The sequence below is a fragment of the Chelonia mydas genome, chromosome 24 (assembly GCF_015237465.2).
Source record: "Chelonia mydas isolate rCheMyd1 chromosome 24, rCheMyd1.pri.v2, whole genome shotgun sequence".
NCBI classification, from domain to species: Eukaryota; Metazoa; Chordata; order Testudines; family Cheloniidae; genus Chelonia; species Chelonia mydas.
The window spans coordinates 367,423-500,548 of record NC_051264.2 but is presented as its reverse complement, the minus strand read 5'-3'; the positions used below and the strand labels follow the sequence as shown (position 1 = coordinate 500,548).

The following is a 133,126-nucleotide window of genomic DNA, read 5'->3' as shown; positions in this document are numbered from 1 at the left end:
CCTTTGTCAGCCTTTTTGATTATGATGTCAGAGTTGTTTCTGAGGCTGTGGATGGCATTGTGTTCCGCACGGCTGAGGTTATGGGGCAAGTGATGCTGCTTTTCCACAATTTCAGCCCGTGCACGTCGGCGGAAGCACTCTATGTAGAAGTCCAGTCTGCTGTTTTGACCTTCAGGAGGAGTCCACCTAGAATCCTTCTTTTTGTAGTGCTGGTAGGGAGGTCTCTGTGGATTAGTATGTTGTTCAGAGGTATGTTGGAAATATTCCTTGAGTCGGAGACGTCGAAAATAGGATTCTAGGTCACCACAGAACTGTATCATGTTCGTGGGGGTGGAAGGGCAGAAGGAGAGGCCCTGAGATAGGACAGCTGCTTCTGCTGGGCTGAGAGTATAGCTGGATAGGTTAACAATATTGCTGGGTGGGTTGAGAGAACCACTGCTGTGGCCCCTTGTGGCATGTAGTAGTTTAGAAAGTTTAATGTCCTTTTTCTTTTGTAGAGAAGCAAAGTGTGTGTTGTAAATGGCTTGTCTAGTTTTAGTAAAGTCCAGCCACGAGGAAGTTTGTGTGGAAGGCTGGTTTTTTATGAGAGGATCCAGTTCTGAGAGCTCATTCTTAATCTTTCCCTGTTTGCTGTAGAGGATGTTGATCAGGTGATTCCGCAGTTTCTTTGAGAGCATGTGGCACAAGCTGTCAGCATAGTCTGTGTGGTATGTAGATTGTAATGGATTTTTTACCTTCAGTCCTTTTGGTACGATGCCCATCTGTTTGCATTTGGAAAGGAAGATGATGTCTGTCTGTCTCTGTACAAGTTTTTTCATGCAGTTGATAGATTTCCACTCCATACGGCTAAATGCAGTGCCTTGCATAATGACAGGTTTCAGAGTAACAGCCGTGTTAGTTTGTATTCACAAAAAGAAAAGGAGTACTTGTGGCACCTTAGAGACTAACCAATTTATTTGAGCATAAGCTTTCGTGAGCTACAGCTCAGGAAAGCTTATGCTCAAATAAATTGGTTAGTCTCTAAGGTGCCACAAGTACTCCTTTTCTTTTCTTGATTAAATCACTTTCACACCCTTCAGTTGCAGTAAACTGCTTGCAAAGACTCCATGAGGATTCCTTTCCCTAGGGCTTTTCTATGCAACAATTCACCCCTCACAGAAATTCTGCTCTTACCCTCTTTACCTAGGGCTTGCTCTAGAGGAACACTTTCCTGAGCAACAACAGACTCTTTCTGGGTCTCCCTTACATCCAGAATTACCTCTGGCCCATCCGGCGGATTCCCACACAATCCCCTTTCAGGCAAACTTACAGACTTCCTAGATAAAAGGTCAGAAGCATTCTCCTTCCCTTTGCCACACACAAGTTCAGGAATCTTTTCCTTCTTGTTACAGGTTCCCACACCCTCAGCAGGTAACACAATCACATCACCTTCATGCTCTCCTGGAGGTCCGAGGGGCCTGACCCCAGGAAACTCCACACAGACATATAGGTTGGGTCAGGAGTGGGAGCCTGTCCACCTCCCCACCCATCGGGCTGACGGAGTCTATGGCCTTGGGACCCAGCAAGGGAGCTAGACACCAGGGCTTTTCCGCAGGGTCCCCCTGGTTCAAATCGCCAGCCTGCTCAAAGGCAGTGAGGTGGGCATCCACATCCCCCACCCCCCCCCTTAACCAGGGGCAGCAATTTAGTCTCGAGGTTCCCTGCGGAACTGGCCCCCCGGGGTCTATCCCCACTCACCCCTGGGAGGTCCCCTAGGCCTCTCCGCTCCCCCACCGCCAGTTCATGCTGCTGCTGCTTCTGCAGCTCTTTCTCGGGCTCTCGCTGTCTCTCACAGTCCTCTTGCTCTCTCGGACTCAGCTCCAATCCCGTCCATCTCCGATCCCCGGATGGGGAACCCAATCGTGAAGACCCTCATCTGGTCGGGGACAGGAGTCTTGGGGATGCCTGGCTACCACTCCAGCCGCTCCCAGATCCTGCTATAGCCCCATTTGGAGTCAGGAATCTGTTCCTTAGAGCGGTCATCCTCCTCCAGCTGCACGATGAACTGTGCCTTGGTGAACTTACCAATGCGCGACCCTCTCTTTCTGCACAGGGTTACAATGTCCTTCTTAAGGAGACGGTGACAGGCCATCACTCCGCTCTTCCCAAGTTGTTGTGGACTCACAGGCCTGTGTGCTCTCAGCTCCCCACGGTTTCCAGGGAGAACCCCTAGTGTGCCATCCCTTCTCGAGGTCACCACCTCTTTGCCAGGGTCGAGCTGCAGACTCCTCCGCCCCTGGGACCGCTCACTGCAATCCCCAGGGGAACCCCATTACTGCACAGTCCTTCTTGCTGGTCACACACTCCCAGGGGTTAACCGCCCCCCGAAACCGCTCCTCTCTGAGCCTTCAGCACGCCTGGTCCTCGTCAATCCCGCTTTGTTTTACTGCTCCCCCGTCACTTACTGCAGGAAGTGCCATCCATGGGGTGCTGTACATCCCACCTCTGCCATCAGTTGTCACGGGGTCCCTGGGCGATGCTCTGGAACTGCTCCCCATGAAGCCAGGCAGGACTCTGGGGAAGTCTCCTTTCTGTGAGCACACTGTCTGCAGGACACAAAGCTCACACAACTTCCACCTTCCTGGGTCTGACCTCGGAGCATTCAGCATCCTCTGCCCCTCCGTGTGCTTCCCACAGCCAGTCCGCCCAGGCAGGCTCCTGGGGAAGCCAGAGGGTCCTATGCCCCAACTCCGCAGTCAGACGTGACACTCAGCCAGCCAGTAAAACAGAGGTTTATTAGACGACAGGAACATGGTCTAACACAGAGCTTGTAGGTGCAGAGAACGGGACCCCTCAGCTGGGTCCATTTTGGGAGGCAGTGAGCCAGATAACCACATCTGTACTTCACTCCATGTCCCCAGCCAGCCCCAAACTGAAACTCCCTCCAGCCCCTCCTCCTCTGGGCTTTGTCCCTTTCCCGGGCCAGGAGGTCACCGGATTCCTTTGTTCTCCAACCCTTTAGCTCTCACCTTGCAGGGGGGAAGGGCCCAGGCCATCAGTTGCCAGGAAACGGGGTGTCAGCCATTCTCTGTGTCCAGACCCCTGCACACACCTGCCCTCTAGGGCTCTGCAATGATCATACACCCTTACCCCACCACCTAGATACTTAAGAACTGCCTAGGGGAAACTGAGGCACCCCCACACTATTCAGAGGAAACATTAAGAACAGTCCCATTTTGTCACACGGAGTCCCCGGGCGATGCTCTGGAACTGCTCCCTACGAAGCCAATCAGGACTCTGGGGAAGTTTCCTTTCTGTGAGCAGACTGTCTTCAGGGCAAAAAGCTCACACAGCTTCCACCTTCCTGGGTCTGACCTCAGAACATTCAGCATCCTCTGCCCCTCCGTGCGCTTCCCACAGCGAGTCCGCCCAGGCGGGGTCCTGGGGAAGCCAGAGGGTCCTGCACCCCAACTCCACAGTCAGACGTGACTCTCAGCCAGCCAGTAAAACAGAAGGTTTATTAGACGACAGGAACATGGTCTAAACCAGAGCTTGTAGGTTCAGAGAACAGGACCCCTCAGCTGAGTCCATTTTGGGGGGCAGCGAGCCAGACAACCAAGTCTGCCCTTCACTCCTCGTCCCCAGCCAGCCCCAAACTGAAACTCCCTCCATCCCCTCCTCCTCTGGGCTTTGTCATTTTCCCGGGCCAGGAGGTCATCGGATTCCTTTGTTCTCCAACCCTTTAGCTCTCACCTTGCAGGGGAGAAGGGCCCAGGCCATCAGTTGCCAGGAGACAGAGTGTCGGCCATTTATGTACACTGACCCTTTGCTCTGCAACAATTACACCACCTTATCCCACCCCCTAGAGACTTAAGAAATGCCTAGGGGAAACTGAGGCACCCCTACGGTATTCAGAGGATACATTAAGAACAGTCCCACTTCGTCACAGGGGCCTCCGCACCCAGCTCCTCCGTAGGGTCACTGTGACTCTTCCCTCTGTGGCTCCTCAGCAGAGCATTAGCCACATAGGTGAGCAGCTGGAGGCAATGGAGGGCAGGACAATGGCAAACACCATTGTGGCACAGCAACCACTGGGCACAGAACACTTCCCAGAACAGCTGGGCACTGGCAGCCTCCATCGGGAGGCTGCTCCAAGTGCATGGGGTGGCATGAGGTTCTGTCTGGGTGTCACTTGGGCGCCAGATGATGGGGATGGTACTCTTCCAAGCTCTACCCACAGAATGAGCTCCACCCACGAAACACCAGTCTCAGACACTCATGCAAAATATGACCATGAAGCTCTCTCCACTCTGTGGGCTTGGCTAGGCTCCTTCTTGGGTGGGTAGGGGTGGCTCTTCCATGCCCACTCACTCTTGGTGCAGCAATAAGCCGTCATGCACTGCAGCCGTGCCGATGTTCACACCATGCTCCTCCCCATGTGCTCCAGTGAGCCGCCCAAATAGGCTATCGGCTACACACCGGCACTGGGTACCAGTGTGTGCCCCATGGGGGGAAGGGGCAGGACATGCTTGGCACAGCTAGTGTTCCCAGTTCTGCTAATCCAGATGTTGCTGCCTCACTGATGCTGGGGGCACGTTTTGGAGGCTTTCAAAGGCTTTCAAAGGGTGTCCAGTGCCTAGCTTAGCAGAGCCACCATCCAGCCTGGGGCTGCCCTGGCCATAGGTTTTTAGGTAACCGGCTGGCGCCTCCTTGCTTCCAGCTGCTTCTCCGTCCCCCAGGCTCTTCATGGAGCAGTATCACAGGAGCAGCTGGAGAAAGGAGGCTCTGGCTGAACTGGTGCCAATGGACACGCAGTGAGAGGAGATGCCCTGAGGCCCAGAACTGCGGGCAGCTTGGTGCCAGCCGCAGCACTTGCCACGGCTGGTGATCGCTGCAGCGGGTTCATCGATCACAGGGGTGGGGGGGGTGCTCTCTACATCCCCCCCAAACGATCCCAGATCATAAACCTACCCACCCCCCAGTCCGTGCCCCCTTTGCCCCCAGCCGGGCAGCGTAGAGTCCAGCCCCATAGTACGACGTGATCCCCATCGAGTGCGCTGGAGTGCAGGCTGCTCTCTCTGGCCCTTTGCAGTAGCCCAGCCCGACTGGCAGCAGCTCTCTGTGGCCAGGGTTCCACTCCCCCAGGGGCCTCACTGGGTCATTCCACCCCCCAGCAGCTGGGCGGGGCTGGGAAAGCTGGATTTTCTAACGACCTCCAACCATGGGCAAGCCCCAAAGTCTCCAAGCAGAAACCTGCCCAGGGTCCCCCCATGAGAGAGGGCCCAGCCCACATGGCGGGCTGCAGGAGATTCTGGATTTGATTTTGCAGCTTAGGCCCTTTTTTCCTCCCCGTTCTCCCTCCAATGCACCTCGTCCCACCCCGCCCCTGCCCATCTCCACACTGTGCCCACCAGGCACCCGCCTGCCCCAGGCAGGGAGCCAAGCCAGGAGGGGCTGGGCCGCGCACTGCAGCCTGGGAACCCCACCGCTCACTCCCTGGGCCGCTGCACCCCCTGCTGGATCACTGCTTTCTAGCATGACTAGTGCATGCCGCCTCTGCGCCCGGTGAACTCTGCCAGCAAACTGCCCTGCCCAAGGGGCGCCTGGGCAGGGCCCCTTGGGGGTGTCTGTGCACGCGAGGGGATGTTCGGCAGGGCCAGATACAGGGCCAGTGGGGAGGGGATGCAGATTCCAAAGGCAGCAAGCCCAAGCGTTTGGGAAACTGAAAGCACGAACGTTATGGATGCCTGCAGCGTGGGCATTGCGGGCGGGGAATGGGGACTGACAGGGCAGCCCCATGGGAGCACACAGGTCCTGGGGACGAAGCGCAGAGGCTGACCTGCCCCCAGGAGGGACCCTCCACCCGGATCAAACACATGACGCGTCACAAGCACTTACCTGCCACCCGGGGTGCTGTCTGGATGAAAAGGAACCAGCCCACGATGCTGGTGCACCCGGCCCACATGGCGCCTTTCCTGCCCAGTGCCACCCCTACCGCCAGTCCCAGCAAGCGTGGCGCTGGGCACCTGGGCCTGAAAGCAGGATGGAGGCTGTGAGTGTCGGGGCCGCTGGGTCACCCAGTCCCCGCTCAGTGTCCCCTCAGCAGCACCAGGGCAAGCCCAGCACCACAGGGACTTCTGGGGCAGAACATGGGCAGGGGGCCAAGCTGCCTGCCCCAGCCCAGTGATGTGGGGGGGTCAGGGAGTGGAAGTGGACCAGCCAGCCGAGTCCTTGCTGCCAGCACCCGGCACTCAGCAGGGCTTGGGCTGAGGCCATCACCTCCCCTTGGCCCTTCTGCCACTGCCGGGGGCAGCACCATGGCACCCAAGCCCACGGCCCCAGGCTGGTCTCCGCCCGCCCCGTCCCCACAGCCAGGGCCCAGCCCTCCGTCCCCACAGCCAGGGCCTGGCCCGGCCCTCCGCTCGCCCCGTCCCCACAGCCAGGGGCCGGCCCGGCCCTCCGCCCGCCCCGTCCCCACAGCCAGGGGCTGGCCCGGCCCTCCGCCCGCCCCCTCCCCACAGCCAGGGGCCGGCCCGGCCCTCCGCCCGGCCCGTCCCCATAGCCGGGGCCCGGCCCAGTCTCACCATTTTGCCCTCGTGTCGCATTTCCAGCCTTTCCTGCCTCTCTGCCCCAGCAGCGAAGGCTCATGTCCTGGCTCCAGGAACTCCTGGCTCCTTCACGCCAGCTCCCCCGATCTGGGGCTGCCCAAAAACGTCCTTGAGGCTCCTTTGGGGCCAGGTGTTCCTATAAAGGGCCTTCATCTGCCTGCCCAGCTGCAGCCGGCTGAGTCACCCGCTCGGACAGCGATGGCAGCCGGACCCACCAGCGTTCGCGTCTCCCACCCGGAGATGCTGCGCACGCCCTTGCTGCCCGCCATGGGGCACAGCAGGGCTAACCCCCAAGGCTGGCCAAACTGGGAGCCCATCGGACAGGAGACAAAGAGCCGAGAGCCAGAGGGGTGGCAGGACCCTTTCCACCCCAGAGGTCAGTGGGGACCCATAGCCTTCATAGCAACGACCTGTGGGTCCCTCAGGGACCCTGGGGAGCTGTGGAAGCCGTGGAAGCCTCTCCAAAGCCGCAGGCCTGGCAGCAGCCTTGGGGGCTCAGGGTGGGGCATGGGGTCCCTGTGGCCTAGAGGTGCTGCAGGGACCAGCTGAGGGCCACACCTCAGCACTGTCATGGCAAGCGTGGACCTAGCCTTGGGCCTCGTCCCTGACCAGGGGAGGGGCTGTGCTTTGGCTTGTTTTCAGCGTAGCAAGTTTATTGGTCAGCGTGACCCCCCCCGTCCGTCCGTCCGTCCCCCAGCACTCAGCCTGGTCCCTCCTGGGCAGTGCCTTGCACTGGCTCCCCCCGCCCAACCCTGGTCACCTCCATCTTCCCCCAGCTGCTCTCACTGAACCCCATTCCGTAGGAAGCGGCACTGCACCCGTCTTTGGGCTCGCCCAGCTGCTCACGGCTGCCTGCCCCCCCCGAACGCCTTGCCCCTGGGGCACCCTCAGCTGCCAAGGGCTGCACAATTCCCCTGCGACCATGGTGGCCTTTTCACCCACTCCTGACTTGCCACCCGCTATTCCTGGAGCATCCCCCAAATGCCCCTCTCCACTGCTTACTACAACCCCTAAGCCCCCCCACCCCATTCCCTGGGCCACACACCCGACGTCACACAACGCTCTGGTCGCCTGGGGCTAAACATCCCCCAGTAAAACAAACATGAAGGCTCCAGGCTCCTTCGGAACTAGGCACCGGCTCAACCGCAAAACCCGTCCCAGAGCCATGCGCTGCACCGCTGAGCATCAGCGTCTTGGCTCCCAGGGCGGGAGTGCCTAACGGCTTCTCTGTGGTATCAGCTATCTCTATGGGGCAGGGCAATTAAACCACTTTCCTCTGGTGCCACCAGCCACATCTGCCCTGCTAGGCATGGAGCAGGGATGGGCCACACACAGCTGCAGGGACCCTCAGGGAGGCCAGCACACAGGATGCATTCGACTGACAGGCTGCAGCCAGGCCAACGCATCCCAGGAAGGGGGGACAGAAGCTGGGAAATCTCCAGGGAGGCTTAGTATGGAATCTGACCAACCAGAGAGAAGCCCCTTGTCCCGACCCCCCACAGCCCGCGTGGAGATGCCTGGCCAAGGGGAACCCCTCAGCCAAGCCCCATCTCAGCTACTCATTGTGATCAGCCCCTCAGTTTGTCTCTTCATCTGCCTGCCTCACGGCTGGGGAGCTCAGCCAGGGACGGAACAGTCAGGGAGAATGGCTCTTGCTTTTCCCTGAAGCGGGGTGGGGGCTTGGGGCCCAGCCCATTCCCAGGGCAGCAATTCTGCTTTAGGAAAGTGACTTTAATAATGGATCCAAACCCGTGACTTGCAGCAAAGCTTCAGGAGCGGCTCAGTGCAAGGCCCTGTTCCCCGGTCCAGAGGCAGGCAGGCTGCATGCCACTGACTGAACCACAGAAACACACCAGGGGTGGGAAGGTCAAAGCACCCCCCTCCCCGCCCACATCACTGCTCAGAGAGGTGACCTGATCTCGCCCCCTGGGCTTAGACCGTGCACGCTCCAGGCCCCAAGGCCCCTGCCTGGCCATGGGCTCTCACTTCTCTGTGTCCCATTTCCCCAACTCGCCCCCAAGAGGGTGCTCAGAAGACAGCCCACGCTCAGCGTCTGTGCACACACCTCCCCTGCTCCTCTCAAGCCAGCCCAACCCCCGGGGCCCTGGCACCCCCCAGAGCCACCACGGCTTCAGGTCTCCCAGGACCAGCCCCGCTCACCTGGCGATTGAGCCCGCGGCACCAGCTGCCTGCCAGCAAAGCCGGTGGCACTTGTGCAGCCGGCTGCCAAGGAAACAGGAGCCGACAGGAGTTGTCTTGCTCCACAGAGCTGACACGGATACGGTGACACCTGCCTTGCAGGCCGCACTGCTCCGTGATCATCCTGGGGACCGTCCTGGGGACAAGACAAGGCCCTGGCTTTGCATTTAGGGGAATCCAGGGAGGATTTTTCAACATTTGCTCCAATGTAACCTTCAAATCCGCCGGCTGTGCTTGCCAATCTTTGGCTTTTCACCCATTCCCGGTGCAGGGGAGGCCCCAAGCACTGGGCAGGGAGCAGGGCATGAGGACGAGACTCCTTCTCCTTCCAGCCCTTTGGGGCTTGGGGTGGATCATTCCCTAGAAACCCTCCTGCAGACCTGGCCAGACACATGGTCCAGTCTTACAGCTGGTCTCAGACAATGTCAGAGGATGAGGTAAAATCACCCAGAACATACATTCCAGGAGTCCCAGCTGAATGTGGAGGTGAGGTTGAGTGCGTTGTAGTGTCTCAGGGGTAAAACCATTACAGGGGACACAATCGTCACAAACCCAGGAAAGGCCAAGTGAAGGTTAAACACAAACACAATCCAGACATGGTTATTAGGGGCTGGAAATGCCCAGTTTACGGCACCCAAACAAAGGTATGGCCTGCCCTTTAGCGACATCATGCAGCAGCCAGACACTGATCCCGCCATAACAATGCTTGCAGTTCCCGCTTAGGTTAAACGGATTTATAGACATATTAGATTTTCTTCCTTTCTTTCATCCTGTTGCAGAAGGCTGGAGTTAGAGATGTTTCCAAACCTTAAATTCTGCATTCCCAAGCCTTAAGGAACATGTGGGGCTTGCTTTTAAACTTTCTTCACCTCAGGATTTCCTGGGTTTATAATGCCCGGCTTGGCGATAATTGCAACATCCCTGTAACATTTGCAGGTTCTGATACACACTCAGACTTAACGTCATTTCAACACAGACGGCAGCTGGCAATTTCCCTGCTTTCTATTATTATTACAAACTCAACATGGGAACTAAAGGAGAAACCCAAAGCAAACATTACTAGTGATCCTGAGGAGTGTCAACCTTAAACGTTTCATTTATAGGGGCAGCTTCACCACAGCACTTTGGCTGTGCACCCCACTCTGGAGCAGTGCAAAGTAGGCAGAGCACGCAGTCCCCAGTCCCTTGCTCACACCTATTTCCCCTCACACTCCTCTGGGTGAGTGCAAGTCCATATCCACACTGAAGCTTCCCCCTGCCCTCCCCCACACCCTCGGTGAGCAGAACGGGTGAAACAAGGAGCTTTTCGAAGCCATTTGTTTCTTTAGAACTGAGTCTCTCTGCTGCCAACCCCACCAGCGTCCCTAAGGGCAGGTTGGCTTCGTTACCATGGGTCATTTTGAAAGATGGCATCTTTGCTGAGGGCACTTTCAGCTTCGCTGCCACTGAGCCAACAGGAGACGGCAGTCAGCCGTTGTGTGCGGAACTCTCTGCAGAAGAAGATTAGTTGTCGGTCCCTGCTGAAGAAACTTGCAGTTACCAAGACCACTGCCAAAAAATAAAGATTAATCCTCTTAAAAAAGAGAAAAAAAAAAAAGAAGAAAAAAAGTCTTCAACTGTAGCCAGTGCACCAGGTTTTACTGAGTCTGAAGTGGGCAGTTTGAAGCATCTCTGTTATCCCATTAATAAGATCATTCAGGACACACAGAACAGTCTGACACCAGGTGCTAAACTTCTTAAAGGAACCATTTTAAATTAATTTTTATTCAAAATAAGTAAACAAATTACTTGGAAATGTTCCGAAATTTCATTCTGTGCTCAAAAAGTAAGAGCTGGAACGTGGAGGAAAGTATGCTGTGTTCCTCATACATAAACCAGTGGTGGAATACCTGCTTTACATGCAAAACAACTCCACTTCAGTAACGGGGCCACTGGTCTGCTCGTTCCTCCTAGAGCAGTGAGTCACTGGGTCATGCTCAGAGGTGGGAGGGTTTAGATTTTGTCCAAGCTTTGGTTTTATCCTTTCAAAACGTAACTATGGGTATTAATCAGTATCCATATAAATGACTAATGCTTTTTTGGAATCCAATCAGCTCTTGGCCTCAGTGAAATCTTGTGGCAGTGAGTTACACAGGTAAATTATGCACCCTGTTAAAATTATTTCTTTTTATGTACTTTAAACATTTATTTCCTTACAATTTCATCTGCTGGGCCCTTGCTCTGCTATTCGCAGAAAAGGTAAAGAAGCTCTCTCACCCTTTCCCTATTTCCTCTCCCTCAGGCCTGCCAGCCCTGGGGCAGGTGATGCAGGGAAAGGCGCTGTCAGAGCAGCATGTTCCCTGGGCCGCTGCACCCCTTGCTAGTCAACAATTATTCAGTGTATACAGCACCATCCCCAGCATGAACTCTGCCAGGCAAAGTCCCTGGCCCAAGAGCTCCCAGGCGGGGAGAGCCTGTAGGGGGTGGAACAGCATCCGGCATGCCCCACTGGAGCCCAATTCTGTCACAGAGCAACAAGGAACACAGAGCCCAGAACGAGCCTGGGCCCTCATCTGTGACCCCCTGCTCCAGTTATCAGCCACTGTCTTGAGGTGGGGTCCAACCTCAAGGAACTCCCTGTGATTCCATCTTTTGCAGCCCGACAGGGGAAGGCCAGAGATGCCGACAGACGGCAGCAGAACAGACAGCCCAGCAAGCCGGGGGAGACGGGGAGCCAGCTGGGGCACCCGCCCCAAACGTGCACCTCCCTGGGCAGATTGAGGTGAGCAGCGCTCAGCCCGGGGTAATGGCTCCTGGCGGCAGGGCAACGCCTGCCCATTGGATCTCAGCATGAAGCTACCGTCCTTGCCCAGGGGCTTCGCTTACCACCCTGCAGACTGAGCCTCCAGCAGGGGTTTATACAGGAGATTATTTCCCAGCATGCTCAGGGGTCTTTCCTCTCTGGAACCAGCTGTTCCGGTCTCCTTGGTTCAAGGCACCCAAGGAAGCGTCACTGGGGTGGGAGCAGCCTGGGGCGCAGTGCATGGGAGGGGAGAGGCGGCGGGGTTTTAACTCCCAGTTGACGTAAAGCTCCAGACAGGCACCCACGCCGCTCTGACAGACATGTCCATGTGCTAGGCTCTGCTGGAGACCAGGCTGGGGTGCGGGGGGGCCCAAAGAGAGCCAGAGACGGCTGCTGTTTGGCAGAGCAGCAGCGATTGTGTTTACAGCACATGGATCTCCATTCCTGTGGGGCAAAGGGAGCCCTGCTCCCTCTGTGCCCGGGTCCAGTAGGGCCCAGCTGGCCCTAGACATGCTGCAGGCTTGGGGCTCAGCTTGTCAGCTCTGCCCCTGCCCAGGTGCTGTGCTTTGCAAGGGGCAGATCTAGGTGGGTGCTGGCCTCCCTGTCTCCCTTAGGGCCCCACCCAGCCCTGTCTGTGCTGCCTGGAACGTCCCCACAGAGCGATTCTCCAGAGCAGCATGCAGAGTCCTCTCCCCCGCCCCAGGCCCCCCGAGCCTTCTCACTGCCGTCTCCACAGGTAGGTCTGGATGGAGTCAGCTGGAACCAGAGCCTCAATGAAGCCAACGCCTGGGTCTGAGATCCCGAACGGCACGTCCGTGGAGTACCTGAGGAGGGCGAGGGGCAGAGTCAGTCTGACTGCATGACTGCCCAGCAGATCCAGCTCCACCACTGACTGCCTGGCAATGAATCGAGGGGGCTGCACCTCACCTCCAGATGAAGAGAGCAGTGCCATGCAGGCTGCAGGAGCAAGGTGAAGGGACCACATTCGCCTCCCCTGCTCGCAGGCCCCTCTCCAGACGAGGATCAGTGAATGTGACCAGCAGAGCTCTCACCCACCATGTGTTCAGTGCCTCTCCCCTGCCCCGCAGTCAGCTGCTTCCAGGGTTCCCCAGCCCCCTGGATTGTACTGCGAGCTCATGGGGACAGGGTGCATGCCTCCTGGCAGTCTGGGGGCACCTGCTGATGCTCAGGCCAGCGGCGTGGCCCTCCTCTGCCCCCATCAGCGCAGTTCTTGCAGTGCACAGTGAGTAGCCTGGTTATCTCCAAGTCTCTTTCCTCCTCCCTGCCCCAAAGGCCAGCTCTGGGCTCCCAACTAGTTGGGGATTGGTCCTGCTTTGAGCATGGGGTTGGACTAGATGACCTCCTGAGGTCCCTTCCAACCCTGATATTCTATGATTCTATGAACTCCCATCCCGGCACCGACTCCCTAAGCCCCTGCCCCGCTCCCAGTCTGGACGAGGCTCTCACACTCCAGGCCCAGCCACATACCTGTTCAGGACCACAAGCACGGCGGCGCCATCCGGGCGCAGGAAGGCTGCATACTCTATGTTGCACTTGCAGCTCTTCTTGGAGACAACCAGCCCGACGTGCTGGGAGCCCTCAGGGATGAACTTGCTGCACAGATAAGAGGGAGCGGTGAGCACAGGGGGAAGGAAAGCAACGGCCCCCAGAGACAACGCTGGGCCAACAAACAGAGAGGCTGCAGCCTGGGGTGGTAGGGAGCAGAGCCTGGCTCACTGGGCACTGCTGTAATTATTGGACCTAAAATTTACCCCAGTTGTGAGCTCAAGTGCAAAAAGGCTGCACCACTTCACAAGGTGTCAGAGTAACCTAGAACCCTGCCGGCTTGGACATGAACCAGAAAATAGGTCACGTTGTTTTCAATAATTAAATTGAATCAACGGGTGCACAAAACCCAAAAGACACAAAGTAATAAAGCCCAAACGCAAAGGGCCTACTAGCATCATCCAAAAGCCATGTTAAAATGATGCAGGTAAAAGAACAGGAAATGTGGAGCCGAAAATTAATAAATCAAAATTGATGTGTCAAATGTTAGGCCTAATTGGTGGGCAAAATAATGCGGGAATAAACCAGGCCAAGACATCCATGTTTTCCCCTCGGGGGGCGGGGGTGGGGGTGGGGGGTGGGCTCAGCTTACAGTCACCCAGCAGGCTGCTGAGCTCATCTTCCCTTGAGCCTGAGACCAAAGGAGCAGACCAGACTGAAGGCCTCGCTCTTGTTAAAGGTCCTTTGTTTTTCACCTGCGAATCCTCAGCTCTGTGGGGACCCTCAATTCCCAGCATCGCAGAGGCACATCGGCTCCCATTCTGTCTCCCTTTCCTGTTGGCTTACTTTCTGCCCCACTATCCTATGTCTGCCTCTCTCAGCTTTTCAGCCAATCCTGAAATCAATGTGCTGCATCAGCACAGCCAGATGAGAGGGGCCCAGCCCTGCCCAAGGAGAAAAGACCCAACCCAGTAATGTCCCTGCCCAGAATGTAGGCCAGGGTCCAAGCAAACAGGTGCCACGGTCAACATGGCAGCCAAAGCATCCACTGGAGATGGACCAGCCATCCAGCATTCCAAGACATCAGCAAAAGACTCATTCCCCCACCCCCTTCTACCCTCTCCCCCTCCACCTTGTGCAGGCTGTCTGTTAGAATCAGGAGAAGTGAATACCCCTTGCAAAATAGCATTAACCCTTTCCTTTCCCTCAAAGAAAGGTTGTTCTAAAAATAAAAAAAACCTAAGATTTTGCCTCCAAAAGGAGAAAACCTTTCAAGGTTTTAATTGAGTTTGTTTCACATAATCTCCCAATTTCAGTTTCCGTATAAATGCTTCTTTTAACTTCTTGTTCTTCCTTGTTTAATCAACAAACTTTCAACTTTAGAACGAAGGGTTTAGGTGTTGGCCAAGAAATCAAGTAAACCGAGGTCCCTCAGAGAAAACCCAGACCTCTTGGTATCTCACTTTCTGGGCTGGTCAGGAAAAGCGTTTAACACACCTGTGACTCTTTTGACCCTGGGCATTAACTCACCAGCACACGTGTACTGAGCCAGCTGTGGGCACAATCTCTGCAGTCCAAACCAGCTGACTGGGAATGCCCCAGCTCACCTGAAATGCCCAATGTGGTAGAACATGGGCTGCTTGTAGAAGAGATCCCTTTTCCTGTCCACGATGACCGGGCTGTCCACCAAGTTCTGGACCCAGTTGGGCCCCCCCTCCAGGTCCAGGGCCAGGTTCCAGTCGATCCAGCCGGAGACGAAGTTGTTCAGGTTCTGTGAGGGGACGGCAGAGATGCTCAGCTGGAGGCAGGGGACAGGGCGGGAGATGCTCCCGAGGCAGCCTGCGTGGGGGACCCGAGCGGGCCTTACCGTCAGGATGCTGTGGCTGTACTGGTTCCCCCGATCCCAGCAGCCCAGGATAACGTCCCTCTCCCAGAAGTGGGACCCAGTGCAAGCCTCTGTGGCCAAGATGAAGTAATCAGGGAAGAGGTCATGGGTCGGTAACACAGTGTCCTCTATGGGAGCAATGAAATCCAGGTACCAGTGGACGCCAATGCCATGGACATAGCGAGCAGCGTTTGGGTCACCCAGTACCTGGGAAGGAAGGAGAGAGGAGGAGCAGTCACTTATTGGCCTGGGCCTTCAAGACAGCAGCAGAAAGAAGGACCCAGCGACACACCCCTTTGAGAGCATACCCCAGACGGGCTCTCCCTCACAGCACAGGTCCAGCCACTCTGCTGCCCTGAGTGACACGCAGGTGCCTAGGGATCAGGCCCTATGCCAGCCAGGACACATTGTTCACGGCTCTGCAGCTGGGAACAAGTCCAGAGGCCAGGGCAGCGCGGGGTGCTGGCAGGACTGTCTCTTGGCACTCTGCTCTGCGCTGGCCCACCCAGACATTGCGAGGGAAGGCCAGGGTTTCCTGGGTGGAAAACAAAATGCAGGACAAACCACTGCTGCTTCCCAGGAAGCCGAGATCACTCGCCCAAGAGTCCCAAGGGAACAGCCAGGGCAGGAGCCCCTGCTGCTCCCGGGCTAGCCAACTTTACCCCAGCTTCATCCAGGCTGGGCATCAGGCACTTGGTTCGCAGTCAGGTCCCAACCACAGCTGGTCCCTGGAAAACTCAGAGGCTGCGTCCTCGAAAGCAGAGAGCAGGCAGATTGGGCCAAGCACCCCCAGCATTGAGAAGACTCTGCAGCCCAAGGGGAGAGCAAATAGGCCCCACGAAGGAAAGGAGCCAACGGAGAGCTGGGAGCTCAGCGCCCTGGGTGGCTGGGTCCTGGCTGCCACAGACCCCAGGCACCATCACACCCACGCAGATCAGCTGAGAGCACCGGATGTGTGCTTGGGAGTCCCAAGTTGGGCAGACCGTGGGATCTGGGGGGAGCCCCATGCTGGGCTCGCTATTCTTCATCAAACCCTCCTGTGCAAGCAAACCTCCCCTGGGGCCAGGGGCTGCTCTGCTGCAACCACGGCTGGTCACCGCCAGCATCACCTCCTCAGCTCAGCTCCTGCCCGCCTAAGGCAGCCACCCGTTGTCTGGAGTCTCCCCCAGGCTGCGAGGCAGGGAACAGCCTCCAGGCGCTGCTGTGATAAACAACATGAATGGGAGGGCTGGCAGCTCTCCTGGGAGCAGCAGATCGCCAAGCCAGGCGGCCAGCACAGCCATACTCATGCTTACAGCCAGACCGAAAGGGCTAGGAAATTAGAGGCAGCTAGATGGAACCCTGCTGCCACAGCAGCTCCCTTGAGGAAGGAGCAGGGCAGCTGTCCCTGGGGGCCAGAGTGCGCTCTCTGCCCCCAGCAGCCTCATAGTCATCCAGGGGTCATGGGAACTGGCTTTGGCAGGGCTGGAGTCTTCCTGGATGTCCTGCCAGCGCCCAGCCCTTAGAAGAGGGAGCACCCTGCTCAGCCTGGCGGGAACTGCTCCTCCCGCCCAGCAGGGCACACGCCAGGCATGTGCCCGTCGAGTACGCTCGGACCACAGGCCAATCCCAACGCCTGGCGTCTCCCCGCAGAGCGGAGCTCATGCACGGCCAGCCCCAGCAGAACAGGCAAAGGAGCAGCGGGCCCCGGCGTGCAGACTCACCACTTTGGCCCAGTGGGGGAGCAGCACCCTGTTGTCGTCCAGCATGATGAGCCGGATGCCCTTGTGCGAGCTGTTGGCCAGTGCCGGGCCCAGGTCCTGGGCGATGAAGTCCCGCTGGTGCTCGGCGGTGAAGCCCAGGCACTGGAAGGGGTAGTTGTTTATCAGCCCAGCTGTGGGCTCGTTCTGTGCCGTCACCGCCCAGAACGTCAAGTTGTGCTTGGTGTATTCATCCAGAAACCTGGGGGCCGGGGATGAGAAACATTAGCAGCCCCAGCCGTGCCCCCAGCGCCCGTCCTGGGGTGCAGAGACTAGGCCCTCTGCCCCCCACCCGCATGGACTGTACAGACCTCGCCCACAGTCTGTTGTTCTGCTGGCTCAGAGAGCTCACACCGACTTCTCCAACGCCCCGTCCCTAACACCCGTCCAGCCCCTTCCCTCGCACAGCCCTAGGGCCAGCTGTACTCACCGAGACCCGCCCCATCCTGCCGGCTCCTCTCCCCACGAGAGCCTCTGCCCCGCGCTGCCCTTTACCTGATGAAGTAGTTGGCCCAGGTCTTGTGATACTTGTCCCCCGGCTTCCCCTTCAGGCTTCCCTTCCCTTTCATCTCCCCGCTGGTTTTCATCCAGACCGGGGATGACCAGGGACTGGCGACCAGGGACAGCGGCTTCTTGGACAAGGCCATGGCTCGGTGGAGAATGGGGATCTGAAGGGACAGAGCAGCAGGACCAGCTCACTGTGCGCCACAGGGGTCTCAGGAAGGAACGTGCCTAGACACACCGGTCCCCTGGGGGCTACTCCCTCTCAGGAGGGCAGCAGTGGCAGCTCAAGGGCTGCAGATGCAGAAGGGAGCCTAGAAAGGCTGCAGGACAGGGGAGCTCCCCTTTGCCGTGGTGCCCAGCATAGATGGGACTTTCCCCTCACAACGTCACAACTCGTCACGCAGGAGGGGCTGGAAGACGCCTGCCCTGCAGGGCTGTCAGGGAGGCCAAGGAGCGTCTGATGGAGACCCAGAGCAATGGCTGAGGGGTGAGTGCCATCAGGGGGTAGGGGGTCAGCCCCAGCCCATGATGGCCACAGAAAATACCCCAGATGAGGTGGGGCCTGGGAGCTCGGTCGGAGTGCAGAAAACCTGAGCAAATTGGGACTGGCCGCTCCCCGCTCCCTGGGGCCCCCTCCCCGCTCCAGTGCAGCTCACTTTCAGCTTTGTATCCTCATCCTTCAGGCCAAAGTTGAGGAGCTGGTAGTCGTAGGGGGTGTCGTCGTAGCTGTAGGGGTGGGTGGAGAAGTCACAGCTGGCCATGGGAATGCGGAGCAGGTTGTACTCGATCCCTGTGGGACAGGAAGGAGGGGACCCGGTGTCACAGGAGCCAAAGCAGCAGGTCCCAGTGACTACACGTGGGGACAGAGGGCCTCAGGCTGCAGGACGTGACGTGCAGCTCCCGAGAGCCATAAGCCCAGAGCCAGGGCCTGCCCCCTACCAGGACAGCCAGCAAGCCAACACCATACATCACTGCCCCGAATCGGCCCCCAGCGCTCACCTTCCTCCGTGAAGTAGGACGCGAGCAGGTGGCGTTGGGTCTCCTTGGACAGGGACAGGATGTTCATCGCAGCCGAATCTGTGACGGAGCCGCCAAAGCCCTTCACTTTCTGGTACTGCTGCGTGGTGTCCAGCTTCAGCACAAGATCTGCGGGGCAGAGAGCAGCTCGGCTCAGAGCCCTGCAACTGGGAGCAAGGGCCAGGGCCAGGGCCAGCAGCCAGCCCTGCCCTTGGCACCCCTAGTGCCCAAGCAGATACCTGGGGCCATGGAGTCGCTCTGGAACCTCCCCTCACTGTGCTCCAGCCGCTTGCCCGCCTTGCTGCTCTCATACTTGGCGTACGTGCCCACGGCCGGGACAACAACGGGGTCCAGCATGTCACAATAGGTGGCGTTGCATTCACACACCATCAAGTCATGGCCAAAATACTGGGGGCTGCAGGGACGGCTGCCTAGGAAGAGAGACACAGACTGGGTGAGTGCAGGGCTCCGGGTATAGTTTGGGGCTTCCCCACCCCTCCCGGGAGAGGATTCCCACCCCCCGTCAATCCCATTCCTCTGAGCTCTGGGGATGCCCCTGAGCGAGGTCCCTCCCACACGGTCCCAGGCACCCATTCCAGGTGCAGAAGGGTTCTCAGCACACCTGTTTGGTCTCTCAAACCCCAAGACTCCTGCACCAGCCAATACCCTGCTACTTCCCCCCACGCCGAGAAGTGCAGAGGCTGAGCGGCACCCAGGAGGGACCCTCCCCCCAGGTCACACACATGACACATCATAAGCGCTTACCTGCCGCCCCAGGCGCTGTCTGGATGAAAAGGAACCAGCCCACGATGCTGGCGCACCCGGCCCACATGGCGCCTTTCCTGCCCGGTGTGACCCCGCAGCCAGTACCAGTGAGCGCGGCACTGGGCACCTGGGCCTGAAAGCAGGATGGAGGCTGTGAGTGTCGGGGCCGCTGGGACACCCACTCCCCACTCACTGCACCTTCAGTAGCTCCAGCCTCAGGAGCAGCCGAGCAAGCCCAGGACCACAGGGACTCCTGGAACAGCACGAAGAGAGGAGGTCGCCTGCCCAGCTCAGCCCAGCCTGGTGGTGGAGGGTATCAGGGAGCTGAGCCGCTCTGGTAACTCCTGTCCCGATCTCTCCTCCGTGCCCTTCCGCCCAGCTGAACCCCAGGGTTCACAATTGCACAACAAGCTGCAATTCCCCCGACTCACCAAGGCCTCCACTGCCACAGCCAGCCCCAGCCTCTCTTTTAAAGGGAGCCTTGGCTCCAGTCCCTCCCACACCTGATCTCATCTTCTCAAGTCTTGTCCCACCCCAGGCTCTTTCCCAGCCTCTTCCCAACAACTCCCCTAGTCTCCTTCAGCCACCCTGACTTTGTCCCTTCTTACCCAGCAGCCCCTGCTCCTGGGATACCAGCTGCTCCTTCCCCTCACCCTGAACCCCTCCTGCCTCCAAGGCTCACCTGACCCAGTGCTTAAGGGGTTGTAGTGGGCACCTCAACGATCCGGTCCTATATTTACCAACTTCATTAATGATCAGAGCAAGGGAGCAGAGAGCAGGTACATATCATTCCCGCATAACACTGACCTGTTCTTTGGTGCCAGCCCCAGCCAGAGAGAATCAGGAGGCCCTGGGGCCATCAGACACCTGGGCAGGAGACTATGACAACATGGGACTCACCCTGTGAGGACACAGAGCGAACAGCAATGGGTGGGTGAGACGAGAGGAGGAAGGCGAGAGAGGAGCTGGGTGCTGGCATAAGGACCTCATCCATCTTGCCTAGCCAGTAACACAGGCATCTTTTGCAATGGCTCAGTTCCACCTGACCTCGATTACGATGGCAGTCTTAATGAGGGATTAGCAAATGCCCAGTCATGCCAAACTACATCTACTGCCACATGACTTCTCACAGAGGCCTGCATTAACCGTGGTATCCTGGCCAAATTCCCACTTGGGCAATACTATGCCAAACTAGAATTGCCCTGCAATTTCAGGGGATGAAATTATTAGTCACTTTCTGTGACACTTGTTGCGCAGTTTCTCCTGGTACACAATGACTGCTGCGTTCCACCCTGGAGCTGGGTGCATTTCAGTAGTAAGTACTCACTGTGTTGAGAATATGCCAAGTGCTTGGTGATGCCTCCAGCTGAAAAGCACTGTGGGACAACACACTGAAAATAAAACCAACGAAGAATTCTTTGACCCTGCCGGCTGTAGGTTAGTTCAGGCCACATGGAGAAAAAAAGTTACTTAAAATCTGGGCAACTGGGAACGTCACATTCACCTCTTGCCTGGAAATGACACCCACCCCTACCCCTGAGAACAAGCATGGTCATTTATCACGGTTCCAGACTCACTCTGGTTTAGGCTGCTGAGAATTCCCTTTTCCCCAGGAGACGGATTTTGAGAGGATGAGGCCATGGAATTAACTCACCTTTACTGTGATTATCTTTCCTGTGGATTCCACGTCAGGATTAAAATTATGAATTTGAAAGAGCCTAGATCAAAGCTCCGGCCCTAGCCCTGATTGACTGCATGGCCCCTGCTCTTGTCTCCACAGGTCCTTGGGGCAGGGACGGGGCCCCGGGTCTCCTTCTAATGCCATAAAGGGCCCGGGGTGCGAAACAGAGATTGGGCTAAAAAACCAGAACCTGGCTGGCCCCACCCCCTAGTTCAGGACCCACACACATGCCCTGGCACAGGGAGGATGAGGGTTGGGTCTCAGAAAAAGCCCTGACACAAGCCTGACCGGCTGCGCCAAGCAGCTCCCCTGGGGCTGGCTGGACGGGCCCCCACTCACTCAGCCCAGGTGGGGGGCGGCCGGGCGGGCGGGGGCGCTGCAGACCCCGTGGGAGAGGCTCCAGGCCCGGCAGGGCAGGAGGGACCCTGCATAGCACGGAACCGCGGCAAGCGGGGGCGGCAGCTGCCCCCGGGGCCGGGCGCCCAGCACCGGGCTGACGGCCGCCGTGGGCCGGGCTGAGCAATGGGGCGGCCCCGCCTGGCAGGGCGGCTCACCGGGGCGCGGCTCACCGGTTCCCGGACCAGAAGCCGCCGCCCCAGGCCCGCGGGGGAACCCAGGCGTCCGGGCCCGCCCACAGGCTCCTGCGGCCACTCACCGGGGCGGGCCGGCGCCAGTGCCCGGCAGCGGCGGCGGCTCCGCGGACAGGCGTGGACCGAGAGTCACGTGACGGCGCGGTCACCTGACCCGGCCCCCGCGCCTGCGCCCGGAGCCGCTGGGCCCGCCGAGCCGAGCGGGGATCCCCCGGGGCGGAGCCGGGCCGGGCCGAGCCGGGATCGCTTGGGGCGGAGCCGGGCCGGGCTGGGCCGAGCCGAGCCGGGATCGCCTGGGGCGGAGCCGGGCCGGGCCGGGCCGGGATCGCCTGGGGCGGAGCCGGGATCGCCTGGGGCGGAGCCGGGCCGAGCCGAGCCGGGATTGCCTGGGGCGGAGCCGGGCCGAGCCGGGCCGAGCCGAGCGGGGATCGCCTGGGGCGGAGCCGGGCCGAGCCGGGATCGCCTGGGGCGGAGCCGGGCCGGGCCGAGCCGGGATCGCCTGGGGCGGAGCCGGGCCGGGCCGAGCCGGGATCGCCTGGGGCGGAGCCGGGCCGAGCCGGGCCGAGCCGAGCGGGGATCGCCTGGGGCGGAGCCGGGCCGAGCCGGGATCGCCTGGGGCGGAGCCGGGCCGGGCCGAGCCGGGATCGCCTGGGGCGGAGCCGGGCCGGGCCGGGCCGAGCCGGGATCGCCTGGGGCGGAGCCGAGCCGGGCTGGGCCGAGCCGGGATCGCCTGGCCACGGAGGGAGCCTGGGTCCGAGGCGGCCTGAGCTGAGCCGGGCCGGGCCGAGCCAGAATTGCCTGGCCACGGAGGGAGCCTGGGGCCGGGCTGAGCTGAGCCGAGCCGGAATCGCCTGGCTGCGGAGGGAGCCTGGGGCCGAGCCGGGCTGAGCTGAGCCGGGCCGGGCCGAGCCGGAATCGCCTGGCTGCGGAGGGAGCCTGGGGCCGAGCCGGAACCGCCTGGCCACGGAGGGAGCCTGGGGCTGGACCAGGCAGCCTGGCCTGGGGGCTCCGCCAGCCCGTCACACCCGAGTTCCAGGGGCGTGGGGGCTCGGTGCACCCTGCTGCTGTCCAGCCCACAGCAGGGCAGGCATGCAGGGAAGGCAGAGCGTGTCCCTGGGGCACAGAGAACACGGAGCCTGGGCTGCGGAGCTGAGCCACAGTGTTGGCTGCGGAAGTGCAGTGCCCTGGGAGCAATTGGGGAGGCCAGCAGCCCGTGCCCCCCTGCCCCCACTTAGTGCTGGCACCCAGTCCCCCCAGCGGGTTAGTGCTAACAAGCTGGCCTAGGCACTGGTGGGAGAGGTTGGTACAATGGGGGAGCTGGCAGGGCCCTGCCTGCGAAACACCCCTTCACCTACACCCAGGACCCTCAGTTCCGGGAGCAGTTCCTCCCTACAGCTGAGAGATCCCCTTAGAAAGGCAGCGAGAGGTGGCCGAGGGCAACCGAGGCAAACAACCCCAGGCTGCCAGCAGAGACAGCACAGGTTCCCCGCCCTAGCCCCAGTCTGCACCTGTCCCGGTGTGCACCCTGGAGAGCTACGTAAAGGTTCCTTATAACTCCACCAGCTGCCCTCTAACCTTCAGCTGAAGCAAATCAGGCCCTGCGCCCCCAGGACCAGAGACCATCTCAAGTTGGCGTGGCGCTCACTATCCAACTCTCCCATCCCCCGTGTCCAACTCCCCTGACGTGGATATTCTCTCTGGCGCATGCACCTGCAGTTCCTCTCAGATGCCTCTTCCCCACAGCTTGGCCCAGCAGCCTACACTGCCCCCCCTCAGCTGCGAAGTTTCCCCAGGGAGCATAGAAGCTGCTGGTGGTAGCCCAGGCCCAGGGGCCTCTCAGGTGCACAGTGAGGGAAGCACTCTCCCTTCTGGCTCGTGGTAGCGGCTCCTACCCACTCGCAGCTGGGGAAGCAGAGCCTAGGAACAAGGCTCCTAAGAGACAGACCAAGCCTCCAGCCAAATGCTAGAGTGGGGCTGGAGCTGGGAGGGACTGACCTCCCCCTGTGCACATGTGCACCAAACAGATCAACCTATAGAGTGCAGGCTCATAGAATGCAGGACAGGCTAGGACCTTCAGAAGTCACCTAGTCCAGTCCCCTGCCCCGAGGCAGGAGTAAGTATTATCTAACCCAGCCCTGACGGGTTTGTCTAACCTGTTCTTCAAAACCTCCAGTGACCGCGATTCCACAACCTCCGTAGGTCATTTGTTCCAGTGTTTGACTCAATGCACACACCTCCAGCCGTACAGCCCTCTCACCCTGTGTTCAGACATATGCCTCCATCCGCACGGCCCTCAGACCCCGTGTCCAGATGCACAGCCCTCTCACCCTGTGACTAGATGTGTGCCTCTATCTGCACGGCCCTCACACCCTGTGAACATGCGCACGCCTCCATGCACAGATGCGCCCCCCCAGACACCTGCAATGAACAGATACGCCCCACACAGGCAATGCCTGAATGGGGCCATTGTCACTGACCCAAAGAGAGGCTTGTCTTCTTTCCCATGACAGGTTAGCAAGAGCCCCAGGGCTCCTTTCCCCACTCTCCTGGACTGAGCCAGAGCTCTTCCCAGCTGTAGCGTGGAGGCAGCTGGTGCAGGTCCACGGCAGGCGGGCAGGACATGAGGCAGCCCAAGCTGGCTCCTGGGGGTGTATAACTTTATTTGGTTTCTTGTATAAGTGTCAGTGCAGCTTAAAGAGCCTGCAGTGGAGACTCCCTGCAGGAGTTCCCAACATGCTTCCCGAGGTAAAAAGAGTGCAACCCCCACCATCCCAGAGAGGGGAGAGCTGCATCGCACATGCGGCATACAAGCAAAGGCATCAGCTGGCGGGGAGGAGGAGGGAGAGGCTGCCAGAGCCCAGGGATGGGAAGAGCCTGGCTAGGGCTTGGGGGTGGGGGGGGGGAGATGGGCACTTAGTGCACAGAGGGGTTTAGTTCTGCCCCTAAACCTTGTGGAGCAGATTGACCCCAGCTTCCTGAAGCCCTTCTCCAGGGCCTAGGCCTTTCACTGGTCATGGCCACACTCTCAAGCCAGAGTTCCACCATAAGATCCAGGCCCACAGCTCAGGCCAGCCCAGGATGGGGAAGGGCTGGGGAGATGAGATGAGCTGGAGAAGGGGACAAAAGGGAAGGTCAGTCTCTATGGGAAGGGGCTGCAGCCTCTGCTTGGGGGCTGTGGACCTGCCTGAAGAGAAGGGCAGTTGTGGGGAAGCCCAGCATAGCCTGGCCTGGCCTGGCTTGGCTTACCGTGCCCCTCCTTCCCCCACTCTAGAAAGGGTTGCACAGCATCTGAGGAGAGCAGGGCTGAGCTGGGCTCAAGCCTACAATCTCCCTGACACAGACGGCCCTGTGAGGCAACCTGGCCAGCCAGCAAGCATTCCCTGAATGCAGGGGCCAAGCGAGGCCCAGGCCTGTCATGGGAGGACATCAGTGTGCACATTGAGCGCAGCTTTCTCGCCCTGGGAACCATGTTAGCGTCTGGACCAGCAGACTGCAGCGAAGGCGGCGGGACCAGGCTCTGCCCCTTCTCTTGGGTTATTAATACAAGGAGGGCCTGTGTGGACACACACTGAAATAGCCCTGTCCGATATACAGCAAGGGCTTGGCCCCAGGAACACCCCGTGTCACCCCCACAGGCGATGCTCCAAAGCTTGCTGGCCCCTCGGAGTGAGCACGGGGGCACACACTGCCTCTCAGCACAAAGCAGGCTGTGTCCACGCTCACCAGTTTCCACAGCAGTGCGCAGACTGCAGCACCTCCTCCTTCCCAGAGTCCCGAGCAGAGATCCACCAAACCAGGCCACAGTGCTCTGCCCTTGGTGGTCTGTGTGGGTCCTCAGCTTGTCCCACTGTCACCTAGCAGCGAGGAATGTCTGCTGGGAATGAGGCAGCCCGTGGCCCCTCCCCAGCACCCAAGGGAAAGTTCGTGCTGTGGACCCCAGGCAGGGAGAGCCTGATGCTGGTGGAGACTCCCAGCTGAGCTGGGGCATGAGAGGCAAGGCGGGGGGCAAGGTGGCGGCTCCCCTCAGAGGATGCTCTCCTTGTAGACCCCATTGAGGCTGCGCGGACGGCTGCACTCCAGCTGGCGGGCAGACAGGAGGCGACGCAGCGAGGAGGTGGAGCTCAGGTCCCCGCAGCTCTGCAAGTGAATCCCTTCAGGCAGCGCGTGCTCTGCTGCCTGCCACAGACTCCGAGGCACCTGGCAAGCCACAGCAACAAGGGCAGAGGTGAGGACAGCAGGGCACTGCGTGCTGCGTGTGCAACACCTGCCCCTCGCCTTCTCCAGGCTGGAACTGGAGCAGGACTGCCCCAGAGCTGCAGCCCGGACACACTGCGCTTCATGCACCAGGGAGAGGCTGGTGTTTGGAGAGCCCATGGCCTGGCTTCTCTCCTGCTACTGCGCCTCTGGCTAGTAGCTGTAATGGGCTCAGGGGGATGGGGGAAGGTGTCTGGAGTGCTCCGTGTGAGGGTAGGAACCTTGCCACAAGGGCACATCCAGGAGAAGCCCTGCCAGGCAGAACAGCTCTCAGCAAGTGCCGAGATGCAGACTGGAGGGGTGGGGACACCCCATAGGGGAGCCCTGAGAGCCCAGGGAGCAGGCATCTTCCCCCCAGTCACCCCTGAGCAGATGGAGGCCACAGCCAGGGACTGAAGGCAAGGAGGCAGCTGGCCCTGGCGGGTGACAGCACGAGCAGCCTATGACTCGGTGAGGCAGCAAGCAGAGGTGTTGCTTGCTGTCCCGGCCAGGAAGGCAGAGTAGCCTCAGAACTCCCCAGAGCAGTTCCCAGTGCTCAAAGTGAGGAACAGCTTCAGGGAGCCAGGGAGGGATCAGAGCTCTCCAGGACCAGTGAACAGTCTCCTGGGCTCAGGCCCATCAGGTCTCGCATGGCGGCTTTAAGCTGCCAAAAGGGGCAAGCTGTGACTTAGCATCATCCAAGGGACAGAGCCGCCCTGGACTAGGAGGGGAAGGTCAGTGCACTAAAGTCTCAGCTCAGATGCCAGGATCGTGACCTAAAAACTTCATCAGAGAAGGGAGCCTAATTGCAGGCTGGGGAGATGGCTGCTGGAGGAGGAACGTCAGCACGGATGGCCTGGAAAGGAGACTGCAGGGGAAGAGGGCTGGTCGCATGCAGCAAAGGCATGTACTGGGCCAACAAGCTGCAATTATAGACCAGCCAAATCCTAGAGTTCCTGGGGACTGTTACCCAACGCAGGCTGGGTCCTTCCAGAGCCTCCCACACGGAGCAATGCAGGCAACACTCACCGACCTTCACTAACCTGGGAGCAGGGAAGGTCATGGGCCCTTTTTTACAAGTGGCTAAACTGAGGTGAGTCAGTGGCAGAGCCAGGAGCACTGTAGGACTCAGGAGTCCCCTGCTCCCAGCCTGGCCCGGGACCATAGTGACACAGAGCTCCAGAGTGCAGAGCCACATCCCGACCCTACACATCTCACTGATGGGGGGCCCATCCCAGGCAAGAACCGAGAGAGAGAAACAGGAAGGCCCCCAGCTCCTCCAGCCCAGTGGAACAAGGGGCAAATGCTCCCAAAGCCCAGGGCATGCAGGGAGCCCCCGAGAGACCCTGCTCAGAGAAAAGGGAGGGGCAGCTGAGAGCGCTAAGGCAGTGGGCAGGTGTTTGCTGTGGCTATGGCAGCCCAAGGGCCAGCGTGGCCTGGGGGAGAACGTACGGAGGGTCACGTCTCTCTCATGAGCTCACTGCTGGGCACCCAGCCAGGCAAGCATAGAGAGAGGCTGGGAAGGGTTAATAGGCTGACTCTGCAGCAAGTGGCTCCAGGATGCCATCGCCCAGCAAGAAGGAAACTGGGAGCTCCCAGTCAGGCAATCTCCCCAGGGTAGGACAGGTGCAGGGGAGGCCGAGCTAGACAGGACTGGGCCTGGAAATGCCTGTAGGGGACAATCCAGGCCTGGGCCCAGGGGGATGGGCAGCATGGGGCTTGCCAGCGCTTCTCAGCTGCCCTGCACGCGGAGCGTGGCCAACATGGAGCCCCTACCTGTTTGTGGCCCTGGGAGCTGTGCCCAGCCATCTCCACGCCAGACACCAGGCTGCGCTTGGATCTCTGCAGGAACCTGGCCACCAGCCCCCGGGTACCACGACAAACCTTCAGGTCCCCCAGGGAGCGCGTCGCTGCCTTCGACAGCCGCTGTGTCACCTTCTTGGGCACTGGGACCTTGTTCTTCCTGGCAGAGGCGGCCCGGAGGAGCGGGGGTGAGTCGCAGTGCGAGAGCCGGAGTAGGCAGGCTTCAGAGCACAGTCCTGTAAGGAGACTGGCCTGTGAGAACCGCGGCCTCAGGGGAACGCAGTGGGGATGTGAGAAAGCACAGGCCGCATGGGGCCCCAGAGGCTGTGGCCAAGAGGCCTAGGGCTGCTATGCACTCTGGGGGGGTGAAGGGCCTCCCTATCGAGCCAGCCTCTCCCAGCAGGGGATGCTCTAGGGCAGGGGTCGGCAACCTTTGGCACGTGGCCTGTCAGGGAAAGCCATAGGCTGGCCGGGCCGCTTTGTTTACTTGCGGCGTCCGCAAGTTCGTCTGATTGCAGCTCCCACTGGCCGCGGTGCCCCGTCCCAGGCCAATGCGGCCTGCGGAAAGCGGTGCAGACCAAGGAACGTGCTGGCCAAACCTGCGGACAATGTACTGTAGGTAAACAAGCTGGCCCGGCCCACCAGCGGCTTTCCCTGACGGGCTGCTTGCCAAAGATTGCCAATCCCAGCAGGGGGCACTACCGCACGCTGCCAGGCACTCCCAAGTAAAGGGGTCACTCATCAGCCCCCCAGTGATTTCCAGCCCATCCCCCAGGTCGCGTGTCAGACACTCATCCTGAACCTGACTCTGCCCTGACCTGTGTCTGCAGAAGAGTTGGATGCATCATCCTCCAGCGCTTTGGTATAAAGCAGATCCCGGAAGTCGGCTGGAAGGAGAAAGAAGGCAAGGGGTAGATACTCAGGCTCAGCCCTCCTCCTGCCCCAGATCCCTTCACATGACCATGCATCAACCCATCAGTTGCACGCACCCGTTCCCTCAAGGAAGCAGTGTGCATGGGCATGCCATCGCGCACACCCCAGCCCTGCATGGGCCATGCGTGCGCACCCACTGCCAGGCCTGCACAAGTCCCCTGACATGAGCTGCATATCGATCCGCGCACCAATTCCACTCGGTGCCTGCAAACCGCACCCACCCACCCGATCAGTGACCACTGACCAGCAACCCCTGGAACACCCCTGGAGGAGCGTGAATGGTCCATCCCCCACCCCCAAGTGCATTAGTGAGAACAGACTGACATGGGCACCAACGCCAGCCCGGCTCCCCCTGGCCATTCCGACCTACCAGGATCACTGGCAACAGCAATGCCAGGGTCGCTGTGCGACCGCATGAGCGGCCGTCGGCTCAGGCCCCGGGCTGGGGCCAGCAGGCAGGATGTCTCACTGTTGCGTCGCTGATGATGGCGGTGACCGTGCTCCGGATACAGGGAGCCGGCGTAGCTGATGCCCTGGTGCTCTGGCAGCGAGCTCTTGCCCTTGAGTCGCACCTCAGGGAAGCAAGGCCCAGCGCAGCGAGCCAGCCCTTCCAGACGATTGCAGCTGTGGGTCACGGCCCCGCCTGTCTCCAAGAGCCTCTCGTAACTGGGGCCAGGGGTGGAGCAGGAGTAAGAGCGCTCCCCCCGCACCCGGGGCCGGGGCATATCCTCGAAGGGGCCCTGCAGACCCAGCGTGGGGCTGCGGGGGTGGTGGCCGCACTGCATGCAGTCCACGCTCAGGCAGTAGTCCGCGCGGCTGCGCTGGATGGAGCGGAAGAGGACGTAGTCCACCGAGCGCATGGAGCCCTGCAGCTCCAGCAAGCAGGAGTCCTCTGAGGGACTGCTGTCTCCGGGGACGTCGATGATCTCGGACATGACCAGGGAGCCGCTGTCCATGGACACTGCAAGGCACGCAGGCAAGGCGGGATGCACAGGGTTCTCTGGGAGGGATTGGAGCACATTCCCAGGGTACCTGTGTCTTGGGAGCACCTATCCCAGCCCTGCTGGGGGACCAGCTCACAGGCACGGGACTCCCACCTCCACCCCTACTGGGCACATGCCACTGTCCTCCCACCCAGCCCACAGGCACCCATATGGTGCTCACCAGGACTTTGCCCCCACCTCTCCAGCCCCCATCTCCCACCCAGTCATGGGCAGAGTTGGACACAGGCTGCTCCCTCCTCCCTGGGCCCTGCCCCCAGCTGCTGCCCAAGGACCCTGTTACCTTCCCCGCTGAGCACCATGGAGGGGACGTGGTCACAGGTGCAGCCATGTGACGGATCCGTGAGCTGCGAATCGAACAGTGTGGCCTGCAGGGTGGGCACAACCACATCACATCACAGAACCATAGGCAGGGCGTACGGGCAGGGAGATGCTGCATGCTAAGCTCTCCCCACAGCCAGTGCTCCTGCCCGCCAACCCCACAACACCTCTTGCTGGGAGAGGCTGGCACTGGCATAGCCGGGAGCTCCCGCACAGCTGGCGCTCCTGCCCTGCGCCCCTACAGCACCTCCTGCTGGGAGATGCTAGGGCTGGAGTAGCTATGGTAGATTTAGCACAATGTATGCAGTGTGGTGTAGCTGGGTTGGTCCCACAATGTTACAGAGACAGGGCAGGTGAGATAAACTGCTACCTCCCCCACCATCTCTCTACCACCACAGTGCCGTCAGTGATAGGCTGAGGAGACAGCAGCAAGGATGTGCTGCTCACCCCCTGGGCCCACCTGGAGTCCGTTACAGCTCCTCCATCCCCTCACCCAGCCCAGCTTCTCCCTCACCCGTCACTCTGTGGTTTTACCGGGGGTACCCTGAGCCTCTGGTGAAAGGACTGGGCCAGGCACCGCCTGCTCCTTGCCAGCCCCACCTCTCTGAACAACCGCCCAGCTCTGAGCCTGGCCAAGCCGAGAGCCCCTGGGCTCCTTACCTGGCTGCCTGCCCGGAGTCCCATGACAGTCTCGTAAGATGGGGGGAAGTCGGTGGGGTAGAGAGGCACAGGGCTGTCCATGGAACCGTTATAGGTGATGCTGTGGGTCCACACAGGAAAGGGGCATCAGCCACAATGGGGCGCCAAACCTCCCATAGAAGCAGCCTAGTAGGGTCCAGGCTGAAACCTGCCCGGAGCAACCCCTGGGTCCCCCACAAGCCCTGCCCTGGCCTCCCCCTCCCTACCTCTGCCCCCAACCCCAGCTTGGCGTCCCCCAGCCCCACCTCAGGCTCTCCCCTCACTGCCCTCCCCTGCCCTGTTTTCTTGCTGATCCTGTGTGTCCCTGAGGTCCCCGCACCTACAACTCAGCAATGGGCTTCCCCCCTGCCTCAGAGCCCACCCCACTGCCCTCCCCCCCAGCACTGCACTCTCCTCCAGTGTGTTTGTACCTCTGCGCGTCGGTCTCGGAGCTGCAGGTGTACTCCGGCGGATAGTACGGGGGCGGCGGCACCGGGGGCACAAACTCCTCGAAGTCCATCATGTTCTGCAGGAAGGGGTCTGGGGGCGACGTGCACTCCAGGGTCACCGAACTGGAGCGCTGCGGGGCCAGCTGCAGGGAGAGGGGAGTGAGAAGGGAGCCTGCCAGCACCCCGGGCCAGGTGCCTAGGTGGGGGATGGGACACATCCCTTTCCCCTGCTGTTGGCCCTACTCACCCAGAGAGGTATCAGGGAGCAGCTCCAGCGCCCAATAGTCCCCGTCCCAGCATATTGCACCACTGCAAATGCCAAGGAGCTGCTGCTTGTATCCCTGAGGAACAGGCAAAGCATGGGGACCATGGGCAGGGGATCCCCTGGGTGCAAGGAGATTTGAGGGCAGGATCCAGTCCCCTCCAGGTTCTCTCCAGCATCCCCAGGGCCTGACCCTCCGACCCCAGGCTCCTGTGAAGCAGGAATCCTCTGGGAGAGGAGCCGCAGGCCGGGCCAGGACTCACCACATGGATAATGTCCAGGGAGAAGATCTGGATGCAGCACGTGACAGCGGAGAGCGTGCAGACAATGGTGGAGAAGATGGTCAGGCCACAAACACTGAATAGAAGATCCTGGGATGCAGGGGAGATGGGAATGAGCCCCAGAGATGCTGCTCAGAGTGTGCACAGGCTCTGCGCAGAAAGCATAGAGAGCCCCCCCAGACACCGAGCCCCCCGTCCCAGTGCAAAGAGCATAGGGAGCCCCCCCAGACACCAAGCTGCCCCATTATGCAGAGAGCATAGAAAGGACCGCCCCCCCAGACACAGCCAGCCCCCCCAGACACCAGCCCAGTGGAGAGAGCCCCGGTCAGGCTCCAAGGCCCCCCCGTCTCTCCCACAGAGAACCCCTGCAGAGTGCAAGCCTCCCCACCTGCCCAGTGCAGCTGGCCCAGTTACCTTCAGAGCCATGCGGACGCTCCAGCAGTCAGGGTTGGGGAACATGGTCAGTATCTCACCCTGCCTGCTGCAGGCGGGGCCCATGGACGGGTACTCGGAGCGGGCCTGGCAGCAGACACAGGAGTCTTTCTCCTGGAGGGAGGAGAGACCCAGAGTGAGTAGGGTTGCCAATTTTGGTTGGATGTATTCCTGAAGGTTTTGTCACATGGCATAACCTTTAATTAAGATTAATCTTCAATTCCTGGAGGCTCCAGGACAATCCTAAGAGTAAGGGATGGCCAAGCCCCCGGACCCAGACACAAGGAGTCCTGCAACTGCACCATCTGCCCTGCCAGTAGGTCCCAGGGAGACCCAGCCAGTAGGTCCCTTCCACAAGAACCAGCCCCAAGAACTGTCCCAGCCTAGCCTCCCTTCGAGCAGCTGGGATACTAGCCCCTCCCTCCCATGGGCCCACTGCCCTGCCCCAGGCACAGAGGCTAAGCCCACTCCGCTCACCCACAGGCATTGATGTGCAACCTCCCCAGGCGTGCCCACTTCCCAGAGGGGCTGTCACCCAGCCCCAGGAGGCAGAGTCCCTCGAAGGGCTGGGCCGGGCCTTACCCTAGTGCAGGCCTCCAAGGACTTCACCAGCTGAGCGTTCTGGCAGGAGAGGATGGAGCCGGCGAGGCTCAGCATGACACCCAGCACGGAGAGCAGCGTGAAGAAGGTGATCTGCAGCCAGGACAGACAGAGGCCATGAGCTGGGCAGGCATGTCGGGGGAGTGAGACGCAACAGGCCAGCGTGCATATTAGAAGCCAGCACACGTGATACACACATGCGTGCACAAGGGATTGCCTTTTCACTCTGCCCTCCCCGTCCTGGTGCAGGGCGGGGGAGAAGCAGGTGCCTGTGGTGGCCCATGACAGAAGCTGGGTGAGGGGCTGGGCCCTAGCCTGGGTCAGTGAGGACACCCACAGCCCACACACAGGAGACACCTACCACCAGGGTGAAGGGACGTTTCCAGGAGACGATGCCGATGAGCCCGGACAGCGCCAACTAGGTGGGACAGAAGAACAGGAATTACAGTGGGAAGGAGAGAGGAGGGGCAGGAGGCCTGAGACCCCCACAGGCCACGAACCCTCCTCTGAGCCCTGCAGCCCACAAAGCTGGTCCCAGAGGGATTGGGGCCAAGGCCTAGCCTCGGGAGTGGGGCCCATCCCGGGCGGCGGCAGCAAGGCCAACAGGCAGGAACCAGAGGCCAAGGGAGCTGAGACAGCTTGAGGAAAGTGCTGATTCAGGGCACTCTGGAGAGCCCAGGGCCTGCAGGCAGCTCTGAGCCAGCCAGCAAGACCATAGCCAGGCATCCCCCAGCAGGGGTCTCTGCTGATGGAGCAGGCAGGAGAGGTGGGTCCAAGATGAGCTGGGGGGGGGGGGGGGTTGTCAAGTGTCTGGAACACAGGGCAGGGATCCAGGAGCTGCTGAGGGCCTCTCCCAGCTCCCGTAGGCCTGCAGCCCCATTGGTAAACCAGGGACCATCCTGAATCCCTGGAGTTGTAAGGGGGCATTAAGGTCTGTTGCACACCCTCTCCCCGGGCGAGGGAGGGCTAGGGCTGATGGCCTGGGAGATGGGGGAGTAGGAGCTGGCCTGGAGGAAGTTCAACAGGAAGCCAGTCCAGGGGGATTTGCCCCTAGGCCAAATTCCCAGCCGTGTCACTAACCAGTCTTGGTGCCTTGGACGAAGAAGGGCGGGAGGGGCATGGGGGGGAATGCATTGCTGAGAGTTATTCTGGAAACTCTCCTAGCCAACAAAAGCCAGAGGGGAGGAGTTCCCCCCGACCCTCTCCCCCAGCCACACAGCAGCTGGCTCCCACCCAACTCCCCAACCAGCTCCCGGAAAGGCCAGCAGCACACACAATTGGCCACCCAAGGCCTGGGCCAGCACCTTGGAGCTGCCTAGGGACTCCCCACTTTCCCTGGAGACGGCAGCTCCTTGTCTGTGAGAACCAGGAGACTCACCAAGAAGCCGGCCCAGGAGGGGCAGGAGTGCCGGACCTTGGTGGAGGGTGTGATGGTAGCTGCCACAAGGCTGAAGGTGATGACGAGGATACCCAGGATGACCTGAATGAAGCCCAGCACCAGCAGAATCTGCAGCCAGGTCCTCTGCACTCGGAGATGGGTGAGGCTGCGGGAGGAGCGGCCAGTCAGGGAATGGCTGGAGTCACTGGGAGATGGCATGACTCGTTTCCAGGTCAGGAAAAGACGTAGTCCTGGCCCAGGTGGTGCAGGAGAAGCCTGGTGCAGTTAACGGAACTGATGCCAAAGGGAGCAACAGTCAGGACGCGGGGCTGGCTGGCCTGCCCAGAACAGCAGCCGGGACCAGACCAAGCGAGGCTTGCTTTTTTGGCTATCTGTGCAGTTTTTGTTCTGCTCTCTCTGTCCCTACTGCTCTGAGCTGGCCATGTGCTGCCCCATCCACCCTGGAGCTGGGAGGGGGATTCTAGGTCAGGCAGGACTGGGGACCCTGCTCTCTGAGTTTGGGGTTCGCTGTACCAGCCCCAAGTGCTTTGGGAGTCTAGAGCCACCTCTTCTCAGTCACAGAACAAGCTGCCCTGGGATCCCTCTATCTCAGCATCCTGCCCTGGGGGGAACATCCAGCTCAGTACTCCTCACCAGACACGGAACGGCTTCCCAGGAGCTGAGTGTCCCGCTGCCTTCTGCCATCCCTGAAAGCAGCTCCAAGGACTGCATGGAGCTAAGGCTAGGGGCACCCAGGGTCAGATCTGCAGGTGAATGTTCTGCTCCGTAAAGACACAGAGACGTGATGGGAACGGCCCTCTCCAGGCCAGGCCTCTGAAACCGGAGCAGCCAGGCTCGATGGGAAAGAAGTCTCATCCACCTTCCCAATTGGGTTTAGGAGCATCCTCAAATCCAGCTCTCCCCAGGGAGTTTGAAGTGAGGGTCACAGACCAGCTGGGGAGCACTGGGTGAGGAAAGAGCCGTTCACCCCTCTCCCAGTGAGGGGTTCTCAGGCAGCATTCACGTGCTCCCAGCTTCCGCTACCAGAACAGGCTAAAAACAGACCAGGGTTCCCCAGCTGAGAGCTCGGGCTCCACACTCACCAGACAGCCTTGCTTAGCAGGGACTTGCCCTGCTACCATCCCCACTCCCTCAGACCTAGGGACTGAGCTGGGCTTCACTTGACTTGAACGCTGGGATGGGGTTTCAATCCCCCAAACACCCTCAGGTTGACACCAATGCAGCAGCCGAACAAAAGCGGTGGGGGAGAAGGGGGAAGCCCAACAAGCAGGAATCCTGCCAGGCAGATCTGAGCGTGGAGTCAATTAAACGTTATCCATAAAAGCCTGGGGTGCAGCCGAGTGAGGGGTTCGAGACTCCCGGTTACCGCCGGCCACACGGTGCCCCTAGTCCCGGGCGGCTCGCAGGGCGCGACGGGCCGCTTGCCCCACGGCGATTCCCCTAGCGACCCATCTCCGGCAGGCGGGGAGCTCCGGCGCCAGGCAGACAAAACTCAGGGGGTCCCGGGAGACGAACGAACAGAGAGAATCCACCCGGGGCCGGGGGGCTTGGTCCGGGCGGGAGGCAGCCCCGGCCGGGCTCAGCTTGGCCGGACCGCGCCAGGGTCTCGGGCGCGGGGTGGGGGTCCGGGGACGGCTCTGCCCCGCAGCCCTTGCCCAGGGCGCTCCCAGGCAGGCCCCCGAGGCTGCGGCGCGGCGGGAGCTGGAGCCCGCTTCTGCGCCTCGCCCCGAGCTGCGGCGGGCGCCGGCCGAGGGCGGAGCCGGGGTGTCTCCGCCGCAGGGCAGCTCCGCCGCGCATCGCCCCGGGACGCTCAGCCCGGGGCGGGGCGGAGCCAGGGGCCACGCCCCCCCGCGCTGCACCTTGGGAGTTGTAGTCTCGGGGAGGGCGGGGCCGGGCGCGCCAGCGGCGCCCAGCTGGGAGCCACGTGACCCGGCTGGGGCCCCGCTCGGGCTAGCGAGCGCCCGCGGGACCGCTGCAGCTGCCCCGCCGGGGGCGGGGGAGACCCTGCCCCAGCTGTGCCCAGCACCTACCCTCTGGCTGGGAGGGGGGCCTGCCCCCAGCTGTGCCCCCCCCGCAGCTGGAGCTGCCCCTGGGCTCTGGGGGAGGAGGAGGCAGCTGCTAGGGATGGCCAGTGCATTTCAGGCTGATGGGGGCTGGGTCGCCAGGGAAAGGAAGGAGCTGTGAGAGCATCTGCTACTTCTGCCATTAAACCCTCCCCCCACTTGCAGCCCTAACCCCAGCAGCTCCCCTGGGCCTCCCGGCCTAATGGAAATGCTTTCCTACCAGCAACCGCAGCCCCGCTCCTACCCCGCCTAGCACTGCAGGGCAGCAGGGGCCAGGGAGGCTGTTCAGACAGTGCACTGCAGGCGCTCCCCCCCAGCGAGGGGTAACACGGGATAGGCCTTCACCCAAAGAAGGGAGCAGCAGAGGGAGATGGGCTGAAGGCTGCCAACAAAGGGGAGATAGGGTCCCCCTTCCCAGTGCACGCTTCTCCGAAGGTGGGTCCAGGCTGGGGCTTCCAGAGCACCCCTCACGGCCAATCACACCTTGCCCATAGCCTGGAGGTTCCACCCCCATTTCCCCACCCTCTGCCCAGGAGATACTCTCAGGTGCACAGAGGGCAGCTCACAGAAACCTATGACTCCCCAGCTAGCTGCCGGCCTGTGCCCAGGAGAGGATGATAGACATGCAGACAACACACACAGCCCTGGAGAACAAGGAGTTAAACTTTATTTTAAATAAAATCAAAGCTGGCTTTGCATTTGGCACAGAAAAAAAAATCCACCACAGTTCTGGGGCAGGTGAATTGTGACCTGTAGTGTGGAAAGTCTCCAGCAGTCGCTCTCTGCCTCTTACATGCCCTGACAGCACAGGTCCCTAGGCACCCAGCCCCACGACTCCAGAGACAGAAGGACAGCAAAAAGGAAACATATCCCTGCCCCTCCTACAGCTGCCATCACAACTCCAGGGAAACCAGGAAGTGCTGAGGGCAGGCTGCTGCACTGCAGGGAATCACAAATGTAGTGCTGGAAGACACCACCTGAGGGCAAGTCCCGTCCATCTCTCCCCTGCCCTGAGGCAGGGCCAAGTAAACCTAGATCCCCCTGACAGGTGTTTGTCCAACCTGTTCCTAAAAAACCTCTAGTGATAGGGATTCCCCCATCTCCCTTGAGAGCCTAGTCAAGAACTCAACCACCCTTCCAGTTTGATTAGACACTAAAAAGGTTTTCCTAAATCTCCCTGACTGCAGATTAAGCTCGTTGCTCCTGCCATGCTGGTCATCCCCAGCCCCAGGCAAGGCAAGAATTCAAACCAACAGTGCAACCTACTCTGCACCCAGCCCCCCCACCCCAGGGAAAGGGGCTGCCCCCTCAGTCCTGGACTCCCCCCGCCAGCCTGGAGAGAGAGCACTAGGGAGCAGCCAGAACATTAGAGCTGTTTCAAGCCAACAAAACCCAGCTCCCAGGGTGGGAAGGGAGAGCTACACCTGTCCCATCCACAAGCCAACATGCTGTGGGTTCTGCCCCCTCTCCACTGTTTGGCTTCCCTGGGGCAGCCTGTGATAGAGTGCTGCCAGGGCAGGAATGACCCTATACATTGTTGACCCCGGAGCATGGGGGAGGGGAGGCAGGAGGCACTAGGTGGGTGCTGGGAGAGAACACAGAGCCAGTAGAGTAGGGCACTGGGCACTATGGAGCAGAGATTTGGGGGATCCCTGCGGCTGATGCCCAGGGACACTGAAAAATCATACAAAGAATGATCATGCTACATCGGCTAAGCCAGGGTATGCAAGGTCCATAGCGTCTCCCCCACAAGAGGGGACAGGGAAGCCAGGGCTATGGCGCCTGCTCTGCGACTTCCCCAGTGACAGAGTAAACCTAGATCCCCAGGCTTGGCTCAGCCTACTGGTACTACTGGGCAGGCAGCTCAGAGGCACAAGGAGCCTCAACACCCAGAGCAGTAGCTCAGGCATCTCACCTGTTAATCATGCAAGCAAGGAGTTCACCATAGGGCCCCAAGGCAAGTGCTGGCCAAAGGCTGTAGCCACAGCACTGGGTGGGGTAGCTGCAGGGCTGGGGACATAGGCCCAGGTTATTTCCTTGGCATCAAAGTTACCCTTCACTGCACGCAACATGTGCTGGGTAGCAGCCCCAAAGCTGCTCCCCATTCTCACCTCACTATCACACTGGGCCAACAGCCAATCAGCAAGCCAGCCCCACCCCCATGGGAGGTCACAGCAGCAGTAGTCACTGGAGGAAGTATCCTTGACAGATAAGGAGGTCCCACTTCAAAGGCAGTACAGTGAGAAACCTCCACCTATGCCTGGCCCAGAGCCAGCTCCGCCCTCATGGCCTTACCCCTGAATGGACAGAGGGGAGGCTGAAGTTAGGACACAAGTCAGCCCCCTCTGCACAGAAGCAGCAGGCTCTCTGGGTTAAGCAGGAAGCGATTCCATGGGTCAGGAGGGGTCTGGGGATCTCAGGCCAACAGTGCAGCTGTGGCCAGGAAGAGCCAGGAAATGCAACATGCACAATTCCCACCCCACCCAAGCAGCTGGTGCTGGACATGGAGGGAACTGAAATGGGAAAGAGCCCCTTCCTGAGCGCAAGGGAAACCCCATCTTCCCCCACAGCCTCTGTCCACAGGGATGGCACAAACCTGAGCAGCACCCATCCAAGAGGGAGGAGGTTAGAGCAGCAGAGTATTTGGGCATCTGTGCTTCCAAGCTGGGATGAGGCAGCCTCTGATTGGCTGAGGCAGACACAAAGGGACCCAATGAAAAGTGCAACTTGGTTTCCTTTTCTTTAAAAATAGCCCATGTGAGAGTGATGGAGCCAGGGGCTTGGCCTGCCCCTACTGCGCCCGGAAGGCACTGCCCGCTGCCCCCGTCGCGACATTGGCTGCTGCCGTGCGCACCGCCTGGTTTGAGAAGACACCTGTGGCAAACTCCTCCTGTGCCTTCTGGAAGCTGGCACCTGTCCGGCGGTACATGGAGTGGATCTAGAAGAGAAGGCCAGGGTCAAGGGATGCTGTACTTGGGCCCAGCACCCAAACTGGGACCCCAGCACTACTACAGACTCTGAGGGGGCCACACGGTGGAGGAGAGGGGGCACCCTAGCTAGAGTGCAATCCCCCAGAATCAGGGCAGGCTCAACCAAGCCCTGAAGAGTCCAGCAGGACCCACAGGACTCCAGCATGTGCTTGAAGCCAGCTCTCTGCACCACAGGGGCAGGAAAGCACTGGCTGGGATCCTGCTAGAAGGCCGAGGCCCCACTTGGTACTCACCCTCTTCAGCATGATGATCCCCAGCACGGCCACCACCGTGAAGAACACGGCCACCAGGATCATGATCACAGCAGCAGCCTGGTTTTTCCTCAGCACAGTCAGACTCGCTATCCAGCCGCTGCAATGAGAGAGAGTGGGCTGCCCACGCGCACAGACTCCCAGCCCCTCCCCACCACGACAGGAGCACCCAGCAACCTTGCCCAACACCCACTCCTGCTGGGATGGACCAGCCACCACAGTAGGGCCTCTGCATAAGCAACACAGGGCAAGGCCAGAGAAAGGAGAGCCAGCTCCCCTGAGCCTAGCACCAGGCGGCCCCAAGGGCCCGTTCATGGCCCCTACCTGAATCCCGAGCCTGGGATGCCAATGGCCTGCAGCACGTACACAATGTCCTGGACGAAGAAGATGAAAAAGAACACAAAGAAGTTGAACGAGCTGTCACTCCTGAGAGGGGGAGAGAGAGAGAGAGAGAGGCTGGGTTAGTTAGAATCTCCCTCCCCCTCCCTCCTCCAGCAGGGCCAGTGAACACAGGCCTGAGAAGCAACAGCCAGACCCAGGAGGTTCAGCCAGGCCTGTTGCTTTACCCCCCAGAGAGCACACAGTTCAGTCACCCACAACTTGGGCACTTGACTCTGGGCGGGGCTCCTCCCTAATTCCCCAAGGCAGACACAATACGGGGCCGCTCAAGTCACCTCCTCCAGGGCGGGGCCAATGCTAATGGGGGAGCGTGGAGATCTTTCTTTACCCCTTTCTCCCGTAGGAGTTTAGCTGCAGGGCCTACAGCTCAGAAGCCCTTGGGAAGCCATGGAAGATCTGAGGTGTCACCAAGGCCGACAGCCAGGCAGACCCACTGCAGCTACAGGACATCTGTGGTGCCCCGGCAAACGAATGGAGCTGCCCAAGAATCAGAGGCTCTATTGATTTGCCAGCCCCAGAACTCCCAGCAGGGACGCACCGGAAGGCTTTGTACATTGGCCTGTACCAACACAGGAAGGAGCAGGGTGTGAAGAGGAGAACCCAGAGGATAGAGAGGCCAAAGCCCGAACCAGCTGTGGTATCCACGCAGAACCAGGCCAGGGAGGCCAAGAAGTTCAGGAAGAGAGTCACGGTGCTGGCTAAGAGAAACAGCAGGTTAGGAAACCCCTGGGGCAGCAGAGCCCTAACCCTCTGTGTGTCACCCCCGCCCACAGCAGCAAGATCCACCCGCTTTGGTCCCAGCACTGGGAGTCAGGAATCCTGCTGCTCTTAAGGGAGCGTGGGAGTACACCTCCCGGACCACACCTCCCGGGGACCACTCCCATATGTAGGGTATTCACAGTCCCAGGCCCCATCCCCCTGAATGTTGCGAAGCCTGTGCCTCCCCCTGCCCTCTCCCAGCAGGATCTCTTTCACCCCCACCCCCCCAACATGCAGGAATATTCACATCCCTCCAAACCCCCTCCTCACACTTGAGGATCTGCACCCTGGCGCCCTTCTCCAGATGCTCACCCATCCAGAGGTAGTACATGGAGGAGACAGTTTTCTGGAACTCCATGGGGATCTCCACAGGGATGTCCTGGTAGAAGCAGGGCTTTACGGGGCAGAAGGAGGGCAGCGGAGGCCAGTTGTTTTGTCTGACTGTCAAGCAAAGCAGAAAGCATGAGGCCAGAGTGGGACCATGCAGCAGTTCCCCGGAGGAAAGGAAGTCCACGTTCCCCTTGCCTGGGCAGGGGTCATTTCCCAGCTGCACTGGGCCAGGGAGCCTGGGCTGCTGACCTTCCCCCGCAGAGTGGCTCTAGCACTTACTTGCAGCATTGCCCAAAGCTGCGTTCTGCAGCTCCCGCTCCCGCCTGTCCAGCTCCTCCGCCTTCCGGTTCAGCTCCTCCTGCCGCTTGAGCAGCTCAGCTGTGGCAGCTGCTGCTGTCGACTCCTAACAGAGAGAGAGCGAGAAGGGGGGACAACTCAGCTCACGGGTTCCAGAAACCAGCTGCTCCCAACCCTCTCCAAACTGCGACTCAATTCCACCAGTCCCCACTGAGATAGCACAGGTGTCAACCAACCCTATTGCCAGTGTGCTGGCTTCCCTGCCCTGCCCCCATCACCTGAGTTCCATAGGAGCCATAGTTTTTGGACTCTGGGGGGCTTGGCTTCTTGTGGGGCTGCATGGCGGAGGCCGGCGGCTGGGGCACTTTGGTGACTGGTGGAGTCGGCTGAGCCCCTGGCTGCGGCTGGTAGGGAGGGGGTGGCTATTGGAGACATAAGAGAATAATTAGACATGGACACTGCTCACAGTCTTCTGCTTATATCTAGGAGGCAATGAGCAGGGGAAGAGACGGTACAGGCCCAGAGTGTGTAAGATAGGAGCTACTCACAGTCAAATGCCCAGAATTGGTGTCAAGCTTTCTGGAGTGGCTCATGAGCACCAACCTCAGGGCAGACCGTTAAGAAGCACGGCAGAAACCCCAAGCTGGCTGTCAGTTCTACACTTAGATTTCACCAGCCAAGCGTCAACTCCTCAGGCACTGTCACAGACAGTCCCTTTCGGCACTCTGCTCCCTCTATCTTGCCACCTAGGCAAGCTTGCCTTTGTAACAGAAGGCCCCTTAAACCAAAAAAAATCACAACAATATTCAGGTTAATCCCAGCCCTGAAGGACTAGTCACTTATCCTAGCTCAACTGTACTTCAGATCTCACACTAAAGAGAACACTTGTAGCCAGTCCTATAATTAACTAAAGGTTTATTAGTTAAAAATAGAAATGACAGTTATTTACAAGGTTAAATCAGGTAAACATACACACACAAATGAGTTAGGGTCTTAGGTTCCAAAAGTTGGTAGGTAGACGCTGCTGTAATATGCAAGCTCTGTGCATCCTTTAGGGTCAGCCCAGGCTAAGCAGCTGGGGATTCTTTGCTTATGCTTAGAAATCTTGCCCTCTCAAAGTCCAAGCAGCATAGTGAGACAGTTTCTTGTTAGAGATTTTTATGTGTTCCCCCCAAGAGTTCAAGGTGATGAGATGAGTTCCCATGCAAGTCTCCACTTCATGAGCAGGGGTGTGTGTAGAATGCAATTAAAGTATTTGTTCTTTTATGTTTCAGTGGGCCTTTTTGGAGGGAAGGACCTAACACCTTCTGTAGGAAGCCACCATTTTACATTAATTAATGCTCCTTTCCTGTTCGATGACTTACACCAGTGGTTCTCAAACTTTTGTACTGGTGACCCCTTTCACACAGCCAGCCTCTGAGTGCGACCCCCTTTATGAATTAAAAACACTTTTTTATATATTTTGCACCATTATAAATGCTGGAAGCAAAGTGGGGTTTGGGGTGGAGGATGACAGCTTGTGACCCCCCCATGTAATAACCTCATGACCTCCTGAGGGGTCCGGACTCCCAGTTTGAGAACCCCTGACTTATACAATTATAGAGGATGAGATACTTAATACCACTTCAAAACATGGGGTACAGATGTTCTAAGCGAGATTAATACATGCAGCAACTTACAACTATTCCATAAAGTCTAAACACAAAACATTCTTGTAAATGTAAGATTTTAACAATGCTAACATACAGGTGAGCCAGACGGGTTTCCAGCTGTGCATCTGTCAGTGTTCACTTGAGAGCTAGGGGCCTTGGCATGAGCCGGCATCTGGTCTGCCAGCATGACAGCTGGGCATCACAGACTGCTGCTCTATCAGCTGTTAACCCACACACAAGATCCCTCTCCATGCATATGTACCGAACCAGCCCAGCATGAGAGGTTGTAGGGGACAGGAGGACTCAGCTCACAGTAAGCGTGAGAAACCCAACACTATCCTCCCACCAAAGTAAGAGCCCCCGGAGCCCCCTGTTCCCAAGAAACCCACATGAGCTGGCCAGATGCCAAACAAGCCCCAGCTGAGAGTGGCAGGCCACAGACTGGTGTCTGGGATGTAACCCAGGAGAAAGTGAGCATGTCCACGGACAGCCAGAACAATGCAGAGGACTAGAACCCTGTGGCCAGTGCAGGCTCCTCCCCAATGCACTGCCCTCGGCGCCCAGAAGCTTCCTTACCCCTTGGTTATCAAAGGGGTTGTACACATCCAGCGTCGCATACTCCGTGCTGGGCTTGTGCTGCACCACAGCAGGATCCTGAAACGGAGCATGAATTTGCAGTCACCATGACCAAACAGCGCTCTCATTCACCCGCTATACCCCAGGCCCTGCAGCAACCCACCCAGCTCCCACAGACGCCATCCCACTCCCAATACTCAGGGCAGCGTCGTCCTGTAGGCCATGCCGCTCCCTATGCGGAGGGCACTCTCTCACCTACAGCACTCCCCAGGCCCTTGCAGCCAGCGCTGCTCATAAGTTTACTCAAGCCAAGGGGATGCTCCGGCAGCCAGGAACTGGGACACAGACAGAACTGCTCAAGCCAGCACGGGCAGTGCTGGTCCGACGGCACCACCATGCAGGATGGAGCAAATCCCACAACAGAGCAAATGGGGCAGGTCTCCCAGGACCCCACTAAGGGACCCATTTGGGAGTCAGAAGGGCTGAATGACACGTACAATTCGCTCATCTAGTGTTTTCAGGAGACAAACTGAGGGAAAACAGCACCTAGCAACAGACTGACTCCCCAGAAGGCCTCGGAAGCAGAATTCCCAGGAAGACTCGACCGGCTGCCAAGGGCTTTGCTGGCGTTATTGGGATCCAGGAAGTGCTGGAGGATGCCCAGCTAAAGGATCCCCCCCCAGCCTAAGGGGGGGATCCCCAGGACCTGGGATACCAAATAATTACAGGGGACAACTAATGAACAACAAGGACGGGAGTGCGGTCAAAGGGTCAAACGAAGGGAACCGGACGGGGACACCGAGCAGAGAGCCCCGGACAGCACCCACCGCTCCTCAAAGGCGACAAGGGAGTCAGTGGACGCCGCCCAGAGGAACTCTGCCCGGAAGGGGCTTTGCTGGCAGGAGGCAGGAAGACAGGGCAGCGGCCCGAGACGGCCGGCAGCCTGCCCACGCGTGGCTTCGGCCGACGCCCGCTCTCTTGCGTGGCTCCGGGCACCCCGCGCGAGAGGCGGGCGCTGGAGCGGAGGGAGGCCGCTGGGGCAACTTCAGGGCCGGGGAGCACCGGGAACCGGGGCGTGAGGCTTCCCGCCCCGCGAACCCGGGCGGGTCCTTCTCCGGCGCGCCCGCCCCCGGGACCGGGGAGCCACCGCCCGGCCCGGCCAGCTGCGGGGAGCCTGCCCGCTCCCCGGGGCTCAGGGCGGACCCGCGAAGCTGCCCCCGGGGCCCGATGACGTAGATTGGGACAGGAAGCGCTGCCGGAGGAAAGCTCCGGGGCCGCCCGCGGCTGCCGCCCCCGCCACAGCCCAGGCCGGGCCGGGGCCAGCCTGCGGGTCCCCCCCGGGCCCAGGCCCGCCCCGCGCCGCGCCGCGCACCTGGAAGGGGTTGTCGGGCTCCTCGAAGGGGTTCCCCGCGCTACCCGCCCCGTGCTGGGCCATGCCGGGCTCCGGCTCCGGCCCCGGCCCCGGCCCCGTCCGACTCGGCGGCGTCCGCGGCCCCTGCCCGACCGACGCTTATTGGCTGCCCGCCCACCTACGTCACCAGCGCTGCCCACGTTGCGGGGCGGGAGCCCCGCACCAGAGGGCTGTGAGGCATAATCACGCGCGGCGGCTGCGTGTGCGCATGCGCAGGGCTGGAACCTCCGAGCGCCGCGCTGCATGCTGGGACGTGGAGTTTCTCCAGCCCTTGAGCTCGCGCGGCCTGACCAGAACGTCTCCAGGGCGCCGTCATCTCTGGGTCCCTGTGCATGCTGGGACACACGGGCCCGCCTGGTCCGCAAGGCATGCTGGGAGCTGTAGTTTCCAGGGTGACACACCCGGCCGCGGGGAGGACAGGCGGCTGGTGCCATTTTGTCTTCCTTTCCCCTCAGTGAGCCGGGCCCCGCCTGCCCCCACCCTAGCGCGGCCGGCGCGGAGCAGGGCCGGGGCAGCTTCAGCCAGCGCCCCAGCCCGTCAAGCCGCCCAGCCTGGGCCCAGTCCGCGCCTGGCCACCCCAGACCCATCGTTACGGGAGGGGGCCTTGGAGGGCTTCCCCCACCCCGGGGCTCGGGCCGGCCGGGGCCGCTGGGCCCCGTAGGCCGAGTAACAGCCTGAAGAGGGAGCCAGGAAACGACACTGGATTTGCGAAGGGAAGGCACGTGTGCTTAATTCAGAGCGGTCCAGAGGAATTTACACCAGCGGAAGAGCAAGGAACATGACATCGGAGTAAACTTTCAGTGGCCGACGGACTGAGGGCAGGACTGGTCCTCGGCCTTTCGCCCTTTCCTGGCTGCCCCAGGATGGGTGGTTCCCACAAGCCATTCTACGTGAGCACACCAGGGCCTTGGACTCAGATTCATTAGGCATCGTGTGACTCAGTGATTTGCCTTCCCTCCTGAAAGCACCCACCACAACCCCCCAGCCTGCAGGCTGAAATCTTACACAATTACAAAGAGGGGCTATAAAATGTTCAGGCCCTGGTGCAAATGACCTGAATACTCCCCAAGAATCCCTGCTCACAAGTGTGTGCAAACACAAAGTGCCGTATCTTATAATTCACCATGGTTGGCACAAACTCGTGAATCCTTCTTTCAGAGGAGCCAGAGCAGTAAGAAGTTCAGGGCTTTACCCTGCAACTTCCAGGGTGATCCCACTTCCACACTACTGATTCCAAAAACATACCGTAAGGAAGAGATGGTTCATGGAATAGAAGCAAGGGTTGCATCAGAGGAGCAACCCAACTCCTACCTGAACTCCACCAACCTATAGTTATCCAAAGAGGGTGAGAACAGCAATTCTTACAGCCACAGGGGAAGGGAGCAGAGCAGAGAGACTGGGCTGTTGTGCCCCAGCTGCTGGATTGTTCACATGATAGGACAGCGCAGCCCCAGCCGCAGGGACGGCATCGTGCTCTCTGTTGTTTTTTTCAGGGAGCTGAGATCCATAGCGCTGAGGCCAGTGGTGCATGAGTCAGAGTCAGGGGTGTCTTGAGGCCTCACCACAGCCACATGGGCCTGCAGCATTTTCACCTTCCCCGCAATGGCCTCCAGCTGCTTCTTATCCACCTTGTTCTGAGGAGGAAACGGAAAGGAGAAAGATGTTCAGTGTGAGGAGTCATAAGAAGAACCACCCAGCCGGTACCATAAGCAGGGCCCTGCCCTAACACAACTGTCCATCCAGGATCACAGGTCATTTGATCCTAAGGAAGCATCACAGCCTTACCATATAAACAGGTTTTTCCTCTTCCTAAATTAAGTAGGGCATTTTGCAGTTATCTGCGCTCCATAGGCAAGTGAGCAGCCCCAGAGCTGGGAGCAGGGTCTGCCCAGCAGCATATGGGGCTAGAACCTGACCAATGGATGCAACCCAATAGGCAAAATCATCAGACTAACTCTAAGCCTCCCTGAGGAGCTACGTCTCCTCTTCCCCAGGCCTGTTGAATTGGCTCCCCCTTACCTTGGGAAGCTGGTACTTCTCTCTGATGTGGGTTCTGATGGCTGCACGCTCAGCCTTTCTCTGAGCATAGTCCACGTCCCGTTTGCTCCTGAGTTAGAAAGAACTATGTCAGCAAGCTGCTTCTCCCAATCAGAACAGGGCAGTAGGTATAATGGGTTTCACTGGGGTGGAGGAACCTTGGGACAGAGAGCTATACTCTCTCATGGACTGACCATCCTATGCAGCCCTCTGAGTCTGGGCCATGCTCTGTGCTCACCCAGGGACATCTCACACAGAAGATAACGATATACAGACAGGCCTGTCATTAAAGGGGTTCCCTCAACATGTGGGGGGACCCCCATCAGAGCCAAGCAGGACCTAAAACATCTCTTTGAGCTGGGCATGGTGAGGTGGGCATTTGCTCTTACTTCTTGCCCTGGATCCTCTGGTTCTGTTCTGCTGGACTCTTTACACAGCCTACCAACGCTTGGCAGTCCTTATCCTTGGGGAAGTCAGCAGAGATGCAGCACTGCAGCTGTTTCACTGGGGCCCTGAAAGCAGACTTCACCACAGATTCCATAGGTGCGAGTTGGAGAGGAGACGTGAGCAGAGAGGCTGGAGCAGAGGCAGCAAGGACAGCAGCAGTCAGTGCTGTGAAAGGTGCAGAGACAGACCTCCCGTGCTGAAAAGGAAGAAGAACATCGAAGCAATTTTCTCTGAGATTGTTCCTATCTCACGAGCAAAGGAAAACAGAAAGCAGAAGATTCTGGAAGTGAATTGCAGGCTAAGTAAGTAGCATGGAGTAGAGGATTTTAGTTTCGTGGAACATTGGTCCAGCTTTTCGGGGGAGAGGGCAATGTATAGTTTGGATGGCCTTCGCCTCGGCAGAAGCAGTACCAATCCCCTCAAGGACAGGCTGGGCAGACACCTCAAGCGGGGTGTAAACTAATAGTAAAAGGGGAGGGTAAAAAGAAGGAAGATATGAGCACTCAGCACGAAATCGAGATGTTGAGAACAACATTAATCAAGGAAGCTAAGGACATGGGGAGAGGAAATTCTTAAATTGCCTATACAATTGCCTAGAAGCCTGGGTAACAAATGATATAATTGGAATTGGTCATTTATGATTTGCATTTGTGTGATTGGAATGTTAAAATCAATGGTTGTAACCTATTTAGGAAGGATCAAGTGGGCAAAAGGAGAGAGAGAGTGGCACTCTATGCCAAAAATTGCACTGCCTGTTTCTGATTCTCTGATACCTCAGAAGAAAATTACCTTGAATGTTTATGGCTCAGTGTCCTAACAGATAAAGCACAACATTGGGTATTAGTTGGTGTCTGCTACAGACCACCCATTCCAGAGAACAGGATGACCATCTCCTTATGTACCTTCCTAGGATGTGTAGGGAAAAAAACGGATCATGGGGGACTTAAATTTGAGTGAAATATGCTGGAGATCTCATGCTGGCAGTATTAAAACAAACTTGAAATTTGTAAATATTATCTATAATTTCCTATCTCAAAAAGTGTTGCAGTCAATATGGAGGAATTCTTTATTAGATCTTGTCCTAACAAATAGAGGAATTAATTAATTAACGGTAGCTTAAGTACAAGTGATCATGACTTGGTCACATTTATACTGTGCAAGCAGAATAAAGTCCACACCTGTAATATATATGCTTTGTGCTTTAAAAAGGCAGATTTCACAAAGCTGAAAACAATTACGAGCCAAGTCAGCTGGAAGAGAGAATTTAGTCAGAAAATGTGAATGATAATTGGGAATCATTTAAGAACAACAACATGTAATAGATGCCTGTAAAGGCACAATCCAACAATTGAGAAAGAAGGCAGTGCTGGGTAAAAAAACAGCCCGGTTTACAGGGAAAGTGAAGGCAGGTATAAATATGTGTATGTACGGTATTGTAGAAAATTGATAAGGGAAACAAAGGGACACCAGGAGAAATGTATGACCAGCAGGGTTAAGGACAATAAGGATTTTTAACAAAATATATAAGGAACAAAAAGAATCCTAACAATGGTATTGATCCATTATTAGACTGAAATGTTCAATAAATATTTCTGTTCTGTGTTTGACGGAAAACCAGATGATAGTCTCATCATATGGTGATACTATTGCTGTGGAAAGTAAGTTATGTCTGGAAAATTTTAAGCAAAAGCTTCTAAAGTTAGACATTTTTAAATCAGCAGGTCCAGATAACAGATAACAGGTCCAAGAGTTTTAAAAGAGCTGGCTGAGGAGCTCACTAGACCATTAATGCTGATTTTCAGTAAGTCTTGGAGTACTTGGGAAGTTCTAGAAGATTAGCTTTCTTCCAATGTGCCAATATTTAAAAAGGGTAAATGGGATGACCCAGGAAATTATAGGCCTGTCACCCTGACATTAATCCCAGGCAAGATAATGGAGTGGCTGATATAGGACTTGATTAATAAAGAATTAAAGGAAGGTAATGTAGTTAATGGAAATCAACATGCATTTATGGAAAACAGATTGTGTCAAACTATCTTTTTCTATTTTGATGAGATTAGAAGTGTCGTTGTTACAGGGAATAGTGTTGGTGTAATCTACTTAGAATTCTGCAAGACACTGGACTTGATACTGCACAACGTTTTGATTAAAAACTAGAATGATATAAAAGTTACATGGCACACATTAAATGGATTAAAAAAACCGGATAAGTCTCAAAATATAATTGTAAATGACGAAACATCATCAAGAGGATGTGTTTACAGTGGGGTCCTGCAGGGATTGGTTCTTGGCCCTACACTATTTAACATTTTTATCAATGACCTGAAAGAAAATATAAAATCATCAATTTTCACGACACAAAAATCTGGGGCATGGTAAATAATGAAGAGGACAGGACACTGATTCAGAGCCATCTGGATTGCTTGGTAAACTGGGTGCCAACAGTATGCGTTTTAATACGGATAAATGTAAATGTATACATCTAGTAAAAAACTTAGGCTATACTTACAGATTGGAAAACTCTATCCTGGAAAGCAGTGACTCTGAAAAAACATGGGGGTTCCGGGGGATAATTAGTTGAACTTGAAATCCTAATGTGACACCATGGCCAAAAGACCTAATGCAAGCCTGGGATACATAAACAGAGGACTCTCGAGTAGGAAGAGAGAGGTAAAATAACCTCTGTTTGGCACTGGTGCAACTGCTGATGGAATACTGTGTCCAGTTCTGGTGCCCACAATTCAAGAAGGATGTTGATAAATTGGAGAGGGCTCAGAAAAGAGCCGTAAGAATAAGGATTAGAAAACATGACATAGTGATAGACTTAAAGAGCTCATTCTGTTTAGCCTAAGAAAGTTAAGGGGCAACTTGATTACAGTTGTATCTACATGGGGAACAAATATTTAATAATGGATTCCTCAGTCTTGCTGAGAAAGGTATAATACGATCCAATGGCTGGAAGTAGAAGTTAGACAAATTCAGACTGGAAATGAGGCGTAAATGTTTGACCGTGAGGGTAATTAACCACTGGAACAATTTAACAAGTCATGATAGATTTTCCATCACTGAATTTTTAAATCCAGATTGGATTTTTTTGAAAAGAGCTGCTCTAGGAATTATTTGAGGGCATTTCTCCGGCCTGTGTTATTCAGGAGGTTAGACTAGATGATCACAGTGGTTCCTTCTGGTCTTGGAATCTATGAATCCATGTAGGGAATGGGGAGGGATTCCCCCTATTTGTAGGGATGTCCCAGTCCCAAGCTGGTCTGGGGGGAATCTCTGGCATGACAGAGACAGACAGATAGGCAAATTCCAGAGGCTTTGCACCTCCTGGCCAGCTCAAATCAGGATACAGGGACCCTCAGTGCAGCTGGTTCCACTAACATTTCACATTCAGACATCACCTGGAGACACACAGCAGCTGTATGGAGCACAAAGGGCATGCATGCCGAGCCAGACACAGGTCCAGGAATTCAGTACCTGGGCAGCAGTTGCACCTGCCTCGTGGCCACAGATTATCATCCATCCTCTAGGAGAGCAAGAGAGGAGCTATAAGGAATGTGTGGCCCAAATGCAGCCACTCCCCACCTAATCTCCAGGTTGCCAGACTGATAGCACAGGGCTTGGTAGCTTAGTGCATAATGTCCAGAGCAGAACTCTGGTCCTATCTCTCTCAAGCTGCAAAGGGAGTTAGCTGTGTTGCTACCCGGGAGGCTGAGGGCTGGTGGTCAGGCTGGAAATGGGGATTCTCTCCCAGACCTAAGCTGGGTACAGGGGACAGGTTACTCACTCAGATCCAGCTCCTACTTGCCCTCAGCTGGACACTGACGACCGGCACAGTGGTGTCAGGCTTTCCTGTGCTCAATCCTGGATGCTCACTGTGTCACTGCAATGTGATCAACAGTGCTGCTCAGCCAGCAGCTTGAGGCAGATTAATGCTCCCAGCCCAAGCGCCTTAAATTTGAATCAGGACACGAAGATGACTCAATGTCACCTCATCCCTCACCCAAGTCTCAGGTCTCACTAACTCCAGGTGAAACTGAGCTATTCCTTTATCCTTCTGAGTGATGACAGGGCGCTAGGCTAGGACACAGTCTGTCATAGCCAGATGGTGCATTAGCAAAGCACCCTACATGAGGGCTCCTCACGCATCTGTTCTGTCTCTCCCCTCAGCCCTCTAGGAGACTTTCCCTGCCAAACATTTAACCAAGAACTAACATGAAGATTCCACTATGTTTGTAACTTCCCTGCAAGCTCCAGTTGGAGATAGCCCAGTTCAGACAACAGCCCCTGCTGTGCAGCTGGTAAAAGAGCAGAGAGAAACAGCGAGAATAGCTCAGCAGCTGAAGAGGTGGCTACACTGAGTTTGGGTAAGAAAAGCTCCTGTTGGGATGGCCGCCTGCAAAGGGATAGCTACAGCGCACCTAGAGAGTTTTCCTGACAGCCATCACTAATACAGTCAATACCAATACATCCTGTGGGCGAGTGACACGATCTGGCAAGACTTCAAACACTCAGGCTCACTTGGTACAGACATTAATGAGCCTGGGACACTTTAAAAATCTGGATTTGTCACAGCAACCCGGGCTTAAAGTCCGCTCTGTCCTTCCTGTTTTAGAAGGAACGGGCTGCCAGCCCTACCCCAGAGCTGGCTGCATTTCATATTTAGCACCTTCCCACCAAAGAACACTAATCCTGAAATAATAAGGCTTTTCCAGAGAGGAGCCAGCACATGGTCTGCTGCCCCCTGGAACATCAACTGACCTCTCCAATCCTCTTACAGCCAACAAGCCAGGCTGGAAGACCAGGAGCCCTGCTGAAGTGACCTCTGCAGAGTGCCAAGGCTACTAGGTAACACAGGGCAGCTACAGAAGGCACAAGAGCAAAGGACAATGCATAGGAAGTCCATCAGAGGAATGCAGACAGGAGATGACCCCACTGCTTGGAACGGCTCACCCTCAGGAAGGAGTTCTGGCTGCAAAACTGCAGAGCTGTCCCTGTACCCAGCCCGGTCTTCACCCTCTAATTGAATCAGAGTTACACAGCAGTAACTCTGGAACAGGACTGAGGCATCAGGGCTTATAGCTCAGATCCTGCTGCAGCCCTCACACCAAGAGGAACCCTTGGCAGGTGCATTTTTGGGCACCAGTCAAGCATTCAAGATTGGAATGAGTTTCACAGCTGGAGATGGGTCGAGCAGAGCAGATACCAATACAGGGATCCAGTCCCCTCAAGTATCTTCTTGCTGGGACAAAGAGACTCCCTTCCATCCTCTGCAGCAGCAGTGCCCAAAAGAACCACCAAGGGTACATTTACTACCCAATACAAGACAGAAGCTGAGCCTCCATTTCCAGGGAATTAGTAAAGATCTGGGGGTTAATGTTCATATTTAGGCTAATGTCACATGCACCACATGCCCCGTCTCCTGGAATGGGGAAGCAGCGCCTCGACCCCAGGGCACCGGAAAATGCCAAGATGGGTCCCAATAGTCTGGACACAGACCGGGAGAAAGGCCAGGAAGTTTAATTGACTTCATATTTATTTTCACAAAGACTGTACAAAATTCATATAAAACTCTGGTGCGGGGATGGGCTATGACATAGATCCAAAAAATAATTCCCATGCGACCCCACCAGCTTCATAACTTACAAGGAAATGGATGAGCTACAGACAGCCAGGAGCCCTGGGGAGGGCAGGGAGAGAGAACAGGAGACAAAGCAACACATGAACAGAGGTATTCACAGCATGGACGTAGGAGGCCCCTTCCCTAGGAGTAATGGCAGCAGCAGGGGCTTGGGTCCACGGAGCTCAAAGGCAGATATAGATTCGGGTATTTACACTATCTCACATATTAACAGCTTTACATGGTAACAAAAAGATTTAGGGGATTTTGTTTGGGGGGGTTTTTTGTATAAAAAAAGCACCAAGTGTCCAAATAGAAATAACACAGGCCTCCACGGGGGCTAGAATCTGAGGACAGACTGGGCACCAGCAGCGTCACCGGCTGATGTCTCGGCTAGAGTCCCACACTTTTGTGCTTGGCTCTGTTTTCAGCATGTCGAAGAATGGGTGTTTCAGTGCCTCGGCCAGAGTGATGCGCTTTGACGGTTCATACTCCAGCATGCTCTCGATGAGGTCGAAGAGATGGTGGTGGTCCTCAGCCTCAGAGGTCAGGTATCTCTGGGGAGATGAGGGGGAGAAGTCAGGGAGAAAGACGAAGCGTGGCCCGCCACTCTCGCTGCAGCACAGCTGGGAGCTCCCAATACACTTCCGGGGCAAAGAGCCCAGTTAGGGCTCAGGACCTAGAAGGCTCCAAAGTTGTGGAGCATTCTAATGAGCATATGTTGTCCAGTTCTCATCTCTCCTTCACAGGCACCTCCCCCAGGGCTTCTTAGCCTCCAACCCCCTTCCCAGTCTTCTGGCTAAGCTCCCCTCACTACCTTTTCCATTTCCAGTCTCAATCTCTAACTCAGTTCCAGGTTCCATCAAGAAGCCATGTGGACAGAGCCTTTCAGTGGCTCCCAGCAGGCCATGTTCACAGCTCTGCTGGCTACACAGAGTCCAAATTCTCAGGAGCTGTGGCAGGCATTAAGAGTTCCCATGGGCAGGGAGGGGTGCCCCAGCTGGGAGCACCTGCCTTACCCGCAGTGGTTTGCAGTTCTCACGGACATAGCGGCCAGCAGAGGTGTTCTCGTCCCAGTCCAGGCGACCATGGTAGAAATATTTCTGCTTCCTGCCAGAGTAAGAGGTGACACAGGAGGTTACAGCAGAAGGGACTGAGCAATGGTGGAGCTGGTGTGGAGACCCCCTGCCTCCATAGAGACTCAGCCACCCAGATTCTACGGGGCGGGGGTCACAGGCATGCTCGGCTGCTCTACTCCGGAACAGCACTGTAAACAGAATCGATTCAGTAAGCAACCCCTGAGCCCAAGCCCTGCATCATCAGGAACCACCACAGGGAAACGAGGCAAGGAGAGCAAATGGCAGGTCCTGCAGCATCCCGCCAGTCTCTCTCACCTGGTCTTTCGGATCATCCGGGAAGGAATCGGACCCAGGATCCTCTCCATCATGGCCAGATGCTCCCGGTTGTCATGAGTCTGGAAGAGAGACAGATTGGCCCAGCTCAAAAAGGGATGGCATGAAGCAGACTCGGACTCCTGCACAGCTCTGGGGATTGTCCAGCTCACTGATGTTAGGATGTCAGCCAGTGCCCAGCGCATCGCTGACTACAGCGCCAGAGGACACCAATGATAGGGAGAACCCACTCCCAGGCTTGGATGTCCCAAAACAATAGTGGGAGACTGCCAGGATTTGCCTCCATCAGCTTGAAGCTGGCTGTGGAGCAAGGACGTGAGTCTCACCTGGAACAGGGTGAAGCCCACATAGTACTCGAAGACAATGCAGCCGATGCTCCACACATCACAGGGCTGGGTCCAGCCGAGTTCTAAGAAGCAGAGGGGTTATTACCAGAGGGAAAGAGCAGTCACTGCACAAGATCTGCAAACATCCTGTTCTATAAGCTGCTGCCAAAGGAAATTTTTGCCTTGACTGACACTCAGCATGCTCACAGCCTGTACTGAAGCCAGTGCTCTGAGCTGTGCATCTGCTGGCACTTCCAGAAAAATGGCATGGCAGGGGGGCAAACAGCCCCCAGCTCAGCAGGCAGAGCCCATGGTGCCTACTCAGTGTGATCCCTGGGAACTCAGGGGCCAGCGTCCTGCAGCCCAGCGTGCAGAGCCAGCAGTACCTACCCAGTATGACCTCTGGGGCTCGGTAGTGCCTGGTGGAGACAATGGTGCTGTGATGCTCATGATCAAACGTTGCACTGCCAAAATCAACCACCCTGATGGCCGTGTTCTTCACGCTCCGCTCATCTCGCTTCTTGGAGAGAGAGAGAGAAAGCACCAGTTACACAGGAGTTTCACCAAGCAGCCTCAGCCCCTTGCACAGCAGGGCACCACAGAAATGGATCACTCTGGAGGAGCATTGTTAGGCCTGGCACTTGTCCTTCCACTCCTGCCCACCCACAAGCGCCAAGGCTGCTCTCACCAGCTCTTGGAGCACCCTGGGGCCACTGCTGTCTGTTTACAGAAGATGCAGGCAACTCATGTGATAACTGGGCCCTGAACAGACACAGGAACCCTATCAGTCCCATCACATCCACCTCCCAGGGGCAGGAGAACAACACTGCAGAATCGTTCATAGATTCTAAGGTCAGAAGGGACCATTATGATCATCTAGTCTGACCTCCTGCACAACGCAGGCCACAGAATCTCACCTACCCACTCCTGCGAAAAACCTCTCACCTATGTCTGAGCTATTGAAGTCCTCAAATCGTGGTTTAAAGACTTCAAGGAGCAGAGAATCCTCCAGCAAGTGACCCGTGCCCCATGCTACAGAGGAAGGCGAGAAACCTCCAGGGCCTCTTCCAATCTGCCCTGGAAGAAAATTCCTTCCCGACCCCAAATATGGCGATCAGCTAAACCCTGAGCATATGGGCAAGATTCACCAGCCAGATACTACAGAAAATTCTTTCCTGGGTAACTCAGATCCCACCCCATCTAACATCCCATCAGGCCTATTTACCATGAATATTTAAAGATCAATTAATTACCAAAATCATGTTATCCCTACAGCACAATTCACTAGTCCTCCTCCCAATCCAGCTGCAAGTGCTCCCACCAGGAAAACGGGTCCCCCCTACCCCTTCCTATCCGATTGTAGGGCCAGGGGAGGCCAGAACACCTCACAGGAGGCCCTTAAGGCGAGGGCAGCCCCTTTACCTTTTCCAGGTTATAGGTGAGTTCATAATCTGAGTTCACAAAGAGGATGTTCTCGGGTTTGAGGTCCGTGTGAGTGAGTTTATTGTCATGCAAAACTGGGGAGGAAAACACGATCAGAGTCAGAGTCCATTAAACCCAGCTGACACCGACACCAGTTTGCAGTGGTCAGTGAATGTGGTTTACGTTGTCAGACACTGCTCCAGCTCAGGATGCGGGGGACTGGAGCTGATGGGCTCCACACAGAGCTGTGGGACACAGGAGGAGAGGGTACCCAGATCTGTGGCACCCCTCTGTCCCCATCCCACATGATTACTACTCTTGCAGAGACGGGTAAAGGAGGGTGGGTTCACCACAATACACCATTTTCCTTCTCCCGGTGGGCAGGAAGGGCTTGGCCTTGGAATCTGCAGAAGCCCCTTTCAATGATGGAGTGCCCTGGGCCTATCAGATACAAAGCTGGCACTGGTGGGGCCCAAAGATCCTCCCGCCCCATCCTGTCAGGGAGGGGAGCGGCTGCCACTCACATTTCACAGCCTGGCACACCTGGTAGGCCATATGCCGCACTTGGTGGATGGGATAGGGCAAATAGTTGTTGTCCTTCAGAAAGTCAAAGGTGCTGAGCCCCAGCAGCTCAAAGGAGATGCACATGTGGCCATGGTAATCGAACCAGTCAAACATCTGCACGCACAGGCTGAGAGGAGACACTTCTGTTAGAGACAGTCCTAGTCCTCCCCGGCCGTTCCCCACCCCCCGACAGGGCTGGGCATCTCCACAGAGCAGCCAAGACTGACCCCAACCCTACCATACTTTGAACAATGGACTCAGGACCCCAGTGTGGCAGGTAGGGATGGCATTGCCTCCCCACACCCTGCCATGGGCTGCCAGGCGGCTCCCTAGCAGCTGGAAGGCATAGGGGCTAGGATGACACTGCCTCCCTGGCTCCACCACAGCAGGACACTCACTTCTTATTCTCTGGATCCTTCTCATTGATTTTCTCCAACACGTTGATCTCCAGCCGAGCAGCCTCTTTATACTTCTCCACGTTTTTTATGATTTTTAGGGCGACGCGTGCACCCCCCCTGGGGAGAGGCAGGAAGAAAGCAAGGTCACTGCAGAGCTGAGCCCACGCCCGGTGGAAGGGGTGTCATGGACTAGCCAGGTCCAGCAGAGACTTTGGTTGGCTGGACAGTGCAGGCTGAGATGGTGGGTTTATAAGACCCACCATTATATCCCATACCATATGGGATCAGCATTGGGTCCCTACTGATCCACACTGGATTTGAACTGGAATCCAGGAGGGAGAGGGCTCATCTCCCCGCAAAAGCTCCAGCCTTTACGCACAAGTTCAACTGGTTACCCGCCCACCGCGCGAGCCCAGTCAGCACACTTACCTCCGATGATCCACACACTGCACCACTCTGCCAAACGTGCCTTCCCCTAAGGTGCTAATAATCTCATCTGAGAGGGAGAGAGAGAGAGACGGCGACATGAGGGAGTGAGCAGGACCTGGGTGCAGCGCATACACAAGGCAGAGGAGAATGCATTGCAACACCTAGCCTGCACACAGCTTGAGACACCAGTGCAGCAGAATGCTGACACCAGCTGCACAAGGCAACTTCCCTAGTTCCCTGGTATTTTGGTAACAATGCAAAATAGAAAATTAATATCTTTAACGAAAGGGGAGGAGGGAGGGAAGGGGGTTTCTCTTTAAAAACAATGAAAATAAAACAGAACAGAAAGATAAGACAGATCTGCGACTGCGATGGGAGCTTAACTAGAGAGCTAAATTATGTTACGATTCGGCTGTACATCTTTCCTGTAGCCAGTCGCCGACGCGATAGATCAGATGCCCCTCGTCGTCGTCCTCCACACTCTTGGCCCTTCTGCTGCTCTGTCGACTCCGCTGCTGGCCCAGGCAGACAGGGAATTCATCATTCACCAGCCAATCAGATTTTCAAACCAGCGCAGCAGCCAGCGTCACGCATTGGTTGGTTTGGAAATTCACATGGTTGTTTGAGGAGGGGTTGCAGGAGGAGATTCCCAGCCAATTCATACGGCACAGAGGAATATATAACGATAGGGATATTGCAAGGGAACATGTCAAGATACAACACACTAGCTCAGAAAAGAAAAAAACAGTTTGCTTTTCTTTGTAGCAAAAAAAGAAAAAAAAAAGAAAAAAAGAAAAAACCTACAAACAGCCCCACCCGAACCAGTGCAAGAGCGAAGACCAGAACAGGGGCTAGCGGAGGGAAAGGGGTAGTGTGAGGGGGCCAGCTGCTCTCAATCTTCTGGGGCTTTGGAGGGGAGCAATGCTGATATTCAGGTCCTGGATCAATGCCAAGAGAGCACACGGTTGCCACCCAAGTGTTCGGTGACCACAGGGAGAGACTCACATCAGCCCCACATCAGCCACCAAGGAAAGGCAGTGGCAGACAGCGTGCTGGGAAATCCATCACAAGCAAAGGGCCAAGCTGCCCCTGCACAGACATCCCCACCCTTTTCCAACAGCCCCCCAGAACAGCCTTCCCCACCCCAACACAGAAGGAAGAATTAAGAGGTTTACGAAGCACAACGCTGCATCCAGAACCACACAGACCTTGTGAGTAACAGCCCCAGAGGCAGATCACAGACCTCTTCATCTGCCCTCCCCTCACAGAACTGGTCCTGGAGGGGCTAACCCACAGAGAAAAGGAGCACACAGTGGAATGGGCACAGCCTGGGATGAGGTCAGATGAGAAACTTGCACCAGAGGAGAGAGAGTTCCTGCTTTCAGTTCTTCTTCAGCTAAGTAACCCCACACTTGGGAGCAAAGAGCCAGCAGCCTGGGGGCCCCATCTCCAGCCCAGGACTCCCATCCTAGTCCTGGAACAGCCCTGAACATGCGGCCAGGACACCAAGTGGAGACAGAGTATCTTGGGCCTAAAGAAAACGGAAGGCAAGCAGCAGCGTAGGCAAGAGGAAGAAGGCTGGGGACCCTATGCTGGAAAGGGCCTGCTGCCTCCATCTGAACTGACTGGTCCGCGTGCCAAACTGTTTTGCCAGAGCCCCTTGCACAACATCTTAAATAGCCAGGGCCCACCCAACAGCAGCCAAGGGACGGCTCTTTGCAGACACAAGAGCTGAGCCCCCGCAGGGACCAGGCCTCCTGCCACAGCACCACTCCAGTGGGGATGCCAGGCACTGGGGGCTGCAGGGGCCAGTCCTTCAGTCACAGCGATACTGAGCTATGTGAGGCAGGGACCATTTTATCACTTCCATGCTGCCCAGCACAGAGACCCCGCTGCTTAGTTGTGGCCCCTAAGCAGTACTATGATACAAACACCACACACAACAACGACAGTCACAGCGTCACCACCAGGGAAACAAGAGGTGGGGGCTGCACAGACCCACATGGGGTGCACTGGGCCCCGTGGGGCACACAGCTCCTCTCCTGGTTTCTCCTACTAGAGGGTGAGTAACCCAGGAGGTGCTTGAAAGCTGCCTGGGCCCATCAGGCTCAGGGCAGCCGCTGCACTGGTGCATCAGGACGGCGGACGGGAGCAGCTGCCTGCACTAGGTTTTTCTATGCATTTCACAAGCTGAGTCTGAGACTGCGTAAAAAAGTAAGTGAGTGTCCTACTTACCAAGCGCACAACCTGGGAGAGAAAGGTTACAGGGAAAGATCTGGAGTGGCAGGGTACTCACCGATGAGGAGCGGCTAAAGGACCGGCTGCGGCGCCGTCTCCGCCTGTGCTTATTACGCCGGCTGCTTTTGCAGCTCCGGTAGCTGCCGTCATGGTCCCGGGAGCGCCGGTACTCATAAGAGTGGCGGTACTCAGCTTCGTAGTAGGCTTCCCCGCGTTCACGGCTGTAGTCATTCCGTCTGTAGCTTTCACAGTAGCGCCTGTCATAGGCTCTCCTGTCTGAAGAGTGGTCGTCGTAGCTGGGGTGGGGAAGCAGAGTAATTGGAACATGATTGGGGCCCAGCTGGAAAGCAGCAGCAAGCCCCAGCTCTGTCTGAGCAGATGAAGGGTTTGGGGCTTTCCTGAGTTCAGGCTTTAGTGACTGCTCACATGCTCCCCCAGGAAGGACTAAAGCAGCTCTCCCCACAGCCCCATTGGCAATAATCCTCCAGACACCATCCTATCCTTCCTGCCTTCAGTGCACTTCCCCCCTGAGCGACTGGCAGGGGACAGCTGGTCAGTCTTTCCTCCAACCTGGGGCACCAGGGCAGTCTTGCCAACTTGCCAGGCCACTTGGCTGGCAGAAACTGAGCTGACTGCAGCTGCCTTCAGTGCAGTTACAGGGATGCAGCCAGGTCCCAGCCTGGCCCCAGCACTCACCTCCTTGAGCGAACATGGTAACTGTCTTCCCGCCGGTGCCGCCGGTCACGCTCGCTGCTGCTTGACCGGGACCGCGTCCGCCGCCTCTTGTGCTTGCGACTTCTGTAGCGCTCGTGATAGCTGCCTCGGCTGCTGCGCTCTGACGAGTGGTACCTTCTGGAGTGAGGCATCTAGATGAGAGGGCAGAACCAGCAGGTGACCCCCAGGGTGCCTGGCAGCAGAGGAAGCCCAAGCGGAACCAACCCCAGATGAGCATCACACGGAGCAGCAAGAATGAGAAATTGTCCAAAAGAGCAATGGGTCAGAAACCAACCTCCCCACATGCCCTTTTAGAAGAGGTGACAGACGCCCCCCCCGTCCCTGTCCCCCCCCCCCAGGCAGGCCCATCTCAGTCAGCAGTACAGGAGCTACCATTTCACCAGGCTAGCTGCTGCCACAGGACACCTCCCAGAGACCCATCCAGCCCAAAGACAGCAACACCAGCTGCTGCGAACACAAGCCCAAGCCCTGCCTGACTGGGGCTGTGTCTGGACTGTGCTAAGGGCTGTTGGACCACACGCTGAACTGGGATGAAGACTCCAGCTCCAGACTTTAAGGCAGAGAGCTCTCTGCCCTAAAGAGCTCCTGGGTAAGTACGACACAGTGTGTGATCAGAATGCATTACAAGGCCGGCAGGGCCCCAGGAGAGAGAGAGAGAGGCAGGAAAGAAGCTGGCTGGTCTCTGAAAACAGCTCATTTCACCCTGCAACCCATTTTGTACTGAAATCTTGTTTTTCTGACCAGGCCTCTCCCTCTCAGATTCCAAAGAGTTTCCATTCTGGGCCTACACCCATTTATCCAGCACATGGCATCGGCAGCCCCAGGAAGTTAAGCCCAGCCTCTGGTCTCAGCTCTACATCAATGGAGAGTTCATCAAAAACACCCTCAGCCTCTCCTACTATCTCCAGTCAGAGCCTCTCTGAGTGAAGGCAACTCAGGGTGAGCTTCATGGTGCAGCTGGAGGGGGCTCTCTCAAATTCTGCCTGCACAGGGATGGGTTGCAAAAGTTACAGGAACTCACTGAGCCCCTCAGTGTTCTCTGGAAGGGACAAAGCCCCAGGGACATGTCATTGAGGGGTCCAGGTGCTGCAGGCTGGAACAGTTGAAGAATACAAGCAAGTCTGGGAATCACAGGTTTTTCTTGGTTCTGGGCAGAGGGTGTGAAGTTCTGGGCACCCAGGGCAAGATCACAGTCATGTCCTCAGAGGAGCAGGGCCAGAACTAGCCAGTTCCATACCAACACGGCCAAACACTTTGCTCCCATCAAGTGAGCTTATTCTATCAGCTGAACTCAATAGTAGAAGGAAACTTTCCAAACAAGGAAAGGTGAGGATGCCTGGGCTGCTCACTCATGTCTCTGAACTGGATGGGGGGGAAGACGACTACCCAAGTGTATCAAAGGACCTCTGTGCTGGAGCAGACCCCTAGGCTGGTACACATAGACCCTCTGGTGGCAGGATCCATGCTGCTCTCTCCTTAGCAGAGTGCCTTTTCCCAACAGAAGGGTCTGTACTACTCCCCATCCCCAAGTGAAGAGGTTCAATTCCAGTGGCAGCATCTGTACGTTCCACCCCCAATCAGTCCTTCATTTCCTAATGAGCACACTGACAGCCAGCATACTCTGGAGCCCTGCCCCTTCCAAGACCCAGAAAAGCAAAGCCACCTGGGAGAGGAAGGAGGCAGGCGAATCAGAGCTCCGGGTGCTGCTGGCATCTGGCCCAAATGCCTAGTGGAAGCAGGCAAGCTCTAAGGGGAACTTCTCGGGATATTGGTGTGCAATACAGCAGCAAGCAGGTCTTGTGAACGGTCCCCATAGGACTGGTACTGCAAGGCAATCACATGCCCCTTTGGGCATGCAGACACATTCCCAGGGTAGGCCAATTAAAATGCTAACAGTGTGCACTTCCCTGATGCCTTCTTTGCTCACTGGCTCTCGAAGTACCTCACAAATATTTGCTAATTCAATCTCACATGCCCCCCACCCCTCAAATGCAGGCAATAATCATCTCCATTTCACAGATAGGGAAACTGGAGCATGGGAGAGGAGGGGGGAAGGGATGAAATGTCTTAATTGGGCAGCAGCCAGCAGAAGCTGTAAAAGGGGTGCCACTCTCAGGAACCAATACCAATTCTGAGCTAGCACGTCATATTCCCACTCACTGTCCAGTTATAAAAACCACCAGAGACTGAAATGGAAATAGCAACCAGCTGCTGCTGATCGTGGTCCCTCCAGGGATCAAGGCCACCACTGTAAACATTTATACTGGACTTTCCAGACACCACTGAATTAATCCAGATACCCCGGAAGACAGGAAAATGTCATGATTCCCATCTACAGACAGAGAAACTGAGGTACAAGGGAAGGAGATTGCCTAGGGCACAAAACAAGTGAGAGCTAGAACTAGAGCCCTCCAATCCTGGCTCCCAGACCTCTGCTCTGATCCCACCCCCGAGCCCTGCTCCCCGGCACAGTGAGCTCTGCTCAGTGCTCCACCTGGTCCTGGAAGCCCTTCACTGGATCAGGCTGCAGAGCGACCCAGATCATATGAACTCTGAGCAGCCAGCAGGGGAGGGGGGGCTGCTCCTAGAGACAGACCATAGGAAGCACCAGCACTGGGATCCCAATATTTTCAGCACTGGCACTGGAGAAGGAGAAATGTGGCCCCAGCATCTGCTCCCCACCAGCGATCACCCACACAGGCACCTGCTCCTGTCTGGGGACAGCAAGACGACAGCAGCAATGCCTGCTAGAGGCGACCACCCAAGTCTCCCTGCAGAGCTGCCAGACCCCCCCCCCCATCTTCCTGCACCCCCTCAACGGTCAGACCCCCCCAGGCTGCTAGACCCCCCCCCATCTTCCCACACCCCCTCAATTGTCAGACCCCCCTTCATCTGTCAGACCCCCCCCGGCTGCTAGACCCCTCCTCCTTCCCACACCCCCTTAACTGTCAGACACCCCCCCAGGCTGCTAGAACCCCCCCATCTTCCCGCACCCCCTCAATTGTCAGACCCCCCTTCATCTGTCAGACCCCCCCCGGCTGCTAGACCCCTCCTCCTTCCCACACCCCCTTAACTGTCAGACACCCCCCCCAGGCTGCTAGAACCCCCCCATCTTCCCGCACCCCCTCAACTGTCAGACCCCCCTTCATCTGTCAGACCCCCCCCGGCTGCTAGACCCCCCCTCCTTCCCGCACCCCCTCAACTGTCAGACCCCCCCCCCGGGCTGCTAGACCCCCCCTCATCTGTCAGACCCCCCAGGGCTACTAGACACCCCCCAAACTACCAGCCACCCTCCTTCCCGCACCCCTCAAACTGCCAGCCCCCCCTCAGCTCTCAGACCCCCGCCGGCCTGACACCTCCCCAAACTGCCAGAGCCCCCAACCATCAGACCCCAGCCCCCCCGATATCCCGCCCGGCCCCTCCCCCACAGCGAGCCCAGGCCCGGCCCGCACCCTCCTCGCCGCCAGCCCGGTGCGCTTGTCCCACAGGAAGTCCGTGTTGGCGGCCGTGGGCCCCCGGGGATCCGGGCCCCGCTCCGGCTCCTCGGGCTCCGCTCCCCGCCGGGCCCCGCGCCGGGCCCGCCTCCGCCTCCGCCTCCGCTCCCTCCAGCTCGGGGCCCTTCCGATCAGGCCGCGCGCGCTCCCGAGTCCGCGGGGGGGGGGCGCGCGCACGGCGACAGACACGGAGCCCCGCCCCTACGTGGTACGGCCTCAGTGACGAACCCCGCCCGCAGTACGTCACACAGGTGGCCCCGCCCATGGCACACGTGATCGGGTCGATTTGCGTTCCTGCGGGGGGCTGCGCTGGGCCTATGGCTCGCCCTGTGGCCGCCCCCCCCCCGCTCTAGAGCCCCCCACTTCTATAACCCCTCCCTCACTTTCCTGCAGCCCCCACCCCCATAACCCCTCCCCCACTTCCCTGTGTCCCCTACAGCCCCCCACCCCTATAACCCCTCCCCCACTTCCCTGTGTCCCCTACAGCCCTCCCCCACACTTCTGTGTGTCCCCTGCAGCCCCCCACTCCTATAACCCCTCCCCCACTTCCCTGTGTCCCCTACAGCCCCCCACCCCTATAACCCTTCCCCCACTTCTCTGCAGCCCCCACCCCTATAACCCCTCCCCCACTTCCCTGTGTCCCCTACAGCCCCCACCCCTATAACCCCTCCCCCACTTCCCTGTGTCCCCTACAGCCCTCCCCCACACTTCTGTGTGTCCCCTGCAGCCCCCCACCCCTATAACCCCTCCCCCACTTTCATGTGTCCCCTGCAGCCCTCACCCACACTTCCGTGTGTCCCCTACAGCCCCCCACCCCTATAACTCTTCCCCCACTTCTCTGCAGCCCCCCACCCCTAAAACCCATCCCCCACTTCCCTGTGTCCCCTACAGCCCTCACCCACACTTCTGTGTCCCCTGCAGCCCCCCACTCCTATAACCCCTCCCCCACTTACCTGTGTCCCCTACAGCCCCCCACCCCTATAACCCCTCCCCCACTTCTCTTCAGCCCCCCACCCCTATAACCCCTCCCCCACTTCCCTGTGTCCCCTACAGCCCCCCACCCCTATAACCCTTCCCCCACTTCTCTGCAGCCCCCCACCCCTATAACTCCTCCCCCACTTCCCTGTGTCCCCTACAGCCCTCCCCCACACTTCTGTGTGTCCCCTGCAGCCCCCCATCCCTATAACCCCTCCCCCACTTCCCTGTCCCCTACAGCCCTCACCCACATTTCCATGTGTCCCCTACAGCCCCCACCCCTATAACCCCTCCCCCACTTCTCTGTAGCCCCCCACCCTATAACCCCTCCCCCACTTCCCCGTGTCCCTGTAGCTCCCCACCCCTATAACCTGTCCCCCACTTCCCTGTGTCCCCTACAGCCCTCACCCACACTTCTGTGTCCCCTGCAGCCCCCCACCCCTAAAACCCATCCCCCACTTCCCTGTGTCCCCTACAGCCCTCACCCACACTTTTGTGTGTCCCCTGCAGCCCCCCACTCCTATAACCCCTCCCCCACTTCCCTGCAGCCCCCCACCTCTATAGCCCCACACCCCATGTCCCCTACAGCCCTCACCCACACTTCCGTGTGTCCCCTACAGCCCCCCACCACTATAACCCTTCCCCCACTTCCCTGTGTCCCTGCAGCCCCCCACCCGTATATCCCCTCCCCCAGTTCCCTGCAGCCCCCAATTCTATAACTCCTCTTCCACTTCCCTGTCCCTGCAGCCCCCTACCCCTATAACCCCTCCCCCACTTCCCTGTGTCCCTGCAGCCCCCCACCTCTATGGCCCCACCCCCACTTCCCTGTGTCCCTACAGCCCCCCATAACACCCACCCTCAATTCCCTGTTCCTTCAGCCCCTGACCCCACCCCCATGTGTCCCTCCACCCCTACTTCCCTGTGTCCCTACAGCCCCCCCCCATCCCTTACAGTCCCCCCTCCCTACAGACAGTCCCAGTTCCAACTCCACCTCCCTCTATCTTCCTCCCTACAGACCTCTCCCACCTCCGTACATACTGCCTCCCCAGGTACAGTCCCTCCACCTACCATCACTACAGCCCCTCTACTCTCACATCTACCATCCTCATGGTCTCCCAGAGCCAGCTCCCCACCCCTACTTCCCCCAAATCCCCCACCCCACTAGAGCCCCTACACCCCACACAGCTTCCACTCTCTCTCCTGTTCCAAGTTCTCCACATGTACATTACTCTTCCAGCCCCCTGACTCCAGCCTCTCTTCCACTTATATCCCCTACACTGACCCCCCCCCCCCCAAATACCTGCAGTTCACAATCCAGAGCTGGGGCCCAGAAGAAGCCCCACAGGGAGCCAGTAAGAAATCTGTACAACAGAATCTATATTGAGACATGGCTTACACTGGTATCCAGACAGAAAAAAACTAATCCAAATGATGAGAAATGAGCATAGACTTCCCATTGAAAAGCAAGGAGAGCCAGGTATTGCCATTGAGTCCTCCCCGACTGAGCTTCTCCCTCAGGAACCCGCCTTCTTTGAGGGAAGAAGCAAACCAGATTGTAAATAAAGACAAAGGGGAAGGAAGAGCATTCAGGGCTGTCACCTTCCCACAGTGGCTGCTTCTGCCTGTGGAGGGGGCACCATTCTGAGCCAGCCAGGTTAATAGCTGAGATTCCTGAGAAACAGTGGAAGCTACATGGACTTTGAGTCAGAGGAAACAAGGCCCAGCTCACCCGCTATAGTCAGCATTCAGCCACAGCTTGGAATTCTCACATTACTGTTTTTTAAAAAAGGAACCAACCCGGTTTAATGGGGTATTCTGTTTATTCCTCAGCCTATAACACAGTTTCCAGGGGGCTCACTGAAGACTCAGAGAGGGATTTGCTCCCTTCCCTTATCACAGGGACCAAAATAAGTTCAGACATTCTCTGCTATGGGCACTGTGCAATCTACCAGACAATTCCTAGCTCACTTTCCAGGAGCTGCAAATGTGGGGAGACGTTTCCGATGCTTGGATAATTCATTGATGTTCTCCATCCACGAGCACTATGGTGGGAGAGGAAGGAGGTTAGAGACACAGAGCTTAGTCTGCCTAACAAAGTGCTAAGCTAACACTGCGAGAACAACCCATTTGTACCACAAAGGCTCACAAACCAATGTGAACACTCCAGTACCCATACAGACTCAGCCTACGTCATTGATCCTGCCCTGCCAGCAAGGGGACTCTGGAATTAGTTGGTAGGGTTCTCTGGAGATAAAAATGCTACCTAGCAAGTTACTCAGGGCTTGGCTACACTTGCGAGTTACAGCCCATTAAAGGAGCCCCGGGCGCCCTAGCTCACTCCCCATCCACACTGGCAAGGCACGTAGAGTGCTCTGGCTCTGCAGCTAGAGTGCTCCTGGTACTCCACCTCGGCGAGTGGAACAGCGTTTGGTGCACCCCCGCTGGAGCGCCGCAGCACCAGTGTGGACAGACTGCAGTGCTTTCCCTACCGCGCTCTCGGGATGCGGGTTTAACTGAAAGCGCTCTACATCTGCAAGTGTAGCTATGCCCTTAGTTTAACAAATGGGCAAACTCTAGGGCACAGAAATGGAGTGATTTACCCAGGGTCACACAGCAAGTAGCGGCAGAGCCATGAGGGGGTCGGGGAGGGCAGCAGGACAGATAATTCCATCCCTGCACTGGTCGTGCCCCTGCCAGTGCACCTGTGCAGAACCTGCTCTTGTGAGGCTCATGTTAGGAAGTTAAACTACATGGGATACTTAGCGGGCCCACAGCTGATCTGAGGAGGTGGGGTTTGCACAGGCTACCCTCATCTGGGGAAAGGGAAGGGAAGCAGCAGGAAGCTCCTCACCAGGCTCTTGTTGACGCTGAGGAGGGTGGCCTGGTAATGGGTCAGCGCCTGCAGGTTCTGGGCCAGTCTTCCCAGCTCCTGAGACAGCTCGGCCACGGCCTCTTCAAAGCCTGCAAGAGACAGGTCAGAATTGCTTCGGAGCAAGAAGGGAACCCCCCACCACCTCCCTCAGCCCCCTTCACTGCGTGGGAGCCATCACCAGCCCCATCAGTGTGTGGGGCACACATCACACCCCACCCTGTGCAGGGAGCACCCCACCACCACCTCCCTCAGCCCCCTTCACTGCGTGGGAGCCATCACCAGCCCATCAGTGTGTGGGGCACACATCACACCCCACCTCACCCCACCCTGTGCAGGGAGCACCGCCCCACCACCTCCCTCAGCCCCCTTCACTGCGTGGGAGCCATCACCAGCCCCATCAGTGTGTGGGGCACACATCACACCCCACCCCGGCCCTCTCCGTGCGGGGGGGCACATCACACCCCATGCCCGGCACTAGCACCAGTGCAAACGCCATGATCTGAGCTCGGCTCCTCACAAGCGCTTTGCAGGGCGGGGGGGGCACCAGAGACTCCCCCCCCTCACCTCTCAGCCCCGCCTGGGGACCCCCGGACTCCATCCCCCGCCCCGCGCTCTGCAGCTGGACAAGCAAAGGAGACCCGGCAACCCCGCCCCCTCCCTATCCCCCCTCCGGGCCAACCGCGTCCTGCCCTGGGACCACCCCCCCCCCCACGGGCCAACCGCGTCCTGCCCTGGGACCGCCCCCCCCCCACGGGCCAACGGCGTCCTGCCCTGGGACCACCCCCCCCCCCACGGGCCAACCGCGTCCTGCCCTGGGACACCCCCCCCGGCCAACCGCGTCCTGCCCTGGGACCGCCCCCCCCCCGGGCCAACCGCGTCCTGCCCTGGGACACCCCCCCCCCGGCCAACCGCGTCCTGCCCTGGGACCGCCCCCCCCCCCCCCCGGGCCAACCGCGTCCTGCCCTGGGACCGCCCCCCCCCCCCCGGGCCAACCGCGTCCTGCCCTGGGACCGCCCCCCCCCCCGGGCCAACCGCGTCCTGCCCTGGGAACGCCCCCCCCCCACGGGCCAACGGCGTCCTGCCCTGGGACCACCCCCCCCCCCACGGGCCAACGGCGTCCTGCCCTGGGACCACCCCCCCCGGCCAACCGCGTCCTGCCCTGGGACACCCCCCCGGCCAACCGCGTCCTGCCCTGGGACCGCCCCCCCCCCCGGGCCAACCGCGTCCTGCCCTGGGACACCCCCCCCCCCCCCGGCCAACCGCGTCCTGCCCTGGGACCGCCCCCCCCCCGGGCCAACCGCGTCCTGCCCTGGGACCGCCCCCCCCCTCCGGCCAACCGCGTCCTGCCCTGGGACCGCCCCCCCCCCCCCCCGGGCCAACCGCGTCCTGCCCTGGGACCGCCCCCCCAAGGGCCAACCGCGTCTTGCCCTGGGACGCCCCCCCCCCCCCCCCGGCCAACGCGTCCTGCCCTGGGACCGCCCCCCCCCCCTCCGGGCCAACCGCGTCCTGCCCTGGGACCGCCCCCCCCCCGGGCCAAGCGCGTCCGGCCCGGGGAACCCCCCCCCCCCCCCCCCGCACACACATACACAGGGGCCAACCTTGACCCTGCCCTGGGAACCTTCTCCCCCCCCCCCCCCCCCCCGCCGCTGCCAACTGTATCAACTCCCCCCCCCCACACACACAGAGGCCAACCATGACCCAACCCCCATCACATACCCCCTGCAAGGCCAACCATGACCCCCCCAAAAACATGTGCCAACCTGACCCTGCCCTATGGCACCTTGACTGGGCCCAGCCCCCGCCCCACCACTCCCGGGCGCTGGTTCCTAGTATGGGCTGGTGTTGTGCAGGGGGGCAAATCTTTCTGGCCTCCAAGCCAGCAGCAGCCCGGGCAGGATCGTAGGGGGGACTGAAGGATCCCGTGCCACCTCTGACCCCTGTGGCTCCAGACACCCCATAGGAGAGGAGGGCAGAGCTGGGCCTGGACTCGCCTTGTCCTGCCACTCAGGGCCCCTTGCTCCCTCCATGTCCAGAGTTCATTGCCTGCAAGGGCAATACTGCGGGGGAGGGGGGATGACGCCGAGGCCCAGATGGGCACCAGCACCATCCTGTTTTTTATGGCTGGTGGGGCGGTGAGCACCGGGGGCTGGGGTGTGCGGGCTCTGCTCCCCAGGAGCCCCGGCCTGGCCTCTCCTGTGTTACAAGTGCGGCTTGTGCTGTACCTGTAAGCCCGGCGCCAGGGGGTCAGAAGAGGAGTCCCCCCCTTCCCGGACCAGTCAGCCATGGAGCTCCGATGTGTTACTGGTGGGGCCGTGCACATCTGTGTGGGGCCAGGGACGGGCTGGCCAGGATCAGGAGCTTTAGGGGAACAGAGACCTAGAATTTTTTTCTGTTGTAAATTGGGATGGCAGCCTGCAAAAGGCGAAGAAATAGGGTCTGAAATGATGGGGTCTAAATTAGCAGTTACCACTCAAGAGAGAGAGATCTTGGAGTCATTGTGGGTAGTTCTCCGAAAACATCCACTTAGTGTGCAGAGGCTGTCCAAAAGCAGACAGAATGTTCGGAACGATTCGGAAAGGGATAGATAATAAGACACCAAATATCATAATGGCACTATATAAATCCTTGGTACCCAACACCTTGAACATGGCCTGTGGGGCTAGTTGCCCCCTCTCACAAAAGATACATTAGAATTGGAAAAGGTGCAGAGAAGGGCAACAAAAATGACCAGGGGGATGGAACAGCTTCCGTATGAGCAGAGATTAAATCTGGGACTGGTTCATCTTGGAAAAGAGCCGACTAAGGGGGATATGACAGAGAGCTGTAAATCACGACTGGTGTGGGGAAAGCGAAGAGGGAAGTGTTATTTACCCCTTCACCTAACACGAGAACCAGGGGTCACGCAATGAAATTAACAGGCAGCAGGTTTGAAACAAACCTAAGGAAGTACTTCACACAATGCACCTCAGTGGAACTCATTGCCAGGGGATGTTCTTCAGGCCAAAAGTACAACCGGGTTCAGAAAAGACTGGACAAGTTCATGGGGACAGATCCATTAGTGTTTCTTACCCAAGATGAGCGGGGACCCAACCCCATGCTCTGGATGTCCCTAGCCTCTGACTTCAGAAGCTGGGACTGGAGGGGAGGGATGCCCTCTCTGTTCATTCCCTCCGAAGCCTCTGGCACTGGCCGCTATAGGCAGGCAGGACACTGGGCTAGATGGACCATTGGTCTGACCTAGTGTGGCCAGTCTTATGGTCTTCTGTCCTAGGCCCAAGGGATGCCTTGGCCTGGGGGTTCAGGGAGGGACTGGGTTGGGGGGCAGGGCTCAGACAAGCTTTCCCCTCCCCAGAATTGCAATAGGTGCTTTCACTGGGGTGTTTCAAGGACAAGGGATGGAAAGGGGTTTGTTTTTCACAGAAGGAAGCTGAGAGTCCCCTTCACGGAAAGTGCCCCCCGGCGGGGGCTGGGCACCGCCCCCCCGCTGCCCAGCAGGGGCGGGGCCCCACTCGGCACCTCCCCCCCGCTGCAGTCTCCGGGCTCCCGTCAGGGGGCAGCACGGGCCTTGCCGAGCCCCGGCTCGCCGCTGGCTGGGCCGAGCCGCCGCTGCCTGCCCGCGCTCCGGAGGATGGAGCTGCGGCTCCCCGAGCCCAGCTGACGTCTCCCCGCCTGGGCGTGTGCAACAGGCTCGCTCTGCCCCGCCGGCACCTGCCCTGGGGCGGCCATGGGGGAGCAGCGGCCGGCGGCCCCGGCGGCCCGCGGCTGAGCCCGGCTGCGGGGCAGGGAGCGGAGCGGAGCGCCCCCCTCGGGGATCCCCGCGCCCCCGGCAGCATCCCCCGCCGCGCCCCCGAGCTGCGGCCGCCTCCCACCCGCCGGCTCTGGCTGCGGCCAGCATGTGCCCAGGGGAGCCGGGCCGGGCGCCCGGGCAAGGGCGTTTGAAGGGAACCTGAGCAGGGCGCTTCCCCGGCAGGATGGAGGCAGCGCCGGGCACGGAGCCCCGGGACGGGGCGCGCAGGGCGCCGGGCGCCGACCCGCGGGACAAGCCCCTGGCGCTGGACGGGGAGGCCCCCGGGCGCCCCGAGGGTAGCGCGGGCTCTGGGCCAGGCCAGCCGCCCCGCGCAGTAACCCCCGCGGAGGCGCCCGCCTCGCAGCCCGGAGCCGGCAAGGCGGAGGCGGCGGAGCAGATCCTGGCGGACGCCGAGGACCCCGCCGCGCTGGCCGGCACCTTCGTGCAGCGCCAGCTCGGGGCCATGCTGCAGCCCGCGGTCAACAAGTTCTCGCTGCGCATGTTTGGCAGCCACAAGGCGGTGGAGCTGGAGCAGCAGCGGGTGAAATCGGCCGGGTTCTGGATCATCCATCCCTACAGCGACTTCCGGTGAGAGGGGCCCCGGCACCTGCTAAGGACCCACCTGCTAGCCGGCCACCCCCGTCCCCATCCTCCCTAGCCAGCCGCCCAGTCTGGCCCTACCCAGCCACCCCTTCAGCGACTTCAGGTGAGAGGGGCCCTTGCCCCTCCTGACCCCAGCCAAGCCCCGGTCCTCCAGCTGATACACAGGGCGGTCAGGTTGCATGCATCCCTGCCCATCCCCGTGCAAGGCTGTCTGCCCAGCTCCCCCACCATGTCCTCCCTCCTGCCAGCCTGGGGCTGGCGCTGTCCTGGGTGCTGACTGTGAGGCTGCAGGCTAAGCCTGGCCTTCCTCTGCTGGAGTGGGCCCTGCTCAGCCCCGGGGATGGGTCCCGGTGGCTCATAGGTTGAGGTCTCAGCGGAGTGAGGGGGCTGCAGTCTGTCTTCCCTGGCCCCCGTGGCCCATACCCTCTGCTCCTCCAGCCGCTGCTCCCTTGGGCCATGAGCATCCGTCTTCTATTCGTGCTGGTGCTCTGGGGCCTGCAGCCCCGGCCCCATTTTGTGGGGGAGGTGATGTGGGGCTAACCCGGATGTCAGGGTCCTCTCACCAGGCTGGGGCACCTGAGCCCTACAGTGCTGGTAGGAGGCCAGGGGGTGACATCCCAGGGATGGCTGGGCAGTGAGCTGGGGCAGGGTGGGGGGGAAGGCTCTGTTCCCCAGGAAACCTGGAGGAGCCCTTCCTCAGCAGCTTGTGCTATTCCTACAAGCCAGGCACCAGGGTCCCTCCTCCCCAGACCAGTCAGGAAGCTCAGTCTTGTCACCAGGGTCCCTCTACCTCCAGGTGGGAGCAGGGCAGCAGCTGGGAGCTGTAGGGGAGTTGGGGACTAAGAACTGACAGGACACAAATCCAATGCCATTCGCTTTGCTGTGCAGGAAGTTTCTATTTCCAAGTCCTCACTATCATGAGCCTTCCCTGCACCCAGACTCACCAGCATCACTGGGCCACTGGGTTTTACCCCAAGGAGGCCACACCTAGAGTGGTCCCTCTGTTATTCTTGGGAACCCCTTTCAGGCAGGCCCGGTGTGACCCTGGGAGGCCAGCTGATCACCAGAATCAGAAACTCCCCTGCTGCCCAGAATTCACCCCCTGCCCCTTCTCCTTGGAAGGATTCCTGTCCCTGACTTTCCAGGGACGGGCTCTGTCCACCACATGGTTAGTCCTCCCCTCTTGCACTACTCTCCAATAAGGCAGGGGCTAAAAGTAACATGCAGAGAGGCCAGGGGACTGACTGGGTTGTGCTTCTGCTGCCCAGCAATCGCTCTGCTTTAGCATTTTCCAACCCTATAGAATCCCAGGCTAATTCCTCTGGCAGCAGGACATGGGGTATCCCACGCTCAGCCCTTGGGAGTGACTCAAACCCTCCTACTCCTGCAGTCCCAAGTGTTCCAGCAACCTCTCCCATAGCTCACTCCTGCATCCATCTGAGCCTGGCAGTGCTTCGTGTATGGACAGGGCAGAGCTTCTAGGTAGCTGGGCCGAACCGACCTCAGTCACCGGACACCTGTGCACCCCCAACAGAGGAAGACTGATCCTTCTGTCTGCCTCTGAGTAGCCCTTCTCTCTTGCCAGTGGACTAGGAGCTGTTTTTAATTTGTGAATGTACTGAGGAGTCACACCACATCCAAGGAGATTAACTCTTGTCCCAGCTCTAGCAGAAGGGGCGCCTGCAGAGCCCTCCCTCAGCAGGAATGGCTCTGCTGTGCAGGCTGGTGGTGAAGATGTGCTGGGAAGGGCAATGTGACCATTTAGCGCAGGGTGTGTGGCAAGAAGGTAGGCGTTGTGATGGCAGGTCCAGGCACACCATGTCCCTGGGATCTCCAGGGTATTACTGGGATGTCTACGTGGTGGGAAGGAATTGGATGTCACAGGGTTGTTGAGTCACATAGGATGGGCTTTCTCTATGGGGGATGAAGATGCAAGACGTTAATTTCTAGTGGAAAATTATGCCACGGTCACTGTGACCCAGCACAAGACTAGCACCTGAGTCCCGTTGTGAAACTGAAAGTAGCCTGCTCAAGTGTAGGTGTAACCAGGGGTCCCCCTGCAGAGCCAGGCAGTGCCCGGAGGCCCTGATTTTCAGTGATGCTAAGGATCCTTTACACTGCTCCAGCAGAGTGCGAAGGGCCATACAGCAGCCATGTGTTACATGTGCACCCCTGTAAGGGCCTCAGCGTAAGTGAGAAGGCCCCACGTTTACAAGCTGCAGCTCCTGTGAAGTCATGTTCCCTGCAGCTCTGCCTGGTGAAGGTGACAGGGTGACATGCAGGGGGGCTGGTAGGTAGCTGTCCAGGTTGGATTACGCTGATGTTGTTTATTATCTGCATTATGGTAGCAGCTGAGACCAATCGAGATCATGGCCTCATTGTGCTGGGCGCTACCTGACACAGAATAAAAGACGGGCTTTGCCCTAAAGAGCTTACAAGGTAAATCTGAGACAAGAGGCTCCAGGTGGGTTTGGGCAGTCAGCAGGAGGGGACTGGGAGAGGAAGGACAAGGTTAACTCGGTGAGCTTGTGTATGGCATTTGTCAGGGGCCAATGAACTGGGGCAGATGACATTAACCGCTCCATAGCCAGAGTCCTTCGGGGCTGGCACTCCTAGCAAAGTACTCATCAGTAGGAAAGCTCTTGACTGCAGCTGGAAAGTCCCCAGAGTCGTGGCTTGGAAAGGGTTAACCCAGCATACAGCGTGGCCCCCAGAGAGGCATTAGTGACCAGCGCTAATCCTCAGCTTCTGACTGTTGGTTTCTCCTGTTAGGGAAATTTGGGGCCCCACCACTGTTAGCTCTCGAAAGCCTCTCTCTCCCTGCAGGAGGCTGGACTGTCAGTGAACTGAGTTGGCACCTGACTGTGCAACCCAGACACCGGGGGAGCTCTCTGGCTCTGACTTTAATTTGTTCCTTTAAACTATTCTTGCCTACAGGGCCAGAGACACCTCACGCCCATATGGACACTGGTCATGAGGGCTGGATGCAGTTCTGCTGGTCACAGGGAGAGTGGGAGTGTGAGCTGGCCAGGTTACAGCAGAGAGAGGAGGAAAGGAGCCACATGGGGCTGGGAGGAAGGAGCAAAACTGCCCTTGATTTCTTCCTGTGAATGATTGTGGACTCCTCCATTACTCAGGGCCTGTCATGGGGGTCCAGGTCTGCATGGTGGAGAGGGGAAGGGGTATGTGTGTACCTCTGATGGGGTGTCAGAGTATGTTTGTCGCACTCTGTGGGCCTGTCTGAGCCTGGCTCCCTCTCTGTGTAGCTTGCCAGAGGATGTTGTGAGGGCCAAGACTATAACAGGGTTCAAAAAAAGAACTAGATCAGTTCATGGAGGATCGGTCCCTCAATGGCTGTTAGCCAGGATGGGCAGGGATGGGGTCCCTAGCCTCTGTTTGCCAGAAGCTGGGAATGAGCGACGGCGGATGGATCACTTGGTGATTCCCTGTTCTGTTCGTTCCCTCTGGGGCACCTGGCATTGGCCACTGTCGGAAGACAGGACACTGGGCTAGATGGACCCTTGGTCTGACCCCGTCTGACCGTTCTTATGTTGTGCTTGTGCAGAGCACTGGGTTGTGTGTTTTTTCCCTGGCATGTGCAGGTGGAGTCCTTGGCATGGTCAAACCCTCCAGAGCAATCGTCTGTGCCAATTGCTGGTCTACCAGCCAGGTTCAGCAGGTGGAATCCAAGCCCATTGGTTTCAGGATGGTCCCCCCTGCATGGGGCGCACAGGCCCAGCTGCTGGTGTCCTTGTCTTCCAAGTCTCTGCTGCCAGGCAAGGGCTTTTCTGAAGTTCTGGTCCTTGGTTTTTGAGCAGAGCCCTTCCCTCCACCATGAGCATCATGTGACACTTACACTGGGCCCTTGGCTGGAGTTCTCCTGAGCGGGAAGCATTGTTCCCTCAGACGGTTGGGAGATGGGCCCTGCCCTGCGTTAGAGGCTGGGGCAGGCTGCGGTATGGGGTATGGGAGAGACTGACGAGGTTAGGAGTGTTTGGTTAGAGAGGGGCTGGATAAGGTGGTGGCAGCAAAGCGAGAGTTTTACAACACGATGGATGTGATGCTGCATGTCAGCCAGGCCCCTCCCTACCTCCGTGTAGCACAAGCGCAAAGGACCAGGCAATGAAACGCAAAGGCAGCAAACTCCAGATTGATCCAAGGAAATATTTTTCATGCAGTGTGTGATTAACCCATGGAGCTCACTGACACAAGAGCTCACTGAGGTTTAGCAAGATTGAAAAAGGTCAGACATTTCTGTGGAGAATGAGAACATCCACGGCCCCACTTGAGTGTGTTTAGAGAGAGAATTTTAGGGTGTAATCCAACCTCTAAAAGAGTCTATTATGGGGGTTCTTCCCCCTTCCTTTGAAGTATCTGGCCACTGTCAGAGAGAAGGGTGGGGTGGATGGGTCTTCTGGCGGTGTCTCCGGTGGATTAATCTCTCTCTCCACTTCGCTCCTGGTGTCTGTCTCAGGGAGGAGCTAGTTTGGGTTTCTTTTCTTTCCCCTGTTCTGAATGTGGAGTTGACGTAGGACACGGTTGCCCCACAGAGAAATCTCCTCCATGCCTGAGAGGCAGCCATCGTGTGGGATGAAATCACACAGCCAGCTACTCTTGGGCATTCAGGTGGGGGAGCCAGAGCATGTCAGGGCAGAGGCAGAAGAGAGATGTGCGAGGGGCACTGGCGAAGGGCTCTGCCAGCGGAGGGGTGAAGCTCTCTCACTGTGTTAGCCCCTGGCTACTGGCCAGTCTTGTTCTGCACGTCCCCCGAGGCTAGGGTGTTGACAGAACCTTCCAGAACCAGCAATGTTCTCAGCGCATTCCCCGTCTCGCAGTGGGGACCCCCCACCAGCACACGGCCCAAGAGCTGAATAAGAGCAATAGTGGGAGGATGCTTGTCCCGCTGGAGACCAGCTCAGTGGGGGCAGGACGTGGCTGGAGGGAGCTGGAGTCCCAGCCACATTGACAGGGGCTACCGCAAGACGGTTTCTGTCATGGACTCCCTGGCTTTCCAGGGAAGAAAGGGCTTTGGGGAGGCATGCAGGTGGCAGCAGCCAGGAACTGAAATGAATAAACTAGCAGCAGAAGTCGAAGCCCACACTCAGGGGCAGGGCTCTGCCTGCCTGGGGCTGAGGGTTTAGAACCTGTCCTTCTGTACTCATACCACTTGCTGCTTGTTCCTCATCAATAAAAGACTTGCTCGAACCAAAGGCCCCTTTAGATCCTCTCAGAGCCTTTGCCGGGATCCCGAGCCTGGCTCTGGAACTGCGAATGCGGCACTCCTGCCTGGTTGATTGGTGCGGTGGTGGCATCTAAAGACCATAACCAAGATCATGGCCCCATTGTGCCAGGTGCTGCCCAGACACAACATGAGAGACTGTCCCTGCCCCAGAGCCCCGGCAATCTGAATGGATCCGACACACGGGCTGAGAAGAGAAACAGAGGCCCTGACCAAAGCCACCCTGCAGATCAGTGGCAGAGCTGGGGTCTCCTGAGGCCCAGCGCGCTACCCAGAAGTCTCTTCTCCTCTGCTGATGCTGGCCTTTCCCCTCAGTGGCTCAGAGCTCCACCTGAGAGATTCACTGGAAGAGGCATCTTCCAGTGAATCTTCTTATACCTTATATCTTCTTATACCCGGTTTTAAATATTTTTTGTAAGGGCTGAAGCCAAGGCCCTGGGGAAGGTCAGGGCAGGAACCCATTAAGACAGGCCGGCCCCCTGTGGAGGTCACAGCCTGCAAAGCCTGATGCATCCATGTGCCTGCAGAAGCCTGGATTCTAGTCTCTTCCCCAGAGCAGCTTGGCTTTGCAGAGTGAATTCATCTGGCACCGGCACCACCTCTCCAAGGTGAGTTAGTGGGGCTGTAGCACATGGTGGAAGGTGAGTCCAGCAAGGGAAAAACCAGGCTGAGAATTGCAGGAACCTCCCGTCTCCGAAATCCAGAGCAAAGCCCAAGATGCCCGGGCACAAAATTGGTGCTATAGGAGATAAAGGGGCACCCCTCTGACCAGCGCAGAGCACACCCTGCAGCATCAACTGCCAGGATGCTAACCACTCCCTCTGGCACCCGAGGAGCACCGTGCCCAGGCCTGGGTGGGACGCAGCAAGGGGTGTCACTCTCCCGACTAGTGCGGCTCTTTGGCCCTGCGGCTTGTGCTGCTTCCTCTCACCCATCTCCTGGGCAGCGGGTTGCCCTCTGGCACGGGGAGGGCGCTGGCTGCAGACACCCCTCAGCCCAACAGAGGGACGGCAGGAAGGTGCATCTCCTGTAGCCCTCAGCCCCCATCTCTGCCTGCATGGCCACACTGTGCTCAGTACCCCAGCCTCTTCATGGCTCTGACCATGAGGAAGGCTTTGGGAACCCACACTCACCCTGACCCAGAGGGTGCTGCAGGGCCCCCCTTCCTGGCCCTGGAGCCCTGCCCTTCCCATCCTACTTGTGTAACCAGAGAGCTTATTCTAAACCCTGTAAGCCCCTGTGGGCAGTGATAAGGAACCAGGTGCCGGTGGGGAGACGCAGAGCCCCCGCCCCCCATCAATGCTCAGGGGCACTCTGGAGGGCCAGAGCCAGAGCTTCCGGGGAGGAAAGAACCTGGGACCCTCTGTGCTTGGCCACTTGTGCCTGGGCACTTCAGCAAAAGCAAATTGCCCTGAAGCGCAGAAGCGGAACCCAGTGGGGACTCTTTTATCCTCCCCCTCCCTCCACCCCACCCCCAGCTACACCCACGGGCTACACCCTCGAGCTCCCTCCTGGAAGTTAGGGCTGGCACAATAGGCGTGCGGGGTGCTAGGGAAGAGGGAATTTTGATCCTTGAGCTTCAACCCCATGATCCCAGACAGAAAGGGACAGAATCTATCATCTGAGCTCCAACCCCAGCTCTGACACCGCTTCCCTGGGTGCAAGTCCCATCCCCCCTCTGGGCTCAATCTGCCCATCCATGACCCTGATCCGCCTGCCTGGTGGGTGCCTGAGGTGCCAGGAGCGAAGGTTTGCACGGGGACGCTGGGAGGTGTAATCTCTTTACTCAGTGCTGTTGGGTAAAGCACCACCAGGGAGGGTCTCCGTACCCTGCCTCTTCATCCACGGGAGGGATCTCCTCTCCCTGGGCTGGCAGGACTCAGCCTGACACCCTCCCCAGGGGGAAGAGTTAGTTTCCACAGGGGCTCTCCATAAGGCCCCCACTCTCGATAGCCTAGGCATCATCTTTGAACCCGAGCTCTCCTCTTCCTCCTTCACCGGCAGAACTGGCCATCACCATCTCAGCAACACTTCCTGGGGCCTTGCCTCCCCCCTCCTGGACTCCTCCCCCTGGCCTTCAGCCCCTTTCACAGGGACTATTGCAACTCTCTTCTGCCAGGCTCTCCAAGCTCTGGTCAGCAGCATGGGCACAGCAAGGTTACCCCTTCGCCACTCCACCCTCTCCCTTCTGGGTCAGAATCACCCTCACTGTTTTCAGAGCCTAGCCCAGGGCTAGGGAATGGATCTGGCCCACCTGTTCCTCGTTAATAGCTGCACCAAAGACAGCCGGGCTCTATACAGATCTGCTCTCTTGTGAAGAGAGGAAGGCAGGAGATAGGAGAGGACGCTGGGGCAATGGCTGTGATGAGCAGGGGGAAGGGTTTGGGCCTGGAAGCTGCTGTAAGCAGATGGAAAAGGCCTGGGAACTCCTGTGGAGATAAAGAGCAGGGCAAGATGCCAGGTGGAGAGGGAGGCCAGCCCCCATGATGGGGTGGTGGGGGTGGTGGAGGATACTCCTTGTGGAGTTACTGAATGAAAGGGAAACTGAGGCAGGGTGCTACAGAGCCACCCAAGGCCATCAGATGCACTTGGCAGGCAACCAGTGCTGTTACAGAGCCCCTCAGATGCTGGGTCTCTGTTCTCTTCTCACCAAGCTTTGGCTGTCTTGTGCCTTCATGGATCTCCCCACTGTTTGGGCAAGAACTTTCCCCTCCACAGCTCGTACCATCAGGCTCAGCCACCCTATCCCTTGCTGCCTCAGCAGCTCCTCGGCTCCTTTCATAGCCATCTGGAGCCTTCTCTCTCTCCTTCCCTGCCACTGTGCTAATTCCTCTCCCCTTGGGATCTCGGGCTGGGTGCAGACTCAGCCCCTCTGTGCTCTGGTTGTTTGGGGGCACGAAGGTTGGGATTAGAGCTGTCTGGCCTGGTGTGTTGTGTCGCCCCCGCAGATGGCTGGCGAGCTGCAGCTTGGAATGACAGGCTGCTCTCAGCCCTCCCAGGTGGAGAGACAAATGGGGAGAAGTGTGTGTGCATGTGTGTGCACGCACGTGTGCATCCAGTCTCTATATCTGTTTGGGGCATGGGCAGTGGGAGGAGGGTATCTGTCCGTGTCCATGCATGCACATCCCGTTTCTATATCTGTTTGGGGCATGTGCACGCAATCTTCAGGGGGTTTATAGAGTCCAAGGCCAGAAGGGACCTTGCTGATCAGCAAGTCTGACATCCTGTGTCACGCAGGCCATGGGACTTCCCCAAATCGGTTCCTGTTGGATCTACAGCCCGTTTTTTTAATTTGAGTATTTCTGGTGATGGAGAATCCCCCACAGCTCTGGGTAAATTGCCCCAATGGTTAATTACTCTCACTCTTAAACATTTGCACTTTATTTCCAGACTGAATCTGTCTCGTTTCAACTTCCAGCTGTTGGCTCGTGTTAGACTTTTGTCTGCTAGACTGAAGAGCCTGTGATCAAATATCTTGTTCCCCAGGAAGGTACTTACAAACTGTGAGCAAATCACCCCTTAAACTTCTCTCTAAACAGATGGAGCTCTGTCACTGTAAGGCAGGTTTTCATGCCCGTTCATCATTCTCATGGCTCTTCTCTGAACCCTCTCCAGTTTAAACTGATACAATTTGTCATGCAGGTTTAGCTACTAGAAGGAGGTTTTCATTCTCTCCCTCCCTTTCTCCTTCCCTGGCTCCATTCCCCATCTCCTTTCTCATTCCCCTGCTCCTCTGTCCTCTGCTTCGTGCCCGCTCTCCGTTCCTCCCGCAGGTTTTACTGGGACCTCATCATGCTGCTGCTGATGGTGGGGAACCTGATCATCCTGCCCGTAGGCATCACCTTTTTCAAGGATGAGAACACACCGCCCTGGATTGTCTTCAACGTGCTCTCGGACACCTTCTTCCTGGCTGACCTGGTGTTGAACTTCCGCACGGGCATCGTGGTGGAGGATAACACGGAGATCATCCTGGACCCGCACACCATCAAGATGAAGTACCTGAAGAGCTGGTTCCTGGTCGATTTCATCTCCTCCATACCCGTGGATTACATCTTCCTCATCGTCGACCTGGAGACTCAGGTGGACTCCGACGTCTACAAGACGGCGCGGGCCCTGCGCATCGTGCGCTTCACCAAGATCCTCAGCCTGCTCCGCCTTCTGCGCCTGTCCCGCCTCATCCGCTACATTCACCAGTGGGAGGAGGTGGGACCGCCAGGGGAAGAGCGTTTGGGGGTCCCTGCCCGGAGGGATCAAGGGGGGCTTCAGAACCCCTGGCCAGGGGAGGGGCATTTTGTGGACCTGTGGCTGGGAGGAGCTTTGGAGGGGGGTTAAGGGGCATCTGGGGGCTCCCTGTCCCCCGCTGCGAGTACCTGGAGAAGAGAGCTGGCTTTTCACAGTCTTTCTCCTGGCTTATCCCCTTGCTCAGATTTTCCACATGACCTACGACCTGGCCAGCGCCGTGGTGCGGATCTTTAACCTCATCGGCATGATGCTGCTGCTGTGCCACTGGGACGGCTGCCTGCAGTTCCTGGTGCCCATGCTGCAGGATTTCCCTGCGGACTGCTGGGTCGCCATCAATCACATGGTGGTGAGCACCCCGCCCGGCTCTTCTGCTCTGAAGCCTGAGATTCCCCAGGCTCTTCGTGTCTCCCTGAATTTGCTGTCCACTGGGGTGGGGCCGTCGGGCTCCAGCCTGTCCCTTCCTTGTGGTCTCTGCTCTCCTCAGCATCTGTCATCCCATTCTGGTTTAAGAGACCCCTGCGGCAGAGTGGTGCCATCCGCTGCCCTGGTGCTTGTCGTGGGACATAAGGAGCAAATCCTTTATTTTACAAGGCAATTGGTTAAAACCATCCCCCATCCCAGACTGCCGCCACAGAGCTGTATTCCTGTGGGCTCCCAGAGGAGCGGTGCCCAGGAGCAGGCTGGCTGGCAACAAGGGGGGAATCCCTGGCCAGGGCCATGGGCTCTGTGCAGAATCCCAGTCTCCACTGTGGCCATGACACATGCACTGTGTCACTCACTGTTAATAATAAATGTGCTGGAAGGCAGATCCCCTCCCACCTGGCTCAGCGGCCATGGGCTGCATGGGGTCAGTGAGGGCAGAATTTGACCTCCCTGCCCCTGTCCCCAAGCCAGGCTGGCCCTGCAGGGCTAACAGGAGAACTGCCTTTGTGGGGGTTGATCTCCTGAGTGAGAGACTGGGGCAGTTTGCAGAGCCGGGCTGCAGTCTGTGTAACGGGGATCGTGGCGTGTGCTTGGGGTCGGGGAGGCTTAGTGTTTATAAAGGGATAGGCAGGTGATAAATAAACCTTATGCTGATGGCTCCAGCCTGGGAGACCTCACGGACCAGACCATCATGCATGTTCCAGGCTGGGAGCATCCCCTGGCACACACGTTGCTACACGCAGACTCTTACACACACCCATGTGCACACTCTTAAACCTGTGCTAATTACCCGTGCACACATGTGCTGTCCAGCGGGGGGCTGGTGGCGATCCCGAGTCTGATTGCAGCCCCACTGGCATCAGTCAGACAGGGGAATCTCTCAGTCTGGGCTTGTCCCTGCTGCGGCACATCTCTGCCACTAATTAAATCCGACAAACAAGGGAAAACTCTCCCACCAGCTGCCAAGAGACAGCAGGCAGTGGGGGCTCCTGCTGCCTCCCTGGATGCTGGGCTGGGGGTCCTTAGATCAGCCCAGAAGCTGCTGCACCCTGGGGAACGGGGCCCTGCCCCGGGATGTGAGGCCACAGACCTGTTCCCCTGCTGGTTGGGAGTTCACATTTCCCCCACCCTGGGGTGGGAGATACAGAGAGGCTGCAAAGTCAAAGAAATGCCTGGCTACAGTGGCAGGAGTTAGCCTGGCTGCAGCCTGCTCAGGTGCCCTCCTGTCTGCAGAACGACTCCTGGGGGAAGCAGTACTCCCATGCCTTGTTTAAGGCCATGAGCCACATGCTCTGCATTGGGTACGGCCAGCAGGCTCCGGAGGGGATGACCGACGTCTGGCTCACCATGCTCAGCATGATTGTGGGTGCCACCTGCTACGCCATGTTCATTGGCCACGCCACTGCCCTGATCCAGTCGCTGGACTCCTCCCGCCGGCAGTACCAGGAGAAGGTGAGTGCACTGGGGGGAGTGAAGCAGGCCCCGAAGCTTAGGCAGGGTGGTAAGGGGCAGGCCTTGAGGCAAGCAGGGGAGGTGATGGGCTGGTGCTGTGGGTGTGGGGGAGATCGGGCCTGGGTATGAGCTGGGAATGAACAGATACTTGTGTCACTAAACACTGCCTGACCCATGCCGCTCCTTACCAGCTTCTCCCCTGGTTCTATTACTGTGTCGGCACAGCTGGCCCAGGGCTGCCTGGTTCCAGGCCTGCGGAGGCTGCCTGGCACCACGCTGCACTCTTCACTCTTGCCCTGGGGCTCAGGCCGCAGGCATGGGCCCCCTCCCACCCACCTATGGAGCCCCTGCCCTTCCCATCTGGGTGTTTCCAGCCCTGGCATGAGTGTTTCTGTCTGTCCCTCCAGTACAAGCAGGTGGAGCAGTACATGTCATTCCACAAGCTGCCCGGGGACACACGCCAGCGGATCCACGAGTACTATGAGCACCGCTACCAGGGCAAGATGTTCGATGAGGAGAACATCCTGGGGGAGCTGAGTGAGCCTCTCAAAGAGGTAGGGAGTCCTGGAGCCAGGGCCAGCCCCGCCCCCCCCCAGGTGGTGATCGCTGGCGGGTTGCTGCTCTCAAAGGGGTATATTGCTTCCAAGTGACCCTCTGCTGCCCTCCTCCCAGGAAATCATCAACTTTAACTGCCGGAACCTGGTGGCCAATATGCCGCTGTTCGCCAACGCCGACCCCAACTTTGTGACAGCTATGCTGACCAAGCTGCGCTTTGAGGTCTTCCAGCCTGGGGACTTCATCATCCGTGAGGGCACCGTGGGCAAGAAGATGTACTTCATCCAGCATGGCGTGGTCAGCATCCTCACCAAGGGCAACAAGGAGACCAAGCTGTCCGACGGCTCCTACTTCGGGGGTGAGGCTGGGCTGGGAGAGGAAGGAAACAGCCATGCAGCTCCCCAGATGGGAGGGGGCATCTGTGGCTCAGGGGGCTGGGATGAAGATGTGACAGGATCCACAGGGTGCAGCCTGGGACCGTGGGACCTCTGTGCCCCCTTAACTCTCTCCAGCCTGGGCTGTCTCTCACAATGCCTTGCTAGTGACCAGCAGCAAACCCTTCCAAGTGCTGTGATAACTCAGCACAACTGCATATGGAGCCCCACACCCAGCTAGATTGCATGAATGCTCCCAGAGCCACTCACGAATCAGACAAGGAAAGGCACCAGCCAGTTCCCCCCAGCTGCCAGCACTGTACCTCAGGAATATACTGTCTTGCACAGCTCAAGACGAGCAATATAGATTTATTAATTGGTTCACCACTTCATCAATGGAAAGTGAACACACACCAACCTTTGCAAACCTGAGCACACGCTTCAGGCAAACTCATTGGTAAAGATAAACAGTTAAACAAATCTATTGACTACAAAAGATAGATTTTCAGTGGTATTAAGTGACAGGCAAAATTTCAGAGTTAGTTACCAAAAGAAAAGAAAATATAAGCACGCAGTCTAAACTCTCAACTCTATTAGACTGGGCAACATCTAGATAAAGCAGTTTTTCTCAGCCCACTGGATATTGCAGTTCATAGTACTCAGATTTCACCCTTGAAATCTGGGCCAGTCTCCTCTGTTGGAGTCTTAAGTCTTCTTGTTGCTTGCAGCATAGGTGGGGGAGGAGAAAAGGCGAAGCATGGGCCCCCGTGTCCTGTTTTATACCCTCAGTCTCATGTGCTTGGAGAATACAAGGCCAGGCATGTCTCATGGGCATTGCTGAGTCCCCAGGCAAGGTTGAGCAATTCCCCTGGTGTGGCCTTATGCAGGTGAATTATTGAATTGTAGCTCCCTGGCTGGACAATGGCTGGTGATGGTTGTTTGACACCCACCCGGGAGTTGGTCACTTTCCTTGCTGTTGTCTCTGGGGGGCTAATATCTGGCTGATTCCCCAATTTACAGCATGTTTTACACCCTACAACACAATTCTCACAACTTAATATGCATTAATGATACACATCTATAGATAGAAAAATGACTTTCACTAGATCAGAACCTTTTCCCTGATACCTCTCTCAGCCTGCTTTATATGCAAGATCACAATCAAGTATAAAGGAGGATATGGGGGTGTCACAGAGTCCCCAGGTTCTCTCTCCAGCTCTGGGAAGGCAGTGGGGGTAAGAATGGGGGAGGAGTGGCTGGGAGCCAGGACTCCTGGGTTCTCTCCCCAGCTCTGGGAAGGCAGTGGGGGTAAGAATGGGGGAGGAGCCAGGACTCCTGGGTTCTCTCCCCAGCTCTGAGGGGGAAGGGGAGTGCTGTCTAATGGTTAGAGCAAGCTGTGGCCATGCCGCACAGAACTCCTGGGTTCTGTTCCCAACTCTGTAAGTGGCTGTTGCGTTGCCTGGGATTGGTCCTTTCCGCTCTTCGTGCTTCAGTTTCATTCAGCTCACAAGCTCCTGTAACATAAGAGGCACTAGACAAGGTAACCGTCTCCCCTTCTCTGGCTGCCAGAGCAGGGAGCAAAGGTGCGGCCTGCGGCAGCTTTGGGGATCAGTGCCAGCAGGGAGGTGACCGTAGCCATGATGCCGAGCTCTGTGTCCCACAGAGATCTGCTTGCTGACGCGGGGGAGGCGGACAGCCAGCGTGCGTGCCGACACCTATTGCCGCCTCTACTCGCTCTCGGTGGATAACTTCAACGAGGTGCTGGAGGAGCACCCCATGATGCGTAGGGCCTTCGAGACCGTGGCCATGGACCGCCTGGACCGCATCGGTGAGGGACCGCCCACCCCAGTGCATGCCAGCCACCCCCGCGAATCTCCTTGCTCCCAAGCAGCTGCTGCCCTGGCACGTCCCCCTACTCCCCGACCGCTTTCCCCTGTCCTTGGGCCCCTAATGTCAGGGACATTTCTTTCCCTGCCTCCTCTGGGGCTGGGCTGGGGAGCCCTGCTCTGGGATTTCCTCCCTCTCCCCAGCAGGAGGTAAGGGGAGCTGCTATATGGCATTGCTTTTGTTCACAAGGAGGGTCTATAAGTTACCTCCCACGCCCCAAGCTCAGCACCTCTCACTGCCTCCCCCTTGCAGTCCTTACTGGTGAGGGCCGACCTGAGTAGCTGCTGGCCCTGGGGGCAAATGGGACCCAAGGGCACCAGGTCTACGCCCTTCTCACATAGCCTTAGATAGACACTCAGCCAAGAAAATCGCTAGTGTCAGCGTCACCCTCTGGTAGGAGCAGGGAGCCAGGACTCCTGGGTTCTATCCCCCCGCTCCTCACCCTCCCCGTCTGTAAGATGGTGGGGATACTCATATCTGCCTGTTTCTCCCATGGTTCCCCTGGCCCTGGGGCACAGCTCAGGCTGGTGTTGGTGACCCTGGGTCTTCTCTCTGCCCCTCAGGTAAGAAGAACTCCATCCTCCTGCGCAAGCGAGCAGAGCACAGCTCAGGGGCCATGAACAATGAGATGATCCAGCAGATTGTCAAGCATGACCGGGATATGGCCCACAACATCCAGGACCTGCAGCAGATGGCGGTGGGCCGGGAGTTGAGTGGCAAGCCGGTGATCTGGGAGCCCCTGGTGCATGCACCACTGCAAACGGCAGCTGCCACCACCAACGTGGCCATTGCCTTGACTCACCAGCAGAGCCTGCAGGCCCACATCTTCCTGCCACCCTCCTCCATCTCCAGCCCGCTCTCACCTGAGGCCACCCTGCTCACCAGGCAAGCGCGCAGGTCCCAGCCCAGCCTGGGGGGCTCCCGGCCCTCCTCAGTGAGCTCCCCATCCAGTATACAGCCCCACCTGCAGACGCCTGCAGCCAACTCCCCTTCATCCCCCATGGTCCAGTCCCAGTCGCCTCTGGAAAGCGGGGGGCCGAAGGCCGGACACGTGGGACTGCCACAGCCAAGGCTGGTGCAGAAGGGGGAGCCCCTGGCAATAGCAAAGCAGCCCCTTACGGGCTCCCAACCCCAGCTCTCCAAGTCCCGAGGCACCTCAGTTTCCACGTCACTTCTCCAGCAGCCAGCAGGGGGTCCGTCCCCCAGCTCTGAGCAGGTGCTCCCAGCAGGGAGAACTCTCCACTACAGCCTGTCCCGAGCCACCGGCTCCCACATCTCGCTGCTGATGCAGCCGCAGCAGCTGGTGAAGCACAGGAGCATCCAGGGCCTACCTATTGGGAGGCTCACACAGGATGTCCGGCTCCTGTCAGCGTCTCAGCCATCCCTCCCCAATAAAGTCACCCAGCAAGCAGACGGGAGCTCCTCCCATCAGGGCAGGAAGTCAGCAGGGAACCTGGCTCACAGGTCATCTCCCTCGGTAGCTGGACTCCTCACCAAGCCACCCCCTGGGGTTCCAGGTCAGCCAGCACACCCGCAGCAGATGCCTTCCGGATCTTTAGTCCAATCCAGCCGGCCCGTGAGTGGAGCGTCCACGCCGCAGTCTCCCGTCTCCACGCCCAGGCATGCGGCAGGCCCCTCCCGCAAGGGCTCCGTGGCGTTCAGCCCTGAGGTGGAAAGTGGGAAGCCCAAACTCCCGTCCAACATGTGAGAGCCCAGGGCTGTAGCCAAGCGTGGGGGAGAGAGAGGAGTGGACTCTCTGGAGAGCTGTGCTCCTGGGGCTGTGTCTGACATGGGGCTGGGGCAGGGAGAAAGGGGGACAGCCTCCCCCAAAGCCCCCACCCAGGGCTGAGGCTGAGTGGGCAAGGAGAGGAGATGGCCAGGGGTGACCACCTACCACAGACACGGACTCTGCTTGAGTCATGTGCCTGGCTGCAGGGCAGGCTCTGCCTTGGGGTCACTCTGGGATACTCCTGACTCCACTGAGGACAGGAAGCCATTAAAAGGCTGCCTCCTTCTGCACCCCACAGCAAGAGGGCAGGGGGGCCATGGGCTGGGCTGACTCCATCAGTGCTCTCTTCACTCTGCCTCTCCCGGGGACACAAACCTTGCTATGGGGCCCTGCCCCATCCCCTCACTCCACCCCCTCCCAAGGGGCCCAGCCCCTGCCCTGAAGGGCATAGGTCCCACCGCAGTGAGCAGTGTCAGGAAGGCACTTGGGGGCTCCTCCCACTCATGTTTCTCTGTTAGGAAATTCTCCCAGCCCCCAGATGCGTCCCCACAATGGCCCGCTTGAAGCCTTTGCCCTGTAGGGGAGGCAGGGTGAGGGGGATAGGGCAGAGCCCCAGGGTAAGGCCTTTCCCCTCACCCACAGCCGGGGACAGAGTGGGGGAGATGGACCCCATGGAGAGGCCTTTGCACTAGGGGGTCAGAGCAGGAGGAGGTGGGGGGCTGCAAGGTTGCTGAGAGCCTGGAATCCCCCTCACTCCAGCTTCCAAGCCTCTGTACCCAGAGTAGGACATCTGGGGCCCCACGGCACTGCCTACCATGGCCAACCCAGGAAGCCAAGATGAATCTATCCAGCACCCTGTGGTCCCAGGCAGCTCTGAGTCCCCAGGACTCCAGGTGTCTCCCCTCTCTCCCTCTTATCCCCAGCTGGTCTAGTCTGAGAGGCCACACAGATCCTCATACATGTGGCCTTTGTCCCCAGAGGCCTGGCAAGTCACTGCCGATTGTGAACACATCTCAGCTGCCCCATCTCTCCGATAGGGTAACTTTAAATGTGTGCAGCGGGAGCTCATGCGAATTCCTCTAACCCTAGAGAACCCAGTTCCCTGGGGAAGGGAGGCACGGGGAGCAGGCATGTCTCATCCCCCACCCCTCCGAGCACTTGGTCTTTATAGTCAGATGGTCCCTGTAGAAAGGGTCCGTGGGCAAGGGCTGTCCTGGCTGTAACGGTCTGGGCTGGATTTGAGCTGGTGGGTTCCCTTGACCTCACAGCTCCTGGCCTGCCCTGGGGTCCAGGAGGCTAACTCTGAGGACATAGGCCCAGTGCTGGCTGCCCTGAGGGGCTTGTTCACGGTATCCATGGGTTGTCAGGAGAAGATTAATCAACTCCCCTCAGTGTAAGGAGCCAGGCCTGGAAGTGCAAAAGCTGCATAGAAATGTCCCCAGATCCCCCAGGGCCTATGCTGGGTTGCCAAAGGTGATGTGTGTTCCCATGAGACAGGCTCTGATGGATGTTCTGGGAGCCCTGGGGCAGCCAGACCCAGGGATCTGACTGAAGGGCCTCCTTGGCTGGGTCTTGTCCCCTACACTGTACTGAGGCAGGGAGCACAGGCTAAGGGCAGGGGCTGTAGTTCGGGGCTCTCAGCATCACACCGAGATGTGCATTTCTCACTGGGTGTGTTCTTAGCCGACCAGACAGTTTTCTGCTCCCCTCTTGTGGGAAGGGACTTGGAAAGAGTTTTGCTACCTCTGCTCTTGACTGCTAGCTCCTGCACCCCTGGAGGGTCTTGGAGAGCTGGGCCAGGGGGTTTCTCTCCTCTCACCTTGCAGGCTGGGGCCCCATTGCCTGGGGTTAGTCTGAGTGAGCAGCACTGTCCCCGGGAGTTCAGTGTAAGGGGAAGGGTTGGTCCCCACCCCCTGTCTATGGTCACGTCTTGCTAAAGACCCACCCCCAGTTTCTGGAAGTCAGTCCAAGATGTTCTTCATCAGCATTAAAGTGACTCCAGGGAGATTGCAAAGGAGATGCTCACATCCCCCCTCCCCATGCCGGTCAGTCACGCCCCAGTCACTGCCTGGATCTCAGCTCGAAGCAATGTTGCTTCCTTCACTTGTAGCCTCCCCATGGGGAGGATTCTGCGTCCCTGTACAGAAGGGTTGGGATTTCCGGGGAGTCTCCCGGCTCAGCCCGAGCTGCCCCTCTCCAGGAACCAGTAGTTAGCAATGTGTGTGCGAGTCGTGGCTCTGCTAAGCAGCTGAATTCTGCTGATGGTGTTGCTTTCGGGTCCAAACGTGTTACTGATTCGGGTTAGAGTAGTGCCCCCCCCCAAACTCTGCTGTGCTGTATAGCTTCTTCTTTCCACTACCAGAGTCAGGAAAATTGTTTCTTGTCGTCCCTGCTCTGGGAGCACTGACAGTGTCAGCAATATGAAGCTCAGCCCTGTAGGTACCTGTGCTAGAGGCGATAGACCCAGCCATGGCTAAGCACAGTGTTGGGCTAGGGTTTCGTTTCATAGAATATTTCTTAAAGGTAAGTTGTTCAGTTCTTCTCTCCATTCGTATTTTGGGATGTTGGGACCAGAGTCTTCACTGCAGGACGAGGAGGGGGAGCTCAGCCCTTGGCGGAGTTCAGTCCAGTGGGAATCACTTTGATGCCTGTATTGGAGGGAGTATTCAGCACTGCCTTCTTCTCATGGACTTTAGTGTCCTTTTCCTCTGTCCCTGCCTCCCCCCCTCCACTTGGCCCCATATGTCTGTCCCAGCAGCTCCTCTAGAAGGGGCCTGCAGTCAGGTCGCTTAGATTCAAACATTCCAGGATCTTCTTGTTTACACTACGTAATGTAGAGACATTTGTAGCAATTGTGGTAGGATTCCATTGAAAGGAAGAGTGCCGAGGTGTGGGCTGGCCCAGGTGGCAGCTGCAGAGCTGTGGCCCTCCTTCCACAGCACCTGGACCCTTTCTGGTCTTTCCAGAGAGGAAACCGTGCTCTGTGCGGCTGTGTCACCCTGCGGCTCTTCCCCTGCAGGTTCCCCGTCATTGCTAACCCCGGGCAGCCCTGCTACTGAACGTGCCAGTGTTCACGGTGCTCTGGGTAACCCCCAGCACAGTACCACTGTGCTGTCCGGCCTTGTTCTAAGCAAGGTTACAAACACGGCAGCTGTGTCTGTTTGTGTCACCCCAAGGAGGTGGGGGGGGGCTAGATGCAGCAGGACATAGCTTCTGCCCTAGAGAGAGGCTGTCACTCCCGCCCATATTAGCAACAGGGGGAATCAGGCTGGGGGAAAGGCCACAGTAGAAGCACCCTGCGTGTGTGTGTGTGTGTGCGTGCACGTGTGTGCAAGTCTAGTCACCAAAGACCATGATCCTTCACTCTTGCACTCACAGCAGTCGATGTACAGAGCTTGTAGTTTTCATATTGCAGAGACTTTAAAAGCGTTTTTTAATTTTCAGTCGTTGTACATAACAGATTTAAATAATAAAGAGTGACTCCAAGCTGGCACGTAACTGCACGTCTGTCAATAAAGCAGCTGCAGCCCAGTGAAAAGCTACCCACCCCATCACCTGCGGCTGGGGTTAGAAAAGCCCCTAGCCCCTGCTCTTCAGCAGTCACAGCTCTAGATGTCCTCCCGCCCGTGACGTCTTTGGTGACAACAGGCCAGAGGGAAGGCAGCCCCCTTGTGCCCTTTGCTCAGGCGATGCCTGTGCAGGCACCTTGGTGCTGGCAGTTCAGAGTCTGCCTTGCTCTCTGGGGCAGTTCAGGGTAATTCTCAAAGCGCTTCAACCCTGATGAAATTGTAATGGTGCCTGGGCTCGTCCAGAGACTGCAATGAAACTGGACAATGCTGCTTCCCAAGACCAATGGCAAAGCAAAATCTAGCTACTGGGAGAGGATTGTAGATGGGGGTGGCGGAAAAATTGTATCCCCCGAGCCGTCATTGGAGCCAGGAAGCTGTGCGGCAGAGGGGCAGGCAAGGCCAAAAAGAGAGACCGAGAGAGATGGGGACGGAAGCTGGGCTCTCCCTGAGATTTCAGTGGGGGCTTGATGGGCCAGCACAGTTGTTTTGGACAGGAGGCACTGCAGAGGAGAAGGCTCTCACCACACAGAGAGGAGGCAGCCAATGTTAGCTGAACAGAGGGAGCTGGGGGAAGGGGCGGCTTGACTGGGGCAAGTCTGTGGTGGATTTTTAAAACAAGGATAGCGTACTGAGTCAGCAGTTTGCACTTGGCCCCCCACTTCCATCCTAGGAGCTGAGAGGAGGGTTTGGCTGCATCGTACCCCCACACATACATCACCCACTCCCCAACAGGCAGCAAACACTACCCCCAGACACAGCGGCAGCAGCTGGGACACCCCCCCCCCGCCCCCCCGCTTTATTTTGGGATTAGTATTTAATCTTTAGAGTCTTTCTTCCATTTATTAACTGGGGGGAGGGAGGGTTGATAGTGCCTGATTGCAGCTTGGACTTTAGACATTAAGCAGATTAAATCAAGGTCACACAGGGCACGATGGGCTGGTGCTGGGGATCCAGGCACCCCTGCAGCCAATGAACATTTCTACAGGGAACAGAACCCTCTGCGGCGTGTGCAGCATCCAGCCAAAACCCAAGGCAAGCCCCACGGCCCTGCCCTGGGGTATAGATCTGAGCCCATCCACAGGCAGCTGCTGCAGCCTTACAGTATCCCACTAGCCAGTTCAAGATGGGGAAAAGCAGATGGAGTGACCTCAAAGTAGTGCCCAGCTGAATGCCAGTGCTGCACGCTTTCCCCAGCCGTGCCCAGGGCTGCAAGCTTCCCTGCAGCAGTGCCTTGTCAGTCTCCAGTTAGGCTTCTAGCACAGTGTGCTGGCCCCTAGTCATGCCCACCTGGGACTCCCAGTACTGCCCCTGAGGCACAGCAGTGTCTGTCTACCCCCTGGGGGGGGGAATAGGGCTGGGCAGCAGGTGCCCCTGTGTCTGTCTGTCCCCAGGACATTTACTCACTGGAGGCGCTAGCAGCAGCCCCTCATTGTGCAGGAATTAGGCTCCATGACACAGGAGGAGTTCAGCCCCGATTAGCAGTTTCTCGTTAATTTGATTATTTCAGATTATGCTGACTCTGGGCCTTGGGCTCCCTGCATCCCTGGGTCCCTGTTTGGGAATGCCAGGGGCAGCGCTGCAGCCTACCAACTGTTTGTGTGGATGATGGTCAGTGGCACTGACAGCCGCCAGGGAGAGGGCCCCCTCGCTGGGGCTGGGAATCCCTCTGGAGCAAGGCGCATGTGAGGCCTGTGCCCCTTAGAGCCCTGGCTCTCACGGGCATGAAGCTCACCCATGCACCTTGCACCAGGGCTCTTCTGCTCCCTCATTCATGAGCCCAAGGAAAGAGGGAGTGCAGGGAGCACCTGCTGGGAGCCCCGGGGCTGGGCCATTGTATAGAAATTGGAACAGGTCCTACCTAGCCTGGCCCCTGGGGCTGGGGCAGGGCTGCTCTCCTGGCTTTGCTCCTTCCAGAGGGGGCTTCCCCCAGGAGATGACTATGAGTAACCACATCACAGTTAACCCTTTGGGCCTCATAAAAAGGTGGGAAATTACACTGGCCCCCCCTGCACAGATTGGCTTTGTGGGTGCAGGTCCCTAGGGCTCAGCAGAGCAGGGCTCTGTCTAGGCTGTTCTCTTGCATGCACTGAGGCCGGAGGAAGGGAAAAGAGCATTTGCTCAGAAATGTCATTTCTGCCCATATGGCCCGGATGCTGGGAGAGCTCAGACTTACTCACCAGTTCCCCAGTTCCATCTGCCTGGGTGACAGGGTCAGGCACCACAGAGCAGAGCTCAGGCTAATCACAGCCCCTGGACTGCCCAGTGGCTGTGAAGGGAGAGCAGCTCCAGGGGCAGGCCCTGTCTGCCCCAGTCCAGAGAAGAGAGTGGCACAGTCCAGCATGGCCCAAACCCCTGTAGCCCAGAAGAGCGAGCAGCCCAGCTCCCCCTCCTGCAGTGCTCTCCCACAGAGCCTGGCCCTGGGGTGTGTTAGATGCAGCCTCAAGGAGGCTGGGTTTGCAGCGATTAGTAGGAACTCTGTCCCATCAGCTTGTCCCTTGGAAGCCAGGAGCCTTCCATGGCCATTAGCCTCCAGCACTGCTATGGCCACGGAGAAGTGGGATTGGTGGGATTTAACTTTAGGGGCCCAGTGCCTCTGGGAGCAGCAGCAGCTGGTGAAAGGGATTACAGGGAGCTGGGCAGAGATTGATTAAAATGAGTTTAGTTGCAGATCAAGGGATCAAGGTAGATAACAGGGAGACTGCCAATCAGCACATGGGCACGAGCAGAAACGCATGGGGTGAGTGACCCGGGGGGGGGGGGGTGCTACAGCACCAGCCCAGCTGCTCCCTGATCCCAGGGAGGGGAAAACTTCCAGCACCAGCCCTGCCCCCATCACACAAGCTAGAGCTGTCCCTGGGGAACCTGCAGCAGAGGGACTTCCTGGGGAAAGAGCAGGTTTCTGGCTGCTCAGAAGCAGAGCCAGGGGAGTGTCTACCTCCTCTGGCCGTGCCCCAGCATTAGCCCCCTCCCCACATCCCAGCAGGATCCTGGCCACATGGGAAGCCCCCAGGGGCAGATGCCTGAACATGCTGCAGGGCCCTGGCAGCACCAATGCTCCACAGCCTGACACAGCTGCTGGGACAGGCTTCTTCCAGCAGGTGTGGGAGGAAGGAGCTAGTTCTGATAACTTTCCCAGAATCAGAGCCAGGGTGACGTAGGCTTGAGGTGTCAGCCCAGGGCGACTCCCACCCTGGGGCAGGAGCTCCTCAGCTGGTGAAGCACAGGATGGGCATGCCCCTTCCCCTGCCCATGCTCATACTGCTGTGCTGACCCCTCCGAGGGTGCCATCCACCCACCATGCCAGTGTGTGACTGAGTTCTAGTTGTCCCTGCCTCATGCTTCCATCCCCAGCCCCAATGTCCCCAGTGCCAACACCCTACCCACTCCCATGCCTTTGTGTTTGTCATCCTCACCCCAGCTGCCACCTTTCCACCCCATGCCAAGGGGTCCAGGAGCCACAACAGCTCCTGGTTGGGCCTCCCTGGGCAGTGGCAGAATCCTAGCTGGGAGGACATAGGTGAGGGGAGTTTGTGTTCTGGAGTCTAGGACCTTCCTCCCTCATTTCCCTCTGGGTCTGGGGCGGTCCCTCTGGTGATGCTGGTGATGTATCCACAGAGCCCCTGGGGGGCTGGTTCAGTAATGCCAGGGAAGCAGTCCTGGGTGGGAAGGTTTACTGGCTGAAGCCTGGAAGCTGTGTGGTACAGGCAGGGCCAAAGCATAGAGTGAAGAGGCAGGAGCAGGGAGCTTCCAGTGTGGGAGATGGAAGCATCTGCCCCAGCCCCTCTCTCCCAGCAGCTCCTCACGATACCTTCACCACCCGCATGATGTTGGTGTAGCCGGCACCAGGTCTCCAGCCTGTCACGATAATGACGACATCATTGGAGCAGAGGAATCCATGCACCCTCCCTGGGGAGGAGAAGGAGCTGGTGAGTGAGGGGAGAGCAGGCTGGGGAAAGGTCAGGCAGGAGCAGCGGGGGCAAGGTGGCCTTGGGGGTCCCCATGGAGCAGCAGGGGGATGGGAAGCTGGCTGGGCCAGACAGATGGCGTGACGGGAATTGCTGGGGGCTGGGTGGAGTAGTTGGGACTGGGCACTGGGGGAAAGGTCGTGCTGGGCATGGGGTAGAGGGGAGCTGGCTGGGTTAGGCAGGTGTTGTGGGGAGGGTCACATTTACCCATCTCTATGCTGAACTGCACTCTGCGATCCACATCATCTGCCCACACCTTCTGCTGTACCCCCCGATAAAGCACAGGGAAGACGCCCCGGCACAGGTGCACCTGGCGTGCCACCTGCTCATTCCGTGTCAAGGCGATGATGAGGGCACGAGGCCGGTAGTGGGAGAGCAGCTGTGCAGACCTGTGAGAAAGGCGGGAGGTTAAGAGGAGTAAAACAGCCTCAATCCACATATTCGCTCCCTGGATTCAGCCTGGTATGCAGGATAGCCCTGTCTCCATTCAGGTCTGTGAGATCTGGAAGCGCTGCGAGCTCCCTGCAGAAAGGGTGCTAAACAGGCCAGGAGTTAGTGATACACATTGTTCCAAGGGGAAGGTTCCAACCAACTAGTCTCCTCCTCTGTGCTGCCCCCTCCCCTGGGCACCCTCAAAGGTACAGCCTCCACACAGGAGCCTGGCTCCACGCTCTCTCCAAGAGCACAGCCCCAATCCCAGGAGAACCAGCCCTTCACCTCTTACCTGCCCGAAGTGGTCAGCACAATGATGGCCGCAGCGCAGCACTTGAAGGATGCCTCCACGGCCCCAATGGCTGTCACCTCGGTGGGGTCCTGGCTCAGAGGAGTGACCTTGCGCAACTCCTCAAACAGCTGCTGGTTATAGATGGCAGCCTCAGCCTCCCTGGCGATCTGCAGAGAGACCAAGCAGCTGGTGAATGATCTCACTACAGCCAATACACCCGACCCCCCCTACAGTATGCCCTGCTAGGGGAGACTGGGCCAAGAGCTGGGAGCTCCCTCCAAAGCCACACTTCCATCCCACTCCCTATAGCGCCTCCTGCTGGGAGAGGCCAGGCTGAAGTGCTCTCACATCTCTCTAGGGTACGCACCACATGCTGCATGCGCACAGCTTCCACAGGGTAGGCCCCCTTGGCCGTCTCTCCTGACAACATGATGCAGTCAGCTCCATCCAGCACAGCATTGGCCACGTCGCTGCTCTCTGCCCGGGTGGGACGGGGCTTCTTGATCATGCTCTCCAGCATCTGTGGGGGAAAGGGAGGGAGACATCAGGGACATGTTTCACATGATGATGAGGCCTAATCCTCATCGCTAGCGCCAGACCAGCACTTCACCCAGCATTCCCAGTGTCCAGGGCTCCCACACAAATATAGGGGTTGGGGGTTTTGCCTAGTCCCCCAGACCTGGCGGGGCAGAATCTGGAGTCCCCAGCTGGGCACAGCAGAGTTGGGTCTGTCCATGTCGGCTCCTACTGCTCAGGAGACTGGGCTAACCTGCGTAGCACAGATCACAGGCTTCCCGGCACGGTTGCAGCGGCCAATCATCATCTTCTGAGCCAGGAAGACTTTCTCTGCTGGGATTTCGATGCCCAGGTCCCCACGAGCCACCATGATCCCATCACTGGCTTCCAGGATCTCATCGAACCTACAGCCAGGACAGAGCCAGGCTAAGCACTATGGGCAGGGCCCAGAAGATACCCGGCCCTGGTGTCCGCCACCCCAGCCAGCTCACAGAAAGTACTGCACTGCTGCAGAGAGTGTTAACAGAAGCAGTGAGTCTAGCGGTTAGTGTGCAGGAAGGAGAGTCGGGAGCTCTGGGCAAGAGGAGGTCACAAGTAGGAGTTTCTTTTTCCCATGGCCGATTTTACAGGTGGACAGACAGGGCAGTGTTCCGGACTGCCCGATTCCTGGGACTGCACCCAGCTGGTGCAATTCACCTGTGTGTGGGGGGGAGGGCGGGGGCAGATGGACACCAGGTACTGGGGATGTAGAGATACACAGACAAAGGGGCAGATCACTCAGTGCAGTGTGTAGCTGAGGGTGATCGGTGGGGCAGAGGGGCAGACGGACACAGGGCAGAGATGGACATGAGGGGGCAGGTGCTTGGTGGAGCGGAGGGACAGATGGATGCAGGGCAGAGATGGACATCTGGGACAGACAGACAAGATGGACACAGTGGGGGTGGGTGCTCATTGGGGCACAGGAACAGATGGATGCAGCAGGACTGGGAGATGGACATGGGGTGGCCAGGGTGCTCAGTGGGACATAGGAACAAATGGACGGGAGGGTGAGTACTCGGTGGGGCAGAAGGGTAGACGAGACGGTTACTTTCTGACACCCTCGTGGTTCTCGATCTTGCTGATGATCTTGATAGCGCGGCCACGCTCGCCCAGCACGTCCCGGATGGCGGCCACATCCGCGGCTTTGCGGATGAAGGAGGCAAAGATCATGTCCACACCATGCTGCAGCCCGAAGTGCAGGTCACGGATGTCCCGCTCAGACACAGCTGGGAGGTCAACCTCTGCCCCTGGCAGGTTGACCCCCTTACGGCTGCATAGCATCCCCCCATTTTCCACCTCCGTTATGCAGCTGTCAGCACCTGGCCAGAGAGAGAGCGGCAGGGTCAGGCTGAGACACCCTGCCCAAGGGAGTAGCATGAGGCACAGAGGGGCCAGCATGGAAGCTCCAGGGGGCAACAGGGGGCACAGAAGGGGCAGGGGTGAGGGAATCACATGGAAAGGGGACAGGTGACTTAGGCCGGGGGGGGGGGGCAGCACAGACATGCGGGGGCAACAAGGAGCAGTACAGACACTCCAGGAGCGTGGGCTGGGAGCGAGTGCAGAGCCCCACAGAGTGTGGGGGGACGTACTGATTTCCTTGACCAGCAGGGAGATGAGCCCATCATCTACAAAGATCTTCCCACCGACCTTGACGACGTTGGGGAGGTTCTTGTAATCCACCCAGATGGTGGCCTGGTCGCAGCACTCCTTGAAGGCATCATCAGTGGTGACTGTCACCCGGGAGCCCTTCACTAGCTCCACCTCCATGTTCTCGCCCTGCAGCAGCACGGATGGGATTGGGGCTCCATCACAGCCTGGCCTTCCCTGATCCAGCTAGACCAGCTCTGCTCACCGCAGCCCAGTCCACGATGCACCAGCCCCTCACAGTCACCTTCCCAAGCCTTCTGACAATGCTCCCCCACCCCCAGCACCCACTGCCCCCATGCCCAGCTGCCTGACCCCTCCAATGACACTTTCTGCAGCAGAGCTGGGCAGACCCCCGCACCCCGTTTTGCTGCTGATCTTGCCATACTCACCGCTTTCACCAGCCCCGTACGGATTTCTGGCCCCTTGGTGTCCAGGGCGATGGCCACAGGGCGGTAGAAAAGGGGGTTGGAGGCAAAGCTCTCAGTTGCCTCCCGGATGTTTTCAATGGATCCAGCATGATACTGTTGGAGAAGAAGGGCTGGATCTGCAGGGCAGAGTCCATCCAAAGGCCCTGTGCCTTGACCCCAGGGACCCTGCCCCACCCTGGGGTCTCTGCACCTTCACCACTATCCTTACCCATCCTGGGACCCTGCCCCGCCCCTCCCCTTTCCCCAGGGTCTCTGTGCTCTGCCTCTGGGACTCTAACCCCAGGGTGGGCCCCATCCTGGGTCTGCCTCCAAGTCTGCAGGAATAATTTCCCATCCCAGCTTCTTCCCCCAGGAACCCAGAATGAGGAATCTTCCTCGTTCCAGCCTCACCAGACAGGACTGGAAGCCAATCACAGGGCAGGATTGCTCCCCAGCTGTCTCCAGTGTGCAGGATATTCCCTAACTGTGCACTACCAAGATCCCACCACCATCCTGAGAGACTGGTGGTTCCTGGTGTGATGCGATGCTCGGCGTGTGCCTCCCCCCGTACCTCATGTGAGCCATGCGAGAAGTTCAGGCGTGCGATGTTCATTCCAGCCTTAATCATCTCCCTCAGCATCTCCACAGAACGGGAGGCAGGACCTTTAACAGCATGGGGCTCCGGTGAGTACTGCTGATGGGCAGGTGCCTCCCCCCCAATCCATTCCCCTCCCACCCTGCAGGTGCCTCCCAACCCACCTCATGGACTCCCCTCCCCAGCAGGTGTCTCACATTTTGTTTTTATGCCCCAGGAGCTCACCTGTGCCCCTCACTTAGGGTGACCAGATGCCCTGATTTTATAGGGACAGTCCCAATTTTTGGGTCTTTTTCTTATATAGGCTCCTATTACCCTCTACCCCTGTCCCAATTTTTCACACTTGCTGTCTGGTCACCCTGCTCTCACTCACCCTAGATGGGTCCCTCAAACTCTTATCCAAACCCAGTGTCCCTTAGAGCAGTGGTTCTCAATGACTGGCCCGCGGACTGATGCCGGTCCCTGACATCTCCTAACACAGTTTAAGAAGGCAGCAAGCTGGTCCCTGGTATCAAAAAGGTTGAGAAACACTGCCTTAGGGGAGCCAGCACCCCTGCTGGTCATTAGCTGCAGCTGTGAGTCCTCCCAAGGTTTAGCTGCAGCAGTCCATGTGGGGGAGAGGGTGGGTACCTATGGTGCAGATGATGCCGGTGTTGCGGGTCGTGATGGGCTCAGAGTCTATGTCCAGCAAACAGAGATGCTCCAGGAAGGTGTCAGCCATGGCAGCAGTCAGCTGGTGCCTCTGGAAAAAGGCCGTGCTGAGCTCCTGGGTGAGCTGGGCCATGTTGTCCAGCAGCCTCAACTCAGCACCTGCTGACACAGGGACAACTCCTGTGTTAGGACCCTGCCAGTGGCGCTCTCCCAAGGGCCCTCAACCCAGGCACTGGGTCAGGTTGCTTGCCTGGGTCTCTCCCACGCAGGTGAGGCAGGCAGGAAGTGGCACAGCCTTATCAAGGCGCCTGCCAAGTGTCCTGTGATCACTGCTGTGCCTCATGACCAGAGTGTTCACAGCATTGCTGCTCCCTGAGTGCTAGAACTCACACTACAGAGACCCACCGGCCTGGCCATCTGGAGCCCCTAGATGATCGCTTCCCAGGACTCAATGAAGGAGCTGCTGAGCAGGGCCCAGACTCACCTTCCATGGTGTGGATCCAGAATCCCCAGGGACTCACCTGCCCACCAGCTTCTGGCTCCAAGCCTTCAGTCACATGTGTCCCTGGGACGGACACTCCCAGCTCAGAGGTCACATAAACTAGTTAAAGACTCACCAGACCCAGGCTGACCCTGCAGCTGACTGACAGCACAGGAGAGGCCATTACCCAGTCCCAGGAGATGGCGGCACCACCTGGGATGCCACCCAAGCTGCACACCCCTATAGAACAGGGGCTTGAGCTGCTGTCAGCCTGATAACAATATCCAGACCCTGGGGCCTGAGCTGTGGGTACCAGATACTCCCACCCAACCCCTCAAATTTGTCATTGGGCACCCGCACCATCCGCCCCACCTGCGGCCCCACAAGGACAGAAAGATGCAGAGCCGGAGTCTGTGTGGACAGAAAGACCGCACCCATTCCAGTCTCAGTGGGAACTTGGGAGTCTGCCCCAGCTGGGATAATACGAAGGGCCCAGGGCCAGTCCTTAGCCATGGGGTGACAGGAAAGGCCTGGCATTTCTATCTCAGACACTGTTATTACTAATGCTCCTGTGGCACTAGGACATCACAGATACTCCTTGGATCCCATAGACATGCCCCCCACCCTAGAGAAGGAGGGGTAGGCCTGGGGTGACTAGGAATAGGCCAGGGGAAGCCAGTGGAGTTGTACTGTGGGAGAGTCAGGCCCCAGCTCCAAGGTCCGTCCCCAGGAGGAGAGAGGCAAGGGTGAGGGCCCTTGCCAGGATAGGGGCTGCAGTCTGTGCTCCCCCCGCCCCCTGGCAAGTCTGCACAGGAGGGGGGACCTGCCTGCACCGCAATTGGGGCACCCACCTCGCTCAGGTTTTGCTGCTGCGTTTCCTTCCCAGCGGCTCTGTGGCGACGCCCAAGTGAAAAATGAGGAAGTGGCAGATGTTTCCTTACTCTCTGCCAGCCCCTTTTGAGCCACCCATTCTCAACCCCTCCCTGCTGCTCCCTGGCCCAGGCGCTGTCCCACCCGCATCCAAAGCAGCTGGGGGCATCCTCTTCCTGAACGGTTAACCCAAACCCAATTTATTGGCTCAGCCCAATGCTGGGGGGGTCCCAGTTATAGCAACTCCCAGCCTCAATCCCTGCCCCATGAACCACGCATCTCTTCCCCCCTCCCCCCCAATGCTGGTATGTGTCCTAAGAGCCCAATTTCCTCTCTGGGTAGGTGTCAACTGATTCTCCCATCTGCCTGTTCCTGCTCCCAGGGGAGGGCCACAACACCCTTGCTTTGGCTTCCTGTCCAGGCAGGTGACTGCTGCTCCCTTTGGACAATCAGGCCTGGGGAGGAGAGGGATTATGGGGGCTTCCAAAGAGTCTGGCACTGGTAGCCTCTTCAGCTCCTGGAGCAGCCCAGAATCCCTTACAGACACTTAGCCCCCCCCCGCGCCCCCCCCCGCTGTGCCTACTGGAGGTGCAGCCCAGAATCTCAGTCCTAGTATAGACAGGCTGCCAACCCCTGCCACGCTCAAGGGTCAAATTCCTTACAGTCATCAGACCCAATCCCCTCCCCTCCGCTCCCTTCCCCTCCCCATCACACCCAACTCCCCTCCCCTCCACCCCCTTCCCCTCCCCATCACACCCAACTCCCCTCCCCTCCGCCCCCTTCGCCTCCCCATCACACCCAACTCCCCTCCCCTCCACCCCCTTCCCCTCCCCATCACACCCAACTCCCCTCCCCTCCACCCCCTTCCCCTCCCCATCACACCCAACTCCCCTCCCCTCCACCCCCTTCCCCTCCCCATCACACCCAACTCCCCTCCCCTCCGCCCCTTCCCCATCACACCCAACCCCCTCCCTTCAACCCCTTCCCCTCCCCTTCACACCCACCCCCCTCCCCTCTGCCCCTTCCCCTCCCCATCACACCCAACTCCCCTCCCCTCCGCCCCCTTCCCCTCCCCATCACACCCAACTCCCCTCCCCTCCGCCCCCTTCCCATCACACCCAACTCCCCTCCCCTCCGCCCCTTCCCCTCCCCATCACACCCAACTCCCCTCCCCTCTGCCCCTTCCCCTCCCCTCCCCATCACACCCAACCCCCTCCCCTCCGCCCCTTCCCCTTCCCATCACACCCAACTCCCCTCCCCATCACACCCAACCCCCTCCCTTCAACCCCTTCCCCTCCCCATCACACCCAACCCCCTCCCCTCCGCCCCCTCCCCATCACACCCAACTCCCCACCCCTCAGCCCCTTCCCCTCCCCATCACATCCACCCCCCCTCCCCTCTGCCCCTTCCCCTCCCCGTCACCCCCAACTCCCCTCCCCATCACACCCTAATCTAAAGGGTTAACATTTGCAGGTTCCCGCCCATAACCCTCCTCTAGCCTCCTCCAATCACAAGGCCCACTAAGGGGTAGCTCCGCCCCTTCACCCTCCTACTGGCTCAGAGTTCCCGAGGCCATCCTCATACGATGGAGCTGACCAATGAGCGCTGCCGCCTGCCAGGGTCCGCCACGGGGCCCCCCCTCCCTTCCCGAGGCATGCCGGGAGCTGTAGTTCGTGGACGGAGGAGCGGCGCCGGCTGCCGCGGGCGTCTGACAGCCGAGAACCACAAGCCCCAGCGTGCCGCGCGGCCCGGCGGGTCCCGCCCCCAGCGGCGGCAGGTGGGTGCCGGGCTGGGGCGGGGCGGCCCACTGGACCCGGGTCTTGCAGGCAGCGCGATGAGCGGGGCTGGGGCAGCGGCGGACAGGGCGGCCTTCGTGGGCTTCTTCCCGCAGGTGCTCCGGGACCTCACCGCGGAGGGGCTCCGGCACCCCGAGGTGGGCGACGCGGTCGCCCGGCTGAAGGAGGTGAGGCGGGGGCTGCGGGGCTCGAGGTCCGCGGGCCAGGGCGCGCCTGGGGGGCACGTAGGCCCTGGGCGCTTCTGCCCGCGCGGACGCTGCTGGCACTTCCAGCTGCCGTCTGTAGGCTTCAGAGTGAACGTCTGGCTGCGATGAAGAGCCCCTCCCCCAAGCTGTTGTGTCAGACCGCCTGCAGGTTCGCTGGGCCGGTTATGTTCCGTTCGCCCTTGCTCTCCAGGGGGATCGGTCCCTAGCTGTTGATTGTATGGCAGTGCTGTGACCCTAAGGCAGGGCCATCATCCCCCTGAGACCAGGGCCAGACTCCTCCTCACAGGGCGCACAATGCAGGCGGGCTTTGTACCTCTCTGAGCCGTGGGCAGGGAGCTGTGGGATGGGGTCCTCCTGGGATGACTGCACAGCTTCCTTTCCCCTTGTGTCCTCTCCAGATTCTGGAATACAACACCCCAGGTGGGAAGTATAACCGGGGCCTGACAGTGCTGGCTGCCTTCCGGGAGCTGGTGGGGCCAGAGCAGCAGGACCCAGAAAGCTTCCAACGTGCCTTGACCGTTGGCTGGTGCATCGAGCTGGTTAGTGTGTGCTCTGAATTGGGCTCTACCTGGAGAAGAAGATGCTCCTATTGGGGCAGCATTTCAGTGTCAAGGTGGGATTTGGGGATGCAGAAGCCGTGTAATGGGGCCTTGTGCAAGTTTATGTTACAACTCCTTTTATTGTAGCTCCAAGCTTTTTTACTGGTGGCTGATGACATTATGGACTTCTCACTCACCCGACGTGGCCAACCCTGCTGGTATAAGAAGGTAATAGAGGTTGTCCGGGTCTGAGTGGGGGCACTGGGGAGGGTGGGCATGGGGGTGGGATGCCTGGGGTATTGGGGGAGAGGTTGAGGAGTCTCTAGAAAGTGTGGGGGGAGTGGTGCCTGGGTGGCTGGGCCTGCTGATATAACCTGTCCCTCTTCTGTTGCAGGAGGGAATTGGTTTGGATGCTGTGAATGATTCCTTCCTCCTCGAGTCCTGTATCTACCAGTTGCTGAAGAAATACTGCCGGCAGCAGCCCTACTACGTGCACCTGCTTGAGCTCTTCCTGGAGGTGGGGCTGGTCCCTGTGCCCCCAAGATTTCCCATCTACTCCCATCCTTGGGTCACCCCCACCCCATCGCACTCAAAGGCACGTCAGACCTTGTTCAAGTCTCTCTGCTTTGTTCTTGGAAAGTCTCTGCCTTTCCTGTGCATTGCCCTGGGGCTGCATCCCTGCAGCATTGGAGGGGAGTGCCTGCGGGGCAGTGACAGTGAGATGGCAGCTCCTGCCCCCTCTCTTCAGTGATGGTGAGGGGGCAGGCACTCAGGCTCCCCATGTGCTGCCTGGGGTAGGTGGCTCCTGGGTCTCTCCTCAGAGAGTAACGTGAAAATTATCATGTAGGGTTGGGTCCATAACATCTCTTGTCCCCAGACCACATACCAGACCGAGCTGGGACAGACACTGGACCTCATCTCTGCTCCACCTGGCCACGTTGATCTTAGTCGTTTCACTGTGGAGAGGTGAGGTGCTGGGGCAGAAGAATCCTGCCCAGTGCGGGTGCGGGAGGAGTGGAGTCCTGGGTACTGTATGTTGAGAGGTGACCTTAACTCTCAAATAGTCCTGTCACTTCAAAGTTCTGTTGGGCACCTCTGTCTAGCTTTGGGGTGGTCAGAGAGGGGTGCTCATCTCTCTGCTAGGCCCATCGGGCTCTGGGGACAGCCCTGCAGGAGCAACTTATCACTCCAAACCAGCTGGAGAAGGGACACTTGATTCCCCTGTTGTTGAGCAGGACTTGTACCCGGCCCCTCCCACAGGAAGTGACCCCAGTGTCTGTGCAGACCAGAAACAGGGACTTAAGTTGACCTGAGGCCAGCGTTAGTGAGTGTGGATACTGTCTGGCAGGTACAAGGCAATCGTTAAATACAAGACGGCCTTCTATTCCTTCTACCTGCCGGTTGCGGCTGCTATGTACATGGTGAGTGTAACTCCAGCTGCTGGTTACGTGGGTTCAAGCAGCAATGGAGAGGCCATGGGGTGTGAGCCCGGCGGACCGGGGGAGTGGGGATGTGTGGGTGGGAGGCTGGGATGGAGGGGAGCTGATGTCTGAGGATCGGTGCAGTGGGGTAGGGAAGAAAGGTGGTGGGGAAGGATATTACAGGCTGGGAGATGCAGGTGCTGGAATATGCCAGCAAGTGTCTCAGCCCCTCCCATCTCTCAGGCCGGCATTGACAGCGAGGAGGAGCATGCCAACGCCAAAGCCATCTTGCTGGAGATGGGAGAGTTCTTCCAGATCCAGGTAGGAGACTCCTCCCTGCCCCAGGGTGCTCCTGGGCTCTGGGAAGCTTACAGTGAGGAGGCCTGTAACTGGCTCTCTGCCCATAGGATGACTTTCTTGACTGCTTTGGGGATCCAAACCTGACGGGTAAGATTGGCACTGACATCCAGGACAACAAGTGCAGCTGGCTGGTGGTGGAGTGCCTGCACCGCGTCTCGCCAGAGCAGAGGCAGCTCCTGGAGGTAACATCAGCAGCTGGTTAGAGGGTGGGGAGGGAGCTTGGCACAGGTGGAAAACAGTCCTGACCCTGAGGTACCAGCTGCCAGCTTGGCTCCAGCTTTGTTCCCGTAGCGTGAACCTGTTGGTGGAGAAGGGGTACAGTTCTGTACCCTAATGTGTATCTGGAAAAGCTCACTGGGCATGAGAAGTCCTGCCAATCAGACCCTGACAGCTGCTAGGCTCATAGTTGGGGGTCTAGTGATAAAAGTGCTGAGCCCTATGACAGGAGGATGCAGATCCCAAAACTGGGGGAGGTGATGGCTCCTGGTGCAGCTGGTCGTGGCAGCCAGCAGCTCCATTCCAGGCTGGGCCTTGTCTGACCCTGTTCCTTGGCTTCCAGGAAAACTATGGGCAAAAGGAGCCGGAGAAGGTGGCCACGGTGAAGGAGCTGTATGAAACTGTGGGCATGAGGACAGCCTACCACGAGTGTGAGGAGATCAGCTACTGCCGCCTGGAGGAGCTGATTGAGAAACATGCCAACCACCTCCCCAAAGCAATTTTCCTTGGCCTGGCCCAGAAGATCTACAAGCGTCAGAAATGACAGGGTGGGCTGGCTCCTCAGGGCTGTGACAGGAAAGGCTTTGACAGGCCTCCTTCCACGAGGCCCAGCTTCTGGCATGGGAGCTGACTCTGCAAACTCATCTGCTTAGGGGAAGGTGACGCCTTCCCTGTGCGCATTCCATTGGGGATGGCGACCCATATAGCACCTGATATGGTTCCTTGCTGCCTTATGTTGGAGTGAAGGACAGAAGCCCACTGTCCATGTGACAGATCAGCTGTGATAGCAGAGATGCAAAGCGTTTGTATCAATAAACATAAGTTATTGTAGCGGCTGCCTGTGTGATTATGGGGACACACCCTGCCCTGAGAGCCTCTGCCTCTCTCACCAACACACCTGCCTGCTCACCTGCTGTGAACAGTATTGCTGGCCATCAGGCCTGGGGTGGACGTGGGATCTGGTCCCAAAGGGCTCAGCTGGCCCAGAGATGATGATGGGGGGAGGGATAGCTCAGTGGCGGGGGGAGGGATAGCTCAGTGGTTTGAGCATTGGCCTGCTAAACCCAGGGTTGTGAGTTCAATCCTTGAGGGGGCCATTTAGGGATCTGGGGCAAAGACTGAGGATTGGTCCTGCTTTGAGCAGGGGGTTGGACAAGATGGTCTCCTGAGGTCCCTTCCAACCCTGATATTCTATGAGATGGGGAACTGCCATAGAACCTGACCTAGCTGCACCGCTTGTGTTTCTTTGGCAAGATGGGCCTGGGGAAGGGGAGCGTCTCTAATCTAGCCTCTTGGTAAAGGGCTTGTCCAAAGCATCTGCTCTCATCCCACCTGAGCAGGCTGCTTGGGAGACACCTGCATGCAAAGGCTAGCCTCCCAGCAAGTAAAAGCTGACAAATGAGCAAAGCAGGTCCTAAGGGTGGAGGGACAGATCCCAGGCTGGTGGGTTGTAAGCTCTGGTTTCCTTGTGGGGGCGGGGGGCTTGGGGTGGTGGAGGTTCTCTTGTGCAGGCAGGTCCTGGATTTGCAGTCAGTGCAAGGTATTTCTGCAGTGTGTGTGGGGCGGGCAGTGGAGGATTAGTCCAGGCACGAGGGCGTCTGCAGCCTGGGGCAGGGAGGGTTAATGGCAGAGGCTGGCGGAGGATGGATCACCCATCACTGGCTCCTCCCTGCAGCTGGTGAGCTCAGCGGAGCTGCTGCAGCCTCTTTTCACCGTCCCCTCCAGCCGCAGAGCCATCCCAGGAGCTAGGCAACCACGCACTGCCCGCAGCTAGGACAGGTGAGCATCCCCCTGTGGGCGTGGAGAAGGCTCTAGCCTGGCTGCGCTGTCAGCCACCAGCAGGGAGCCCGCTGCACCTGCTTGCCAGGGCAGCACCCAGCTGCAGTGGGAACCCCTTGGTCCAGGTGCAGGACTTACACCCCTCCGGGGGCTGGTCCCCTGTTCCCCCCCACCCCGCCAGCACCCTGGTGGAGCTGCAGCGGCCAGTGGGTCTCACACACACCCAGCCAGGCACAGGTGTGGTAACCCCTCTCCAGCGCCAGCCTGTTACATCTCTGCGCTTTGCAGCTGATCCCCTCCCTCCCCCACAGCAAGCGCGGAGGCCCCCTGTCCCTGCTGGGGGTCCACTCCTATCCCGTCCCCTCTCCCCTGAGGGTGCATCCCACCACGGGTTGTCTGCGGTCGCTCCAGGCTCAGCAGGGAGTGGCCCCAGTCGGAGCCTGGCTCCAGCCCTCCTCCAATTGCCAGCCCCAGCGGCTGTGCCCTTAGTAGGGGTTTGGGGAGGAGTTGGGTGGTGACCCCCTCACTCCGGCAGGAAGGCAGCACCTGGGGACTAGATTGACCTTTCTGGGCAAAGCCCAGGAGGCCAGGCCAGAGCAGGACTACTCCCTTCCCTCCCTGCTCGAGAGGCCATCCTCCTCTCTCTGCTTGGCACGGTTACAGGACCCATTGGAGCAGAGCAGCAGCAGCTCCCTGGCAGTGAGACCAGCCTCCCACCCCCACACACACAACTGAGCACAGGCTATGGGCTTGTGTAACTGCCTCCTAAAGACCTCACCACCTACAGGCTGCGTGCAGGCCCTTCTAGTATTGTTATAGGTATTGTGCAGCGCCTAGGAGCCCCAGCTATGCCCCCAGTCCTCCTGGTGCTGTGTGACGTGCAAACAGAACAAAAAGATGGATGCGGTCAGGCCAGAGAAGGGGGGACTGGGACAGGCTGAAGAGGCTGCATGCATGTTACAAGGTAACACCCCCCTCTGCCCGTATCTGAGGAACAGGATGTTTTCTGGTGCCTGTGTGATGAGCTGGGAGTCTTTGCTGGACCCTAGTAGGACTTTCTAGAGCTGCTCCAACCAGGACTCCCCTCCAGCGGCAGGGACTGCAGTGAGGAGCACAGAGCTCTACCTCCGGTTTATTTTTACAGCAGTTGTAGTGAGTGAGGGGGTCTGGGGCTGAGCAAAGATGCCAGCAGCCCCTCAAGCCTGAGCCTCTGTCCTTGTTCCACCTGCCAATGGGCCCCAGGCCTCTCAGGTGTCAAAGGAGGGGTCGTGTCCCTAGGGTGCATTCAACCCCGGGCTCTGCCTGCTGAGACTGATAGCACAGGATTGCTGGATTGTGAGGAACTGGTCTGAGATCCTCCAACTCGTTTCATGGTGCCTCCCACCAGGGCTGGATCAAAGCCAGTGTCCCCAGAGGGGAAAGGCCGCACCTCTCCCCCAAACCAGCCGGTCCCTGCTCTTTGTTCCTTGAGGGTCTCCCTCCCACTCATGGCTGGTGAGTCTGTTGGAGATGCAGTAACCACCAGGCAGGAAGAAAATCCATCAGGCCAGAGCTGATTCAGGCTCCACCTGTGGCTTGCCCCAGCCACGGAATCCCCCTTTCCCTGGATGGCCAGGCAGACCCGGGTGTGGCACACGCAGGGCTGGGCCTGGTGCAGAGGGCAGGTCCACGTGACAGGAAATAGCGGTTGTCATGAGAACAAATCCCTCCTTGTGAATTATTGATGACCAGGGAGATGGAGATGGAGATGGGGAGGGGACAGGACAGGAACGGAGGCAGGAAGGGGTACGAGTGCAGAGCCCGCCTGGCTGCCTCTTGTGCTGGTGGGGTGAAGCAGCCTGAAATGCTCTAATGCCCTCTCTCCAAGATCATACATGGGGGGTTGGTACCAGCAGGGGCGGGGCTGCCACTGAGGGTGGGGTGGAGGGAACGAACAAATCACCATTTGGCTGCTAGGATGTTACAGCATCACTTTGCCCAGTGATGCTTCCTCCAAACATTTAGCAAAACTATCCTTGTGGCCTAGGGTCAGCGATTGCCGTGCTGCAAAATTCTCCGAGGTCCCTCAGAGACCAGCATACACATGCGCACTCCCCATTCGATACAGAGCCCTGACAGCCATGGACATCTGAAGTGGCGGGGGGGACCAAAGGAAGTGGAGGGTGAGCTCCTGGGAGATTCAGTGCAATGGCCTCAGCTGAGACTGAAACCAGATGTACCTGGAACGGGGAAGCCTCCAGAGAGGCCTCGGGTCAGGAGCAGCTGTTGGCACTGGGGCGGGGCAGGGAATGTGACCTGCCTCCTGCTTTCCTTTGGGGAATGGGACCTGCATGCACTAGTAGCAGTGATGTCTCTGTTCTTTGTGTCTGCTATCCCTGCAGTCCATTTTTCTGATGCCTGCCCATGTGTGGGGGCAAAGCCAAGCAACGCCCCGGACTTGACACCGGCCTTTTGGCTGCTCTCCTCTTGATGCTGGGGAGCCTTTTGACACAGCCCAGAAGCCTTCCTGACAGCGAGGCTGAGCCTTCAAAGGTATCATCTCCTTGACTCTGCGTTGCTGAGACACTGGCTGACGGACCTGGCAGAGGTAACAGAGCTGATAGCCCATGTGATGTGAAACCCCAGAGAACAGCTCCCAGGGCCAGAGACACGGGGGCAGACTCTACCCAGCCCAGAAATGCAGGGCAGTTCCCTAAGACTATATACCTTACAACATTGCCCAAAGCCAAGGAGGAGTCAATTCCCAGCCAGACCCATCTCCCTGTCCAGGGACGATGGGGCTCTCAGCACACCCCCGCCCCCACAATGGGAGATGATTCCCTGACTGGATCCATCTCACTGTCTGGGAATTCTTTTTGTTACTTGCCCTCAACTTCCTCTCTCCTGACTCCATCCCATTTCTCCCATCCGTGACCCCTTGTAGCAGTCTACACTCCATCAAGGACCATCATGCCCTTCTAGTATCTGTGGGCCGTGAGGCTGTCGATCCCTTTAGCTGAGCTGCCCAGATCTGCCCCTTAATTCTCTCCCCATAAATGGGTCCCTCTGGTGCATGCCCATTTGGCTGATAACCTGCCTGCTCCAGTGACTGACAAGCTATTTTGCTGTTTGCAGAGAGTTGGAGCTGGGTGTTCGGAGCGACGTGCCTGTGGGGGTCTGTGACGAGCTGAGGAATCCAGGCTCTGCCAGCCAGCACCATGCTGTCCCCGAAGAAAGGTCTGCTGTGCAACCTCAACCACATCCACCTGCAGCACATCTCCCTGGGGCTGCACCTCTCCCGTCGACCCGAGCTCCAGGAGGGCCCTGTCACAATGGCTCCGGGAGACCAGACAGGCTGCAGCGACTGCCGGGAGAACTGTGGTGCCCTGGAGCAAGTCGACGCCAACTCCAACAACACATCCATGCAGTGCCGGTGCTGCAAGTCCCACGCGCAGCAGACCCCGACGCTAGATCTCTGGAACCAGCCTCTCCTGGAGGATTTCCCTTCCCTGCACATTGAGGAGGAGGTGGCGGCTTCCCCTTCAGACCTGGCTTCCTCCTCTGTCAGCAGTTGCTCGGATTTCAGTTTGGATGACACGCCAGTCTCTGTTTACTGCAAGGCATTCCCCGGTGAAGAGGCCCTATCTCCTGACAATCAGCCAAACATCGTCCCCCTGGAGGATGCCCATGATGCTCCCTCACTGACTGACAAGGGGGAACCGTCTGATGGGAGAGATGCTAACCTCAACGTCCAGATACAAGAGCGACCGGATCCTGGGGCCCGGGAGACCCCAGACAGCCTGTGCAGCAGCAGTTTGCTTGACTCCCCGTCTGATGACGCTGACTCTCCCAGCAGGGATGGGCAGGGGACCATGGCACAGCCGCTCCCCACCAGCGTCTGTGCTGAGTTGGACTCCAACTGCAATGCCCTGCCTGCCCTAAGCATCCAGCCACCTGGTCTGTCTGCGCTAGCACCAGGAAAGCAGGGCCCCAGTCTGAACAGTTCGGTTAGGGCTCCCCCTCCAGTGCCCCCGAGGGCTAAGAGGGGGCTGCAGGTGCTGAACAGGAGCGAAGTGGAGAGGCCTGTCCCAACAGAGGTAGACCAGTGCAGAGATGCCACTCGGAAGACTGTCACCTCGTTCCATGAGTTGGCTCAGAAGCGGAAGAGGAACACGGCTGGGCCATCCCCCATACAGGCCAAGAAGGACCAAAGTGACTGGCTAATTGTATTCTCCCCCGACAAGGAGCTGCCGCCCCTCAACGAGCTCACCCACTGCAGCACCCTGTGTCCGGAGCCGCCTGGGCACCAGCTGCAGCCCGACAAGCAGCCAAAGCCCCCCAGCTGCAGCCGGAGGGAGGTGACCACGTTCAGGGAGCTCCGGTACCGCAGTGCCATCAACAAGCAAAAGGGCCAGCTGGCCTGGGAGCAGGGGGCGAGAGCAGCATCCCAGGAGCAGCCTGAGCCCCAGGAAGCAGCAACGGGCAGAGACGCCCCCAGTGGCAGCAGGCTCCGGGGCCCCGACGGGGGGCCGGCTCCACAGCGGAGCGGGCACCTCCTGGCACTCACGGAAAGCCACCAGCAGAGGAGGCAGTCTCGGCCCGGGCTGCTGGGTGACACAGAGGAAGGGGGGCAACCCCTGGAGGGCTACGTCCTGAGGAGAAAGATGCCTGGCTCTGGCTGTGATAAGGAGACACTGGGCCGGAGGCTCGGCGGACCTGAGGGGGGTCCCTGGGTGTCAGGGAAGGCCCAGAGAGGACACAGAGCCTGCAAGGAGGGTAAGAGCACCAGCTGCTATCAAGGCACTTCCCTCCTCAGCTACAGGGGTATCCCAGGACTGGACTGGGGCTGGGGGCATTTCCCCATGTATGGAGGCATGTGTCCCTGGGGACAGAGCTGCAGAGTCCCCATGGGGTTAATACAGGGTTTCCGCCTCCTGATCCTGGCACATCCCCATCTCCATCACTAACCCCATCTCTCTCTCCACTTGCCGGTCTTCTTGCTGCTCTTCTTGCCCCATTCCTGGTGGGCTGCAGGGCTGGGGGATGTGGAACTGGCTTCGGCTTGGGGTGAGCTGCAGGGTCCTGCCAGGGGCAGAAGGCATTAGGTGTGCCTGGAATGGGTTTGTAGGGCTGGACTGAGGCACTGGGGTGGGGCTGGAATAGGTTTAGGGGACAGGTAGGCAGAGTGAAGTGGTGGTGAATGCATGTTGCATCTGTGCACTGAGCTGGCTAGTTCTTTGCTATGCCGTGCAGATGATCGCTGTGCTGGGAGAAGGAATCCCACCCTCACCCTCCTTGTCCTAGCTGCTCCTCGCATACATTCCCCTCCCTCCCTGCTGCATTCTCCTTCCTCTATGGGTGTGCTGCAGCTCACCACACCCGTGCAAACTCAGGCATAAAGGACTTGGAGCCGGTTTGACTGCAGGAGGAGAGGGATGCACTGAGCCAGGTGGCAGGCAAAACCCAAGGCCATGGGTTAAGCAGCTGATTCATCTGTGGCTCCCTGTGTGTTGACTTGGGGAGACAGCCTGGCCCAGGTTCCCTCAGATGGAGCCTGATGCATGCAGGAGTCCTGCCCCAGTCTAAGAGCTCTGTGATACCCTGAGCCCTGTGGGATCCCTGAGCAGCTTCTGCCCAGGGACCATCGGAGATGCACTTGGCTGCCTTGTTGGGCATGAGGCTTTACTGGGGTCGCACACTGCCCTGGGGTGAGAGATGAAATGGGCTTTCAGTGGGGTGGGTGTTTCCATCTGGGGGGGTTTCTTAGGGGCAGGCGATGAGGAATGGCTCAGGGTGGGGGACAGAGCAGTGCAGGGAATGCTGATACCAGAGCTGGGCCCTGCATTAAACCCTGCTTCCAGCCAAGGTCCCCGAGACCCTTGAGTTGGCAGACTCCTAGGGCTGTTCTCAATGGCAGGGAATAGCTTCTTTCTCCCCCTGCTCCCTCCCTGGGGTGGGTGGTTCCTGGTACTCGGTTGGCTCCTGTGGGTTGGCAGGAGTAGCCCTCAGTTCAGTGGCTGCTGCAGGAGCTCCTGGCTCCAGAGACCCTGAGCAAACCAAGCAGAGGGCATCTCCATGGAGAGCAGTGGGCGTTACTGGCCCATCCGGCTGCTGCGTTGTGCCCGAGTGGCCAAGTCCTGGCAGTGGAGGAACATCTCAGTTGGGGGGAGCCTTGACCCCCTGCTCCCTGAGAAGGGCGCCCCAGAACTCTGGGTCTGGGGGAGACCAGGACTGAATTTCCCTTCCTCTGAAGGCTGCCTCCATCTTTCCATCATGCTCAGCTGCTTGGCCCTCAGCACCTCCCTCCTTCTGTCCTGTTCTCTTGGGGAAACCTGCCAGGGGCTGGGGCTGGACTCCCACAGACCCTTTCCCAATGCAGAGAAGGGGCACTGCCAGGCTGGGGCCTGCGCGGCGACAGGGGGCACAGGCGTGTCCATGTGTCGTCATGGTTGTGAAGTTGGTGTGTGTGTGCTGTGACTCCTCTGAGCTAACTGTCTCTCCATCTCTCTCTCCTCACCCTGCCACCCTGTTGCTGCTGCCCCTGGGAATGGCTCATTCTGATTTATTGGGGGGTTGTCCATTTTCTGTTCCATGCTTCCTGGTTTCTTTGATTTCCATCCCCATGTTCTCCATGCCCACATATCTGCCTCTCTCCCCTTCCCCCCACTGTGTTCTCCATGCCCCTGTATTCCTCCTTAACCCCCACTGTGTTCTCCATGCCTCCATACTCCTCCTTATCCCCCACTGTGTTCTGTGCCCCCATACTCCTCCTTATCCCCCACTGTGTTCTGTGCCCCCCTGGTTTTGGTTGCATTTCTTTGCAATGTTCCCGCCTGCAGTTGGCTCTCCCCTCTCTCGCTGCCCCAGGCCTCAGATGCTGCCGTTCCAGCCTCTGCTCTTCCATTTCTCGGCCGACGGGAAGCCTCTCTACTACAGCTCGGACCCGGTGGCGCCTCCCCTGCCCTTGATCCCCTCCCTTAACTCCAGCTTGGAGAGCATTGAGCTGAAGTCTCCTGCCCTCTTCACCCCGTCCTTCCACCCCACGCTGAAGACCTTGTCCTGTGATGAAGTCTGCCTCCTGGCCAGCAATAAGGGGACAGTCTTGGGCACTCTGTCCCCAGAGGAACTGCTCCCCATCCGCCTGTCCCCCATAGGGGCCTACTCCCCCCCTCACCGGGGAGTGCTGCCTTTCCTGGACAGCCCAGACCTGTCTGTGCTCTTCTCCCCACTCTTCCCGAGAAGCAGAACCTTCCCAACTATGGCCTTCCCCTCCCACCAGGTCCCAGAGCTGCCACTCGGCGTGGAGGTGTCCAGAGCCCGCTGCCCTAGGGGAGAGGCATGTGCACACAGTCAGGCTGGAGCATGCTCTGGGGCAGTGTCTCCTGAGCGAAAGCAGAGCAAAGGGGCCAAGAATCCAAGACCTCCCAAGCAACGTAAGCCGCCCGTTTCCTTTCCTAGCTTGCAGTCTGAGCACCTGCTCTTCCTCTCTGCGCTGGGACTGGGCACCCAGGAAGCAGCTGTGCATGGTGATGGGAAGTGATGCCAGGGAGATGGGCAGAGGGGATGCCTGGTGGGGATGGGACAATGCAGGAGAGCAGAGCATAGTAGACAGGGGCAGTGTATGGGGGCCAGCTTCCTGGGGGTCCGCACACAGGGTTGTGTTCAGAAGGATTCTGGGGGCTGTGTAGTGATGTAGGCAGGGCTGCTCCTCTGTGCTAGGAACCAAGCACCCAGGGGAAGGCTGCAACAAAGACAGGAAGGATGGCCTATGGCTTGGGGCAGGCACAAGCCTGGGGCTCTGGGGACCCAGGTTTAATTTCCCTGTCACCTCGCCTGTCTGGGCCTTCAATCCCATCTGGAGAGTGGGGATAACGCTGTTACACAGGGCATATGATACCATTAAAGCCCCTGAGGCACTGGCATACCACAGCAGTGAGGGACCGAGAGTACCACAGGCAGGCCAACTTGTGCTGCACCAGGGGGGCCATCTTGCAGGCTTGTTCCAAGGGCTGGGGATGTTTCTGGGGCTCCCTGGCCTTCTCAGCTCCGCTCCTTTGTGCCCCAAGCTGTTTATCTGAGAGTCAAACTCACTGACAAGCTCTGGGGTACCTAGCTAGCAAAGAGTAACTTGGTCAGATCGTTGCCCCCAGAGTGTGCCTAGGCGTGGAGCAGGGGAGCTCTCCTCAGGCACTGCACTGCGAACGCCCCACTCCCCGTCCTGGCTGGCTTGTGTGGTCACCACAGAGCTCAGACACGCCGCACATTTCTTGTGTTACAAGCTCAGAAACCCTGCGTGTGTGAGAGTCCAGGTGTGTGTGCATGACAGGGGCTGGGGGCATGTGGCTCCCACTCCCCAGGCAACACTGGGGTATCTCAGTGACTAACCAAGGGGGGCTTGGAGCAGCAGGAAGGCGGCTTAGGCTGGGGGATCCTGCTAGACTCTGTGCCAAGGGACCCTGCGCACCTGCCTTTTGGGGTCTGGACAGGGTGCGGTGCTCACTCACTCTCCCCTCCATCACTCTGTCCGTCTGTCTGTCCCTCTGCCCCATTCCCTATTCCCTCTCTCCCGCTGTCCTTTGCCCTGTCACTCTTCCAGACCTGCCTGGTGGAGCCCAGGGCCATGTGCCCTGTAGCTGTGACCCTGCCGAACTCCCAGCACTGGGGCAGAGCCAGGTGCCCCACGGCTGTGCCCCCTCCAAACCCACAGCAGTGGGGTAGGGATGGATGCCCCATGGCTGTGTCCCCTCGGGCAGGGGCAGGTGCCCCACGGTCGCGCCCCCTCCAAACCCCCAACACTGGGGCAAGGGCAGGTGACCCATGGTAGTGCCCCCTCTGAACCCACAGCACTGGGGTAGGGATGGGTGCCCCATGGCTGCGTCCCCTGGGGGAGGGCCACGTGCCCCATGGCTGTGCCCCCTCCAAACCCACAGCACTGGGGCAGGAGCGGGTGCCCCGTGGCTGTGCCCCCTCCGAACCCGCAGCACTGGGGCAGGGGCGGGTGCCCCGTGGCTCTGCCCCCTCTGAACCTGCAGCACTGGGGCAGGGGCGGGTGCCCCGTGGCTCTGCCCCCTCCGAACCCGCAGCACTGGGGCAGGGGCGGGTGCCCCGTGGCTGTGCCCCCTCCGAACCCGCAGCATTGGGGCAGGGGCGGGTGCCCCGTGGCTCTGCCCCGTCCGAACCCGCAGCACTGGGGCAAGGGCGGGTGCCCCGTGGCTCTGCCCCCTCTGAACCCGCAGCACTGGGGCAGGGGCGGGTGCCCCGTGGCTGTGCCCCCTCCGAACCCGCAGCACTGGGGCAGGGGCGGGTGCCCCGTGGCTCTGCCCCCTCTGAACCCGCAGCACTGGGGCAAGGGCGGGTGCCCCGTGGCTCTGCCCCCTCTGAACCCGCAGCACTGGGGCAGGGGCGGGTGCCCCGTGGCTCTGCCCCCTCTGAACCCGCAGCACTAGGGCAGGGGCGGGTGCCCCGTGGCTCTGCCCCGTCCGAACCCGCAGCACTGGGGCAGGGGCGGGTGCCCCATGGCTCTGCCCCCTCTGAACCCGCAGCACTGGGGCAAGGGCGGGTGCCCCGTGGCTCTGCCCCCTCTGAACCCGCAGCACTGGGGCAGGGGCGGGTGCCCCGTGGCTCTGCCCCCTCTGAACCCGCAGCACTGGGGCAGGGGCGGGTGCCCCGTGGCTCTGCCCCCTCTGAACCCGCAGCACTGGGGCAGGGGCGGGTGCCCCGTGGCTCTGCCCCCTCCGAACCCGCAGCACTGGGGCCCTGCTGCCTCCCCATTGGAGAGCCCCAGTCAGCTGGGCTCTGGCATCCCGCCCCCATAGTGGCCTCCCGGCAGCTGCTGTCACACTGTCCCTGCCCAGGCTGGTGGGCGCCTGTAGGTGAGTCCCAGACCCGCCGGGAGCCTCTCCCCTCGGCTGCCCCCTGCCCTGGCCCCTGCCTTCCAGCCTCCTCCGCCTCCTGCGCGGCTGAGGCTGGGCAGTGACTTCCTGGGGCCTGGGGCCTGGCAGGCGGGGAGCAGCCTCTGTGCCCAGGTGCCTGCCAGCTCAGCACCCCAAACCGCAGCCCTGGGGCAGGCTCCCTACAGCTGTTCCCCTGCCCCCAAACTGCAGCCCTGGGGCAGGCTCCCTACAGCTGTTCCCCCGCCCCCAAACCGCAGCCCTGGGGCAGGCTCCCTACAGCTGTTCCCCCGCCCCCAAACTGCAGCCCTGGGGCAGGCTCCCTACAGCTGTTCCCCCCCGCCCCCAAACCGCAGCCCTGGGGCAGGCTCCCTACAGCTGTTCCCCCCCCGCCCCCAAACCGCAGCCCTGGGGCAGACTCCCTACAGCTGTTCCCCCGCTCCCAAACCGCAGCCCTGGGGCAGGCTCCCTACAGTTGTTCCCCCTGCCCCCAAACCGCAGCCCTGGGGCAGGCTCCCTACAGCTATTCCCCCCGCCCAAACCCTCAGCCCTGGGGCAGGCTCCCTACAGCTGTTTCCCCCTCCGAACTCCCAGCCCTGGGGCAGGTTCCCTTCAGTGTGTCCCCTCCAAACTCCCAGCACCAGGGCAGGGCCCCATGACTGAGACCCCCGAGCTTCCTGCGCTGGGGCAGAGATGGATACCCACTCAGGGTCACCACAACACTAGAGCAGGGTGCAGGCTCAGTGAGGAGCAGTTCTTTGCCGTCCCAGACCCTGCCTCCTCCTAGGTCTCCCTCTGGTCTCTCTGCCTGGGTTTGTGGGATGCCCCTGCAGGGAGCAGTGACCTCCAGCCCCTGCCCCTCTGGGAGCTAGGCTTGAACTCCCAACTCCTCTCACACAGGGACAGCTGCTTACCAGGGGTCTGTATCTAGCGACTCACTTACAGGGCCTGTTACAGGCTCCCAGAGCAGGGCTGTATCCCTGGGCAGCTGTTCTGGGCTCCCCATTCCTTGGGGAAAGTGTTCCAAGCTTGGAGGGAGGCTATGGCCATAGAGAAAGAAATTTGGCAAGCTCCATGTTCACAGCAGTTCAGGGAACCTGGCTGGCAAGGGCCAGCACTAGGGGCCATGCCGGGGCCAGCGCCAGGGGCCGTGCAAGGGCCGGAGCTCGGGGCCATGCCGGGGGCTGTGCCAGGGCCTGTGCTAGGGGCCAGCCCCAGGGGCCATGCTGGGGCCAGCGCCAGGGGCCGTGCCGGGACAAGTTTCCTTTGCCAGAGATGTTTCCAGCTTTGTCCACCTTGGGAAATCTCTTCTGATCAGCTTCCCATCATCTCTAGCTGCCGAGCCCTTTGCTCTGGCCTGGGGATTGGGATCTGGACACTGCACGTCCCCATTCAGGGCTGGGCTCCCTGAGCCGCTGGCGGGTAACCTGGAACATACCGTGCAGACTGCTCCATTGCTCTCCTCCCCCGTCCTGGCCCTGACACCGACCTGGCCTCATTTCCGTACGCTCTAGCTAAGGACACCCAGGACTCCATGAGAAGGGGGAGGTGAGACTGGGGTGAATGAGGGACCGTCCCCCTTCCCAGGGAGAGTCTGGGTGGATGCAGCCCCGTTGGCAGGAATGTGCAGCTGTATGGCTGGCTTATAGAAAGGCTTATGAGGAAGGACCCTGCCAGCCACCAGTGACCGTGGCCACTGTGGTGTCTGCTCCCAGGCAGGGCATGCTGTGCCCGGTCCCTGTGGCACCTTCCCACAGAGCCCCTGCCAACTGACTGACTAGGTTCTCTTTCTCTCTCTAGTCAGACATTCTCAATCCTTTGCCGGTGTTCCAGGGACAGGCCAGCACTGGATGGCAAATGCAGACAGAGCCTACGACCATCTGAGAGAGCAAAAGAAAGGTAACCCTCACCCACCCCAAAATCTGTGCAGGGGGTCCCTTCCATGCTCTTGGAATCCAGATGGATGGGAAAGTCCCATTCTTGAGGGGGCCTGGTTTAATTTCCAAAGCAGCTTTGCAAAGGGACAAGCAGGCCCAGCCCCTTGGGACACCAGAGCCCAGGAGACTGCCTCAGACCTGGAGTTTTTCACTGTCTATGCCAGCTGGGACCTCAGGCCACTGGAACTCCCCTCCTACCGCAGGGTGATACTTTTGTTAGAGATGCATCGATTTCAAGGCCGGTAGGAGCTATTCACTTAAGAAAGAAGTTGGTAAAGTCCAGGTGGGGAACGGTCATATGAAACAGAACCCTATTTAAATCTAACACATGAAGGCAAGGAACTGAATATTGACAAAATGTACAAGTGCTTACATACAAATACTAGAAGTCTAAATACTAAGGTGGGTGAAGCAGAGTATCTGGCATTACAGGACAATGTTGATATAACGGGCATCATGAAACCTGGTGGAATGAAGATAATCTATGGGACACGGACATACAGGATATAAAATATGTAGGAATGACAGAGTAAGTCACTCTGCTGGGGCAGTGGCACTATATGTTAAAGAAAGCATAAATCTGACATGAAATTAGCTGTACCGTGGAATCTCTTTCGTTAGAAATTCCAAGTTTGACTAAAGAGAGTATAGCAGTAGAACTATACTACTGACCACCTGACCAGGACAGTGACAGTTCTTGTGAAAAGCTCAGAGAAGTTAGAGAAGCCACAAAAGCAGAAAGTGCAATAACACCAGGTGACTTCAACTATCCTCATATTAAAAACAACGAGAAGTCCTTGTGGCACCTTAGAGACTAAGAAATTTAAGTGGGCATAAGCTTTTGTAAGCTTATGCCCAAATAAATTGGTTAGTCTCTAAGGTGCCACAAGGACTCCTTGTTGTTTTTGCTGTTATAGACTAACATGGCTACCACTCTGAAACCTATCCTCATATTGACTGAGTAAGTGCTACCTCATGGCATGATGCAGAGAGAACATTTCTAGACACCATAAATGACTGTTTCTTGAAGTGGCTAGTCCTGGAAGCCACAAGGGCAGAGCCAATTCTTGAGTTAGTCCTAAGTAGACCACGGGATCTGGTCCAAGAGGTAACTATAACTGAAGCACTCGGTAATAGTGACCATAATTTAATTAAATTCCACATCCTTGTAGGGGAGATAATACCAAAGAACACCCCTCACAGTAACATTGAACTTTACAAAGGGGAACTACACAAGAATGCTTGTTAGACTGAAATTTAAAAGGAGCTGTCACAAGGGGTAAATGCCTGTAAGCATCCTGGGGACTAGTTAAAAACACCAGAAAAAGACAGTAAGACGACCTAAAGAATGCCACCCTGAGTAAACAGCAGAGTAATGAAGACTGATGGAGGCAAAAAGGCATCCTTTAAAATTTAGAAGTCAAATCCTAGGGAGGCTAATAGGGTGATGTACAAACTCTGACAGGTTAGTGTAACGGTATTAGAAGGCAGGCCAAGAAAGAATTTGAGAAGCTATTTTCTAAAGACTCAGAAACTAAAAGTAAGAGTTTTGATAAGTACAACAGAAGCAGAAAGCTTGCCAAACAGGCAATGGGCCAGTAGATGACCAAGGTATTAAAACTGGTCTCTCACCAAAAGATTTTGGTCCAATAAAAGATATTACTTCACCCACCTTGTCCCTCTAAGGCGTTAGAAGGGAGACACAGCCATTGCAGAGAAGCTACATGAGTTCTTTGCATCGGTCTTCACATAAGAACGGCCATACTGGGTCAGACCAATGGTCCATCAATCTTAGCATCCTGTTCTCCGACAATGACCAATGACAGATGCTTCAGAGGGAATGAACAGTGCAGGACAATTATCGCCTGTTGTCCAGTCCCAGATTCTGGCAGTCAGAGTTTAAGGACACCCAGAGCATGGGGTTGTGCCCCTGACCATCTTGGCTAATAGCCATTGATGGACCTATCATCAAGGAATTTATCTAATTCCTTTTGAACCCAGTTATACTTTTGGCCTTCACAATATCCCCTGGTAATGAGTTCCACAGGTTGACTGTGTGTTGTGTGAAGTACTTCCTTTTGTGTGTGTTTTAAACCTGCTGCCTATTAATTTAATTGGGTGACCCTAGTTCTTGTGTTATACAAAAGGGTAAATAACACGTCCTTGTTCACTTTCCCCACCCCAGCCATGATTTCAGAGACCTCTCTCCTGTCCCTGCTGAGTCGTGTCTTTTCTAAGCTGAACAGTCCCAGTCTTTTAAATCTCTCCTCATACGGAAGCTGTTCCAGACCCCTAGTCATTTTGGTTGCCCTTCTCTGCACCTTTTCCAATTCTAATATATCCTTTTTGAGATGGAGGAGTCAGAACTTCAGGCACCATTCAAAGTGCGGGTGTATCATGGATTTATATAGTGCCATTAGGACATTTTCTGTCTTATTATCTATTCCTTTCCTCATCATTCCAAACATTCTCTTCGCTTTTTTGACTGCTGCCGCAATTGAAGAGATGTTTTCAGAGAACTATACACAATGACTCCAAGATCTTTTTCTTGAGAGGTGACAGCTAATTTAGACCCCATCATTTTGAATGTATAGTTGGGATTATATTTTCCAATGTGCATTATTTTGCACTTATTAATGTTGCATTTCATCTGCCATTTTGCTCCCCAGGCTCCCAGTTTTGTGAGAGCCCTTCGGAACTCTTTACAGGCAGCTTTGGACTTAACTATCTTGAGTAATTTAGTATTGCCTGCAAATGTTGCCACTTCACTGTTTACCCCCTTTTCCAGATAATTAATTAACATGTTGAAGAGCACAGGTCCCAGTACAGATCCTTGGGGGACCCCGCTATTTACCACTTTCCATTGTGAAAACTGACTTTTATTCCCTACCCTTTTTGTTTCCTATCTTTCAACCAGTAACTGATCCATGAGAGGACCTTCCCTCTTATCCTATGACAGCCTACTTTGCATAAGAGCCTTTGGTATGGGACCTTGTCAAAGGCTTTCTGAAAGTCCAAGTACACTATGTTGGCTGGATCACCCTTGTTCATCTGCTTGTTGATACTATCAAAGAATTCTAATTGATTGGTGAGGTGATTCCCCTTCAAAAAAAACGTGTTGACTCTTCCACAAGCTATTATGTTCATCTTTGTGTCTGATAATTCTGCTCTCTGTTATACTTTCAATCAATTTGCCTGGTACTGAAGTGCCAGGATCGTCTCTGGAACCTTTTAAAAAAATCGGCGTTATATTAGCTACCCTCCAGCCATCTGGTACAGAGGCTGATGTAAGTGATAGGTTACATACCACGGTTAGGAGTTCTGCAGTTTCATATTTGAGTTCCTTCAGAATCTCAGGTGAATACCATCTGGTCCTCATGACTTATTACTGTTTAGTTTATCAGTTTGTTCCAAAACCTCCTCTACTGACACCTCAATCTGGGACAGTTCCTCAGTTTTGTCACCTAAAAAGAATGGCTGAGATGTGGGAATCTTCTTCACATCCTCTGCGGTGATGACCGATGTAGAGAATTAATTTAGCTTCTCTGCAACGGCTCTGTCTTCCCTGAGTGCTCATTTAGCACCTTGATCACCCAGTGGCCTACTGACTGTTTGGCAGGCTTCCTGCTTCTGATGTACTTAAAGAAACGTTTGCTCTTAGTTTCTGTGTCTTGTGCTAGTTTCTCTTCCAATTCTTGTTTGGCTTTCCTAATTATACTTTGACACTTGACTTGCGGGAGTTTATGCTGCTTTCTATTTTCCTCAGTAGGATTTGACTTCTGGTTTTTAAAGGATCCCTTTATGTCTCTAACTGCTTCTTTTACTCTGCTGTTTAGCTATGGTAGCATTTTTTTGGTCCTCTTATTGTGTTGTTTGTTTGGATATACATTTAGTTTAAGCCTCTTTGGTGGTTTTTAAAGACTTTCCATGCAGCTTGCAGGCATTTCACCCTTGTGACTATTCCTTTTCATTTCTGTTTAAATGCTAAATGTTATTGTGGTGATTTTCTTTGGTATTTCCCTCCACTTCCACAACAGGGATGTTAAATTTAATTACATCGTGGTCACCATTACTGAGCAGCACACCTATATTCACCTGTTGGACCAGATCTTATGCTCCACTTAGGATTAAATCAAGAATTGCCTCTATCCTTGTGGGTTCAAGGACTAGCTGCTTCAAGAAGCAGTGATTAATGGTGTCCAGAAATTTTATCTCTGCGTCCCGTCCTGAGGTGACAGATACCCAGTTAATATGGGGTCAGTTGAAATCCCCCATTATTATTGGGTTTTCTGTTTTTGTAGCCTCTCTAATCTCCTTGAGCATTTCACAGTCACTGTCACCATCCTGGTCAGGTGGTTGGTAGTATATTCCTACTGCAATACTCTTATTATTCAAGCAGGGAATTTCTGTCCATAGAGATTCGATGGTACAGTTTGGTTCATTTAAGATTGTTGTTATATTTGACTCTATGCTTTCTTTTCCATACAGCGTCACTCCCCCACCAGCACGACCTATTCCGTCATTCCTATCTATTTTGTACCCTGGTAATACCATGTCCCATCGAGTATCATTGTTCCACCAAGTTTCTTTGATGCCAGTTGTGTCAATATCCTTATTTAATACCAGGCACTCAAGTTCACCCCATCTTAGTATTTAGACTTCTTGCATTTATAAAAAGTACTTATAATATTTGTCAATATTTAGGTGTCTGCCTTCATGTGATGTAATTAAATGGGGCTCTTTTTTGTTTGACTTTTTCTCTTTAGTTCCTACCAGTGCTTTATTAACCTGTAGCCTTTCCTCTTTACTAGGATATAGAGTATCGCCTTTCATAAATCCTCCCCTAAGGGATGTCTCTGTCCAAACCGTGTGCTCCTCTGGACCTGTCCGCTTTCCCCCAGCCCTCAGTTTAAAAACTCCTCTACAACCTAAAGGAACTATTAGGAAATGAATAGAAAATAAGACAGAAAATATCATAATGCCACTGTATAAATCCATGGTGTACCCGCACTTTGAACACGTGTCCCGCTCTGGTTGCCCCTCTCAGAAAGGATGTAGTGGGCCTGGTAAAGGCTCAGAGAAAGGCAGAAAGATGACCAAGGCTATGGAACCTTCCATAGTAGGAGAGACGAAAAAGACAAGGGCTGTCCAGCTTGGAAAAACAGCGAGAAAGGGGGGCTATGACAGCGGTTTGTAAATCACGAATGCCATTTAAAATGGGGCTATAGAACTATTATTTACCCTTTTCCACAACACAAAAACCAGGGGTCACCCAATGAAATTAATAGGCAGCAGGTTTAATACAAAAAAGAGGAAGTACTTTTCACACAATGCACAATTAACCCGTGGAACTCATTGCCAGGGGACGCTGTGATGGCCAAAAGTACAACTGGGTTCAGCAAAGAACTAGATCAGTTCATGGAGGATAGATCCATCAATGGCTATTAGCCAAGATGGCCAGGAATGCAGCCTTATGCTCAGGGCCACCTTAAACCTCTCTCCACTAGAAACCGGGAGGGAAGACAGGGGTGGATCACTCCAACTGACCTGTTCAGTACGCTCCCCCTGAAGCTCTGGCTTTGGCCACTGCTGGAGACACGATACTGGCCTAGATGCACCATGTTCTGACCCAGTGTGACAGTTCTTACGTTCTTATTCTGCTCCTCCAGCTGATCTCCTGCATGACAGGACAGATAATTCCACCCAGCAATTCCTGCATCTAGCCAGTAATGGGGGGTAGCGAGAGCGTGTCTTTGAGAAACCCCCAATTTTGACCCAAAGGGTCCAGGTGCATCCCAGGGAACCCTCTGCCCCTAGGAGCTGTTGCCCTGTGCAATCCCCTTGCCCTTACAAATTTGCACCTTATTTGCAGTTTCAGTTTTTCTAGCTCTCCCTTTGGCTGGGAGATTAGAGGTCTGGGGGTTTATGGAGTAACATCCTGCCCTCTTGGTACCTTTTCTGGCTGAGCCATTCTTGTCTGTGAGATGGAGGTGTGGCTGTGGGGAGCTCCTGGAGGCTGGAGTCTTTGGGGATCATGCTCCCAGTCTTTTCCAACAGGTGGTGCTGTTGAGCCTGAAAACTTGGGGCCCCAGGTGGGTAGGTTGGTGGGGGAGGCCCTGGATTCTACAAACACCTTTAATCTTCTGTAGCAAACATTTCCAGCCTGGGCTTGTTGCCATGGTAACTGCCAGTTTCCCTTGCACCTTTATTCTTAGACTCTGGAGAATTGCTAAAGAGATGACGGTTCCCATGGCAATGCCCTGTGTTCCCCAGCAACTCCGGTGCATCTACGCAGACCTCAGCAGTGAGCCTGCCCACCAAGGGCGACAGACTTGGGATTGCAGGGCTGGTGCTCGCGCTCTGAAAATAGCGGTGTGGAAGCTGCAGCTCGGGTTGGAGCTGGGGAAGGCACACTGCCAAGGTCTGAGTAGACTTACCCAGAGGCTGAAGCAGCTGGAGCCACCCCGAGGGGCCCAGGTTCTGTGACTCGATTCTGTTCCAGCCAACAGTGGGTACTGTAGGGAATGGGGTGGGGTGTCTCACAGGGGAGAGGGGCCGAACTTTGTCCCAACCAGCGGGGGCACTGCAGGGAACAGGCCTGCGGAGATTGCAGGGGACAGGTGCTATCCCTGCTTTAGCCAGCAGGGGTTGCTGTGGAGAATGGGGGAGGCTCACAGAGGAGAGGGGATGCGCCCTGCCTTAGCCAGCATGGGGCACTGCAGGGAACAGTCCGGTGGAGATTGCAGGGGACAGGCGCTATCTCTGCCCAGCCAGCAGGGGGTGCTCCAGGGCAGAGGCCAGTGTATGAAGTGATGCCATCCAGCCCTAGCTATACAGGGCTCCCTTTCCATGGCCATGGGCTCAGGTGCAGCTGTTGCGGGGTCACGTGGTTGGACTTGGCGTGGAGACTCAGCACAGGCCTGACTTGTCCCTTCTCTGTCCGTCCCAGCCCTGCTGGTTGCCATCAGCGCCTCCGTGGAGAAGCTCATTGCTCACTTCAGCACAGCAAGGAGCCTGGTGCAGAAGGTAAAGCTCTGGGCAGGGGTGGGGTCTCTGGCCTGGGCCGTGGGTCCGGTGGCAGAGGCTCAGCTTCTGCCTTCCTAGTAGCTCGGTCATGTCCCCTCTCTGCTGGCTGGGTGGGTGGGGCTATGTGGGCATCCTGAGCTCATCCCTGTTCCCTGGCCTATCTCATGTGCCATGAATGCTGGGAGCTGGAAGCAACATGGGCGGTGTCCCAGGCAGAGGGAACCCACCATCCCTGCCCTGCTGGCTCCGGGGGAGGAGTGCGAGGGACATGACTGCTGTCTCCCCACCACTCCAAACCATCATCCGCGCCTCTCCTTGCCCAGACGCAGCTGGGCGACAGCCGGCTAAGCCCAGATGTGAGCTGCCTGCTGCTGAACACCCTGTGCCCGGCGCTCTATGGCCTGGTGGCAGATGGGTTGAAGCCCTTCCAGAAGGACATCATCACGGGCCAGAGGAGGAGCTCGCCCTGGAGCGTGGTGGAGGCCTCGGTCAAGCTGGGTAGGTTGGGAGGAGGTTGCTGGAGGGGGCTTAGTCTGGCCCCAGGAGACACCATCTGTTCCCCTTGCTGAATAGCGTGATAAAGCCCAGGGCCCCAGGGAGCACGTGGGAAGAGCCGGCCAGGTGCCTCCAGCTCCAACACACCAATATACTGGGAGATGCAGGTGACTGGGGCCGTGTCCGCAAGGCCTTTCCTTGGCCTGATGCTGCCGTGGCTGGGTTGCTGCCCTCCATGATGGTGCTGCTCTTTGAGCAGGGCCCCCCACTTCACGCCAGGCTTCCGGGAGGGAGAGGAGCCAAGCTCAGGGGGGATGGCTGCTGAGTAACTCTGTGCCATGTGTTCTACAGGCCCCGGCACTCGGCCCCTGCACTCGCTGTACTGGCAGGTGTCCCGGTTGGCTCCCCTCCGCAGCAGCAGGCAGAGGTTCCACGCCTTCATACTCGGCCTTCTGAAGTAAGTACCAGGCTTGGGCACTGCTTTGCCCCCCCCCGGAGAGCCGCGAGAGCCGCTGGGCTCCCTGGGCAGGACGGTTCCTGCGGGGGGACCGCTGGGCCTGGGAAGGGGGCGGTTCTGGTGTCTCGGAGCCCTTCTCTGTGTTTCGGCCTGCAGCTGCTGGACTTACTCTCACGTGCACGTGCACTCTCTCGTGCTTGCTCTCACCCTTGTGCTCACGGGTGCTCCCGTGTGTGGGTGTGTGTGCTCTCTCTCAGTTTTTGCCATTCTCTCACTCGCTCACACTCATACCCATGGCCTCACTCATGTTTATGGGCCTACATTTGTTCTCAGCTGAACACTGGGACTGTTATTCAGGGTGAGATGGGAAGTCCTGACCCAGGGGAGGGGAGCTGGGGTGCAGGCAGATGGGGGAAGGAGCTGATGCCAGCGCCTGCCATGTGAGGCACCCAGGTTCAGTCTCAGGCCTGGTTCAGGGCACCATGGCGCCAGAAGCTTCGCTCTGGTATGACACCGGCACGAGTCAGGCAGTTTAGTGCTGTTGGCACGGCCCAATCTGGGGCTGTCGTTCTGAACAGTTGTAACTTGGACCCTTTCTGTCTCGTTCAGCATAAAGCAGCTGGAGCTGTGGCTCTCCCACCTGCAGAAGAGCTCAGGTAGGGAGCAGTGGGCTCTCTGAGCTCTGGTGCTGTGAGCCCCCCTAGGGAAGTGCCCATCTGGGGCTCCTTTAATGGGACACAGGAGTCCTTTCCCACCACTGTGCCCCAGCTGAGGAGGGAGGAGGATCCGGGCAGGCTGCTTGATGAAGTACAGATGGAAGCTCCCCCCGTCCCCCACACAGGATGCTAGTGACAGACCCAGGAGAGCCAGGCTGGTGTCCCCGGGTGGAGGGGTGGGAGGTGGGGGGCTCGATGGGGTGGTTCTGTGAGGTGGGGGGACTCTGGGGATTAGTTCTGTGTGGGGGAGCTCGGTGGGGTGAGGTGGCTCTGGAGAGTGGTTCTGTGGGGGAGCTCTGTGAGATGGGGGGCTTGTTGGGATGGGGGGGCTCTGTGGGGTGGTTCTGTGGGGAGGAGGGGCTCTATGGGTGGGGGGTGCCATCTCACCCCGGCTGTGTCTCTTAGGTGTCATCTCTGTTCTCTACCTGCCCACGGCCTTCTTCTCCCTGAGCCAAGGCCCCTTCCCGCACTTGGCCCGTGAGTTGCTGCTCCTCGTCCAGCCCCTCTCTGTGCTGACCTTTCACCTCGACCTGCTCTTCGAGCACCACCATGTGCCCGTGGATGTGCGGCCCCTGCCCCGCCAGCCGGACTCCCCCCCCAGCCACCCCCTTGGCCCTGCCCTGGTGGCTGCTCCCACACAGGGCTGGGACCAAGGCCGCGGTGGTGCTAGCCCAGAGCACAAGCTGCCCCCTGATGGCCCCGTGAGGGCAGCCCTGGTGGGCTCGGAGGAAAGCGCCAGATCCCAGTACAGCGCCGCAGCCGCCAAATCAGCCCCTAGCCCCCCGGCGGGCATCTCCCTGAAGCAGACATTTCAGCAGGTGCTGCAGTGGGGGGAGCAGCTCACCCAGACGCTTCTGGGACCTGAGGGTCCTGCCAAGCCTGAGAAACACCAGCAGCCGGTCCCGCAGGGCAGCTGGTGGGGGCAGCTGAGCCAGGCCTCCAGGGTCTACCCCACGCCCACGAAGGAAAGGTTCCCCATCACCCGCTGGACGAAGCTGCGGGTGGCTGCGGGGGACACCAGCTCCAGCCTAGCTGCTCCGCCCCATGGATCCAGCCAGGCTTCCGTGAATGAGTTCAGTGCTCGGGGAGGGGAGGGGGCCAGCGGCACAGACCTGCAGCCCCTCCAGCCCAGACCTGGGGAAGGAGGTGCTGTGGCTCCGGATCCAATGCCCTCCAGCGAGGCAGGGAGCTTGGAGGCTCCTCATGCTGAAGAGCTGCCACTGCAGGCCAGGGCCAAGGGATGCGCAGGCCCCAGGGAGACTGAGCCACCAGAGCCCTCTGCCTGCAAGAGATGCCTGCCTCTGTCCGAGGAGCCGGGCTCTGATGTGAGCCAGGTGGCCACACCCACCCTGAACATGGACGGCTCCCCCATCCGCCCTAACTGGCTGGGCCGACTCTTCGGGGCCACGTGTCCACCTGCCAGAGGCTTCCCCGCTGACCCGGACACCAGTGCAGCCAAGTCCAGGTCAGTGCCTGGTGGGGTGCGGCAGGGTGAGCCGTTGCAGGGCTTCCCCCTTCTGCAGGGCAGTGGCATGGCCCATGCCCTGCATCTGTGGCTTGGCTTCTAGGCTGTGTGCAGCAAACAGCCTGCAGTGTGGGGCGTTAGCAGCTTCTCAGTTACAGGCCCTTGGGTGCTATTGGTTCTACTGGCACCAGCCCCCAGGGGAGGGGCTGCGGGCTGCTCCGTGCGGTGCCCAGTGGAGGAGCAGGTTCTGGTCCATTTCCCTGATAGACATTCAGGCCTCTTGCTCGGCCTTTGGCGTCATTTGCCCGATTCCAAACCCGCCCTGGATGTTGCTGCAGGAGAAGAAACGCCCAATATTGTTGGGTCAGTAACACCTCTTCCCCTCTCCCCTGACGCTTTCCCCCAGCGTCGCCCATGGGGCCAGGACAGTTTATACAGGACCTGGAGGGGATGTTACAGTGGGGTTCCAGATTTCGGACACTGTCTTTGAAAATATGACTCTTTCTTGCAATGTTTTAGTTGGGGGGGGCCACACTTGGGGATCTTGCCCACAACCCTCCCCCTTTGCTCTTGTTATGGAGATCTGTGAGCCTTTTCCGGTCTCTGTCCCATTGAGGTGTTTCTCAGACTGGCTGGTGACTCCCTCTGCTCTCTGGCAGGAGACCTTCCAGCTGGCTGCCTCCCAGTGTGAACGTTCTCGCCCTGGTTCTGAAGGGCGGGCCCTCTGAGAAGGCCTGGCCTCAGGAACACCGAAAGAAGAACGCGTCTGACGCGCTCCAGCTGCACAGGTGCCTGGGGGTGGGGGGTCGGGTGGATTCCAGTGTTTGGGGTTGGGTGGGTTGAAGAATTTGATGGATTTCTGAGTTCCCAAAAGTGCTGGGTTGGTGCCAGGTCCCGTGTTCTTCCACACTGTCCTTCAAGTCCGCAGCCCCTGCTTGCCCAGCCCTGGCCTGCTTCCTCATGCACAGCCCTGTCAATGTCTCGATTCCAGCCTGCAGTCCCTTCTATTACAGGTCTCTGAATTGCACAGTGGGTTAGTGAGGGGGATTCTTGACTGAATTTGTCTAATTGACCTTGGGAGACATCTGGACTGAGGTCCCTGGCGTTTCCCCTCTGGGACTCCTGGTTTCAGCTGGGGCTCCGGGTACGACAGGGCATCTGTTGTCTCAGGTCACTCCACAATGTCTGGTCATGGGCCAGCACCTGCCACCCCAGTCTTGTTCGAGCCTTGTTCCTGGCTTGTGAACTGCAGGTCACTCACCCTTTGTGTAACCCGCCTCGTAGATTGCCAGCCATGCTCCCTGTGTGGAACCCCACCAGGGTCTGGCATAGGGTTGCCAACCTTCCAGGATTGGCCTGGAGTCTCCAGGAATTAAAGATTAATCTTTCATTAAAGATGAAATCTCCAGGAATACATCCACCCAAAATTGGCAACCCTCAACTGTGCCCCTGACCCATAGCCTCCCCTCTCCCCCATCCTGCTCCCCCTGTGGGTCTAGCCCCTAACTGAACCCGTTTGTTGCGCAGGGCTGTGCGGGCGCTGTGTGACCACACTGGGGCTGGAGACGATCACTTGAGCTTCAGGAGAGGGGACATCCTGCAGCTCCTAGCCACAGTGGATGAGGACTGGATCCGCTGTTGCCATGGAAACAACGCTGGCCTAGTTCCTGTTGGCTACACATCCCTGATTTTATGAGGAGGAATCCTGCATGAAGCATCTGCCAGCCCCAGGGCAAGGGCCATGACCCTGTGATTTCCCTAAGCAGCTTTGGGGGGCTAGTTCCAGGCCACGAGAGCGAAGGGTTCCCTGGTGTCATTTCTCTGCACCAAGCTGCAGGCTCTAGCCAAGGGATGCGTCCTCACAGCAGTGCCCAACAGTGCCAGACGGCTCCCTGCCCCCCCCATGCTTCAGTTCTCTGCAGCAGTACACTGTTAACTCACCTCCCGCTCTGAGCCCTGCCCCTGCATCCGAATGGTCCTGGTGTGTCTTTTGTGTGTTGGCTCAACTGTTGCCTTTTTGTGCCCTTCTGCTCCTGTGCAGTAATCACACTTGAGTATATATCTTCCTGCTGCCTCCCGTCAGCCCAGCATGCCCAAGTGCTGCTCCCCCCGCTCCCCTGCCACGCCCTCCAGACCCAGGCTGGAGCAGGAGAGTGGTTGGGCCCTCAGCGGCGGGGGCTCAGCCCCAGCACCATGTAAATACCTGTGACCATAGGAACAAAAAACACTGTCTGGCCAGGAATGTGGGAAAAATAAAAGGAGCACCCGAAACACAGCCACCTGTTGCTGGATCATTGCAAACCCCGGTGCGGCGCACAGGCCACAGGCAGGCTCCAGGCGCGCGTGGCACCATTCCCTGCGACCAACCTGTGGCCCTGCGACGCAGAGCTCTTGGAGCCAGGGTTCCACTTTTCTGTGCACAAACATCTCGAGGGCTGTGCTGCCATTTCTGGGCAGCAGGTGGCACAAGCACCCTGCAGGCCAGTGTGTTACCCACACCCACAGAAGGGCCAAGTGGGATCCCCACAGACCCTGGACAGTGGGAAGAGGGTGTGTGGTGGGGGGTGGGGGTGCGGGGGATAGGGTGACCAGCCAGTAAGTATGAAAAATTGGGACAGAGTGTGGTGGGTAATAAGTGCCCATATAAGAAAAAGCCCTGAATATCGGGACGGTCCCTATAAAATGGGGCCATCTGGTCACCTGTGCTGGGGCGTCACATGGCGTGACGTGAGGGGTAGTGTGTGCCTGGTCACAGGGAGGGGGATTGGGTGGGCAGGCTGGGGTAGTGGTAAGAGCAGCGTGTGTGGGGGGGTGTTACATAGCTGGGGTGTGGAGGCTAATGGGGGTACATGGCAGGGGTGGGCAGGATGGGGGGACAAAGGTGGGTGGCTATTGGTTGGGGGGGGGGGTCTCAGGGAGCTGCGGGGGGCAGGGTGTGAGTGCTGGCTGGGACGCGCAGTTGCCACTTGCTCAAGAATTGCTCTGTACTCCCCAGGCTGCAGCTTTCCCAGCTGCTGTTCGGGTCTAGTGAACCCGCAGAGCAGCGTCAGAGCAATGGAAATTCGTCATGGCTCTGAAATGAAGCCAGAGAGGCCCTTGCACGGGAAGACAGCTCTGCCTTGCCCGCCCCCCCCACAGGCCCCAGCTCCGTACAACCCAGGGAATCGGGGGCGCTGGATTGGGCAGTTGTGGTTTTTGGTGGGTTTTTTTTTTCTAGACAGTTAGTCCCATCTCAGGCTAAATCCTGCTGGGTCCAAAGGTGCTGTGCTGCTTGTAAGGCGCTCACAGTTGGTCCCTGCTGGACTCTGTCCCAGCAGGCTGCGCGGTAGGGAATCGACCAGAGTGCTGCGTGCAGAGCAGGAGCTGTTTACGGCTTGCATCCCCAGATGGAATCGCTTGCCCTAATGAGAGCCACATTGCTTGTCTATTCTTAGCTGTAACCTTTCTGGGGCTGGGCTGAGGCACCTGGGCTGAAAGAGACTGTGATGGGCTAGCTGTGTGGACTGATGGCTCCACCTGATGTGGTCAAGGGGGTGCCAGTTACTGCACAGGGCCAGGGAAGTGGGTTAAACCTCCGAAAGCAAGGATGTGCTTGTACAGAGATACCTCAGGGAAAGATACGCCACAAACTATGGCCATGAAATCCTAGAAGGACGAGCTGAAGGGTGTGAAGTGCAAGGGTTGAAGGCGGGGCGGGGAGGGAAGCGCATGGCTTGTGCAGGCTGCTCCAAGAGTGTGAATC

The 133,126-nt window shown here is 58.0% G+C and overlaps 8 protein-coding genes and 1 long non-coding RNA gene across 36 annotated transcripts; 3 read left to right on the top strand and 6 right to left on the bottom strand.

Annotated features, from left to right (window-relative positions):
* Positions 1-10,514: 10,514 nt before the first annotated feature.
* On the bottom strand, positions 10,515-21,428 carry GBA (glucosylceramidase beta). 4 transcript variants are annotated; one of them, XM_037883655.2, is made up of 12 exons: positions 21,321-21,428; positions 20,312-20,375; positions 18,985-19,237; positions 18,459-18,650; positions 18,202-18,348; positions 17,859-17,992; positions 17,194-17,366; positions 16,663-16,900; positions 14,942-15,166; positions 14,682-14,845; positions 13,057-13,182; positions 10,515-12,392 (listed from the first exon to the last, which is right to left on the bottom strand). In XM_037883655.2, the coding sequence occupies exons 3-12, from the start codon at positions 19,049-19,051 to the stop codon at positions 12,287-12,289; spliced, it is 1,572 nt and encodes a 523-aa protein (XP_037739583.1). In that variant the 5' UTR covers positions 19,052-19,237; positions 20,312-20,375; positions 21,321-21,428; the 3' UTR covers positions 10,515-12,286. The 4 variants fall into 4 exon arrangements, with proteins under 4 accessions (XP_037739583.1, XP_037739581.1, XP_037739582.1 ...); XM_037883653.2 differs by having other exon boundaries at positions 18,985-19,117; XM_037883654.2 differs by lacking the exon at positions 20,312-20,375 and having other exon boundaries at positions 18,985-19,117; positions 21,321-21,399.
* Positions 21,429-23,895: 2,467 nt separating this feature from the next.
* On the bottom strand, positions 23,896-35,482 carry FAM189B (family with sequence similarity 189 member B). 5 transcript variants are annotated; one of them, XM_043535409.1, is made up of 13 exons: positions 34,730-35,482; positions 33,627-33,920; positions 32,610-32,666; positions 32,231-32,341; positions 31,631-31,762; positions 31,199-31,306; positions 30,656-30,816; positions 30,207-30,306; positions 29,509-29,593; positions 28,595-29,224; positions 28,110-28,178; positions 27,265-27,527; positions 23,896-25,452 (listed from the first exon to the last, which is right to left on the bottom strand). In XM_043535409.1, exons 2-13 carry the CDS (start codon positions 33,843-33,845, stop codon positions 25,279-25,281), a joined length of 2,109 nt encoding a protein of 702 aa, XP_043391344.1. In that variant the 5' UTR covers positions 33,846-33,920; positions 34,730-35,482; the 3' UTR covers positions 23,896-25,278. The 5 variants fall into 5 exon arrangements, with proteins under 5 accessions (XP_043391344.1, XP_043391345.1, XP_037739570.1 ...); XM_043535410.1 differs by having other exon boundaries at positions 33,627-33,792; XM_037883642.2 differs by having other exon boundaries at positions 28,595-29,185; positions 34,730-35,481.
* An 871-nt stretch (positions 35,483-36,353) lies between these two features.
* On the bottom strand, positions 36,354-63,661 carry LOC102942773 (dual specificity protein kinase CLK2). 9 transcript variants are annotated; one of them, XM_037883661.2, is made up of 20 exons: positions 63,459-63,661; positions 59,968-60,137; positions 59,330-59,567; positions 57,452-57,548; positions 57,034-57,100; positions 56,605-56,721; positions 56,167-56,333; positions 55,643-55,737; positions 54,611-54,740; positions 54,221-54,303; positions 53,877-53,956; positions 53,502-53,592; positions 42,965-43,042; positions 41,015-41,158; positions 40,719-40,842; positions 40,422-40,550; positions 39,889-40,048; positions 39,276-39,377; positions 38,934-39,051; positions 36,354-38,648 (listed from the first exon to the last, which is right to left on the bottom strand). In XM_037883661.2, exons 2-20 carry the CDS (start codon positions 60,135-60,137, stop codon positions 38,502-38,504), a joined length of 2,337 nt encoding a protein of 778 aa, XP_037739589.1. In that variant the 5' UTR covers positions 63,459-63,661; the 3' UTR covers positions 36,354-38,501. The 9 variants fall into 9 exon arrangements, with proteins under 9 accessions (XP_037739589.1, XP_043391348.1, XP_037739588.1 ...); XM_037883657.2 differs by lacking the exons at positions 36,354-38,648; positions 38,934-39,051; positions 39,276-39,377; ... (3 more) ...; positions 41,015-41,158; positions 42,965-43,042 and adding an exon at positions 52,381-53,039 and having other exon boundaries at positions 63,459-63,660; XM_037883659.2 differs by lacking the exons at positions 36,354-38,648; positions 38,934-39,051; positions 39,276-39,377; ... (3 more) ...; positions 41,015-41,158; positions 42,965-43,042 and adding an exon at positions 52,381-53,039 and having other exon boundaries at positions 57,452-57,545; positions 63,459-63,660.
* Positions 44,709-49,287, bottom strand: LOC122463761 (complexin-3-like). The gene is made up of 3 exons (XM_043535418.1): positions 46,802-49,287; positions 46,395-46,482; positions 44,709-46,009 (listed from the first exon to the last, which is right to left on the bottom strand). Exons 1-3 carry the CDS (start codon positions 46,951-46,953, stop codon positions 45,803-45,805), a joined length of 447 nt encoding a protein of 148 aa, XP_043391353.1. The 5' UTR covers positions 46,954-49,287; the 3' UTR covers positions 44,709-45,802.
* A 2,615-nt stretch (positions 63,662-66,276) lies between the features above and the next one.
* Positions 66,277-68,075, bottom strand: LOC119564279. 2 transcript variants are annotated; one of them, XR_005223075.2, is made up of 3 exons: positions 67,912-68,075; positions 67,327-67,436; positions 66,277-66,517 (listed from the first exon to the last, which is right to left on the bottom strand). It is a non-coding gene; the product is annotated as an uncharacterized LOC119564279 (long non-coding RNA). The 2 variants fall into 2 exon arrangements; XR_006287385.1 differs by lacking the exon at positions 67,912-68,075 and adding an exon at positions 67,701-67,848 and having other exon boundaries at positions 67,327-67,489.
* Positions 68,076-70,898: 2,823 nt separating this feature from the next.
* HCN3 (hyperpolarization activated cyclic nucleotide gated potassium channel 3) lies at positions 70,899-91,532 on the top strand. Of its 3 annotated transcripts, none has more exons than XM_043535407.1 (8): positions 70,899-71,722; positions 80,750-81,179; positions 81,403-81,564; positions 82,956-83,093; positions 83,501-83,647; positions 83,766-84,006; positions 85,686-85,850; positions 86,473-91,532. In XM_043535407.1, exons 1-8 carry the CDS (start codon positions 71,319-71,321, stop codon positions 87,615-87,617), a joined length of 2,832 nt encoding a protein of 943 aa, XP_043391342.1. In that variant the 5' UTR covers positions 70,899-71,318; the 3' UTR covers positions 87,618-91,532. The 3 variants fall into 3 exon arrangements, with proteins under 3 accessions (XP_043391342.1, XP_007068157.2, XP_037739569.1); XM_007068095.4 differs by having other exon boundaries at positions 70,900-71,722; positions 82,875-83,093; XM_037883641.2 differs by lacking the exon at positions 70,899-71,722 and adding an exon at positions 78,567-80,466 and having other exon boundaries at positions 82,875-83,093.
* A 3,331-nt stretch (positions 91,533-94,863) lies between these two features.
* Positions 94,864-101,343, bottom strand: PKLR (pyruvate kinase L/R). 3 transcript variants are annotated; one of them, XM_027830257.3, is made up of 11 exons: positions 101,084-101,343; positions 99,731-99,910; positions 99,077-99,168; positions 98,488-98,619; positions 98,041-98,227; positions 97,500-97,770; positions 96,666-96,816; positions 96,264-96,416; positions 95,897-96,063; positions 95,380-95,561; positions 94,864-95,113 (listed from the first exon to the last, which is right to left on the bottom strand). In XM_027830257.3, the coding sequence occupies exons 2-11, from the start codon at positions 99,882-99,884 to the stop codon at positions 95,007-95,009; spliced, it is 1,596 nt and encodes a 531-aa protein (XP_027686058.1). In that variant the 5' UTR covers positions 99,885-99,910; positions 101,084-101,343; the 3' UTR covers positions 94,864-95,006. The 3 variants fall into 3 exon arrangements, with proteins under 3 accessions (XP_027686058.1, XP_043391346.1, XP_037739572.1); XM_043535411.1 differs by lacking the exon at positions 101,084-101,343 and adding an exon at positions 100,236-100,378; XM_037883644.2 differs by lacking the exon at positions 101,084-101,343 and adding an exon at positions 100,273-100,359.
* Positions 101,344-102,714: 1,371 nt separating this feature from the next.
* FDPS (farnesyl diphosphate synthase) lies at positions 102,715-106,471 on the top strand. 6 transcript variants are annotated; one of them, XM_043535447.1, is made up of 9 exons: positions 102,715-102,879; positions 103,503-103,643; positions 103,791-103,871; positions 104,038-104,160; positions 104,521-104,609; positions 104,992-105,064; positions 105,308-105,385; positions 105,472-105,606; positions 105,984-106,471. In XM_043535447.1, exons 1-9 carry the CDS (start codon positions 102,757-102,759, stop codon positions 106,182-106,184), a joined length of 1,044 nt encoding a protein of 347 aa, XP_043391382.1. In that variant the 5' UTR covers positions 102,715-102,756; the 3' UTR covers positions 106,185-106,471. The 6 variants fall into 6 exon arrangements, with proteins under 6 accessions (XP_043391382.1, XP_043391381.1, XP_037739231.1 ...); XM_043535446.1 differs by having other exon boundaries at positions 104,038-104,238; positions 104,491-104,609; XM_037883303.1 differs by having other exon boundaries at positions 102,742-103,065.
* Positions 106,472-107,290: 819 nt separating this feature from the next.
* Positions 107,291-131,659, top strand: RUSC1 (RUN and SH3 domain containing 1). Of its 3 annotated transcripts, none has more exons than XM_043535364.1 (12): positions 107,291-107,419; positions 109,801-110,006; positions 110,534-112,174; positions 114,238-114,831; positions 119,089-119,187; positions 126,175-126,251; positions 126,575-126,749; positions 127,098-127,203; positions 127,813-127,859; positions 128,325-129,384; positions 130,044-130,172; positions 130,912-131,659. In XM_043535364.1, exons 3-12 carry the CDS (start codon positions 110,617-110,619, stop codon positions 131,078-131,080), a joined length of 4,014 nt encoding a protein of 1,337 aa, XP_043391299.1. In that variant the 5' UTR covers positions 107,291-107,419; positions 109,801-110,006; positions 110,534-110,616; the 3' UTR covers positions 131,081-131,659. The 3 variants fall into 3 exon arrangements, with proteins under 3 accessions (XP_043391299.1, XP_007068146.2, XP_043391300.1); XM_043535365.1 differs by lacking the exon at positions 107,291-107,419 and adding an exon at positions 108,083-108,383; XM_007068084.3 differs by lacking the exon at positions 114,238-114,831.
* Positions 131,660-133,126: the final 1,467 nt, after the last annotated feature.

What these genes read in the sequence shown, in the direction of transcription:
- GBA (XM_037883655.2), bottom strand. Translation starts at nt 19,051, where the DNA reads ATGTGGGCCGGGTGCGCCAGCATCGTGGGCTGGTTCCTTTTCATCCAG. An exon ending in GTCCTACTTCACGGAGGAAG is followed by an intron (nt 17,993 to 18,201) that starts GTGAGCGCTGGG and finishes CCTGTCCCACAG; the next exon opens with GGATCGAGTACAACCTGCTC. An exon ending in TGGGCCAACTACTTCATCAG is followed by an intron (nt 16,901 to 17,193) that starts GTAAAGGGCAGC and finishes CCCGGCCCCCAG; the next exon opens with GTTTCTGGATGAATACACCA.
- FAM189B (XM_043535408.1), bottom strand. Translation starts at nt 33,845, where the DNA reads ATGCCATCTCCCAGTGACTCCAGCCATTCCCTGACTGGCCGCTCCTCC. An exon ending in TCCGAGACCGACGCGCAGAG is followed by an intron (nt 30,307 to 30,655) that starts GTACAAACACAC and finishes GTGGACCCACAG; the next exon opens with CATCACCTATAACGGTTCCA. An exon ending in GACTCCGGGCAGGCAGCCAG is followed by an intron (nt 29,594 to 30,206) that starts GTAAGGAGCCCA and finishes CCCACCCTGCAG; the next exon opens with GCCACACTGTTCGATTCGCA.
- LOC122463761 (XM_043535418.1), bottom strand. Translation starts at nt 46,953, where the DNA reads ATGGAATCTGTGGTGAAGTCTGCTTTCAGGGCCCCAGTGAAACAGCTG. An exon ending in CAGAGGATCCAGGGCAAGAA is followed by an intron (nt 46,483 to 46,801) that starts GTAAGAGCAAAT and finishes TTTCTAACTCAG; the next exon opens with GAGCAAACGGGACGTGGACT. An exon ending in AGAAGTACCAGCTTCCCAAG is followed by an intron (nt 46,010 to 46,394) that starts GTAAGGGGGAGC and finishes TTTCCTCCTCAG; the next exon opens with AACAAGGTGGATAAGAAGCA.
- LOC102942773 (XM_037883661.2), bottom strand. Translation starts at nt 60,137, where the DNA reads ATGCCTCACTCCAGAAGGTACCACTCGTCAGAGCGCAGCAGCCGAGGC. An exon ending in CGGATGATCCGAAAGACCAG is followed by an intron (nt 53,593 to 53,876) that starts GTGAGAGAGACT and finishes TTACTCTGGCAG; the next exon opens with GAAGCAGAAATATTTCTACC. An exon ending in ATGGCTCCTATGGAACTCAG is followed by an intron (nt 40,843 to 41,014) that starts GTGATGGGGGCA and finishes TCTCTCTGTTAG; the next exon opens with GAGTCGACAGCAGCAGCTGC.
- HCN3 (XM_007068095.4), top strand. Translation starts at nt 71,319, where the DNA reads ATGGAGGCAGCGCCGGGCACGGAGCCCCGGGACGGGGCGCGCAGGGCG. An exon ending in GCCGGCAGTACCAGGAGAAG is followed by an intron (nt 83,094 to 83,500) that starts GTGAGTGCACTG and finishes CTGTCCCTCCAG; the next exon opens with TACAAGCAGGTGGAGCAGTA. An exon ending in CGACGGCTCCTACTTCGGGG is followed by an intron (nt 84,007 to 85,685) that starts GTGAGGCTGGGC and finishes TGTGTCCCACAG; the next exon opens with AGATCTGCTTGCTGACGCGG.
- PKLR (XM_043535411.1), bottom strand. An exon ending in CGGCATCATCTGCACCATAG is followed by an intron (nt 99,169 to 99,730) that starts GTACCCACCCTC and finishes ATGCTGTTAAAG; the next exon opens with GTCCTGCCTCCCGTTCTGTG. An exon ending in GTACGGGGCTGGTGAAAGCG is followed by an intron (nt 98,228 to 98,487) that starts GTGAGTATGGCA and finishes GTGCTGCTGCAG; the next exon opens with GGCGAGAACATGGAGGTGGA.
- FDPS (XM_037883303.1), top strand. Translation starts at nt 102,757, where the DNA reads ATGCCGGGAGCTGTAGTTCGTGGACGGAGGAGCGGCGCCGGCTGCCGC. An exon ending in AACCCTGCTGGTATAAGAAG is followed by an intron (nt 103,872 to 104,037) that starts GTAATAGAGGTT and finishes CTTCTGTTGCAG; the next exon opens with GAGGGAATTGGTTTGGATGC. An exon ending in AGCAGAGGCAGCTCCTGGAG is followed by an intron (nt 105,607 to 105,983) that starts GTAACATCAGCA and finishes CTTGGCTTCCAG; the next exon opens with GAAAACTATGGGCAAAAGGA.
- RUSC1 (XM_043535364.1), top strand. Translation starts at nt 110,617, where the DNA reads ATGCTGTCCCCGAAGAAAGGTCTGCTGTGCAACCTCAACCACATCCAC. An exon ending in TTCATACTCGGCCTTCTGAA is followed by an intron (nt 127,204 to 127,812) that starts GTAAGTACCAGG and finishes TGTCTCGTTCAG; the next exon opens with CATAAAGCAGCTGGAGCTGT. An exon ending in ACCAGTGCAGCCAAGTCCAG is followed by an intron (nt 129,385 to 130,043) that starts GTCAGTGCCTGG and finishes GCTCTCTGGCAG; the next exon opens with GAGACCTTCCAGCTGGCTGC.